Source organism: Chanodichthys erythropterus, chromosome 11, assembly GCF_024489055.1.
Source record: "Chanodichthys erythropterus isolate Z2021 chromosome 11, ASM2448905v1, whole genome shotgun sequence".
Taxonomy (NCBI): domain Eukaryota; kingdom Metazoa; phylum Chordata; class Actinopteri; order Cypriniformes; family Xenocyprididae; genus Chanodichthys; species Chanodichthys erythropterus.
In genome coordinates this window covers 15,079,258-15,201,643 of record NC_090231.1, presented here as the reverse complement: position 1 = coordinate 15,201,643, position 122,386 = coordinate 15,079,258, and the positions used below count along the sequence as shown (strand labels likewise).

The following is a 122,386-nucleotide window of genomic DNA, read 5'->3' as shown; positions in this document are numbered from 1 at the left end:
TATCACTACTATGAAATTAAAACAACTATTAAATTATCTTTATACAGACAGCCTAACCATTAAGCTTAACAACAAGTAAGCTAGTCTGACGTTGGTGTAAAATGCCGTGCAGGGTCGGAAATGCCACACACATTAATAAAAATGCCCCCAAAATTTAAGATATGAATTGCCCCTAAATAAGTTCTTGTTTTTGTTTATAACATTTATAACAGGCCTATTTAAGCAATATCACATAACCAAGAGTACTGTTTTCCTGAATATCAGCATGATTGCAAATCTGATTTTGATTTTATACAACAGTTCAATAAACAATACGTTAATTACATAAATTGACAATTTTATCAAGACAATTTCCAGTTTTGACTGTTTGTGCTCTATTTTGCCAACAAAATAGTTCCAAACTAAGCAGAACAGTTCCAGCAACAAAATGGTGTTTAGTTCTTGAATGATTCGTGTTTTTGAATTGGGTAAACCAATGATTCAATGACACATTCATAAAGACACTGGTCACTTGTTTCCTTCATGAATGAATCAGGCAGTTTGAACGAATCTGTTGAATGAATGATTCTATAATTCACTTATCAAGACTTGACACCACCTACCGGCAGCATCTGACTGGTAACAGCCGAGTATAGAGGTAATTAGTGTAAGTAATTAAAAGATGTTAAAAAGTTTTTTTTATGAACAGATTTTTAATATAAATAATTATACAAGGGGTGCCTTTCCACTTGAGCACCTTCCCCCCAAAATGTCTGAGCACAGCCTTGCCTTTCTCTATAAGTTATAAAGTGATTCATTCTTTATTGATACTTTTTACTCACAAAAACATATATTACTCCATAAAATTATACATACTTTCTTGTTAAATATGAATATTCACTGCAAATGTATAAGATAATCAATACCTTTTACTTAAAAGTGAAAAAAAAAAACTACCATTAAGAATATTGTAAGTCAAATAAAATTGCATGTACCAAATGTATGTAATGTTCATAATTTCCTAAACAGACTTATAGAGGCATATGAAGTCCATACTACACTTTAAGCAAAATATACAATGTCTGCAGCCAACAGTAAAATTAGTACATTTTAGTGCCACTCAGGTGGTAGTTGAAATGTTTGAGTATTCCTCAAATGCACTCACAAATACTCTTTCCCCCTATCTATTTCTCTTGAACAAAGAAAACTTTTCATTCAATTCAATTCAATTCACATTTATCTGTATAGCACTTTTCACGATACATATCGTTTCAAAACAGCTTTACAGAGAATGCATGTCAACATTCAGTTTAGAGAATGCAGTTAGCTAACAATGTAATAATTTAGGCAATTTAATTTACAATCACTGTTAGCAGATTAATTGAAGGTTGAAGCAATGAGCTCCTGGAAACAATGAATTACATATTAACAGTAATTAGGATATATAGAAATTTGGGAATGTGCATGTTGATCCAGATTTTGCGTCATCTGAAGTCCTCGCAGGAGTTGACGCCATCTCTTCAAAGGTGTTGGTCATCTGAGGTCTTCTTAGGAGGCTGGATCCAAACTGAAGCTGATGTACTCTCTAGTCACCTCAGGACAGGCGTCCCGAGACAAAACAGAAAAGCAAATGGAGAATAATTAGCGTAGCTGCTGTTCATAACATTAAGCAAAGATAGTCATGTGCAATTGATCTGATAGGAGATGCATTATGTGAATGCTTGGCTAAAGAGATGCGTCTTTAATCTAGATTTAAACTGAGTGAGCGAGTCTGAGCCCCGAACATTACCAGGAAGGCTATTCCAGAGTTTAAGAGCCAATATTTTCATGGATCCACATATTTACAGAGTCTGGAACACATTACCAAATGCATTTACCTTCCTGAGCCAGCAAGGCCAATCTCACAAAGGTCATTGGAAAGGCCAACAAAAAAGAGAGACACAATTTTTTTTAGCCTTTGTTTACTGACAGAGACACATCTTCTCTGTTCCATATTTGACTGTAAGTTCAGGCCATATCCATTCACAACTATTAGCTGACCCACTCCAGCATGTTCTGGCCAGTCTGTGTATAAACACTCCAGACCACACATTGCTTTCTTGGTCAGACAGGAAGCAACCAAGTGAGTTGAGAGGAAGTGAACAACCCCCGACTAAGCTACTCGTGCTGCACACTGAACCAGGAAGTGCTTTGGCTCTGATCACAAACACACCCTAAAGCTTCCTCTTTTACACACCACCCTTCCGCTTTCAGAAGGGCTGCCCATAAGCGTCAGCCTTTCTTTAGAATAGCAAATAATCATTTTGTAACTTATTACACCTGTTCTCCTTTTAAATTGATTGATAGATTTGATCCCTATCGGTTCTTGCAACTCATCTAAATTAATTTTTTATCACCAAACATGTCATATTATGAGCATGTATGCGTATATTCTATGCATGTGTACTATGTGCACATGAATGTATGCCTTCCAGCCTTGCCTTTCCTGTGACTGTTGTCTGTACTTGAGGAAAAGGTGGGTCCACTCCTCTGACCTCAGTCACACACATAGTCACACACATTGCTATTTTCAATGAGACTCCCACTTTAACTCTATTGTAATGCTAGAATTACTAGATGAGTACAGCCACACCATCAAAATCCACCCATATGAGAACAAGATACGAGGACCTTGGGAACCCAGTGTTAGGGTGGTTTTCATAAATAATGATAATGTGATACTGTCAGGAAAGAAGAAGAATAATTGGATCTAGTTTCTGAGAGAAACAGCATTTGCTGTACATACTCTTTTATGGACTGAGAGATTTAGATAACAACAAAAGAAGTTTATTTGTGCGAAGCTGGTGTAATGGACTCTTAATGCAAACTAAAAACCTCACTAATTGACCACAGTGTGTAGTCTTCTTCCAACAAATAAGCATTGAGCAGTGGTGCTTCATGATTCGATAAGAGGAGAATTTTAAGCTTTTCCCTTAATTGTAGGCAGAAACAAATGACACATACAACAGGATCCAGAGATGTTTAATGGTTCAAGCAGGTTAAACAATGTCAGTGCTGATGTAATAGTGAAAAGTCACTGGAGATGTTGAAGATAATTGTGTCATAATCAAATTATGTTTAAGTTGTCACCAAGCCCCATTTCTAATACAAACCAAACATAAAATGCAATTGTATTAGATGTGTAATGAGGAGTTATTTACATGACTGCATTTTCAACTAAAAACAAAACTTTTTATGCGTGTTCGTTTACACAACAACGGTGTTTTGGGGGCCAGCAATCACAAACTTTTGAAGAAGGGTTTCAAAGCGCAAGTTTTTGGACATGAGTCAGTGTAAATTACAAAAACGTGCATTTGCGAAAACTGTGTCGCCACGTGCATGCGCATTACGTATTCAGTCTATAGGTGCATAGTGTTTCTTTACAAAGTGACATCGCCAACTACTTGCCTGGCATGCATAATCAGCGTTTTTAGTCATTTTTGTGGATACGTATGAACAACGTTTTGACAACGTTGTCACCTGTATGTGAAAAACGCAAAGGAAAAACTTTTTCTGTTTTTAGTAGGGTACAACAGACCTAAAGGTGCACCGGGGTAAAAGGCGCATTTAAATTTATTTTCTTTGAAACCACTAGATGGCACAAAAATTCAGCTCAGCACTTTTCATAACAACCGTTTTTGATGATGCAGGTGAACATTTGGCTGGTCCTTGACACAGTCGTGGACAGCTACGCAAAGTTTATTCTGTGCTAAAGTGATATTTAATGTTTTAAAAAAAAAAAGTTGTAGATTTATGTAGCAAATGAGAATGGATAAATTTAAGCCTAAATTTAAACTTTTTCTTCAGAAACTGTCTCTTCAGAAAATTTGGACTAAACTTTTAAATTCATATTAGTTTCATATTCATATGGATTAGTATCAAATTCATATGGATTAGATCTCTTGATGAGCTTTTTGAAACGTCAAAGTGGTAGTTGCATAGACTGTCAATGGAGGGACAGACTTCATCAAAAAGATCTTTATTTGTGTTTCGAAGATGAACGAAAGGGACGAAATGAGGATGAGTAATTAATGACAGAATTTTCATTTTTGGTTGAACTATCCCTTTAATTATATTATAGAATAAAACATCATATTTATTTGTTACTACTGTAAAGCTATATTAGATTATTATGGGATCTCATTCAATGCTTTCAGAATATTTACTTTTTTTTTTAAATAATTTTGTTTCTGTATTTTTAAAATGAACATATTTCAATGACAGTATATTTACTGAACAAAAATGAATAATTTTAGTTATCAAAATAAAACGAAAATAGTACAAACTTTGCCAAAGTGATTGTTTTGAACAAGTATTAACTTAGACATTATTAAAAACATATTATTTTAGCTAAAGTATTTGTATCAATACTTTGTGCCTTTTGGCCCACTTTGCCACCTCATACATTTATAAGATTTTTAAACAAACAAAACATGATTTATGATTTATTTTCATATATATATATATATATATATATATTTCTGCAATCATACACTATGGAAGTGGTGAGAAGCACATTCCTAGGGTGTGCCTTTAACCCTACATTGTTGTCATGTAAACTTACTAGTATTGTTGAGGCATACGCATTTGTCTCTCTGGAAAGGTTATGTTTCACTAGAATTAAGCATTTTTAAATATCTGGAAATAAAAAAAGATTTGTTAAAACTAATGTTTTATGTTTTAGAAAAAAGCTTAAAACATCTTAAACAAGCCTAAGATAAGAGTTAGGGCACTTTTCAGCAAGTCAGGCTGGGAGACATGCTGGTCAGGAAGCCAATTCAGGCAAATAATAGTTTAACCAGACTGTGAGAAATGTTTAAACCATCTTAGACCAGCAAACAGCAGGGATCTTTATACTGTTGTGTAAAACGATTATGAAGTATAATTGTAAACAACTTTATTACGCCACCTGCTGGACATCTCAAGAAACTCGTATACTTAAACTATGAAATTTTGGTCATGTTGTATGCCTACATTTTACACACACTCGCTGGATTTGTGTATTTTTTCTTCATAATGATTTTTATACAGACTTTATAGGCCTATATCCCTAACCCTCAACTCAACCATTACATAAACATAAAAAACACCACACACACCAGACAACGATAAACACTCATAACAAATGTTACCGAGAATATGAACACTTTACGAAAGAAATATGACGTTAGATCAAGTTAATAAATAAATTCCACTGATCAGTCAGTAAAAATGATCTTAGGCTACTGATGATAAATTGGACCCTGATCATTGTTGATGGTTACAGAAAGTCCGCTGCATGTCATTGCAATTCGCAAACGTCGTTACTTATAAAACGCAACGTTATAAAATGCAGCACAATACAAAACATCTTCAATTAACTGAAATGTGAGTGTGATCAGCTGTGGTCACGTGACTAGCACATTTAGTGATTTACGCAGCACATAGGAAACATCAAGACAAAGCGACACGGTTCCTCTGTCAGCACTTTTCCAGTGTGTCCTCTCATTTTCACAAGTCAATATCCGAGACTGGCCCGCGTCCTGACCACCTTTCTGTCTACTGAAATATTTCCTCTGGTCTGTGTGTTTGATGTAGTTATCGGCCATCGGAGGAAATTACTAAAAGTAAGTAGCAAACAACAGTTATATAAACATGACATAATCAGATGGGGCAGTATGAACCACGTAATAACCCTTTTTGTGTAACATTACTCAGTTTTGAATGGAATTTGAATGCATGGTCTATAATGTGACTACTGACATTGGGGAATTCCATCTCTTCCTTGTTAAGCATATTGACATTTTGGGAAAACCAAAAAAAAAAAAAAAAAAATGTAGGCTATTTTTATTATTATTATTATTATATTATTATTGCATAAAAGCATTTTGTTTACTCCACCAACTCGTTTCAAACTGTTCTTTATTTTTAAACAATGATATGTCGTTTTTTAAAACTCTTCCAGAAAACATTCGTGCCTATAGGCTTCATAGCCTATTTCTTAAATATGGAACATGATCAAACGCTCAGTTAAATAAAAAGAAAAGTATTTCATATATGTGTTTTTGTGTTTGTGAGAGAAACAGTGACGCGCATGTTTTCTAAGTGAATGAATCTTTCTTTCGAGTCAAATCCTTTCAATGAATCAAATGTTCACAAAACGATTCGTTCGTGATTCTTATTGAGCGACAACTCGATTTAATATGACAGTTTAATCAACACAATAGTTGGTCTAATAAATGATAATTATATTAAAACCTGCAAAACATTAAGTGAATATTAGTCTCACTATTGTAACCGTAAGTGAAACTATATATTTTGGCTGCAAAAACAAAACAAGAAAAATACAACATATTATATCTCACGCGGGCACGTCAGAAGCCACGTTATGACGCAATCACGTAACGACGTACAGTACAAAAATAACTGAAGTGTTTTGTGTTTTAACTAGTTCTTTGAAATAAACCACTCGAAAGAACCGATTCGCTTAAATGATTCTGGCTTACTATCATTACTTTAGCGTGCTCATGCATTACTATTTTACTGCATTTCCTATTATTTTACTTTATCAAGTACAATGAATGTTATTTATAACGCGTTTCACACATAGCAGCTTTACAGAAAAAGTTCACTTTGTAAATTTAATCACAAAGTCAACGGTGTTTATTTAATAATAACAACATGCATTCTTGAACTTAATAGCTGTGTTCCAGATAACATTAGCGCATAAATATGGCAAACGATCAGGAATAACAGCATTTGTATATGTTTTTGTGTTTGAGGGAGACACAAACACAGAGGGAGGTGGGTGGATGCGTGTTTGTTTAAGCAGGAACCACATGACCATCTTGCTCGTAATGTGTTGTGTTTCTCTAATGGCAGTCAGCCATCTCATCTCCGCTCAACTACCTTGCAAATTAAGGATTAATCGTTCCGTACAGTGTTAACTCAAGCTCTCCGAGAGATCTGACGGACATTACAAGCGCCAGCGATGCCAGGTATGATATCTGCACGGTTTTCGTAGCTTTCTGTAGCTTGCACTGTCTTCCTCTCGGTGTGTGTATTTGCACGTCTCGACCTGACTTGACTGCGTCTGTCTGTGTCTGTCATAGACTGGACTGGACACTGTCTTGATGTGTAAAAAGCTGTTCCGACAGCAAATATGGCCGTGCAAACAGACCCTTGTTTGTTTGTGCGTCAGTTGGAAGTGCGTTACTCGTACGCGTTATTTGAAACCTGTATTTGTGTATGAAGTTCTTCTAGTTGAACAGATAACTCTCATGTCATTTCAGGGGGTGTCGAGGCCCGCTTGGGCTGTCACGGCATTTCTCAACACGACCTTTATGTCACTTTGAGCCTTATCCTATTCAGAAGTGCCATGGAGGTATATTCCCGTTGCTGAGAGCTATTTGTTTGTCATCTAAATAAGTTATTCCGCTTTAATACTGTAAAAGTGGATTACATAATTGGCTTTTGAGTGTTTACAAAGCTCGTGCAGGAAGCGGTGTAACGGACAAATCTGTCTGTGTGGTTGGCTCGTGTTTCGATGCGTTCGTGTTTTAGCTCGTTTATTAGTTTGGACGTGTTTTTTTTTTTTTTGCCAAAGATTTAATACGTTTGTTTGCTTATGTTTTATTTGTTTGCCCAATATCAGAGTGCTTGTCTAGTTTGTGTTAAAGAAGGAAAGGTTATGTGTGTGTGTAGGCTATTGTTTTGACATTTCTGACACTAAACATGCTGTGGCGTGTTGTTGCATAAGCTCCAGGTTTTCTGCAGTCTGTCATACATGCTACACATCATTATGTGTTTGAAAAATATATAACTTGTATAACCACTGCCATTATTAGCTTCTTACATCGACCCAGTTGTCCTGAGCTGCTTGTCTTGTAGGGGTGAAAGAGAAATCCCGAATCTGTGACTCAGTATTTATTGGATGATTTGACAAGTGAGCTGATAAACATTTACGTTACTCTCTAAACGCGACCATGGCGTTATTTTGTTGCCATAAAACAGTCTATAATAAGGTGTTGTTGTTGTAGACTAGTTTTAGTGAACTCATGTTTATGATAATGGAATATGATATGTAGATGTTTGACGATTTGGCCTTGTCCTATATTTTAAAATGAGGGCAGACTGATTCAAAAGAGAGTGAAAACTGATTTTTCTTTTAACATAAGCATTGTAGCACAGTTTTGGGAGTGCGTGTTAAGAGAAAAGAGTCTAGTTTGTCAATATTATAAATGCTCTCTGCTGGCCTAATTAACATCTATGTGTGTGTTAATATTTGTAGCTCTGTGAGGAAGATGCTACCTACAGTATACATTAGGGAGTTTTTTTCCTTGTCACTGTTTGGGATTGAAAACTGCATTTACTTACAAGTGTGAATCTCAAAACATGCTGTTCACACAGCTGCTTACAATAGCTGCTCCTGTGCTGTCTGTATGATCGAACCAGAGTTAAGCTCATTATATTTGTGACTATCATCTTGTAAACTATAGTGAAAGTGACTAAAGTAAAATCAAACATGGTGACGTCCATAAAACTGAAAAGTCTAATTACATTTGACATGACAAGAGTCCAGCTGAGGCGCGAGTTCATCCATCAAATCTTCATTAGCCGATAACAGCTTTTATACTCGAGTGCAATACGCAGCATTTGAGTCGCACACAGACCACAAAACTAACGGGAGCAACTTCAGAGGAAGATGGTAATTGGATCTAAAACCTTCAAATGGAACAGCTCATATATGTGGCTCCAAAATCACATAAAAATATGAAATAACCTATAAACATATCAAAATGTAACACACATAACATATAAAAACTTGCTGCATTCTGTAGGGAAACGCACGTGCAGCGCAGAGTGTCTTTCTTGTGCTGCATGACATGACATAGTTGTCCAGAACGGTTCAGTTCACGCAGCACCGTGTTTGCATAAAATGCAGTTGTGAGTCCTGAAAATGTATGGCTGTGAGTTCAGTTGTAGAATGCTGTTTTCAGTTCAGTAAATAACCAAGCTGTGTGAATGCAACCTTATTAAAGGGTTAGTTCACTCAAAAATTCTGTCATTTCATTAATTACTCACCCTTATGTCGTTCCAAACCTGCAAGATCTTCTTTCATCTTTGGAACACAAATGAAGATATTTTTTTATGAAATCCGAGAGGTTTCTGATTCCCCCCCCCCCCCCCCATAGAAAACAATGTTATTACCACCTTCAAGGTCCAGAAAGGTAAACTATTTGTTAAAATAGTCCATGTGACTACAGTGGTTCAACCTTAATGTTTTGAAATGATGAAAATACTTTTTGTGCACAAAAACAAAAAAATAACAGCTTTATTCAATCATTTCTTCTCTTCCCTGTCATTCTCCTACACTGTTTATGTTGTAAACACAGTGCAGCACTTCCAGGTTCTACATCTGAATGCCGGCAATTATGTCGCTTTCTATCGGGGATCAGAAACCTCTCGGATTTCATCAAAAAATATCTTAATTTTGAGATTCTGAAGTTCAACAAAGGTCTTGCGGGTTTGGAACGACATGAAGGTGAGTAATTAATGACAGAAATTTCATTTTTGGGTGAACTAATCCTTTAAAGATTCAAATACTGGGCTGACAACCATATTTTGCTGTGTTCCGCTGTCACTGCTGGCTTAGTCATTAGGGTTTGTAAAGGTACTTTTGGAGTAACGGTTTGTTTCCACAACGTAGCATCCTAACACAGATTGACTCTAAATAGCACTCCACAAGACTAACTTCACTTGCAGTCTATTCCAATAGAGTTTTATGATGCAGAAGATAAACGCATATTAGGTAAAATAAGTCATTTAGATTGAACTATAATTTTGTATTATCGCAAACTGTGGGGTTAATCCAAGCTTTGGGAAACTACAGTGATATTTGTTCTAGAAGAAAAACAAGTTTTAGCTAAATAAACAATTTTGAGTCATTGTCAAGTCAGTACAGAATACAGATTGTTTCAAAGCTGCTTTACAGTGATCAGCAAGAAAATGACGATTCAATGATGCAAACAGAGTTCAATTCTGCCTCTAAAGCAGCTCTACAAAAAGAAAATGGTGTCATTGTTTAGCTGAAGTCAGTTCAGTATTGATTGTGTCAATCATTTTCCTCTTCGTAAATATTTCATATAGGCTTTATCCATGTCCTGGAGCCTGTACCTACCTCAGGCTCATCACTTGCACTCATATTTATTTTATTAACTGTATAATATATTTTAGGGGTAAAGGAAAAATTCAGCATAGTATTGTGATATTTTGCGTAGGGATATTGTATCAATACATAGATGCCAAAATATTGCAATATATGTTATTGCAATACTCAGCATATTGCAAAATTTTTAAAACCGCAATTATATTGTGTCATGTGGCCTAATATTGGGCCTAGATTTCCATCCCTAACATGTATGTACTGCATTGAAACAGCTTGTTTGTACAAACATGTTTCCTTGTACGGTCAACCATCAGTCAGAGATTGCAGCATTGATTTGTATTGCCCTGGAGCAATGCATGTGTTTGTAAATACTCAGTACAGCTATGATCACCAGCTCTGCCAACTAGTGTAGACATGTCTGTCTGAAACCAGCTATTGGAGAGGTGGCAGACTGTGGAATAATATTCTGTTTGTTTGATTTTTAATCAGTGATTGAGGCTGAAAAATGTTGATGGATTAACCCAACATGTGTATTATAACATAACAGTGGGCTCAGCATTGCAGATGAATGTTTTGTCAGAACCCTTATATCAGTGAAGTCGTGCTCTGTTAGCTTGTTCAAGGTGTGTGTCTCTGTTTGCTATCTATCACCTGTCAGGTGTGTGTTTAAAGCCCCCAGTCTTCTCAGTAGCTCATCCTCTCATGTCATCACTCACAGATGAGCTTATTTCCTCCAGTGATGTCACTGCTATTATTAAGCCTTAAGTCTCTGATCTCTCATACACCATCTTAACACACGTTAGACAGACCGACACAAATGTTCTGTTAGTCTGTGGTTGTAGCAAATAAATTCTGCTACTTTACTACAAATGTAATGCTGCACAGCAGGGCCGTAGCCAGGGTTTTATAATTACGAGGTCCCAAATTTGTACTAGTTAGGGGTGTTTCTTCCCCAAGAAATCTTGTATTTCTCTGATGTGCATTTTAAGATGTTTGGAGGTGACAAAATTGGATAACAGTAGCTTAAAAACCATGTCAGTGGGCAGTATAATATTTGTCAATCCCTGCCCATTTCTCTCTGTCTCCTTATCTTGCCCTTTTTCTTCCCCTCCTAAAGCAGAGCTTTGACTGATATAGTCTTTTAATTTTCTTCTGTCAGTGAAGTAAACATACGGTTAACTGATATTTATGTTTTATGAATCATTTTCTTGCAAGTTAATTTACTAAAGGCTACCAGGAAAGCTAAGTAACTAAGCTTAATAAATTCTTTCACAGTATGTACACGTTCATTATTAATCTTATGCCTAATATGATGAAAATGGCTTTGTTGATGTTTCTTGTCCCCTCACATTGAATTACATGAATCACGTCAATATAGGACTAGCCTATTTTCAATTAAAAATGGTGAAATAAATGTTTAGTTTAGTCTAGCTACTTAATCTGATCTCGCACTTTATGACCGTGTCGTGCTGGAATTCGTGCCAAGCAACATAAAGCCCTCCTACTTTGATTTAATTGGTCATCTCAAATATTTTGACATTTACTAGCGGTAACAGACCTCACCGCTAAAACGGCTCAAATGAGAAGTTTGGTTATTATCTTGGTGTTGTGCATTATCTTTGCAGCACCCAAGAAGAGTTAATACTATATTAGGCAATTATTTCCCATCGTTTCTTATGCACCACCTCGGAAAAATACAGAGGTCCGGACCGGGGTGACCTCATAGCTGGCTACGGCCATGCTGCACAGTATACACTGCATGTTGGCTAATGTCTATTTTTAAATCTAGGGATTAATGTCACAATAAACCAACAACAGTATTCTACACCTCACTACACATTAGTCACATGTCTAATTCAGCAAGATGCATCTACTTATTTTAAATAACAAAAGCTATTTTGCAGTTTTAATTACATTTTGTGTAAAATTGTCTCTTAAGTTTGATCAAATGATATGTCAAGAAAGAAATGTTAAACAATCATGGCTTTTTATTTTTATTTTTTATTAATATATTAAAACGGTGCTTCAGGTTTCAGGTGGTGTGTGTAAGCAGGTGACATCTTTTTTCCAACCTGCTTTTTCTCACTGTGCTGTAATGGGTTACTCCCCTGTTCTGCAGAGTTTAGCTTGGCATATAGGACAATGCACACTGAGCCACCTATTGTGCGATCATCAGCCCATTTTGCGGTGTGGTTTCTTGGCTGCCAAAGAGTATGTGTTAAAGCAGACCTAAGGCCTTGAAATATGGCGTAGTGCCCTAACAAAAGAAACTTTTGAAGACTTTTTTTTTTTTTTTTTATAGACCCTTGAACTTGGCAAACAGGACAATACACTCAGCTGTATTGTGCCATCAGCCCATTAGTGTCATGGTTTTTCCGCCGCCACAGAGGATACGTTAAATTGGACAACCTTAGAAAGCAAACAGATCTCTGATAATTCATGTGCACCCATGCTCTTTTTCTTCATAGTAAGTTGGCAGTAACTCTTAAAGTAAATGGGTTATAGTATATAAAACTAGAAATTGTAATGCACATGCACACAAATTCCAGTATGCATGTTAATAGTTTCTCGAGGGCACGGAAAAGTTTCTTGTGTGCATGCAAAGTCTGTATGTTTATTTATTTTTTTATTTTTATTTTAGGGCCTCTGTATGTTGTCCTTTTGAGAAAATCAATGAAAAAAAAAAAAAAAACCTGAGAAAAAAAAAATATTTACAGATGACTGTACTATATACCAAATATAAATCTGAAAATAATGCTGTATAAATCATTTGTTAAATATGGTTTGAAAATCTATAGAGAGGTTTGGAAATTTGAGTCTTATGGTGTTCATTGGTAACTTGTGCTACACGGCCAACCTGCTCCGGAGCAGGTTTTTATTCTGGGTTAGAGATCACAAACTAAAACTGGAATAATAAGCTGTGAGCAAAGTGATATACAGTGATCAGTGTAAATGAGTACACCCCCTTTAAAAAGTAACATTTTAAACAAAATCTGAACACAAAAACAATTTCCAAAATGTTGACAAGACATTGTTGAAGTTTTATGTAACATTTGTTTAACTTCTAACATGAAAGTAAGGTTAATAATATAACTTTTAATAAATTAATACATTTTCAGTTTTACTCAAATTAGGGTGATGCAAAAATTAGTGCACCCCACTGAAAGTCTCTGGAGCAAAGCTAAATGTTAGACTACAAATTTAACAAGAATTCAACCACAGGTGAGCCTAATTATTCATTACACAGGTGTCCAGCAGACAGTTGACTATGAAAGGGTGTTAAAACCCATTGTTTAAAATGTTACTTTTCAAAGGGGGTGTACTCATTTATGCTGAGCACTGTATCTGATGCAATAAAGCCACTCCCCCTGTATCTCTCACTCCAAATTTATAGTGAAGAAAAATTAGACAAAATTGATAATTTATCTAATAATTGATTAGGTTTCTATTATATGAATTACAATCATTTATAATTCATATGGTCAAATAATTATTATATAAATTGACTATTAAATTTTGCATTTAAATTTAATGAAATTAAATTTAATTTGAGCTCTTTGAACCTATATAAAATATTTAAATTGAGTTGATTCACTTGCATTGATATAGTCATTTTCATTCAGCTGCCTTCTCAAACTTTTGTGTGTATATATAATGTGTTCTCAAATGTGTGTTCGTGTGATATATATATATATAAATATTTTTTATTTTTTTTTTTCACACGGATTTCTTCATCTTCAGCAGAGAAGTCAATTGTGCGGCTCTCTCACGAGAAGTGAAACTGAACTGGCAGTTCACTGCACGTGTCACACATTTAGGTGTAATCACAAACTCTGGATCAAACCTGAGTTGACAGAACGTTTGTACCAGCGTTGTGAGCCCGCTGAACTTGATCTAAACCAGGCTGGATTTGTGTGGTTTTGTCAACTCTAAACCAACTCTGAAAGTTTTTTCAGCTAGATTTATGCAACAGGCCACTGTGTTAGACAGTGTATTGATTAAAACATACAGTAACCACACCTTTTGAATACTGTGTGAAATTAAGGTGGTGTTGAGATCCTTCAGTCCTTTTATTATGCATCAGGTTCATTGTTCCCTCTAGTGTTTACAGCAGGCATTACTGTTGACGCCTGCAGCTGGGAGGAAACCTGCATGTTTTGAGTTGCTTATGTGTTTGTTTGTGCAGATTTTTTTTTTCCATGCCTTCTACAGTGTTTAAGAATTAAGTTTAAGAACTTCGAACATAGTTTAAGAAGTATGCAAGAATGCATAGCCAAAAAAAAAAAAAAAAATCAGAAAAAAAGAAACCCAACCAAATGAAACTATCAGGTTTTATCTCAGAATGTACTTTTTTATTGTGTGCTGTTTATTAATTTTGTTAATTTTGTGTATAATTTAGTTTATGATCCTCTATAACAGACAAACGGGCTGAGTGTTCAGATGAGGGGCTGTATAGGCCATAATTATTGAAGAGTCTTCTCCATGAATGATTTTCACTAAAGTTGATCAGTGTTTTTTGTTTCACTAGTGATTGTAAACGGCCTCTCATATGTTCAGCCATGTTACATACTGCATCATTATGGAATGTGATCTTGTCCATGTACTCAATAAGTAGGTGTGGTTGTTTAAGTGTTAAGACAAGCCTTATGCTATAGTCACTAGCATTATACTATATAAACAGATCCGCGCCTCATGCCTCCTTTCAGCAGTCGTGATTAGTGAGACAACTCTTAATTTTAATTTAACAAATTATTGTAGAATATTTCTCTAATTCTTTATTTTTAGATTTGCCATTCAAACATTTAGATGGATTTACTTTTTCAGGAAGGACTAATTAAAAGGATAAAAAGTGACAGTAAAGACTTAAACATTACTACAAAAAAAAATATTTTCAATACTGAAAAGTTTTTATTGTAATTTTGATCAAATAAATGCAGCCTTGTTGAGCACAAGTCAAGATACTTTGAAAAATATCTTCCTGAACCCAAACCTTTAAAGATGTGTGTAAAAAAAAAAAAAAAATACTGAATTCGTATTCTTAGTCAGTTCAAACAGTTTGCTCTCTTTGTATGCCAGATTTTGAAAAGTTAAATTCCATGTGGCGGTTTTAGTTTGCTTTTCTTGAAAAAAGAAAGAAGAATACATTTAAAATAGCTGCTCATGTTGGTTGACAAAACAAAATAATGTTTTTTATAATGTTATTGCTACGAAAGTCAGGGTTGGTGCATCCATAATATGTACTTTTATCTCTTTCAGAGCCAACAGAAATGAACGGGCCTGACGTAGCAAAGATGCCAGGCAGCGGGGTTTCAGGAAGTGAGGGAAAGGACCCAGTAGCCAATGGGCATGCAGAGAATGAGTCCAACCCCTTTGCAGAGTACATGTGGATGGAGAACGAGGAGGAATACAATCGGCAGGTCTGTTCATACACCCACACACAGCCCATTAAAAACACAAACTCAGCAGTTGATCAGATTGACTGAGGTGTGTGTTGGCGTTCAGCATAGTTCAGTTCATAGATTTGTTTTAGGACCATTTTTGGATGGAGTTCTGTGGCTCTTTAAACACTAAATTGTAAAGCTTTACACTATTCTCATTATTTTAAATCAGCTTGGAAGTGAACTTTTATCTTATTGTCAATTTGTTTATATCTCAGGTGGAGGAGGAATTGCTTGAGCAAGAGTTTTTGGAGCGCTGTTTCCAAGAGATGTTGGATGAGGAGGATCAGGATTGGTTCATTCCTGAGAGAGATCTCCCATCAGTCGGACAGATTCAGCAACAGCTCAACGGACTTTCTGTCAGCGACGGCAATGCAGAGGAAATCTTGGTGAGCTTTAAGTCCTCATAGACGTCTAGTGTATAAAATGGGAAAATAATTTTAGGAGTGTTGTACACCCAAAATTTAAAATTATCATTTACTCATGTCGTTCCAAACCTGAACAACTTTTTGTTCTGTGAAACACAAAAGAAGATATTTTGAAGTTGTAAAGTTTATACAATATAAGTCATAGAGTGCATCAATTGAGTTACTGAAGTAAAAAAAGCCATTCATTTGATCAACTGATTTTAAACAAGAAGTTAAAAACCTACTGTAAGCTAAAGGTTGATGTAATGGATGGTCAATGCTTTTGTTAAGGCCATCATATCTTTTAAATGATAATATTTAACAGCGGAATTCCAGGTGGAAAAACTACATTACTGATGATTCTATCAGTGGTTATGACTTTTTAACTTTTTAAAAAAATCCCTATGGGACAAATGAATGGAAAAATGCTTCTGATACCAAGCTGAAAAAGTGGTCAGGCACTGCTGCACTCTATTGGAGTCCAAAACAACATTGGAAACCACTGACTTTCATTTGTTTCCTTTTATATTACACAGTAAATAATATTTTCAAATAAAGCACTTATTTGTAATTGTGATTGATTTCTCTTTTCTTTGTCCCCAGCGAAAGAGCATCTTAAACCCTGAAGCCAAGGAGTTTGTGCCAGGGGTGAAATACTAATGATCATCGTTCCTCCTCTCTCATACAAACATCTGATCATATACTCAGAGACTGTTGTGCCCATGTTTTAGGATGGTCACATAAACGCACTCTTCTACACCGTTTTTGAAGGGGCAGGAATACAGTTTTTTTTTTTTGGGGTGGGAGGGAGGTAGGGGGTGATTGTCTATAAGCTTTATATTTCTGTTATGTATAAACCAAGGGTATTAAGTTGAAACACAACCTCTAGGAGGTGCTGTGACTAGCTAATATCATACTCATTACCAGGCTGTTTTATGTTCTTCTACCCTTGCCGAAAGGGCTGTTCTTGTCATTGTTTCACAGTTTGTGCCTGATCAGGTCTTTGCTTTCCCTCCCAGTTGTTTTCTTTTTCTTTCTTTCTTTTTTTTTTGTTATTGATCTTTTGTAGTGGGAAGTTGATACATCTGTTCACATTCCTGATTTTAAGGGGTGTGTCCATAAATGCTGGGGGTGTGTCTGGTGGTGGGCAGAGCCCCTTGGTTTGGGTTGGATGCTGAGGAAAGGATGTTGGGGAATTCACATGAATTCAACTTTTGATTTTGAATTGAAATTGTTACACGCAGGACTGAATTTCATTTAAAAAATGGAAGAAAAAGGTAAATAAAGAAAAAAGGTTCGTACCCAATTGGACCATTTCTTGTGCTTGGCTGTATCTTAAATCTTTCAGTAAAATGTGTACTGAAACTTGGTATTAATTCTCACATTTAATGTTGCATTACCATTAAATACTATCCATTTAACATATGCATATGTGTGAATCGATAAACATATGCATGTGTATGGGAAGTTGGGATCTGATCTATTCGAGACTCTTGAGAAATCACGTAACATCATCCATTTATTCATTTCCAGGGGATTGCTTGGAAACATCTGGGTTCTCATCAGCAAAACTGTCCTGATTTTCTTTAGAATGGTAAATTCATAATTACATTTCAAGGGTTAGTTCACTCAAAAATTCTGTAATTACTCACCCTCATGTCGTTCCACACCTGTAAGACCTTCGTTCATCTTCTGAACACCAATTAAGATATTTTTGATAAATCCGATGGCTCAGTGAGGCCTGCATTGACATAAGATAATTAACATTTTCAGATGCCCATAAAGTTACTACATATTTAAAACAATTCATGTGACTACAGTGGTTCAATCTTAATGTTATGAAGCTTTGAAGCTTTACGAATCTTTTGTTTTGAATTAGTGGTTCAGAGCGTGTATCAAACTGCCAAAGCCACCCCACCCCCCCACCCCCAGTGGTGAACCATTGAAATTTCGAAACACTTAAGATATAACAAAGCCTTGTTTTTGAAATCATGTGACTTTGGCAGTTTGACACATGCTCCAAACCACTGATTTGAAACAAAAGATTTGTAAAGCTTCGAAGCTTCATGAAGCAGTGTTTGAAATTAATTTTATTTCCTGGTTAAAGGAATTATAAAATCGCCCATCACTAGATATTGTTGTATAAAGTATTTTTTTTTTTTTGGTGCACAAAAAGTATTCTCGTCGCTTCATAACATTAAGGTTGAACCACTGTAGTCACATGAACTGTTTTAAATATATCCTTAGTAGCTTTCTGGGCTTTTGAAAGTGTTAATTATCTTGCTGTCAATGAAGGCCTCACTGAGCCATTGGATTTTTATCAAAAATACCTTAATTTGTGTTCTGAAGATGATCGAAGGTCTTACGGGTTTGGAACGACACAACGGTGAGTAATTAATGACAGAATTTTCATTTTTAGGTGAATTAACCCTTTAAAAGTATAGTTAATCCAAAAATGAAAATTCTGTCATTTACTCACCCTTAGGTTGTTCCAAACCCGTATACGTTTCTTTTTTCTATTGAACACAAAAGAAGATATTTTGAAGAATGTGGGTAACTGAACAGTTCTGAAGCACCATTTACAGCCATAGTATTTCTTTTTCAACTAAGTCAATGGTGCCTCAAAACAGCCTGGTTACAAACTTTCATCAAAATGTCTTCCTCTGTGCTCAGCAGAACAAAGAAATTTATACAGGTTTGGAACAACTTGAGGGTGAGTAAATGATGACAGAATTTTCATTTTTTGGTAAACTATCCCTTTAAGGTAAAATTTGATAAAGAGTAGCTGTTTTCAAATATCACAGTTCAGGCCCAGTAACAGCACTTCACTACATAGTCCGATCACATGTGTTCCTTATACTGATATAATATTCCATTCAGTCTCAAAACTCTCAATTTATTGTAATAATTTGTAATCAAATTCTAAAAAGTTGATTAAATGATGAACTAAAAATTGTGAACAATAGTTTTCATTCTTTTAGACAAACAAGGTCCCAAACCGTGAGATCACTTGCACCCTATTGATTATGTACACTGTTCAGATAACGGGTTACATTTTATTGGCCATGTACGCTTGACACCAATCATCTTCATCCACAGTGTAATTGTGCAACATGGATGTCTGCAAACTTGACAGGGGAACTCGGTATGTGCAGTGAAGACGATATGGATGGACATCCACAGAATGAAGGCAAAAGGACACAGAAGTACCACTGTGGGAGAACAGACAGTGATTCTCCAGACAGTGTGAAGATTATGAACGCAACCTGTGCTTGACAGCTTTTCAATTTGAATTATATACTGTCTATGTGCTCTTACTGTGGTTATCACTGAATTACCACAAACAAACATTTATTACTCTGTATATAAAATGTCTAAACCCAGTTTATTGTTATTATCATCCTCAAACATTTGCTGTTGATAAACTAACATTCAAAAGTATGCAGAAAGATTTTTAATGTTTTTGAAAGTTACAGCATTGCTTGTTCATTTTTATAGCTGCTCGTGAATGCTGAATGTTAACTGATGCATTAATCATGGATCTTTTGATCCGGTTATCACTGTTCATTGCTCAAGTTCGTAGAGGGACCAACTTGCCTAAAATACATCTCTAAATAAGTCTCATGACAATCAACACAATATTACTATCAGTACATCCTGTAACAAGGACAACTAGTGGCAGGTCTTTTACATCTGTTTGTATGGTCACGCACAGGATGTGGTAAGATGGAAGAGGAGGGGATGTTTGGGATTAGGAACATTGATGCTTGCTGACAGTCATTAGACTGCACCAATAATCAACTTAATTACATTTACATCACATCTTTGTGGCCTAAAGATTATTTGAATATCAGGTACACAAGCAGCTGTGTGTAGTCACGTTTAGATATAAAGCTCCTGAACCGAGACAAAACTATTTTGGTTGAGCTATGATTTTTGCTATCAGCAGAGGAGGAAGGACTATTCCGCAATGCTGGGTCATTAACCAATTGAGTTTGAGTGGGAGACATTTATCTATGTCTTATTTTAATTTATGTTGTTACTTGTTTACTTGTTACTTGTGTTGTTTACTTCTTTTATTTTTCATGTTAACACTGAAAAATCAAAAGTCCAAAATTTTAGTCATTGTCAAGTTTGAGTACAAGTCCACCTGAGTGCATCTGAGTTCATAATTGCATCTCGAGTCCAAGTCAAAGCCCCCCAACTGTACTATTCCCTGTAAATAATCTTTACTTCAGCCAAAAGACTGTCCAAATGTCTTTGCTACACTAAAAGTGTACATATTTCGATTTTATATTTACATAAAAATTATACAATTTTATTTTCAAATTACCTATAGCAAAACTAAAGTTTTTAATGACAAGAAATTGCTTTTGTAAATGTTTATTAACAAAATTATTCCACCATATTTACCAAAATGTTACCATATTTATATTACAACTGTTCAGAAATTGCTTTAAAAAAAAAAAAAAAAAAAAGGACTTTTAAATAGGAAGCCTTCAAAATTTGGGGGAGATTATTTATATTATAGATACATATAATAAGTTGATTGATAAGATATGGGTGTTTAAGAAACAGCACCACCAAGAGGAAAGTCTGGAAACATTTCTCTGTCAGTTTAAAAACAGGAAGTTCTCATTTCAGATCAACATAAAACTGTAGTGGCAACTCTCATCTCAGGTCTGTTTCTTCCCGATCACTGATTGAAGGTGTGGCTGAAAAACACATTGGCGTTGGCTGAGTAGTCCATAGGGAGGCTGGCTCCTGCATTCTGTGCCCCCATTTTAGCGCCACCCAGAGCAGAGGACTGACGTAAAGTAAGCAGGCTGTACTTACGGAAGTGACTGAAACCATGAGCCTGAGCCTGTGAGAGGACCTGAGTGAAACCTGCAGCACAAAAACACCACATCACAATGTTTAGTTCATGTGAATTAGGGCTGGGCCATTAAACAAATTTTATTTTCAGTTACAATTTCTTGGCTTCCAACGATTATGAAAACAGGATAATCAAGGTTTCGCCGTGATGTTTTTGCTTCATCTTGTGTTATAATTTCAGCACACCCTTTTCCCAGATTCCGCACTTCCCTAAAAATGTAGTAGTCTGCAGTAGGTACTGTTACATAATCGTGATCTCATTATTGATGAAAATAATTGTGATTACGATTTTTGCCAAAACCAAAGAGCTCTAATGTGATTGTGGTCTTAACAAGTCTGTCTTTTATGGTCCTGAGTAATGTGCAAATTCCTACACAAGTGGGCTGGGTGTCTCAAAACAACAGTAATTTGGCAGCAAACGTACAACATAGTCGTGCTGTTTACAAGAAACGAGCAAGCCTTGTGTAGGTGACATTTCTTCTCAAACAGATTTGATTTCAAATAGGGATGCACAATATAACGGTGTTGGGGAAAGTTACTTTTGAAAGTAATGCATTAATATATTGCATCACTCCCTAAAAAAAGTAACTAATTCCATTATAATAATTTCCTTGGAAAGTGCTGTGTTGTTACTTTTTCTAATCTCAGCTGGGCTTGCTTGTTTTTTCATAAAAAAAAAAAAAAAAGAAATATTAAAATAATCTGTAATCTGATTATGTAACTCACCCTTACTTGTAATGCATTGCACTGGTGACCATGTCGCCGATAATACCATTTTTTTTTTTTTTTTTTTTTAATTATTATGACTATTATTTTTTATTTATTTATTTTTTTTAATTCAACACTCTACATTTTAAAGTTATCCATTCTTTCTACTGTACATCGAAATGTTTTGATTCCTGACCAAAAGATCAGAGCTTTTTTTTTGCTGGCTTTTTATGTGGGCAAAACTATTTGAATCTACAATATAATATTGAAAATTATACTGGTTAAAGGCCATAAAATAAAAAAAAGCCCAGTTCATGTGACTACAGTCGTTCGACCTTTATGTTATGAAGCGACGAGAATACTTTTTGTGCACCCAAAAAAATAAAAAATAAATAAAATAACGACTTTATTCAACAAGTCATGTAGAAAGTATGCATCACTTGAACATTCTCTGATGTGAGATTATTTATGAGACTGCAGGCAAGATGAAAAGCTCTATAAATACATTACGCACCTGATTTCATCAGGTCCCAGCTGCGCCACACAGAACCGACACACAGAACAGGCAAGCCAAGCTCACCAGAAAACAAATCCTGAATGAATGAGAGATGACAGTGACAAATGATCAGAAAAAGAAGTGAGAGTAAGAATGGCTCTATTACTGTGGGTATTTTTTATTTTATTTTACCTGGTGTACTTTGGGCAGGACAGCTACGATGTGCTGCGCGAGGGCTTTTCCAGCCTCCGTGAACACATGTTGGCACAAAGCATCACCAGCACTGCCACCTGATGCACACACAAACACAAAGATTCATAATGTTTGGCGTAATGCACACACAACCTTACTACATACAGTACATTAGTAGCATACCTTCAGCTAGTTTCCTACAGAACCCTGCAAAGTGCGATTTCTGAAAGTTTCTGTACAAATGAGGAAGCATTCCCATCAAATCCGTCACCTGGAGATGAACATGACAAGGAAACACCATTATTTCTATTCAAGTATCAATTTAAGAACAAAATTAAATCAATTGAACAAGTCCTAACCTGGAAATATTCTTCCATTGCCTCCTTAACATAGGCGATATCATGAGGAGATTTGACGAGGTTATCTCTGGCATCAAAGACTGTTTTAACAGCCATGTGAGAAATCCAGTATGCTACAGGAAGATAATAAAAAAAGAAAATCTTAGGCCCTGTTAATATTTGGTAATAACATCCATCTTGGATGATCAAATCAGTTCAGAAAGGGCCGATACATGCCGTTTTACGAGTTCACACTTACAAATAATCAGATAGTAAATAGTATGCATAATAGTATGCGTGTTTGGCGTGCTGTCCGAGTAGAGGGCTCTGAGCTCGGTATTTGGCCCGAACCCAGAGTACTCCCCCCTGTATTTCTGGTTAGGAAGGTAAGCAGGTGAGTGTGAGGGGACCGGGTGGTGGAGGGGATGCTGAAAAAACTGTCGAGGAATATGGGTGAGTCGACTGTGTTTATATATAGGCGTTCACTCACGCTGATTGGGTAGATACATTGATTACTGATTGTTGACAGCTGGCTGAAATTACGTGATGATTAGTCAGATTATTTGAACGTTGCTCCTCCCGAACTTTGTTAATAAAACATCATTTAGACCAGGGGCACATTCAAGCTCAAACCGGTAACGTTTTGCTACGGTTTCCGGGCTGAACAACAGGTTTCCTGGAAATGGTGTGCAACGGGTTTGAGTTACGTTCTCTCTTGTTTGGTGGAAGTGTCAGAAATATTAGCCTGATCAGCGGCAACATGTATATAAACCACGCAGTATTAAAGAGACAGCTCGCAAATTAAGTATTAATGTAACATAAAAATACTATACATATTTAACCCTTAAATGCATACCTCGGGTCTTTAGTGTCATTCACTAGCCGCCTCCTCATTCATTTTTTAAAGTTAGACATCAACCTTCTTGGTATTCCTCAATCAATTCATTATAAAGAATATGACAAGAAAAAAATCATAAAATTATAAAAGAATGCCTGTTTGTGTATTTATTTTTTTGTAAAAATTGTATCGGGTCGCTATCGACCCGAGGTGTGTATAAGTGTACGTATATTTTTTTCTGCACAGCAATAATTGAATCTTAGATGATGGAATAGGTGCAATTCACCTTTATTCCACAAGGTGGCAATGTCTGATACACAATGATGAAGTGACGATTCATTTAGACAAAAAACGAAAGAATAAGCAAAACATGAAATGGCTCAGCAATTTACTGCAGAGCAAGTACTGAACATAATGAAATATGACTGTAACTTTCACTGGATGGATCTGGTGAAGCTGTTAGCGATCAAAATATTGATTTTTTAAGATGCTGAAAATTATAGAGTTTTGAGAATATGTTTGAGATCGCGAATGGGCTCATATTCGCGACCACAAACATAAAACTAGCCTATTATTTGCTGAATTTACTAGTAAATGAGCTCTGACGAGGACAGTGATGATGGCATAAAACATCTGCTCAAACTGAGCCCTTTCAAGGTAAAAAAATATGATTTATTTTATTCTTCTGTAATTGTTATTCTAATATCAGGAGTTTTATATTATCGCGACAGGTAGAGATCCTTCCGTGTTAGATATAGATCCGGGTCGGTAAAGACCCGAATATGTAAGAATGATTGGCGAAACAGTCATGCATTTAAGGGTTAAATATTTTGCTATTGTATTGTGAAGTGACACTTTCATAAACACAAAAAAAAAACACAAAGAATGGCCTTCTCATCAGAACAGTGTTCAACGCACCACCGTTTCTGTTTAAAAAACGATTTGCAACGTTTTGTCTGGGCTGAACGTAGTAAAAGTCTGGGGTCAGTATTTTATAAATACTTTTAATTCAGCAAGGACACATTCATTTCATTGAATGTGACAGAAAATATATTTTTAAAGTTACAAAAGAATTATATTTCAAATAAAGGTGGTTCTTTTGAACTTTCTATTCATCAAAGAACACTAGAAAAAAATTTTCCACAAAAATAATAAGCACAATTGTTTTCAACATTCTTAAGCACCAAATCAGCATTTTAGAATGATTTCTGAAGGATCATGTGTCTGATGACTGGAGTAATGATGCTGAAAATTCAGCTTTATTATCATCGGTATAAAATATATTAAAACAGTTGTTTTAAATTGTAATATTATTTCACAATTTTACCGTTTTTACTGTATTTTTGATTAAATGAATGCAGCCATGGCGAGATTCTAAAAACATTTAAAAACCGACCCCAAACTTTCCAACAGTAGTGTAAAAACCTTGTTTTTGTACCAATAAGTGAGTAGTTAGTCCTTAGCTATTGCACAGGACAAATTTGTGTCTCTGAACTTATTTACACTTCTGTCCTAAAAGGACTGCATTCTCATCAGTAAAAACACACCAAGTGTAAATGACCACCTCCGAATTTGGTTTGAATGTATGCCTCAGCCTTTGCGAGGAATTCAATTGTAAGATTAAGATAAAATCTTTTTTTAAGATAAGACTGGGTGTGTGTGATCACAGTGCTGTAACGTCAATCGGTTTCTCTTTCCACATGGTTACCTGAGCCCTCGTCTCCCATCATGTGACCCCAGCCCCCACAGCCAACCTGTGTGCCATCTGGATTCACCAGCTTGCAGTTCGAACCAGTGCCAGATATCACTACTATTCCTCCTATGACAAAGAGACAGAGAGAAAATGTTAGGAGGACAGTTGCGTTCTGAGATTCTTTATTACTTCTGGCTGCAAATACGCTACATATAATACCATAGTCACTGGCAGTTGCCATAGCACCAATGGCATCGGTGGTAATGAAATAACTTTGACTCAGTTTAGGGTATCTCTCCCTCATGTCATCAATCAGCTTCTGGATAGCAGCCTTCTGCTCTCCACCACTCAAAGACATGCCCTGTCAACACACAATGTAGACAATGTCAAAGAGACCTAATAAAGGGGAATATGTTGAGGATTAATGACTGATGCATCACCTCACCAATGAGCAAAGTGGTGTGTCCGGGTCCAGCCCTGCCTTGATTTTAGCCTTTTGGACCATGTCGTTGATACCATTGATACAATTATCAACACCAACCAACTACAAATGAACAGAAAATGCTGTAGACAGACTCAAGTACACAATAGGTAACTTCAGTCCACATTGAAGGAAGTTGTCTGATCTCACCCAGTGGTTTGTACATGGTCCATCTGTCTCAGCGAGGATATGTCCCTCAGCAGAAACCAGCACTGCTTTAGAGTGTGTCCCACCACTGTCAATCAGATTATCTTATTCATTACTCTGAAGCTACGGTCACTTTCATTTATTCATTCGCAAATGACTGGCAGGAACGCGCCTAGAGCAACGCCCAACTTTATGCTTTTTAATACATCGGTTTTTATTTTAAAATGTCATTCAAATGGATTATATTCGTGTTTATAATAATGTTTTTGTCATAAACTCACCCCTCCACTCCTCCGTACACAACGCTCATCTCGACTGTTTCCTCTTTAGTCACATGACCGATCACAGTCAGCTGCTTCAAACAACTTTCAGTGCATAACACGAGGACTTTGACATATAGCTATTTTTTTATTACCTAAATTCACATAAAATCTCTATTCACACCCATTTTTATTATCTCTCTATATCTAAGTGAAGATAATATAATATGATTGTTTTTTTTTAATCATATTTAAGTTTTACTTTTTCCAGAATTATTTAAGTAACGGTTTGTTTGTATTAAAACAATCATTATAAACATAATTTAAAAAAATGAATAAACAATTGAAAATTATTAAAATAATGACTAAATAATAATAAAAAAACATCCATGCATCACAAACTCTGACCAATAGATGGCAGTATTATTGAACGAATCCCTTCTATACAGTACAGTCACACACCACCACCGATGTAGGCTATTATGAATTAATTAAATATTTTTGTTTTATCCAATTAATTTTTATTATTTACATTATTTACATTGTAAACTTACAAATTCATTCTTCAAAATGTTGATGTATACACGACAATAACTAAAATACAGTTACAGAAATGAAAAATATTTTCACAATTTGGCTGACTAATTTGGTTTGCTTTTGATTCTGATCTTAATTCTGAGAATGATCTAAGTTTTTAACCATTCAGAAATGTATTCTGTTTTCAGATTTCAACTATATATATATATATATATATATATATATATATATATATATATAAATAATGTAAAATATTACTGGTTTGTTTGCACATTTTAAACCCATTTTTAACTGCTTTATCCCATTAAACATACTTCCATAACTATCACAATTTTATCATGGCGACATTAACCAGCACAATTTGCAACAATATTTAATTTATAACAGAAAATCAAATGTTTACGTTTGCACAACATGTACAGTACAATATCAAGGATAAAATAAAAACAAATCAGTTGATCTACAATATGAAAACATGTGTGAAGCAGCCCAATGAAGGACAAGGATCAAATGTCCAAACAATGCATTCCTCTCTAAAAATAAAAAGACTAATGTCATATAAGTCAACAGGAAACCCTAGATTTTTTTCCTATTTATTTCAGTGCTAAATGAATGCTGTAAATGGTTGAGAAATCAAATTAATGGATGTAAATACAGAATAAATTAGCAGCAACAGCACCTCAGCATAACAACTGGCAGTCACCTGATAATGTTGTCAGTCAAAAATCACAAGACAGGTGCAGCACCTGTCTTGCGATTTTATTTTTTCGCTGACAACATTATAACAGGCATTATAACACATACATTACGTACGCTATAATAACTGCAAGTGAAAATAGATGGTTTCAGGCGTCATGCTTTGCCTGTTTGGGTTGAGGAGTAGGTGGGAGGAAAGCTGTGGGCGCGCGCGCGCTTCCTCTATCGCGAGGAGAAGAGAGAGAGAGAGATCAGCAGCAGAGCAGCGTCTCAAAACTCAGGACCAGCAGCATGAAAACACTCTGTTATAACATTTCGCTTTTCCCCTCCAAACATTCATTTAACCGTTAGATTAATCTTAATGATTTCCCGTCGAAACGCCCCTGAAGCAACAGTTTGCCAAGCGGAAGTTCGCGCGGTAGGAAATCGGAAAAAAGTCTAAAGACTGAGAAATATATTTATCCTTTATCTTGCTGTGCAGCGGTAGAGTATTTTAAAAATGGACACTCACGTTAAGGAGGGACAACTGTACGTCCAGCATCAGAAGTTTGGAAAGGTAAGAGCTTGTCTCATATAGTGTTTGATTTGAGAGGCAATGACATATGACGATGTCTGACATGATAAACATCTTACTAGTTTAAACACATGACATGTGCCAACTTCTCAGACATGTCATCTTTGTATTCTTGATTGAAAAACTTTTTATACTTTTTTTTTCCCCACACAAATTTTGATTCGATGACTTATGTGGGGTAACCATCAAGTAAAATAAATTATAAAAATAAAAATAAAAAATAAACTTTGCACCTTCAATACACTTGAGTGTGCACACATTACTTTGCAATGCAACGTTTTCAAACATTTATCAAGTTAAAAAGTATTGTTTTAATCATTTTTAACAAATGTAACAAACATTTTGAGTCATTAAAATCTCAAATCATAAAAATTGAGTCATAAAAAGACTTTTTTATGATTAGTCTTTTCTATGAAATGTCAAAATATGATAGGCCTGTTGTTAAAAGTTGCATTGATTTTGTGCAGCACTGACTTTGGTGGACTAGTTGTTTTTTTCAAATATTACTATTATTTAAAACAAAATTGCATAACAGATTTTTGTAAAAAAAAAAAAATATATATATATATATATATATATATATATATATATATATATATATATATATATAAATAAAATGAAAAAGTATGCATAACCATACAATTTTGTGATCGCACAGACTTCCAGTCTGAAAACATATATAAATATGTACTTTTAAGTAACTTCAAACTGCATCACATTACTGATGTGCCAATGTTTTAACACCAGTGTTACAAATTCAAATTTATCCAATCGTATAGAGAGTGACAGTACAAAGAGCTGTCTACAACATCAACCAACATGTTTTAAATGTCAACAATTAAAAAAAGAATCTAAATGAGCATTAAAGTCCATTTAAGAAGTTTCTTTAACAGTAAGAAAGAATGACTTATCTATTCCTCTTCTGTCATGAGATTGTCACATGAATGAGTACATCAGATCGTGTGCTTCAATGCATCTTCAACTTTAAACTGGCTTCATGCATATTCTGTGTTTTTGGGTCAGTAACATAAAGATTCCTTTTCTTTTTCATGAGTGATATCTAACCACTAAACAAGAGTAGGTTATAACCTACATACACGCGGCCATCTGTGTCTCTAAATAATTTCCACTCTCTTCTCTGTCCACGTGCAGTGGAAAATGCTACATCACAGACACATGACCACAAAAGGCTCTGTTTTGTTTTCTCTCTCACTGAATATGTTAGGCATGTATTTTTGTCATTCTTCAGACACTGATATTGAGTCATGTCTTCAGTTAGACCTGTGTTGGATCAAAAACATCTTGCTGGAGCATTGGCTTGTCATTAATTCATTATTCACTACTTCCTCTGTCTGTCTCTGTCTGAAACGTCTTTGTTATATGGAAGTAAGCAAATTACGAGCACACAGCACAGCTACACGTATTTAGCCTCGGGCAACAGCAGAAATTCAAACTGAGGATAATACATTAATGCTGCCATTCATTCATGCAGGTTTTTCTCAGATCAGGAGCACAAGAACATTGCAAGAAGGTTATAGCTTAGTTTACAACTAAATAGCCAAATACAAGGTGTCTTGTCAATAATAACACTAGTTTTTCATGACTAAAAGTAATCTTGTGTGCTTGGTGATGCCTCTTTAGAGGCTGATGATCGACTCATAGTGTGATGGCTGAATCACAGGATCATGCTGTTGTGAGAGTTGTTGTTTTTTTTTTGTTTTTTTTGGTCTACAGATTAATAGTGCTATCTATATATGCAGCAGAAATACAGTAGTCAACATTCAAAGTGGATCAAAACATTTCATCAAAGTTGTCCTAAAACTAATTCTTAGGACAACTTTGATTAACTTTTTTGATCCACTTCAAATGTTGACTACTTTAGATACAAGTTCAACATAACAAATGCAAAAGAGTGAATAAGAAATGTATGATTACAATTGTAATTTACCGAACATTTGTATTCTGCACTATGCGAGTGACAGTCCCTTGCATCACGAAGACATGATTGCACATTTGGGGGACTTAAAACCTCATGCCCTTCACTGATGTAAGGTTTTTGTTTAGTAATGAAAGTTTAATAGTTGAAACAGTGCAACATGTTACTGGGTTTGTGAGTCACACTGTCAAAAAAAACGGAAACGCAAGGTTGGACAATAAAAATAACACGACAATGTTGTATGAAAGTACACGTACCATGTTTGACAACTCTGTGTAAGGTGTGCACAGTAAAACATTTGACCAATTGCTTTCAATTTTGTTTATTTAATTTGCCATACCATAGAGAGCTGTTTTCATTTTACACCCAACATTAGCATGAGCACAGACATGATTGAACGGTTTCTCTATTCTCTGAACTAAAGAGCTTTATCCATGTAGTCAGGTTTCAATATTTCAGGCACTAGATTTGTAAGACCTGCATAAATATTTTATTTTCATATTTATGAGGTCAATAACATTGCCAAATACAGCATGCAACAAGCACATAACCTGTTTTAGTAACTGCTTGTCCATATATGGAAATATCACGTAGATCACTTTTGTAACATAACAGCGTCTGTCACTCTAACACATTTCTGTTTGACATTTTCAAAATCTTTCCTTCAGATAGAGACTAAACATCAATTTGTGCTACTGCACAAATGCATGAATATTCATTGAGCACGAAGGCGGTTTATAATTGGTTGACGGTTACTGAACAACTTGCTTTAACATTACAAAAACTGCACTTTCATAACCCAATGTAGAACTAAACCCTTTTAGAAAATTGCGAAATAGGGCTAAATTTAAGTTGAGTGTAGTTTAAAAACCCTTTTGGAGTAACGTTGGAATTTCATATCACATAGTTCTGGAGATAAACGGTATCTCTGTATTGTTTGAAACATGGCCTTTACTTTATATATAGCATATATTGTGACAGGGCAGACAGTTTACAATCCTTAGACTCGTTTGTGTATGGAGGAGTGATATCTTTTGCCTGGCCCACATTGGCCTTTGCTCTTACTTTGACTAGATTTCAAGGAACTTTAGAGTACCTGAGCACTCTATTTAATAAACAACCAATATAAAACACTACTGAGTATAGTGTTGTCATGATACCGAAATTCTGACATAGTAGGGTTATGCCTAAGTATGAGTTTGTAGGGGTGGCGGAAAACGTTTGGAAACCCCTGGGAATGTGTGAAAGCAATATATGCTATATGCACTTTTTTTTCTTTTGTAGTCAAGTCTTTTAGCTTTCTTTTTTTGAGACATACTTAAATACACAAAGTGTAAAATTAGTTTTACCACCGTCTTATTCTCTCTTTTTAACTCTGATCTCTGTTACTTTTATTGGCAAGTGGGAAGCTCACACTTTGTGCAGTGAATAAAAAGTTATTTTTTCTCTCGTAATCTCTAAGCGTGTCAATGAGCAACAGTCATATTTGTTTTAAAAGAGCTTTTGAGAATTATTTGAGAGTTAATAATTCATACTATTGAACTGTACTTTACCTGTATCAGTATTTGGACCACAATGAGAGATTGATAATGCAAAATATTAATCAAATCCAACTGTTTTTTTAAATGCTCACGTTCATTTCCAATTTCATGAATGGAAATGCATGTCAGAATTGAGGTGGCCTATATGACCAAAATCTTGTATCATTATATCACAGCGCTCAGAAACCATCTCTCATGCAGACAGCATGCGCATATAACAAAATAAGTTCTCTTTTGTTGCTTATTGAGCTTCAACGGTTTAAAATGACTTGTTTTTAAACTGCAAAGCTTAAAAATGCATGCAAACGATAAGCTTTTGTGACCAGCACAGTAACATTCGAGACTATATGCTGCATTCACACCACGTCGTAATTACCATAGTGTCGAGCTGACAAAACATGATGTTCTATTCGGGGCTCTTCATGTCCTCAGACTGAGAATTATGTGTTTCTATGGCAACATTATCAACTTATTGATTATTAAAGTAATTTTTGTGATAGACCCTTGCTTTAGTCTAATTCTATGTTTTTCAGTGTGCAGACAATTTTGGCTTGTTGGTTGATCGAACTTTTCTTGATTTACGCACATGAGAACGGACTGGTTATCTTTTATTTTGGAGCACATATCTTACTTGAAACATTATCAATGGTTAAATGAATCTGCAGAGGTCACATGGTACAAATTTACTTTCACAGTTTATCTTTCACATATTACTGTGACACTGGCTACTTATTAACAAGATGAAATCACACACTGTGACTGTGTCTGTGCATATCTATCATATTTAGCAATAGGCTGTTACCAACAGGAAATTAATATTTTTTGTATATATATTTTTACTGCGAGCATATTTTAGTATAAGCAAACTTTTACATAATTATTTAGCCTATAGAAAGTGCAGCAAATGTGCATGCAGAAGCATACTAAAACATTTCATCAGGTTAGCTTTTGATGCAGATTTGATTAAGTTATCAGTCACTCTCTTTCTTTCTGATCATTTGCATAATTTCCATCCTGCACAGTTAAAGTGTTGCCTTATATGGCTATACAAGCTCTGTATAAATAAAATAATGCCACACCACCCCATTCTGATTAATTTGATTGTGGCATTAATTAATATGATATGTACTGTGTAAAGTGTTCAGTTACACCAATGTTTGTATTTGTAATCACTGGCATTAGTATAGTCCTAATTCCTCACTGAATGCATCAGTCAGTCAAAAGGAAAGGGGAGTTTTTTTTTAATGAACATGGCTGCACAAACACCTGCAGAGTGGTGGAGGAAACAGTGCATGCTGGGTAATCCCACACATCATCCTTACCACATTGATATCTGTTGTCTGTACAGTATCTGATGACATTGCACAATGGTCAAGTGTTAGAGTCTGTCTAAAAGGTAGACACATTTGTGATTTATTCTAGTTTATTTAGTTTTTGCATGACAGATAGTAGTCAGTTCACCATGTGCTCAGGTGTGCTGTATTTTAAAGCATGTGGCATTGTGGTAATTGACCCTTCGCCAGGAGTTTGATTGACAGGCGATCTAACCAATCATAATGCCAAATCTGCCATTTTGTCTGACAAAGCAGTCAGGGGAGTTAACATAGGTGGACTTGAACTTGAAAAATGGTGTGTACATCTTTCCGCGATTGAAACAACATTCCTTATGATTGTTCATTTATTTGATGCTATAAATGAACTAGTAGGAAGAGATGATCGGTTCACGAGCCGCTTGAACTGAGGGCGCTGCAGCGATCTGTCACGACACATTAAAGAGCCACAAAATGGTATTTATTGTTTAAATTTCTTTAAAAATTACAAAATTTTAAATTTGAGAATTTGTTTCATATCAAAAGTAACCTGCTCGATCATGTCTGTCGATACGTTGTCAGTGTCCTCTTTGCTCCACAATGTATTTTTCACTGCGTGAGAATGATGTGTGGCGAGAGATCGGCATGGCTTGTCGGACATAGCAACAGTAACTAAAGGGGGTGGGTGACCCTTCCCTTGATGGGTGCTATATGTGCTGTGAACTCTCGTGACTGTCTTGTTGTGTAAAAGAGGTTGTTTAAGGCAGATAGATACTTGATGACCCAACAAGACTCTTATTCAATGCGCTGCGAGTTACTCTATTGAGGAATGTGGACTTGTGAATAGAATCTGTGGTGAGGGAAGTTGCCATTAGAGAGAAAGCATAACATTTCACATAGTTTCATTGCTAATGGCTTACAGTAAACTCATTTTGTTCTTATGCTAAAACATACCAAAAACAGCAGATGTACTGAATTAACCCTTATAAGCTATTCAGGGTCTTTTTGACCCCAAATGACATTTGCTGAAATATTTTTTTTTCCCTTGATACAAATGCATGAGACTTTGCAACATTGTCTATACTTTCTAGATATATAAAAAATAAATAAATAAATTGGAATATATATCTGATTTTATGTTAGTGTGAGAAAAAGTTACACAGAATATTCGAGACCCTGCTTAGAAAATGGTTAAAATTGCTCCTGAAAATCAGACACAACAGAACACACAGCAGAACACACATAGACAGAAATTAAGTGGCAACACTTTAAAATAGCCACAATGCAAAATGCTCTCAGACAAAAACTCAAATAAAATCAGCCAAAAAATGCAGAAGCACTACAAAAATAAAGTGGTGACACCATGTAATGACACATCCAAGATGGAGCACCACACACAGACACACATACAAACAAATATATTAGTCAGACTATAAAAAGTCAAATAAAATCATCCAAAACTGGTTATAGTGATAATTATTTTACTTTTAAAATAATTAATTATAATAAAATAATGTTATCTCCATGAATACATTTTTTTAAAGTGAATTTTACATAAATGGTTATTTTGAAAAAAAAAAAAAAATTTTTAATTTGATATAAATATTAAAACATGACAAACTTTTCTGAAGATAGTCAGTTCCCTTCAGAGATACATTCATATAAACCCCCAGTTCAATATTTTTATTTTCCTTACAATATTTCATGCATTAACGAACAGTCGGCTTGCTACTGGTATATTTTCTCTGCCAGTTCATCTATGCTCTCCTGTCCTCTTTGTTTTCCATCTCTGGCCTTTGTTAGTGTCATGTTTACAGACTTTGTAATATTTCCACACAAATTATATTTTGGGAAATGATTGCAGTGCAGTTTGTGTACAAGTCAGGAAATGTGATCAGTTAAAAAAAACAAAACAATCGAAACTGATTGATGGCTGGTCGACTGGTTTTTCCTCTAATCTTAGTGAAGGGACAGATACTACAACAGGATCACTTAGAATAAAAATAGATTTAGATTCCTGAAACCTTTTCCAAATGCTTTGTTTTGCCAAATGCCAACTCCTTTGTTGTGGAAGATGCTTTTTTTGCATACCTTCCAATGCATTTTAACATTTGGGAAGTAGCTTTTTATTTTAACAGTGCCTGATTGTGTTTGATTTAACATGATTTAATGCCATAACACATAATTATGTTAATTCTAAAGTCTGATCTATGATAAATGATTGTCTTGGTATGTAATGACTCGTGTAGTCAGCTGTTTACTGAAATGTCAACTTCACATTGTTCTTTTTAGTACCATGAAAACAACTGTTATTCAAATTGTGATTAATATACAGAAAGTGATCAAAGATCACTTCCTTTATAATCCTGGACCGGTTAATCTTTTTAGTTCATCGCAAGTTCTGCTCTCTTGCCAAAACTCCTGTTCCTGTAATCAGAATTGCATTTTTATATAGTTCAACATAGGTATGCTCATAATCAACTGGTTAACCATTAACTACAGTATTTTGACCGATTAATACTATCAGTTAAATGGTTTAAAAAGTAAAAATAATTTTTTAAAGTAATTTTTCAAGATATTCTCAAATGTTTGCTGCTTGGTTTAAAAATAATCTACATATAAAATTGTGTTTTTGAGATAAAAAAAACAAACAGATAATTCACATTTTATTATTACATTTAGAAATAATGTATAATACCGGTAAATAAAGCGAAATGTTTACAAATATTATAAACACTATAAACACAGCTACTGGCCAGTTTAGTTCCCTTCACTCCAAAGCATTTCTTCAATTTAACGCTATTTAGAACAGAACAAGAATGATATTGTACTTCACTCGTGTTACAATATCCATGTAAAATATCATCTTTCACATGTGCAAATATTGTACTTGGTCTAACAGTGGGGTGGTGCTCACGCCGAATGGCACAGATTGCACTACGGACTATTTCAATTGAGCAGTGTAACTTTGTATATGTTCTTATCACTGTATTTTATTTTGATAATGAACAGGCTGTGTTCATTATCACAGCCTGTTAGCAGTGCTAGAACTGATATGGTGTGTGTGTGTGTGTGTGTGTGTGTGAGGCGCTGGCATGATCACTTGATTTTTTTCCTTATGACAGAGGAAACAACTTAAAATACTACTCCGTCATTTATAGTCATACAGATAAGACATTATTCGAAACTCTAAATTTGTTTACTCACAATAAAAACAAAACAAGTATATTCTGCTTTTTTTCCTTTCCCAGAAGCGCTGCATGTGCGTGATGTGACGATGTGTGAATCCTCATGTTCTGTTGTTTATGCTGCTATTTGCACATGGCTATTTGCACAAACCCCTGGAAAACAAATTTTGATATTTATAATGGGTCGCAGTCACAGACACCTATTCATGATCAGTTAACAAGCGTCAGTTGTCGGTTAGGAAAAAAAAAATAAAATGAACATCTCTAGTTCCACATGTATAATATTGATATTTCATGCAAAGATGTTACCCAGTCTTAACCGTTTACATCTTAAAGGAGACATGCAACTTTAAACCAAAATGTCAATACAGGGTAGAAAATGATTTCTGAATTATGACTGCTGTTTTGATTTTACCAACATTATTAGTAGACCTTAGGGAACATTATTTAAAAAAAAAAAAAAAATGTAATTAATGAATCCAAATATCACGATGGTTCGTTCCTTTTCATCTATTAGACTGACTTTGGTAGTGTGTACTGTACACTGCATTCGTTTATTCAAGCAACTACACATCTGCATCACAATATTGAATCAGCTTGAAACACTTGTGCTTGAAGATCATTGTCTTTCCTTGTTACGTTACAAACAATATGAGGAACTGACCCACACTCACCCTCTCACACACACCCATACACACATAGATGTCTTTTGTTTGCTGCAGAGTATGCTTTTTGTTGTCCATCTGGAGGAAGGGGCTTAGAAGTCATTGTCAAGTTCCTCTAGTTGACCTCAGCATTATGACCCCACATGCTAATTAAAGAAAGTGATGCAAGTTTGACAGTCCTCTTGTACAAAATTCCAGATTTTATGGCCTTAAAATAATTTGCAGCTACATGGGAGTTTGTTTTTAAAGCCGCAATTTAACAGAAGTAGCAACAGATCTTTTCTTCCATATTCCATATATGCGAGTGAAACTAATTATTTAAAAAGAAAAATGTACTTCAGGGACCTGGTTCTATCCATTGGTTGTTAATTGGATGGTGGCAGATCTGAACATGCGGTTGATTTTTAACAACAGAGTGGTGTTTAACCAGACTAAATGATTGGAGGATTCCATTATACATCACCAGTGAAAAGTCTGCCATTGTCTAATTATGACATTTTGATTAAAAATTACAAGCTTAAAATAATAATAATAATATTTTTTTATATACAATAAATAGGGGGAATTTTCATTTAATGGATAGCAATTTGAGGCAACACAAGTTGACATGGCATATATTCTGTTTATGTGTCTGTTTAGATTCAAACTAACAGAAATAGTTTTGTTTATGTATCTTCTCCCTATCTCCTTTTTAGAAATGGAAGAAGAACTGGTTCGTACTGTACCCAGCCAGTCAAAACGGCATCGCACGGCTTGAGTTTTATGATTGCTCAGGCAGCGCCAGTGATAAACCTAGCACTAAGAAAATGGACAAGAAGATAATCCGTCTGTCAGAATGCATCAGCATACTCCCTGCTGTCACTGAAACCTGCCCCAAAGAAAACATGGCTGCCTTCTGTGTGGAGACCAATGACAAGACATACGTCTTTGCAGCTGAGAAATATATTACCAATGAGTGGGTGGAGAAGATGTGCGAGATTGCTTTTCAGGTGAGATGACATCATGGAGACTTCTTAATGGTTAAAGGTCCTATGTGGTTAACGTTTGTAACTTTGCCCTGGGAATCTGAAGAAGAACGAGAGATGAGATTTTTTTTTTTTTTTTTTTGCAATCTTAGAATAACTGATACCAGTTTAACAATGAATGAATTCTGTTAAATTATATGACAAGTGTGATAACCTTTCAACCATATTATAACAAGGTTATGGATGTAAATGGAACATTAAAATTCATTCCAGATACGCTGGGAATAATACAGCTGCACCTATACTAACTCAGCATCTCTTTCTTTCTGTCTCACTTTCTCTCCCTCTCTCTATCACTTAAAGGGAGGAAGTGGTTCTCTTGGTAGTTTTGACTCAAATGGACAGCAAGAGCTTCAAATGGCAGAGAATCTCATTTATTACTCCAGAGAGGAAGGTAAGAAGGGACATCGGAAGGCACAGAATTAATTTTACTTATTTGTTTTAACCAACTTGTTGGTTGTGTGAGCCAGTCGGTTTTTCAATTAAGCTATACAACTCCAAGTGTTATTTCCATAATGTGCAATGAGTTTCTCAAAACGTAGGACATGACATCTTCTCTACTGTCAATACAGTTACTTTTTGGTTGCTAGATTGAAGTTATATGTAAATCCAGACCAGCAAAACTGATCTAAGATCAGTGAATAAACAGATGCAAATGGCCTGCATGCAAATTCCCTGCTCATGTTAGTCACAAAGCCCAAAATATTAGAGCTCTTGAATGTGGTTACACATTCAATAGCTGTTTCCAGAAAGACATAGTTGGTTGTGTCACTCATTTTATTTGAATAGTCACAGAGTGAAAGACGCAAAGGGCTAACAAGCGAAATGGAGGAAGACAGAAAGTAGAGCAGAATCTCAGGCATTTCCCCTACCCCCCCCTCCTTCATTGCTGGCACTCGCTTCATCCAGTGCTATGCAAGGTAAACAGTTAAGGAGCCACTGTTAAGTCCACTTAATGCACAAACTACCTCTTCTCCTGCTGTGCATTCTTGAGTGTTTCTAGGGAAATAGTTTGTGAACACTTCTGTTTTTACTGAGGGTAGCACTGACTTCCTCAAAGAGTATGGGAGCTGACATTTAAAAAGCCTTTGCAACAATACAGTCTTAGCACTCTGACTCAATTATCTCCTTTATATAGACCTTTTCTGGCATGATAGTGATAGTGTATGACAGTGGGCATCTGAGTGTATTGAATAATGATGGTCGGTGCCCTGTCCAGGGTTATTTTGGTTAAAAGCCAATCCAGAGACTGACAAGACAATGAATGGCATGGGAGCATTTAGAGAAGCATACGAAAGCAGGGTAATCGGTCATGGCCTTTAGTGATAAGCAGAAGCATATTTGTGCTGAATTTAGCAGGGAAATAGTGTATGGTACCCATCAAATGAAAAACATCCTGGTTTTACTTTTTATATTGTGGACTGTTCCTATGTGATTTGAAAAAGACCAGTGTTGGCTAATTTCCTGTGATTCAAAGAATTTTCAGTTTTACTTATAAGTCACAGAAACTACTTCTGTTTGTCTTGTCAGTACACAAATTTAGAGGTGTAACGATACACTCATGTCACAATTCAGTACGATACTCAACTCATGATACAATACTATTGTGATACTTTAAGCCAAAATGAAGTTTATTATAATTATTATTAATTTTAGACATATTAGACATATGACATTATCATACATTTTAAGACATATGGTGAAAAGTTAACAAAATGTGCTGTTGATTAAAATGCTAAATTTGGTATTACATCAGGACTTGGTCCTGGTTCTCAATGCTAAAGCTAAAAATACAATGCTTGCACTGACTTCATATGTTTAAAATAATGTAGGCCCCTTTATAAAATTAGACATTTGGCATTATCAGCAACCACAAATACATTGCATTATTATACATCAAATTCAACATTATACTGTATATAGTAGTTTAATGTAGTACTGTCACTAAACTCTGTAAACTTTAATTTTTTTAAGTGCAATACACTTGCGCTTTCAAGGCATTCATTGGATCTCTTACACAGACAAGCCGCACGCACACAGACTCTCCCGCTGCTCACTATGTCCTATCTTTCCCTCTATTAATGCACTTGCATGATAAGAAGAAACCATTTAAAACGCTTTGAATCATCATACTACTAAAACTACAAAAAGGCAAAATGGTGATTTAAATGATATTTTGCTTTCAATTTGAAGAGTGCCGCACCAGCGCTTATGTGCTTTAGGTGATCAATGCCTATTAAATGATCAAAAGCCTATTAAATAGTTTTCATCTATAGAATTATTCATTAAAAAATATATATTTTAACAAAATATTTATAAAACTTTTGTATGCCAAATCAAAGACACACCAACACGCAGAAACATGGAGATCAAAAAAATGTATTGGAGATCTAAGGAAATTTTTTTATTTATTAATTTTTTTTTACATCATATCACATTTTTAGAATTAATAAACTGAACCAGTTCTTGAAAACTGTGTAAACATTTTTCAAAACCAACATGAATTAAAAAAATATATTACTAAAAATGTTTTTTTTAAACTTGATTTTAAAGGTTTATTTTTCCTTTTATTATGGATTTTTCTTTTTGCCATTGACCCACATGCAAATTATACCTGGCTTGCGATATTATATTCGAAGTGAACTCAGAACATTCCATTTTCCATTTTGCAGTTAATGAATTTTGGGTGAGTGTCCAGAGGACAGAAGCATCAGAGCGCTGTGGTCTCTCTGGTAATTACTGGCTCAGGGCTAATGTGGACAACCTTATTCTGAGGGACCCCAAGACTAAAAAGGATTTACTCATATGGCCCTACAAACTTCTCCGTCGCTATGGAAGAGATCGAGTAAGTGTTAATTTCTGATGTTGAACTGTCTTAAATTAAATCATACAAAGATTTCAAACCAATACAAAATCAGTGTGGATTGCTAAAAATGTTCAGTTGCATGACATTCAATGCCACTGTGGTAGAGGACCTTCAAAATGGACTTAGCCTTGACTTTGTATATACATAGCCAATAGACAGACACATTAGCATGCAGACAGCACACATCATGTCTAAAATTATCTAACGGCTGTTTACATTAACCCAGCATTGTTGCAGACAGCTGGCCTCATACTACAGATGACATATAAAGCAGGAACTTAAGCCACTGTTGTTTCCAACTCTGCTTCCTGTCATTACTATAGAAACTGCCTTGGTACAGGAAGTTGGCCTTCCTCCATCCCTTATGAGTGGGCGGAAGGCAGAGCTAATGTGGTGAATAACTATTGAATGCAGGTCATGATGGTTTGAAAAGATGGTCCTACTTTATAGTAGGTGTCTTTAACTGCTATGTACTAATGCCAGAAAAATTGCCAGGTTCAACACACTTATTGTGTTCATGCTGTTTTGTGAAACACTTCTGCTGCTATCAAGGTAAGAGTCAGGTCAACAGAAAAATTAAGTACAGATTTAAATGCAGGTATTTTTTAAATAAGTAAATGTAAATCATGCATTTACACAAAAAGTGCATTATATCAAATTATTAATTTAATGTTATTATATAGTTGTTAAAGACACCTAATATAAAGTGGGTCCAAAAAGATCAATAAGTCCAGTGTGCTGGGTCCATTTTTTTTTTTCCAAGTAAGATGCTGATATGTTCATTTAAAGAAGGTTCATTCAAATAGCAAGAATTTGTGTATATGGTTATTTCATGTCAACTCAACAAAATTTTTGATTTTGATAATTTTGCTTTATTATGGTGAAAGAAATACATAAATGAAGAAGAAATCCAAAATATTAAATGTATAAATGTATATTTACTGAGTAATCACTATTTTATAGAGGAGTGTCAAAATGACAGTTTTAATTTGGAGTCAGTTTACGGGGGGTAAAAATGACCCCCCTCCCCAGTTTCTGAAATTTGGTTGATTTGACACAGAATGACCCTAAAAGAGAATTACAATAAAAGTGAAGAAATGTCGCAAACATGTTGTCACATTTCTGACATGCTCTGCAGGTTATGTTCTCTTTTGAAGCCGGGCGACGCTGTGAATCTGGGCCAGGGAACTTCACCTTTGAGACAAAGCAGGGGAATGAGATATTTCACATTGTTGAGGAATCCATTCGGGAGCAGAAAGCCCAAGCTGAAGAACGACATCAAAGCTTTCCATCTTTAGACTCTGACTGCCCAGCTCTCCAACAGATCCGTGCTGCAATCTCAGAAGCAAATAGTCGTGAGCCAGATGGAGATTCTGGTGGTAGCAAGCCTGGGTCTGCGGATGGTGTCTTTGGTCGAAAGGAGGATGGGAAAAACTTAAAGGGCCGAAGCCTTCCTGAGCCACCGCCTCCAGTTGGTGGGACCCCACCACGATCTCCCATGCCTCGTGGGTCCAAAAATCTGTTAGAGGACCAAGGGAGTCTGTACTCGGAGCCTGCTGACTCTGTACGTGCGCCGCCCTGTCTAGGGGACTGTTTGTACTCGGACCCGGTGGACAGTATCAAAGTCATGCCCACTCCTATCCCACGCCTCAGGCCAACAGGCGAAGAGGGGGGTAGCCGTCAGGTCTCAGGAATCAAGCCTGAGCCGTTCTACTCAGACATCTATGATCAGATCAGTCTGGAGGTGCAGAGGACAATGTCATTGGGATTCGATGGGCGAAGCAGGCACCCTGCAGATGGAGGTCCAACAGAGCACATCTATGATGAGCCAGAGGGACGTGCCGGATCTGCACTGCCTATCATCACGCTTTATGATGAAGCACGGTTTGAAATGCAACCCTGGAAAACCAAGGGAATGGAGGAGCCTCAAGGTCACGAGGTTGCTCAACAACCTGTGCCAATGCCCAGACCAAAAGGCCCCAAACCTGTCACAGCACCCAAACCAAGCAAAGTAGCACTGCCCAAGAAAGACCCTCTTCTGCTGCCTCAAAATAAAGCCAGTGCTAACCTGAACAACAATAACAGTAGCAACAGCCATGACAACAGCATGGAAGTTGGTAGAAGAGGTGCTGGTGCCGGAAACATCATGGAGATTTACAGCAAAGTATCAAGACATCAGCCGCCTCCAAATGCGTGGCATCCTACCACGCAGTCTCCAGACATCATCTACGACAACTTAGGAGACATTTGACTTAAACTCTGTCGACATTTAGGCAGTCACGGATAAAGTAAATCCGTCCACGTTAAGAAGGGAGTGCTCAGTGCCAGGGCTCAGACTGAAACCTTAGTCATGTAGTCACTGACTGACAAACTGTCTGAGAATTAAGACTATACAAAACTTTTGTGTGGATAATGCCCTCTGAAAGGGCTTGTATTGGCATATGCCAGAGTTTTGCACTTCTTGAGCAAAGTAGTCATGTTTTGTAAATCTGAGTCTGTGACTTGCGTATCGGAAGAGATTATGAAGCATTTGTCCTAACACTTGCTGTTGTTGACTGAACGTTATCTGACAAATCCAATTTAATTGTTGAAGTGCAGAGACTTCACTGGCAGATCAGTTATTGCACATACAAACCTTGCATTGTTTTGCATGGAGATTGTAGCAAAAGGATACTAATCCACTGCCGTGTGTGTGTGTGTGTGTGTGTTTTATATGTTTGAGTGTATGCGAATGAGTCAGCAGCTGTGCTGTTGTTCAACATGATCATGATGATGATAATAAAAATTATAGTACAAGAGAATACTTTTTCCATTTCTAAAAATGTACAAGTATGTGGAAAAATCTGGACTTGGTTTGTTAAGGGGGCATGAAAATTACCCTGAATGCCCTATCCTTCACTCTCAGTCCCTTATTCATCTTGTCCTCTGACGTCCTGAAAAGTGTCTGACATCTGAGGGATAATCCTGATGCAAAGTGAATATTAACCATCTGTGTAAAACAGTGGCCTTACTTCAGATGGGAGTTGGCTGAGTTAATATGTGTCTGCCTGGCAGTGTGTGAAGGTACAGACTGTTCCCTGTCCTGTTTTCTTTCTCATTGGCCCTCTCACTCATTTCCTTTTGTCCTCTCTCCAGTCTCCCCCAGTCTTTTCTTCCACTGCTAAAGTTTTTTCTTTTTTTCTTTTAAGTGGACCGCCAAAATCTGATCTATTCATCACATTCTGCTGTATTTTTTCAATGTTTGGTGCTCTTAAGCAGAAAAGCATTGAATGTGTTGACAGAGCAGAGTCTTTCATCTAAAAAGAATGCATTCATTTGGTCCAACGTCTGGCTAAGCATAGTTCACCATCATACTGGGTTGCAGTGGTACATTTTAATAGCGGATTACTCATAGGTATTAAAAAGAAAGTGGACTGGCACCTTTTTTCCTCTCTCTTCTTATCACTGTCATTTGCAATCAGTATCATTTTTTTATTTAGTTAGACTTTGACAGTTATTTGTCTATTGAAATTCTTGTTGTTGGATATAATACAAACATACTGAGTAAATATTTGAGATGAGCTAAATTTGGTGTACACTTGGTTAATCATGCTACACACAGATGCTTTCTATTTAAAGACCCATGTTACCACCAAAACTTTAAATAGTGTATGTGTTAAAGAGGTCAAGTTATCAGTTTCAGTTTTGGCATCATATGGATAAAAAAAGGTGCACACTGGTTCAGTTTGGATGCACTTCTCATGTTGAACTAGTTCCTTTTTTCTTGAATGTTCCGTTTATGTTTTTGTTCCGCTGGCCACTTGATGCTTGGATAACCAAACGGAAAACAGAACTGAGCTGTTGTTCTCTGAAGTGTGAAGCAAATGATGGGGAAGTGCATCTGTTTCTTGAAAATGCTATGTCTTTCAACTAAAGTTCAATTAAAAGAAACTCGCTGATTGAAATAAAATCTATACCGTACTTAAAGTACACATCAATAAACATGATTTCTGTGTTAATCACCCAATATGTGCATTACTGTATAGATAAAATATACTCCTGGAATGCGTGCATATTGGCAAATGATTATTTAACATTTTTTGAAAAACCTTATTAATGATTCTTACTGTAAATAATAATATAATCAATATATGTTTAAGCAGCATTAAAGGGATAGTTCACCCAAAAATAAAAATTCTGTCATCATTTACTCACCCTCAGGTTGTTCCAAACCTGTAGAAATTTCTTTGTTCTGTTGAACACAAAGGAAGATATTTTGAAGAATGTGAGAAACTGAACAGCTCTGGGGCACCATTGACTTCCATAGTATTTTTTTCCCTACTATGGAAGTCAATGGTGCCCCAAAGCAGCCTAGTTACAGACTTTCTTCAAAATATCTTCCTTTTTGTTCAGCAGAACAAAGAAATTTATACAGATTTGGAACAACTTGGGAGTGAGTAAATGATGACAGAATTTTCATTTTTGGGTGAACTATCCTTTTAATATATTGTTAAATATCAATATATAAATCAATATAATCAATAATACATTGATTTATAACCAATAATATATTGATTTTGGAAAACTGAGAACTAAGATTGTTCTTCTATAAAAACATAAGATTTTTTTCATTTTAACTTCTTTTTAATGGATACCTTTTATACCTTATTCTGACACTAAAATATATTAGGCTTGATTATTTGATTATTCATGTAAAATGTCAATTTTTAAGGTTTTTTAAGTACAAAAGAAAAACATTAAACAACAGCAATGAATATTTTTAAAAACATTTATCCAAGTAATAATATACATAGTGTTAATAAAAAATATAGAATGTAATATATAAATAAACAGTTTATACATTTTTTTATCAGTATTAGTATAGTGTATTGGTTTATAAAGAAAGTACAATATTAAGAAAATTGAAATTAAAAAGAACAGAAACAGAGAACTACTTCATTTAACAGTTTAGAATTAATAAACTGAAACAGAGATTCTGTTTAGATCTGTATTTTAAACAATACTGTGAAAATATTATAAACCCCCTACATTAAGAAAACCTTTAGCACTAATACTCCAAACATTATTACAATGTTTTTTCTTAACTTAAGTGATTTGGGCACTGGTCCCTAAAACAACACATGCTAAATACATTAGTCAATCAGAAGTAAAGAGACATGTGAAAAAAAAAAAAAAAAAAAACCCTCTGAATCTCTTTCGTAACTTCTGAACGAGTTAGGAAATTGTGAACATAAAATATGAAAAAAGGGGAGAATGACGTGAGATCATCTCTCTATGTCTGCTTTTTCTGCCTTTTGCACAACGTCAAACCTCACCACAATGTCATAAAGGCGTAGGCGGTGCCAGGTGGGTGGAATGGCGGAAAGCTTAATGAGGCAATACATGATGGGCTCTAGTAAGAGAGGCCCATTGAGTAACATCAGAGCTCTGACCTCAGTCTGCTTTCAGAATCGCATCCCTCAGCTCTCACAACTCTAAGCCACTGCCTCCAACGCTGAACCTTGTTCCGCGAGGTCGCGGAGCTTCACAGAGTGACCTCTTTCTGTCTTTCCCCCTCTCTTTGCTCTCTGTAACTCATTGAAGGCCTTGAATTCCTGCTCAGCTGAGTACAGTGTGTTTCCCTTGAGGCTGTACTGGCGGCTTCCAAAAAGGAAGACAATGGCTCTACTTTTCCACTACTCTGGCCTTCTTCCTCCTCAACTCTCTACAGAGCCTTTTAGCCACAGCATTTACACTGAGAAGGCAGGTCGCTCTCTTTAAACAGCCTTTCTTATTGTCCTTTTACAATTCTGTGGTTTTGTATTTTATTTCTTTTCAGCAGCCTCAGCAGCGCACAAACTATTATTTTTTTGTCAAGATTTTCCCAGTTGCGGTGTAGCCTTTTGTTAAACAGTTAGTTTAATTACTCTTCCAAAGAGCGAAATCATGCTGTTACTATGAGGACTGTTTTAATTGCAAACATTTGGGTAACAAAACAGCTTGGTTTTTGCATACTTGGCGTCTGAGATATGAGGACTGATTTTGCAGTGTCAGTGACTTTTTTTGATCTAATACATTTTTTTGTGGAGAAGTAATGAGGTTATTTAATTTAAGGTGTAATGTTTTTCAGATGTAAGGAGATAAATTAAGCTGTGATGTTGCACTATTAAATTATATCTGATAACCAAGGAACAATTTACTTTTTTCTAAATAATTTTATAGCTAGCTGAAGGTGTATACTGAGTTTTTAAAACATGCTTTGTGTTACATGAGAAACAGAGATGCACAAAACAGTACAGTGTTCTCTGAATAGTAAACCAAGTTTGTATAGCACACACACACACACACACACATATATATATATATATTTCAAATTAGCTGTACATATAATAGAATATATCCGGTCATGTGCAAGTATGTAACATCCTGTCTGTGGGAGTTTAGAAACGACTGCTCTGAATTCTGGCAGTGCACAGCAGTTAGTGTTAGTCAATGTGAGTGTGAAAGTGCGATTTCCTCTCACAGTGAAAGTATTATGCTCTCTCTCTCTCATCTTACTGGATGATCAGAGGGTCTTCCTCCTCATAGCTGTCCTGGAAAAAGAGGGCAGGGGCACAGGGTCGGGAGTGGCTGAGGTTTAGTGAAGGGCGAGGCATCTTGTTTAGAGGAATGGACGGCAGAGGGGACACTGTGGCTCGCGCACGACTCTGAGACTGCCGACCCTGCGACCAAAAATAACAGCACAGAAAAAATGAGAGTGAACAAGAGCAAGCATGTATAACTAAATCTACTACAGGCTTCAAGTTTGGCTGCACACTTTAAAAGACAATCTTATTCAAGACTAGAATTTCTGCTTGCCAAGAAGTGGAAGAATGGAAAATATAATTTTTGTTTCTCCTCCTCCAAGCAGAGCTTTAAGTGTCATTGTGACTTCTAACGCTTCTCTGTGTATGCAGCTTTAGCCCTTTTAGGCAAAAATGTCCTGTATTGTACAGAAGGATTTTGAAACAAACAACATTATGATGTAGGTCACTAATTAAATAAGTAAATTTGCTACATTGATCATCTGACTCTTTGCACAAAAGAGTCAGATGCTTCATTTCCACTGAATCTCAAATATATGCTGGAGAACATATGATCAAGTTTGACACTCTCTATCAACTGATGGAACTAACATGCTTTATTTAGAATATAAGATCCGCTTGTTACGTCTGTTTTTCAGTGCACTAGACGAATGACAACATTTTTGTTTTGAATTTGCAGTGTATCTTTCTTCTATTTATAATTTGTGACATCACAAAGCACTTGAGGTTGGAAAATTGGTCATGTTGAATTGGATTGTGGACAGATTCAAAAAAGGAACCCATTTATTTTTATTGCTCTTTATCTTTCTCATTCTCTCTTTTTTTTTCTTTCTTTTTTTTTGTCTTCCCCTTGCGTGGGTGTTTCAATATTAGGCCAGTGCCTGGTTTCGTTTTTGCTCTCTGGGGCAATAAATTTCCCCTTCCAACATCACACACACAAAGAATTTCTCAATTCAACCATTTGCCATAATCTTTGTTGATAGATGGTTAAAGATACTTCCTCACTATTTGCATTATTTAGTTTGTTTTCTAAAATGTCAGATTTATAGCTGAACTAAAATGACACCAGGTTGACATTTCAGTTTGAAAGTTGCTGAAGTTTGACACACGCCTCTTCTTTGCTTTAACTTGATTACATTTAATCTATTTAGGTCAACTTAAGTCAAAACTATTGGCACAATATCAGTTTTTATGTCATTATGTTTTTATAATAGAGGTGTGGCAAAACTGGATTTCTTCAATTTTCCTAAGAACATCAACAAGTTACTCAATAAACATAATAATACCAATAATTCTACAGCTATCAACTCTATAACTGTTCAGTTATAGCAAACTGCATATATTTATTATTTTTTTCCTCATTTCTGTGTTGCACATGCTGTATAGTTTTGTTTCATTGTGCTCCTCTAACCTGACGCTGTGTGGAGCCCTCTGGTGGTCGACTGGCGCCCCTTCGATGGCCTCTGCCCTGGCCTTGTGCTCCAAATGGTTGCGATGAGCGGGTCAGCAAACCTCTGAATCTCAGGTGCAGGTAAAGGTTGGAGTCCAGACAGAGCGGGTTAAAAACAGGGTCCTTTTCAAGCTGCTCTAGGGAGCTCTGGACACAGTGATCACATGATCATCATGGAGGTGTAACGTGATTAAATATGATTAAAGATTATTATATTTTGTAAAGTGTTACAGGGATAGTTCACCCAAAAATGAAAATTATCCCATGATTTACCCATTTTCAATCCATCCTATGACTTCTGTATATGATCATCTTTCAGACGGACACAATCAGAGATATATTTAAAAATATCCTGGCTTTACCAAGCTTTATAATGGTAGTGAATTGGAGCCCAAAAAATGCCTCCATTCATCATAAATATAATCCATACAGCTCCAGGAGGTTAATAAAAAAAAAAAGCCTTCTGAAGCGAAGCGATGCAATTTTGTAAGAAAAATATCCATATTTAAAACTTTATAAATTAAAATAACTAGCTTCTGCCAGACAACCATATGCATACTGCCCAAGTCGACTGAGTAAACCCTAAAGTGATGTATGACGCAGGATGTAGAAGTATCATAAGCTTAGACTCCTCTCGTGGTTTAAACAAATAGGGCTGTGCAACAAACTGAAGCACCTCTTCTCTTATATCGAAATCCTCAAACATTTCTCTTTAAAATTTCTCATTTTAGACTTCTAATTCATGACTGGTGTTTTGTTTTGCTCTATCCTCTGAGCTTCCGCATCCGTCATTGCGTCATGTCAAGGGTTGACTTTTCCACCACAAATCGATACTTACAGCTGAAAGCTAGTTATTAAATATGTTTTAGTTTTAAATATGGATATTTTTCGTACAAAAACCCATCGCTTTGCTTCAGAAGGCCTTTATTAACCGCCTGGAGCCGTATGGATTATATTTATGATGGATGGATGCACTTTTTTGGGGCTTTAAAATGCCATTATAAAGCTTGGTAGAGCCATGTTTTTTAAATATATCTCTGATTATGTTCATGAAAGAAGATAGACATATAAACCTAGGATGGCTTGAGGGTGTTGTTGTTGATTCTAAATGACTCAAGTTGTATGTAAGGTATTTAGTGTTTTTCAAACAATGATTGTTCATTATGTCAGGGCCATGCATAAGATGTCTGCCTTTATGTAACAGCACCTCCACAGTGGCGAGTGCAGGAAGTGGTGGGTCCTCCATTGAGACAGGCAGAGAGCAGGGCAGCATCAGTTCTCGTGTCAGCACAGGTTTCAAAAGTAGAGAGAGTGAACCAGAGGACTGAAGTACATAGTAGGAGAACACACCAGAACCTGAGCCTGATCCTGACCCCGGGTCTGAACGCACTAACAGGAACCAGTCACGGGTCTGACAAACAGATTTATATATGGTGTAGCTTTTTTTTTTTCCTCTTTCTTTTTTTACTTTAAAACAACATTTTCACATCCCTTACATAACTAATTATCACACAGCTGTGCTCTATGAACACACGCACACATATAGAAACACACAGTCAAGCACTGACTTTTAGTATGTGGCAGAGAGCATGAAATGTTTGGTGGTTTGTTTCCATTTCATCCCAGTCCAGCTGCCAGCATGAGGTTGGTCTGATGACAAGCGGTAGTCCATACAGCACAGACTGACACACTCCATCGGCATGAAGAACTCTGTCACACACACACAACAGCTAGATCAGAAGGTGTATATCTTTAAATTAATGCTTAATTATTTTATTAATAATAATTATTAAAAATATATTATTACTATAAATTTAGCTAGTTAATCTTGTTGCATACATGTTAATGCTTGTTATGTTGTGTGAAATAGTTAAATCAGAGTACTATTAAAAAAACAAAATGCAATTTTTTTAAGTGTCTCTTATGCCACCATGACTGCATTTATTTGATCAAAAATACAGTAAATACAATATATAAATTCAGTAAATACAAAAACAAATTTATTCATAAATTTGATGAATAAAGTTTAGAAAAGAACAGTAATTATTTGAAATTGAAATCTTTTGTAACATAATTGTTTTACTGTTACTTTTGAACAATTAAATGCATGCTTGCTAAAAAAAGTATTAATTTCTTAAAAAGTGTAAGTGTCTCACAAACCCTGTAAAAAACAAAATGTGGATGAGTAAAAAAATAAAAAATAAAAAAACGCGTGAAAGGGAATTATGGAAGTGTATGTCATATTGGCCCATAATGACTAGGTGGGGACAAGTGGTATGATTGTATCACAGTGCCCAAAAGAATGACCTCATGTACATGAAAATCATATGCAAAACACTCAAGGGGAATACAATGTATGACTGTGTGTTGGAAACAGAGGACTCAAACAGAGCAGTCTCCGTCATATTGACTTTTGCATAGGCTTTTTTTATCCTCCTCTCCCTCACACAGCATACTTGTACATTAATTATGTTTCAGAGGCCACATACATACTGAGTTTTTGTGTTCCTACTGAATATATATGAACATTATTACCCATCAAAACCACTATTATGGACTTTCACAGCTCTGTGATGTTATCACAGCACTTTGGGAGCTCTGTGGCAAAACACTATTCATAAAAAAACAAAAAGTCAAATAACGCTTACGGGTAATCTACTGTCATTTGCTTACAAAATCTAAAATCTTAGCTCCTAAAACTAAATCTAACTACATATCTAACTGTACTTGACAACTCGTAGGCGCTGTGCCGAGGGATTGGCCAGACTCTTGTTTGGAGGCTGGAAATCGTGCATGCTCTCGGTCTTAACTCCAAGGTCAGGAGTGCTGGGAAGCAGGGCTGGACTGAGAAGTCTCTCCTGCATGTCACACTTCAAACAGACTGCAGAGAGCATGAGCATAAGCAACATCACATACACACACTTAATAAGCAGACACACAATACACAACACAAGCTTCACTAAAATATTCATTTTGGAGCTGCGTACAGCAAGAAATTCATTTTCGAATAAATATTTTAGTGGATAAACCAACATGAGTCTAAAATAAATTCTTAGAATTGGTTTACAAGCTGTGTATACCTGGGCTTGGCCTGTTGTTGGCAGGGTGTGGTGTAGAACCTTGTGCTGTGAGAGAAGGGGGTAACAACAAGTGCAGTTGTTCTCTGTCTCCGCCCTGGTCATGAAGCCACATTTTCAGAGCATTCTCCAAGGCCACAACTGTGCCCTCCACCAGCTGGAGTTCCATCTCTGTCCCCAGCAATGGACTTTCTACAAAATGAAGGGAAAGACATTACACCTTTGAATTAATGAGCAAAAAATAACTGAGATAAAGTTATCCACCTTCGTTTTTAAATCAGAATTAAGCTATTTCCTGTGAGTGTGCAAGACTTCTGATTCAGTAGCCCCTATAGCAGTGGGGCAACCTTTTTTACACCAAGGCCCCCTCCTTCTCCAAATCAATACTGCAAGACCCCCCCTAAGAAGCTTGACATTTCCTATTCACCTTATTCCTGAGGAGCCTACTGCATTTTGAATTATGGGTGGCACTTCCGGTTTGGGAAACTTCCATTCTAAAAGACTGAAACTAATAATTTCAAATCATAAGGTTGCCCTACAAATAAAGCTTATCTGTTATTTTGACTGAATGAGCTGTCAATTTTCCTTCATGTTTTATTTTCAGGCATCATGAGAATAACGTTAACGCTTGGTATTTTAACGCGGCAAGAATATCTAAGGCAGTGGTCTCAAACTGCCGGCCCGCGGGCCATTTACGGCCCGCCCTCCCCCTCCATCCGGCCTGCAACTGATCTCAAAAATAAAACCTAATCCGGCCTGCAAAATTTGTATTATTCTTCTTCTCTAGTTGCTACTTGTCTGATATGCAAAGAAAAAGTCGCCGTTCTATGGGGGCATTCACATATCGCGTCACATAAGCGGCCGCGCCGCATTCTCCTTCTTTCCAATGCGCTCTCGCTCTAGTGGCGTCTGTCGTTGCTATGCAACCATGAGCCGCGCTCTCAACCACGTCACTTCTATTATGAGCGTGCTTGCTCGACTTTAAGTCAAGAGTGTCGATTTAAACCACCGAAACGCGTCCGATGCAACCATTAAACGTTACCGATGCTCAAACGGCATCTTGGACAAACGTGGCTCAGCTGTGTGAGCACAAGCGCTGCAGGTGTCTGTCAAGAAACATAAGAGTGTACACATGTATTCAGGGATTGTATTTGTTCAGTACAGTGTTGTTCAGTGCAAGATTTTAATGCATTTAAGCTAACATAAAGTAAGGGAAAATACTTCCACTAAATGTTTAAAACTAATAATGTATGTAACAATGAGAGATTTTTATTTTTTGGCAAAATAAAGTTGATATATATAGCTCCAGTTTTTTGTTTATTTCTGACCCCTCCAGGAGTCCATGCCACAAGTGTTGGTTTTGTTCCTAAATTACTTTTTTTTTTTATTCCATGCACCTTGTTGGATGTGAGAAGTTGCACCATTGCAATTAATAGTATTATATTAGTAGTCTTATATTAGTATATTAGTAGTATTATATTAGTAATATTATATAATTATTACACTCTGTAACAATAAGAGAGACACTGCTGTTTACATTTAGTATGGTAAATAAAATATTTATAGCATAGCTATATAAATATTTTAGTAGGCCTAATGAAATTTGAAGTAAATGAGAAACAATGCAAAGGAAAGTAAATTTTCTGAAATGTTGCACTTTCTTGCGCTTGGATGTTAATATGGCCCTCCTATGAGGTGTCAATCACAGAAATGGCCCCCCGCCAATTTGAGTTTGAGACCCCTGATCTAAGGCAAGAGCTCTTTTCAGTTGCTGCATTCTTTTCCTCCTGATTATTTTCTTTTTTTTCCCCTTTTTGCATTCCTCTGTAATAGTATGAAAAAGTGTAATAAACATATACTACACATTTGTGGTCTCTTCTACCAATTTAATTTACAATATATACACATTAATAATTCACTGGAATGCACAAAGAATCTCTTGTTTTTCTTCTCAAATCCTCACGTCTCTTTCAGGTTTGTTTCACAGGTAAATACAATTTATTATCTGTCAAAATGATGGATCACACAATACTGAAGTTCATGAAAATGTTTGATTAAGCCAACATATGTTACATAATACAGATATTGCTACAAGGGTTGGGCTGATAGACGATGCCACTGTCCATCGCCGACGACTGACAGATATCACGATGTTGAGCCAGCATTGTGATGTTCCCGATCACAATGCAACACAATTTAAACAGTAAAGATTTTATTGTGCAAAAAACGCCAAACAAATTTTAGGCTACAAGATCTAGTAGAACTAAACCACTGATATTCAAATGGTCTACTGCGGTCCACATGATCGCATTCGGATTCCATCCGGATTGATCCAGACCACGAGACAGAATGGTAGCACCATTTTACCGTTTCTAGTTGAAGTGAGCAGCACGCCAAAACAGTGGTGCGGATCACACCACACTGTTTGTGGTAATGATATTTCAGCGCTATATCCTCTAGTAGTTTTATCTAAAGCCAAACACACTTCATTTAAGTCCTTTCAGCTCCGTGCATGTTCTCTCGTTCTCCAGACGTGCGGCTCATTAAACAGTGCGTGTCCACTGGGCGATGTCTACCAAATTGCCATTTTTAATTTATTCCAAGTGAGCGTTTTTAATGAATTCCAATGGAAGTTGAGCTTAATGCTCGAACACGAACTAACGTGAAGCTTGTTTTTAAGCCTATTTATTAACAAAAACATTTGTTTGCTAGTGTTATTACTCTTCTACTGCGTGTTAATTTTTAACCAAAATAAATTCAAGATAGATTTAAACCTTCAGTTTTATTTTTGCAAAGATACTTTATAAATTGAAGCTATACTTTATAAATTCTTAAAAGAACTCATTCATTTTCAATTTAATGCATTAATAATAAAATAAATTAATAATAGGAATATATTTAAATCCATTTTGGAACCGCAAGATAACTAGTAGCATACTGTAATTGTTCAGGGGTTCATAATAAAAAAGGCTGTTCAAATCCATAACCTTCCTTATTACTTTATTACTATTATGGCTCTTTTATGACATTTAAACCCTGAACTTCATCCTATAGATGAAACAACATCTGGCAAATAGCAAATGGGTGCTTCTCAAATGGAAGGCAGCATAGAGTCCTCCTCAGCATTTAAAACTAGAATAAAATGGTAGTAATTAATTGGCTACATCACACATTCCTGCCCACACTGTCACAGCATGAAAATACTATTAAAACTTAATTTTGGAAAAATACTTATATTAACTGGCTTTCTATTAATGCAATACAGTGAAGGATAACTGTCTGTGGTCTCCCAGTGGCTTACTTTATTGGCAGTTTAGTGCTGTGATGCAGCCTGAATCATAATCACACTGTGTTTGTTTGTTGGCCAGAGGAAAACTGGTTTCTCCCAAGTTTCTTTTCTCTCCATTCTGTCACCTGATGGAATTTGGGTTCCTTGCCACTGTCACCTCTGGCTTGCTTAGTTGGCATACTTAATATTTAACAATATTATTGATTTGACTGCACTGACATTATTGGATGAGAACTGAACTGAGCTGGAGAACTTTTTTTTTTTTGCAGAACTGCTTTATAGATTAAATTAAATGATTTAATAATTAATGATCTTTACAACGTAACTGAATCAACATTGAACTGACTTCAGCCGAACAACAGCTGAAATGCATCATTTTTCCTGTTATCACATTAAAGCTGCTTTGAAACAATCTGTATTGTGTAAAGCACTATATAAATAAAGGTGACTTGATTAATTTACACCAAAACAAAAGATAACGTGTTATTTTGGACGCGAAACAAAGACTGCCTTCTAAAGGTACTTCAAATTGAGACGGCCTTCGGTGTCACTTGATAACATGACAGCCGACATATGCAGCCTTACTAGGACGCAGCCTTTCATTTGAGAAGCACCCTATGTCCTGTGAGACAAAGGTTGCAGTACTCAAAACAACCAGTAGAGGTCGCTGTTAAACAAATTCTGTATCTCATCAAGACTAAACATTCCAAAGACAGCTTGAAATACCTCAAAATGTGCTTGTGCTGTGTGATATTTAATCTTGCAAATATTTACATAATAAATTCTTGCTATGTTAGCCGTTTTAGGCTTAGTAAATTTGTAATGTAATCCAGAATCCAGTTTCACCTGGCTAAAACTATAATTTCTAATTAAAATGACTGATTGTAAAATTGTGAATTGTGAATGATTATGAATGATCATTCAAAGTCTCACATTACAAATGTTTATATTTCTGACCTTAACATAAATGTCAGTTAAATGTCTTAAATTTCTTTAAAAAAATCTGGCATTATCTACTCATTTACTACTTTAGTGAAATTTTTTTTAGAACAGAAGCATCAAAAGGATGCAAAGCATTATAAAAGTAAGGGAACCTCTATTTGCACTGAGTACAAATAATGATAGATGCTATTTACATGTGTAAATAAAACTAAGTGTAAATAGCAAAAAAAAAATATATATATATATTTTTTGTTCACATAAAGTATAAATAGTAGTTGGATGCTAGCGGCACCCGCCTTACTCTCGATGCCACTGATCCTTTTGAGCAGTATTTCTTTTGTAATTTTGTCTGGCTCATCAGAAAATGGTGGGCACAGTTAGTGTAAATAGCATCTGCCAACAAGGTGGGCTATTTGCACAATATAAAAAGACACTCCATAAAAGTATATCATAAAAGTGATCCAAGTGACTTGGGCGCTATACTCCAAGTCCTCTGAAGCCACATGATAGCTTTATGTGATGAATAGAAATTTAAAAAACATTTATTCCTTTTAACGAAACATTGTAAAATTGTCACATCCGTGCTGTATCGACATAATCGCGATGAAACTGAAGTAGTGACAGATCTTTTATTCTGTATTGTGATTGAGACTTATTTCTATGCAATAATTTGTTTATTGATTGGATTTTGAAATGTGGGCATTTCACAAAGCACAGGCAGATGGATCTGAGCTCGCAAGGGCAAATTTAAAGTCAAGTCAAGTCACCTTTATTTATATAGCGCTTTTTACAATGTAGAATTTGTCAAAGCAGCTTTACATTGATAACTGGTACATTATTTTGGCTGCACAGCAACTCTTAAAGAATAGAGTCAATGCAGGCAGATCAAAGCAAAAATATCAGGCTGCAAATATCATTGATTCAAGCAGACAAAATGATTGGAGAAGTCCTGTATACGTCACTGGAAGGCCCACTTATGACATTTTGATTACACATTACGAGGTCAAAAAAAAAACGAACAAAAAAACATATGCATGAATTGTTCACAATAAGATCTATAACATGTATTTAGAAAATAGGAATTGGAAAAATACTTGAAATTTAAAATGAAAAATGGAATTTACGCTGACTTTACATGTAATGTGCTGCAACAGTTAAAGTGGAAACTGAAATGTATGTGAACAATCATGGCCACTCTCTCTGGACTCGGAGTCCCTCTAAATTATTCATGTGTTCTCTAGAGTGCTATAGGGTCTTAAGAGGGTAATGGGGTTTCACAGTACATCTTTAATCTTTCATTCCCAAACAAACTCAATAACTGGGAGAAAACCCTGATAGCTGGAGTAAGAGAAGGAGAACAATGAAATCCATCTCGACATGATAGGTCATCTCGACCATGATATGACCACAATCACTGGGGCAAAACAGTACAGTTCTGGTGAACATATTCTGCACAGAAGGTTAAACTATCAGGGTCAAATAGCAGCACCATTTAAATCAATTAGATACAGTTTATTAAAAGCAATTGCTTATTCCTATGCCTCCAAACAAACTGTCAGCCTACATTGGATTCAGTTTCCACTGTATCAGTGAGTCAAATGTGCTCTAATGAGGTGCAGAACAGTTAAGGTCAGCAGTACTGAATAAATACAGCCTATTACTGTGCATCTCAGTGCTCTTGCTCATATGCAGTAGATGTGGCCCAGATGGAGAGGGTGAGGAAAACACAAGTGTGAATGGAGAGTGTAAAAGGCAAATGACACACATCCCCCATATCGCTTCCTTTTGACACACAGATTGCATCTCCTGATGCCACTTCTGTCATAATTCTTTTTTCATATCAAACTACACCTTTTCAATTTCATTACCACCCCATTCAAATGTGCTTGCTGCTTTACTGTTTAAACACCACTTTTGCCCCTTTTCTCCTCTTTCAGATCCTTTCATTCACAAGTTTATAAACTGATTCTTGCAGCAGTAAGAGCTCTGCTTAAATCAATGTTTTTGAGAAATGCTGCTGTTCCTATAACGTTGCATTCACACGGGGCGTCAGCGTCAATACTTGATGGAGGGCGTGTCTGAAGCTTGTGTTAACGCGACCGTTATAGTGATAACAGCCAATCACATTACTTTATGGTGTTGCACGAATGCAATTGGCTAGTGACTGCTCTAGGGTATTTGCATGGGGCGATCTGACTGGATGATGCTAGCGACGATCACCCCAAATCCATTTACGCAAACTGTGAAACATCCTCAGACCTCTCTAATAGCTTCCAGTGAAGATAACAATCTGTCAGGCCATGGACTGGACAACTCATTCATTGGTGAATACTAATGGCGGGTAATTTATCATTTTAAATCAAAGCGAGATCAGGCAAGTTTTGACTTAAAGGTCCCGTTTTTCGTGTTTTTTTTTAAGCTTTGATTGTGTTTATAGTGTGCAATATAACATGTGTTCATGTTTCGCGTGTAAAAAAACACAGTATTTTTTACATAATTTACTTATCTGTATACCGCTTTTCCACTGTCATAAAAACGGGCTGATGACTTCCTTGTTCTATGAAGTCCCTCCTTCAGAAATACGTAACGAGTTCTGATTGTGCCAGCGGTGTTGTGATTCGACAGCAGCTTAGCGAACCTTGCCCGGAAAGGTCACGCCTCTTACCATAACGTGTGCTGCACATAGTTTTACATGTGGATTATTGTGGTGTTGTGCCGAATGAACACAAAAGACAATATTTCCCGAGAGACTGAACTCTTTAATCTCCACAAGCAGCGACAGAAAATGTACAATGTTAGCACTCACTCAGAAGAGTACCTCATACGAAAAATAGCCATATACATAAACATAGTCCCCTCTTGTGGCCATTATGTGCACTGCAGTCCAACATTAACTATTGCAATAAGGATACCACAATTATAATTTTCGGGAACCGAGTTAAACATAAATTGTAACCATTGATCTCTAAGTACAGCGTCCCTGGGAAGGCCAAACAAAGGTGATTGGACTGCGGAATGAAAATTTCGACGTTTCGACGACATGGCGACAAACACACTCTACAAACGCAACTCTTGCTCTTCTCCATGGGAGCGCAACAAGACCACGCCCCCTTTTTTGTGTATTCCTGTGGGCGAAGGTTAGTCAAAAAACTGTTTTAGTGACGTCATTAAAGAAGGAAGTAGAGGGATGTAGTCCAAACTGGCCGTTCGATGTAGGCGACTTCTGTTAAATAAAATATCTCGCTTGGCATTGAACTTTGAGCTTTAAAATTTTACTGATTTTATTTATACTCTAACAACAACATTACACACTAACTAAAGTTTGAAACATGGGATCACGAAGAACGGGACCTTTAAGATTAGTCTTTGTGATAATTGAACAAATTGCCTTATTCTCTGATGTAACAAAAATGAAAGTGTTGGGTATTGTATTTTTTTCTGAAAAGATTATTTCTTTGCATCTTTTATCACAATAACTGATGACAATTGGGAAATACAGTGTCAGCATGTACAAAATGAATATTAAAGGGTGACGAGTAGCCGTCACCTGTACACACACCTGTTAATATTTTGATGGAATCATTGCCATACCAGCCATGACTTTCTGTGACCTTTTCCACTGTCAGCACTGAGGGTAATTTCCTGAAATACAGACTGCTGAGTTCAGCCTCTGTACAGGATGGATACTCATCCATGGAAAAACAACAATATCAAATTTTAGTTGAAGCTACTCTTATCAAGAAAAGTAAAACATCTGACATTTGACACTGCATCGAGGAGAAAAACTTTTTTTTGATAAGCATGTTGAAATACACAGGAAATATATACGCCAACACATACAAACACAAGCACACCACAGTTTTTTGCATTTCCAAAACAGCATTAGATGTCACTGACAATGTATGAAGAAATTTTTAAAACATAATCTTTAATTTTTCACAGAAGAAAGTAAGTTGTACAGGTTTGGAAAGACATGAGGGTGAGTAAATAATGACAAAATATTTGGGGTGAACTAACCCTTTAAGGTATAAGTCTTGGGTAGCCAGATTGCTTATAGTTATATGTAAAATAATTAACCACAGTTTGCTTTTCATGTGATATTTATGGGGCAATCTTTATTAAAGGTGTCAGACACCTCACGTTCATAATGAAAAATGGCACATTCATAGACATTTTGAAGGTTTGGCTTCATACATGTCAAATTATTAACATTGTATACTGAATGCTAAGCTTGTGTGTGCTGATGAGATATTCCGAACATAAGTTTTGTATTTGTCGTACCTGTAACAAACACTGAAATTTTAGTAAGATTTCATTTTTTAGAAATTAGTATTTTTATGCAGCAATTTATTAAAGCATTTATTAAAATGATCAAAAGGGACAGTAAATAAAGGATAATGTGACACTGAAGACACATAATGGCTGCTGAAAATTCACCTTTTAGAAATAAATTACATTTTAAAATGTATTAAAATATAAATTGGTTATTTCAAATTATAATAATATTTTTACAATATTATATATTATAATAATATCAGTAATATTATGATATTATATTATAGTAATATTTTACAATATTATAATATTATATATTTATATATAAATTTAAATATTATTTGTATCAAAACATTAAAAATCATACTAACCCCAACCTTCGGTAGTGTATATACAGTATGTATAAAATATATGACTCTTTTGACAGATACTCAGAAATCAGTAATTTGGGTTAAACAAATCAGTTACTGGCATAAACTGCCTGCTCAGGGTAAGCATGGCATTTACTGTAACCAAATTTAACAAAGATGTCTCTTTGTTGAGTAACAATTTCATCAATTGTCATTTACATTACAGGTACAGACACATCAAACTGAAAGAGTCAACAAGCGGAGCCAAGCATAAACCCCCTCGCTCTTTCATCGCTGCATTAAACAGGTAAGGCACAAATGAAAGACTGCAAACTCAAAATAGCTCTCCTGTTTTTAAGAAGAGAGAGAGAGTCAAAGACAGACCAAGATCAAAAGCACAGAAAGGGAGAGAGAAAACATTTTACTTTTAAATCCTCTACAAACAGAATCATCGCCATAGTCATATTCTCATGGGAAATGCACACTAAGTGATGAAACTGAGTGTGAGGACAGACCACCATGCCAGCCAGACACTCCCATACACACACACACACACACACACACACACACACACACACACACACACACACACACACACACTCCTACACACATCCATCATCTAATTTCTAAGAGCTACATTTTCTCCATTTTGGGAAAGGGACAAAAACAGAAATAGAGAGACAAATCTAAATATCCAAAATGCTTCTGTTGCTCTAAAAACAACAAAAATGAGAGTCGCTCACCTTGAATCATACGAGGGCAAAATGAGATTTTAGGCCCTTGAAATGTTATACTAGCACATAAAAACAACATGCAAGAGAAAACCCCAATTACTTTCAAGGGCACGTGCCTTTTTAATCTGCCTCTCAGGGCAATGCAAGAAAAAGCCTCCATCCTTTGACTACAAATGATTTACAGACATGCTTGTAGAAAGTTTCATATGAAATGTCCTTCTGATGTTTTGGCATGTGGGCAGAGGACACCGATTCTACATGATCCAAGAGAAGAGCCAGCTGAATGTGTACATCCTAAAAAAAAAAGACTCCTACTGATGAGTCACAGTTAATCTGTCATGGATGAATGGGAATTTATGGTTATTCTTTGTTCTGCACATTTGCTGCAGGCAAAAGATGTTTTTGACATCATCCTCCTTACCACATTCTGTTTCCAGGCTTAAGTTAGTGCACCGTCCTTCAAGCTCACACTTAGGATCTTGTTTTTTTGTGTCTGACATTTTCCTTTGCTCAATTTCTTAATTCTTTTTTGTGTACCTTATTGTTTTTCAGCCCTCCATCTTTAATCCCCCTTTTCCCAGTTTCATCTACAATTCCTCCATTGTTAACTTTTCACCTTATAAGTGTTTCTGCTCTATGGATTATGTCCTCTAATAATCTGATTTGTCTCACCTATTAATCCCACATTAACATTTACAGTATTCAAAGCAGCTTATAGTGAAATTACACAAAGTACTCTATGTGTATGCTCTAGGAATCAAACCCTTGACCTTGGCTTTTGAGCTCTAGGAACAGGAACATATTCAGGTTTGCAAACTAAATAACACATTAATTAACAGGCCCACTAAAACCAGGGCTTATCCACATTAAACATAAAAAGCTGCTTTTTAACTTAAAAGCGGGTGCAGCCATTTGTAACTTGAATGTGCAGTCCATTATGCTGCTTGATATTGCAAACTGCTATTTTTTTTATTCATTATCATAATATAAACACTGGTTTTTAGTTCAAATAGTTTGACCATTTACTTAACTTTAATATTCTTCTAGTTATTTACCTATAGTGCCTAATGAATCAGAAGAATTGCACATTCACTGAAAAGGAAAAGCTCAAATTGAGAAACTATGGACCGATAGATGAAGCAAAATGCTGCTGATTTAAACAAGCAAATCAGATATTACTGAGAACTTGTTTCTACAACAAGAAACTAACTACTAATGAAGTCATATGAGGATATCTCTAAGAAGTATATCTGAGACCATCCCTGACTGTGCAATGAAAACAACATCTGATCTCTGTGGATTGATGAAATTATATTTGATTGATGAAACATGGTGTGTTTCCAGAACTTGGATAAAGTGTTTGCATGGCCTCTAAAAAATTACAAGGCTGTCTTCATTACTCTCCACTGACGGCAAGTTGCGTCAGGAGTCTGTTTGCATGTGTGCGTTAGAGAAAATGTGTATGGGAGCACTGCAAAAACAGATGTGTCAAAAAACAACACACATGGCTGTGTTGACAGCATTTTAACACATGTTGTGTAGGACTTTAACACACAATGTGTAATTTAAAAAAAAAAAACTGCCTCTGGACAGATTAGCACAATAAATGTGTTATCTCATATATTTCATATGGTAGCACATAAAAAGGTCTAAAATGAATAAAAATCATTTATAAAAATAAATATACAGTTTATATATTTCAATTTATTAAACTTAAAATATTAACAGCTGTTTTTTTGTCGGCCCATCACGTCATGCCTCTTGTCTTTTTATACTGCCCGATTTGAGGTGAATCACGATGCCTTTGGACCCATCTGTAAGTTACAGCAGATAACACTCATTAAAATGCGTAGTGCTGAAAAAAAAATTGATCATGGAAATAGTTAGCTAACAAATACGTTGTTAATTAGTTGGAAAGTGGTGACGTGCATTGCAATATACCGTTAGTGAAGTGTTATAGTAGCAAAGCGCAGAAGTTGTCCAGCACACCAGATCATTATAAACACCTAAAAGTGTGTTTTATAAGTGAAGAAATTTTAACGTGGAGCATTTGCCTTGCAGGTACGTTCACAGTGCCTGTGATGTTTTTTGCAGTTGATAGCGTAAAATGTTGTTTGTTCATCGCATTACTTACATTCTATGGTATGAATTGTTTTCAAGGGCATACAAGGGCATTTACACTCGAGATTTATTTTCAAGAATTTGTTGATTAAAAAACAATAAAAAATAAACTTCATGGTTGCAGCAGTTATTTGCCATCCCCTGCAGCTGGCTTTTCAGTATTGTAATATTGTTGTGGTTATCACAACAACCGTATTTGGGCTGCTCTTAAACCTACACCTAAACTTTTGTTGTATCTCTAATCTGTTTTCATTAATTTTCAGATTAAAAAGTGCTACACAATGATGGTTGTTCTTGCATATCTTCTGCCACTGTTGCCTGGAAGCCAATGCATTGTTAAATCTGAAATTTCATTCCTTCAATTTAATTTTGTACCAGTAAGTTTTAAATGGACCATAATTTTTGTAATGTCTTGATGCATTCTAAACTCCTAAAATGTAATTGTTGTTGCAATTGTTCACTACTGTTGGTAATTTTTTTGAAAGAAGTCTCTTATGCTCATTAAGGCTGCATTTATTTGATCAAAAATAAATATTATAATATTGTGAAATAGTACTACAATTTTTTTTCTATTTTAATATGTTGGAAAATGTATTCTTGCAATGGCAAAGCTGAATTTTCAGCATCATTAGTCCAGTCTTCAGTGTCACATGATCCTTCAGAAATCATTCTAATATGCTGATTTGGTGCACAAGAAACATTTCTGATTGTTATCAATGTTAAAACAATTGTGCTGCTTAATATTTTTGTAGAAACCATGATACTTTTTTTCAGGATTCTTTGATAAATGTTCAAAAGAACAGCATTTATTTGGAATAGATATCTTTTGTAACATTATAAATGTTTTTACTGCCACTTTTGAGCAATTTAATGCATCCATGCTGAATAAAAAGCACTCCTTTCTTTCAAAAAAAAACAAACAAAATCATACTGACCACAAGCTTTTGAACAGAAGTTTTGAACTTTTGAAATATGTATCAGCACATACTCGATATATGGAATGTTAGTTGTATGTAAGCTATAATTCAAGAGTCTCTTTGGGCCCTATCATACACCTAATGCAATGTGATGCCAGACACGATGCAAATGTTTTTTGCTAGTTTCATTCCAAAGCAGTTATCATTTTCACATCCAGTGCCCACATTGTTTAAATAGCAAATGCACTCACGCCCAGCTGTTCGCCCATGGGCGTGCTGGTTTAATGATCTTCCCTGAGTCACTTGCAATTTCAAGAAATGACTACAGACTTATCTTACTTATTTTTTATAAGAGGAGCTTATTGAATCCAGTCAATGCATCTGTCATGTTACTGCCTCCTTAGGATGAATCACTTTGTTGTATTGCTCATTTGAAGTCACTTTGGATAAAAGCATCTGTTAAATGAATAAATGTAAGTATAAGAAAAGAGATTATGATTTGCTAGGCTATGGATTTTTGGCTGCAGTGTGATGAATGAGATAGCATAAATGAAAATGAATAAAATGAAACTAAAAATGAGAAAACTTGCAATGGCAACAGATGGTTGGTGCACACACAGAGAGCTAAGCCTTTCAGCACAATTCACAAATAAAAAAAAAATGGCTCATTCTATCTGTTGTTGAGGCCAGTCCAGCCACATGGGGCTAATCTACAGACCTATTTTGCTGTGAGCTTGCTAACAACTGCCAATATATCCCAAAAGTTCCACACAATCACACCCACTCACACTTTATCTTACCAAACAACAGCCTGAGTGACATTAACATAGGTCCTGCTTTTCACATCAGCATGTTACCCTAATCACGCCATGAAATTACCATGGCAACACTACAGACCCAAAGGAGGGGTGAGTTGGAGAGAGAGATGGGCATGGGTGGTACGGCAGGACCCTTCTGCTCCCATGACTCTCCCAAACCACATCGCTAAATCTGTCACTTCTGAAATGAATAAAAACAGGGTTGCAGACTGAGAGGAGGAGAAAATGAGGCATGGAATATATGAGAAAAAGAGTAGTTGAGATGAAGAAGTTTACAGGGAGATAGAAACATACACAGAGACAGTCTAGACAAGTTATGTTGTCTTCTAGCTAGCCAGTGGTGAAACCATGACTTCAACACGGTGAAAAACGAAAAATAAAAAAAAATTGAAAAATAAATTCATTTAAATTTTTAAGATAACACCTTATTTTTTGGACTAGGGTTGTGCAGTAAACAATACTGCAATACCAAAAATTTAAAACTATTTAATACCAGAACTGCACACATTTTGGTACCTGAAGACAGTTCAGCATTTAGTCAGTATGACATGCAACAAGCCAAGTAAGTGATAGAAATGGCAGAAAACACAAACAATATCTCACCTTCAACTCACTGAAAATATGGCATTACTTTGAGTAGAGACAAAACAATATACACAAAAACTCCACATGATATTTTAAAGAAACAATTTTCATCAATTATTCACCCTTATGTCATTTGTAATTTTTTCTTTTGTGAAGAAAAAATGTAAACATTGAAAAGTTTGCAGCTAAACTATATCGTCCAAAGTTCAATTTAAATGTATTTATTATTTTAGTAAATATATAAATCAAAAGTTTATCTACTGTGTTCTCCTAATACATTTGAGTTTATTGCTTTAACTGTTGTGCCTTGTTGCACCAGTGATACACAAATCTACACATCTTGTTTAGACTTATAAGTTGAAGCAGCTTTTATGTTTAATGCAAGGTTTTATGCAGGGTTGTTAAAATCATTTTCAGTTTTGTGCTTAGGGCATGTTACTTATGAAATGAATAAAAACAGGGTTGCAGACTGTGAGGAGGAGAAAATGAGGCATGGAATATATGAGATATTCCATATTCCATATTAGGGCATGTACAAATCCACTTTTGCTAGTTTAACAATGGGAAAAATGGTTGGGTGAGTAATGGGTGTGTTTTGGGCGTAATGTGCAATAAACCAATCAGAGTCTCATATCCCATTCCCTTTAAAAGCCAATTGCATTCGCAGACCATCTACGGGACAAGCTGGATTCCACCAAAGCAATTTTTATCTTTATGCACACAATAATAATCTTTTACATAGTAATCCTTTCATTTTTAATATTTAACATGTTTGTGTGCTACTGCACATCCCTGTGTGTGTAACAAGCAGTATACTCATGCCTACAGGCGCATATTACTAACGCGCTCTTTAAATAACAAAAAATATATATATATTGTGCCATTGACTTCAGACCAGGTTTCAGTTGGGCAATGGCGCAGTCTATTTCAGTTACCTCAAAATAGCAATGTGTCAACAATGCACTTGAACACACCTCGTTTTCAGACCAGCACGCCCATGGGCACACAAATGGACATAAATGCATTTGCTATTTAAACAACGTGGCGCAGGACGTTAAAATGATGACTGCGTCGGGCTGAAAATAGCAAAAAACACTTGCGTCGTGCCTGGCGCAGGGTGTATGATAGGGCCCTTAATATTCAACAATGTTTTTGATCTGCTTGCATAGACACCAATGTATGACTGAACTGAGCTGGTCAATGACATCACTGTTTTCTCCAGAGCTGCTGTATAGATAAATGAACTAAATTAACAACTAATGTTTTTACAACGAAATGATTCTGCATTTTCAGCATTTTCTGTTTATATGTGGGGAATATACCACAGAAAAAAATCCCTACCTGCTAGATTAATATGGCAGCCGGGAAAAAGACTACTGTTCTCATTTCTTAGAAATTGTAAAGAGATCAGGTGTGAACAATGATGATGACTTGAACCATGGGTCTCCATGAGCCAATAGCTCATACGCATCCACAGTCCACTGCAACACAGCTCTAAAAGACATGCTTTGTTAGTGATGTAACAGAATGTACATTTCTCCCTGATTTATTTTGTTTCTTTGTAAAACTTGGAAAAGTTAAAGCAATGTACTAGCAACACTGTGAGAAACATATTTATTATGCATTAAAGATGCATTCTTCTTTTTGCACATTATTCACTTAAACTGCTGTACCATAAAATCAGAGGTCAAGTATCCAGTGGCTCCAACAGTCTAAGAGTGTGTTCATTGAATATACATAAACTTTAATGTTATGGTAATGTAGTCACTTGAGAGAGCAATTGAAATCTCTTCAGCTCAAGAGTTTAACCACATACTGCAAAAAGACTCCAGAGTGTGGTTACTAGAGCATTCATCATGATAATATCAACAATAGCTACAGTTCGCCAGCACAGGGTATCAAAACAGGGTTGAATTACTAACCTGAACTGAGATTTATATGCAGCATCTGTCATGGGAAAAATGCAAGTATTGTTATCCAAACTTTCCTTTGGCATGGCCCACCCCAACTTCCAGGTAATGTCAACATAGAAAACTACGCTCGTCAAGATATTTAATAGGGTCTAAAGAAGTGTATGCATTACATGTAATGTATGCACAAGGTAAGTTTTATCTCAATAAAAAAAAAATACATGATATCGCCGTCACCACTATGCTTTACTATAGGTATGGTATTCTGGTGTTCTCCTGCATGTGTTTGCCTGATGATGAGAGGTATCTGGTTTTGCCAATCGAACGAAAGGGTTGTCATGTGAATTTTACACAGGAGTGGCCTTCATTTAACCACGCTATCACTGAGATTTATTTGATGGAGTGCTACACAGATGGTTTTTCATCCCACAATTTTTTCCATCACCATATTGGAACTAATTTAAAGGGATATCTCACCCAAAAATGAAAAATTCTGTCATCATTTATTCACCCTCATGTTGTTTTAAACCTGTAAAGACATGCTGGGCAGAATGTTCATGATATTCTTGTCCATGCAGTGAAAGTGAATTGAGAAAGGAACTGCTCTCATATTGATCTATTCCTTCAACTAAAATTCAATATGGAAATGGTTGCAGAGGATTTTATGCTTGTAACTTTTAAATAATCATGAACACATAAATTAAACATGACAAACAGTCAAAAATATATAAGACAAAATCAATATGTTTTTATGAATCGAAAATGTTTATGTGTCACCTCCAAAGCGTCTCAGTGTCTAATCAGTGTCTGAATTTGCAAACTTGTTTTCAGTCACTGGTTCCTCATATAATGAGCTATGTGGGTTCACTATGTAGTACATAGAAAATGCATGAGAGTGCCAGTGAGAGATTTTGAAAATGGCTCTAGAGTCATTCATCATCTGAACATTTTGATAGAAGTTGAATACTTAAATAAAATAAATGATATATAAGCACTTTCTTTTTAAAAAGCCTTGCAAACATTCAAAAACATGCATTCTTAGTCACCATCAAAATTAAATCAAAATTATAATTTTTTTAATGGAATAATAAATGTGTTTTATTATAAATGATCTATTAGTGCACTACACATCATTATCTTCTTTAAATTTATGTGCCCTCGTAATCTTTAAACAAAAACATTGACTTCCCCTCCCCCTCGCAATGATATATCTTACTTGATAATACTTACACTGTCGCAAGGACTGGGCAATAGTCCCCACCCTCCAGCAACCCATCAACGATCCAATCCATTCCGGCTGGACAAAAGTCTTGTCCTAATTTTTTCTCATTCGAGAAGTCGTTTTTACTTGGATATATGTTACAATAGGGAGGAAAAGTCGATTGCAAGTGTTCATAGTGACAGAGATTAAACAGCACTGAAAATCATTTTGAGTTCAAAGGCCCCTTTACTGTTAACATTAACAAAACAAAATGACAATTCAATTTAATTTCAAACAATAAAATCAATGGAAGGAATTAAGTGGTCTGAATCCAGAACATGATCAAGATACTGTACAGTATCTCGCTCACTCTCTCTCTCTCTCACACACACACACACACACACACACACACACACACACACACACACACACAGTCTTATTTCCTTCCGCAGGCACACAAAATATTAATTGTGAGGTCCTCCCAACACTTGAGTTTGTCCGTTGGAAGTTAAAAACAGGATGTCAGACAGGGAGGGATGCTAGACCTCAATGTCGGTCTAACTGCTCACACCTAATTTTGTAGGGCAGCTATATCAAAACAAAATCAGTGTTTCAGCATATGTGTGTGTATGGGTGAACTGACAAGAGGTTCTTATCCCATTAGCTGCTCTCATCAGAACAATCAATAAAAAACTGGTATGGACTTGATCCAGCAAAACACAATGGACTACATGACCTCAAACTTCCCTATACTAGACATATCTATCAGACTACAACAGTCCAGTCAGATTAGCGAACAGTCTGTGACTATATAGAACAAGGGTGGGCAGCTGTGGCCCTCGAGATTCACTTTCCTGCAGTTTATCTCCAATCCTTATCAAACACACCTGAAAAAGCTAATCAAGGTCTTCAGGATTACTAGTAACAAAGCTGCTTTAAGAGAGTCCTCCAAGTTTACCCACAAAAAGTAATGCTGCAGTATGCAGGGAAGGAGACCAGAGGCTGTTTTTTTTTTCTTTTTTGAAAGGATGTCAATAGAGGGAAAGAAATCTCTCAGATTTCATTTAAAATATCTTTATTTAAGTTTTGAAGATGAACAAAAGTCTTACAGGTTTGGAACTGTCAGGCTGGTTGCAGGAAGGCAACATACTAGTTTTAATGATGAATCCAACGGCAGAATAGCAGGTGCAACACAACATACAACGACGGTGATCGTACAAAAAGGCTTCTCTACGCCTTCCCTATTTTACTTACGGAAAACAACAAAACTGGCGCCGCGTTCGTTCCGTAAGTAGAATAGGGAAGGCGTAGAACATTCAGTGTGAGCGCTTTGAAGAATGCGGAAACGGAAAGTACGGTCAAGGCGATATTTTGTTTATAAAGCATAAACGGTTGTATTTTTTTTTTTAAATGACTGATCGTTTCCCTAGTTAAGACCCTTATTCCTTGTCTGGTATCGTTTAAAGCCCTTTGAAGCTGCACTGAAACTGCAATTTGGACCTTCAACCTGTTGGTAGCCGTTGAAATCCACTATATGGAGAAAAATCCTGGAATGTTTTCCTCAAATCCTTAATTTCTTTTCGACTGACGAAAGAAAGACATGAACATCTTGGTTGAGTAAATTATCAGGAAAAGTTTATTTAAAATTGGACTAATCCTTTAACCCCCTGGAGCTGTATGAATTACTTTTATGATGGATGGATGTTCTTTTTTGGGCTTCAAAATCTAAGGTACCATTCACTCCCATCATAAATATGGAAGAGTCAGGATATTTTTTAATACAATTCCGATTGTGTTTGGCTGAAAGAAGAAAGTCATATACACCTAGGATGGCTTAAGGGGGAGTAAATTATAGGATAATGTTCATTTTCGGGTGAACTAACCCTTTAAGTATGTTAAGAAACAGTCATGAAAGTGACTCTCTTTAAGTACACTTAAGTGGCCCTTTATTTCAATAATATTTTGAATAAGCACATTTCTTTTTCACAAGGGCAGATATTATGCAATCTCTAGCCCATCCCACTTTCCAGGGTTGTATCCTCTTTGGCTTTGAGGCGGTGTGGCAGCCAAGAGATTTGCTCTCGATTTACTCTGTTAAGGAAATAAAAACAGCACTCCACCCTTTTAACACACTCAGAACACTTAAATTCAGCTCGAAGAAATGGAAAACATTGAGACATTTAAACTGAACAGGCCTTCTGAGATCCAAAGCTGCCTCACACCAACTAGAATTAAAATTAACAATATTACATTCCTCACTGTTGACAGTCTATAAATTATTGCAGTGTTAAGTATGTGCCACCCAGATTTTAGAAGTCATAAAATGAAACCAATAGACTATAAAGTACTATTTGGAAAAAGTAAATGTAAATGAGAGTGCAGAGTTCAGGCAACCCACTTACTAGTCGATTTACTTTAAACAGGAGGAGAAGGAGAGATTCCTTAATTTTAAGCAAAGATATAATTTCAAGTTGTTTATAAACGTGCAGACATAAACTTGCCTCATCATCCCCTATATTTGAATCCTCTTCCCCTGCCCTCCCTTGATTTCTAAATTACTACCTATCAGATCACGCAGAGATTTGAATGTTTGGCTCTGTTTCTTGAATTGATGTCTGGTTTGCTCTTTTACCCTGGGAATCTCATTTTACTCAGTCTGTGGTATGAAATCCTGAGACTGTCGACCGCAAAACCTTAATTAAGGTAATTATGCAGAAAACAAGAGGGCTCAGAATTTTGGCACAAACGTGTACACAGTACAAAGCATCACCCGAAACCACTTTTGAATTGAGATTTTTTTGTGTTATATATTTCTTTCTCTTTTTTTTCTTAATACAGAAAGTATTAAAAATGGCTGAACATAATGACCATATTTGATAAGTAAAAAGGCCAATGCTCACGTACTTTCTCAGTGAGTAAGAATATGTTTTGACTGAATATGTCCTCCTACCTTCATGGTCATCTTCTGATGATGGTGTATCAAGGCTACAGGCTGGAGATCTGTCTGAGAGACTCTGCTGTAATGTGATGTGAACCACCAGAAGCCTGCGCAGACTCATCAGATCCGAGTTTTTCAGGTCCTGCTCCAGCTGTCTGAGGACTGTCTGTCCTGACTGACAGGTTAATACAGTCACCTTGAAAAATGTAAATTCATCAGTTAGAACGCAGTTGACAAGTCAAAAATCAGATAAGCAGGCATGTCTCTTTGTAATAATTCACTTTATAATGTATCAACCCAAGTTTTGGTGAATGGATTTGAAATTTAAATAGCCAACAGAAAGCCATTTTGAGAAAATATGCTACATTTGTTTTTCTGTAAATCGCAAATAATGCCAAATTTCTGCTGACATTTCCGAACAATACTCACAGTGGACCCAAAAGGCTACAAAGCTGGCCCTGTTTTTATGATTGCACGGATGAAAACTGATTATGGTCATTAGCTGTCTCTCTTGTTGATATACATTCCAACTCAAAATGTGAGGGCGATATCTCTCCAACAAACTACACAGCACAAAAAAATCTACTCTGAGGTTTAATTGTGTGTAGAATTTGAGACTGTAGAACATATTTAAAGATACAAATAAATCAGTCATCAAAGCTGTGCCCAGTGCCACATAAATAACTTGTACAAATCATTGCTACATGATCTGTTGCATTTTGAACAGAGAGAGTCACAAAGAGACAATCACATACATCAAAGCTTCTACCATCTCTCTCATCTTATGATAGACATCTGTGGCATAATTACAATAGCTCTGTTGTGTCTATGTCACTACAAAGTGAGACCAAATCCATATACACCATATAATCCCATTTAGGGCACAAAAAATATTCTGTATAATCTGATTAAATTCACTTGTCCTCTGCTGTGCTTCCTGTGGTGGGACATTAGTGCTGGGTTTTAATGGAGCCTGCCGAGGGGAGAGTGGCTGCTGAGGGCCATGTGGTCTATGTTAGTGCGCCAACATCTTCATTCAAGGCTAATAGTAGAGGGTAAATGAGCTTTGGATTCATTGGTAGGAAATCTGAATGTGAATGCCTGAGCTTTGAAGAGGCCCAATACAGACGCGACAATTTCTTTACTTGTGATGTGAGGTTTAAACAAAGCAGTGGGTGAATTACTCTAAAATGAAGCCAGGGAGCAGATGCATAGATCGAAAGGCAGTGAATGTTGATTTGAAGGATGAGTTACCAGGGCAGAAATTATAGGACAATTACTTTACAAGAGATTAAGGCATTTATGGGTGAAAATCAAAAGAACTCATTATTGTGACATTATTTTTAGGACAACTGAGAACGTTTTACCCCCCAATTTTCATTAGTGTAATGTGTTTGGTTTTGTAACTTTTTAATGGTTTTCTTTACTGTAATACAGAGAGCCCTCATGAAATACATTTTATTTTTTTCCCAAATTTTAATAATAAAAAGGATGTAAATCCATTTAATTCATAAAATTGTACATTAAAATTTGTATGCATTCTGTGTTTTATGATTTTTAATACAAATTTATTATATAAATAGTGGTAATCAAATGAATGCATAAAACTTCATTTAATGAATTCATTTAATGAATTACAATTTAAAAGATTAAATGAAATTTGAACGATTCCTTCCATTTTTTGTCAAAAAAGTAGCGTGATATTGTGTGATGTTTCTCTGAATGTTACCAAATTCCTTGACATTCCACATAATACAGTCAAAGACTATAGAATAACACAAGACGTGTCACTCGTATTGTGAAACGCGCAATATGGCAGAATAAGTCCCGCCTTCTAAATAAGAGCCAATTGCCGACTGGTAAAGTTATTGCGTCACTGCAACGACCGTTAGAAGCACCAGTTTCTATAGAAACAGTCAGACTCGCGCCTCCGAAATGAGGCACAAGACACACGCATTTAGGTCTGCGCATGCGCGTTAGTTTTTTGTCATGATTCGAGCATTTGGAAAAAACATTTATGAGACAGTTGTTGTTAGATTTGATTGGTGATTACAAATTTGAAATTTAATTGAAAGCTTGGCAAAAAGCTTTGGAGAATTTGATGTTTCCCCATTCAAAGAGATAGGAGTTGCACTTGCATGCCCGAGAGACGTTTCAAAGATGGCAGCCGAGTGAAATGACTAGTCTTAAAGGGACTTTGATACAGTAAAGCCAGGCACACATTTAATGGCTACAGCTAAAACATTCTAAGACTGTGCTCAACACACAGCGATTGTTTCCTGCAACTGAAGAAGATTTAAATACTTACACATGGAATTTGAACACCAACTGTAATCGCAGACTAAATGCAACTGGCTCTGACTGGATGCGTTTGAGCGCGATCAGTCATAAGTATCAATTTACATTCATAATCGGCCTTACAATCGCTAAGTGTGTCCCCGGCTTTAATTTCATTTTTGTAACTGGATTCCACAATTCCGTCCGCATTTCTACATTGCAGTATATAGTCATTATTTTACTGTGTATGAAATTAGAGTATTCATTAATTTTGCAATGACTGCAATGATTTTTTAAAATTCATTTTACAGTACAGACAGTACAATAACTGGTGCTACCACCTTGGATTAATACTTTAACATTTATATATATATATATATATATATATATATATATATATATATATATATTTTTTTTTTTTTTTTTTTTTTTCATTTTACAGTGCTAAAATCTTTCGTTTCTGCAAAATACCATTTTTTCCTGATTTTTATGTTGAAATGTGACCAAATTTGATGAGATTCACCCATATTTAATAGGAAATTAAGTGCTTTGCCAAAATCATTTTCCTAACAAATACACAATAGAAAGTTTTTATTTTAAGCTGTGGAAATTCTAACCTCCACAAAGTTGCTGTTGAAGTCCCCATGAGCTGTATGGCACATGTATTGTTTAAACTGCTGCAGGCTGTCCAGCACTGCCTGTTTAAGGAGTGACCCCCGTTGCCGAACACAGCCCTCCTGAGGCAGAGAACGCAGCTCCTCTACGCAGGACAGCAGACGTGTCAAATTGCCCTTAACTTGCTGGTGAAGAGAATGAGATGAAGGAATTGACAGGTTGGAAGACATTAAAGAAGAGATACTTCATTTTGTAGTCTATTAGTATCGCACCTAGTCAAACATCGATACATATACACATATACTCATCCTCACCACAAAAGGTAGGAGGCACTCCAGCTGTACACTGATGGCAAACACGCTAAGCAGTGGCAGACGAACAGGTCCTGCCAGACTACTGGCCAGAAAAAAGAAATCCTCCAAGGCCTGACACAGAACAGTGCATGTCTCTGACCACCAGGGCGGTGATGCATCTACGATCAACACACGAGAAGGCTGTCTGGTAAAGGATGATGAACTGCATGCTTGGAGGATGGAGGAAGAGCAGGATCTGTTTCTGGCACTCATGGTTCTCCTACACAGGAACATGAATATGGATGTAATAATACTGAACTAAAATCAAATCTGGGAAAATCAAAGAAAAGGTACAAAAGGCATTTAATATTCATTCACTGATTGCCTAATTTACAACTTTTCCAGGTCAGTTGTCAGTGATGAACAGTGTATGTGGGTGTTTTTTTGGTGATGAAATCACTAAATCTTTCCCCACATGCCTAGGCAGAAACCTAAATAAGAGCAGTCTGACTTTGCTCATCAAAACCAAGACACACTTCCACTTGTAACAGCTGAGATTTCAAAATTGGATCAAGGAAGTGTTTGGAAATCCTTCATTAATTTCTCCATGTGGGAAAAAAGAGTGACTGATACCCATAATGCAGTCACATTTCATACTGGAACACAAAATAAATACTTTAACAGAACAAAATGTCCTGTAATGTCACCACAATAACTTAATATGGAACATTAGCCATAATCACAGTAAATATGAACAAAACTGTTCTTCTGAGAAAAGAAGAAAGACTGTGAAAAAAGAGACTCCTTATAAGTTCTTTTTCCAAAGCTGTAAAACACAATGAGTGATATTGTTAACCATACCAGGGCAGATGGGGCAAATTGGTTAAATAAGGCAGCAGCTCTCTGCAATCTAAGGACTCATCAATGCTATCCCACTTGACAAGAGAGTTCTTTGAGCGCACTAATGCGGCGCCTCAGGCCTTTCCCGCCGCTTAAGCACGACACAGGCGACAAAAGACACTTTGTCTGCTCTAAAAACAGCTCCACAGACTCGCTGCCCCGAGATGAGCAGCAGATAGTGCTGATGAGAAAGCTGAGGAAGTATGACGAAAGAGCAAAGCAGGTGTTACTTCAGTATTCATGTACAGTCACTACAAGTAACGTTACTGGTAAGATTCAGTGATACGGGCACTCTCCCGCTCTCTCGGTCCGTGGATTTCAACAGGGGCTTCGTTTGTTTACAAGCACTGAAGGAACAAATACTATTTTAATTTAAATATGTACATTTATTTATTTTTAAGGGCTGTATGTTACAAACATTTACCGGTCTTCACTAATGTGACCTAAATGTCGGGCCAGCTTGGTTAATTTTGACCGATTTTCGAAGTTAGTTACTGGATGCTCCAAAATATAGGCCTTGTTATTATTCTGACTCGTAGAGTGGTTAAATTGTCTACAAATACTTTATATTTACCTTCCACTTGTTCCAGACTGCAGAATAACTAACGTTAAATAACGAACAGCACGATATAATCCATTTTAACCGTTGGCTTTCCCTGAATCCCCTCCCCCCGCCGCTCGCTCATAATGATATCGATTCGTGAACAAATCGTTCTATTGAGTCGGATCTTGTCAATGAATCAGTTCAATTGTGTTTATTGAATTGGTGCTATCGGTTCTCGAGTGAATCGTTATTTTGAACCGGTTCATTGATATCAAGAACTCCACTATAATTAAATGTGCAATATGTAATATTTTTGCAGTAAAATATCCAAAAACCACTAGGCCAGTGTTATATATTTTGTTCACCTGAGTACTTACAATATCCCAAATGTTTCCAACTATTTGTAAATCGTGAGAAAATTGCAATTTTATCAAAGGCTCCCGGATGTGTGAGGAGTCGCCTGTCAATTGCGTCATACTCGTGTTACCCTCGGTTTCCGGTTTTATTTTGTAGAAACCATGGAAACGCCAAAGATGCTTTAATATATTACATGTTTTAATAGACAAGGGAACAACTGTTTTGATATATTTATAGACAGAAAACGAATTGTTGTTATATAGCTCAACATGTTTAGTCTTATTGTTTATAATTAATCAAATTTTCTTATTTTTTTTTTTATTTTTTTGCGAGTACCATGCTTTACCATGCCTCAGAGAAAAACACTATTTTGTCAAGTAGCTAACATAGAATAATCAGATGCAGCTTTATTTTTAGTAACAGTAATACAGACTTTTCTCCATCATACGTTTTAAAATTAACTTAATTACATGCCATTTATCAACACAAGCCATCCAGCATTTAATATGATATTCTAAAATCAATCTAGTTTACTGCAGTGTGCAACAAGTGTCTCACAGCAGCCAACGAACGAATGCACAGAGTAACGTTATAACATTTTCAACACTCTCAAATAATCAACAAAGCTGCGTTACCTCATACTCATGACCGGAAAAGCGGAAGTAGTGCCTGCGTCTGTGTCATAATAAAATTTCCGCTGCTTGTGTGTTGCGCAATCGCTCCAGTGGCCTCGTTCAGCTCCCACAACACTCAGTCCTGCTCTGCTTCATACTGCAATGGCATTAAAGGAACACTCCACTTTTTTTGAAAATAGGCTAATTTTCCAACTCCTCTAGAGTTAAACAGTTGAGTTTTACCGTTTTCGAATCCATTCAGCCGATCTCCGGGTCTGGCGGTACCACTTTTAGCATAGCTTAGCATAGTTCATTGAATCTGATTAGACCGTTAGCATCGCGCTTAAAAATGACCAAAGAGTTTTGATATTTTTCCTATTTAAAACTTGACTCTTCTGTAGTTAAATCGTGTACTAAGATCGACAGAAAATAAAAAGTTGTGATTTTCTAGGCTGATATAGCTAGGAACTATACTCTCATTCAGGCGTAATAATCAAGGAACTTTGCTGCCGTTCCATGGCTGCAGCAGTGCAATGATATTACGCAGCGCCCGTGAGCCCCTGCTTGCACAGGGAACGTGCCTTGCAACCATGGAGACGTTTGTGAGAGACGCTGCATAATATCATTGGATAGGAACGTTCACTGCTGCAGCCATGATACGGCAGCAAAGTTCCTTGATTATTACGCCTGAATGAGAGTATAGTTCCTAGCCATATCAGCCTAGAAAACGTACTCGGTTACTAACGTAACCTCGGTTCCCTGAGATACTGAACGAGTACTGCGTATGGGGAAAGGTCTCCTTTTTCCCCGTTACTGAAGCCTTTTTCAATAACGCAGTGTAACTGCATCGTCATTGGTTCACTCATAGACAAGTTGTTGAACCAATGACGGTGCGGAATAGCTGCGCGACCTATGGCGACAGAGCGCGCGAATATTCCCGCCGAAATGGGCGGGGTTTAGGGCTATATAAGCGGGCGTTTCGCCATAGGATTTCAGGTCATTCGACTGAAGCGACGACACTGAAGCCGCAGCCTCGTGGCACGGCAAGTAACGCAGTACTCGTTCCGTATCTCAGGGAACCGAGGTTACCCTAGTAACCGAGTACGTTCCCTTTCGACACTCCACTCGTACTGCGTATGGGGAACGAATTCAACCGCGCCGTGCCACGGCAGGGAACGACTGGACTTGTCTTGGGCACCGTGAGGGAACCAGAGGACAAGTGAGAAGGCCGGTCAGAGCTGATCAGATTGCCGAAAAGGCTGTGATCGATCAACGTAGGTCCTTAATGCCCTGACAGGGCAGAGTAGTTCCAGCTCTCGCTCGTCCGACGAGGGAGGAAGCGCTGAGAGGGAAATAACCTGTGCTCTGAATGGAGTCGAGAGCACCTTAGGGACGTAGCCATGCCTAGGTTTCAAAACGACTTTGGAGTCGATGGGCCCGAACTCAAGGCATGCAGGGCTCACGGAGAGGGCCTGCAAGTCACCAACTCGCTTAACTGATGCTAATGCAAGTAGCAGAGCGGTTTTGAGCGTCAGGGGCCTGAGGTCAGCTGAACGCAGTGGCTCAAAGGGAGGCCCTTTAAGAGCTCTGAGGACCAAAGAGAGGTCCCAGGTGGGAACAGTGAGAGGACGAGGAGGATTTAATCGCCTAGAACCTCTCAAGAAACGCACCACGAGGTTGTTTCGTCCCACTGACTGGCCAGCGATAGGAGCGTGAAACGCTGCAATGGCTGCTACGTAAATTTTGAGCGTTGAAGGGGTGCGACCCAGATTCAAACGCTCCTGGAGAAAAGACAGTATCGGGGATACGTCACACTCCACTGGGTCTATGTTGTGTGTAGAACACCAGTCAACAAAGACCGACCATTTCTGGGCGTAGAGGCGTCTTGTGGACGGAGCTCTCGCCTGAGAAATGGTATTCAGCACGTCCCCGGGGAGGTTGGCAGGCTCCCGTTGAGGGACCAGAGGTGCAGAGCCCAGAGTTCTGGCTGGGGATGCCAAATCGTCCTGTTCGCCTGAGAGAGGAGGTCCCGTCTCAGGGGGATCGGCCACGGAGCTTTTGTGGAAAGCCTGAACAGCTCTGAGGACCAAACTTGGCTCCTCCAGATCGGGGCCATCTGGAGGACTCTGTGCTTGTCTTCCCTGATTCGTCTGATGACCTGTGGGATCAGAGTGATCGGGGGAAAAGCGTAAAGGAGGGTGCTGGGCCAAACATGGGCCAGCGCATCTTCCTCCTTCGAGAAATAAATTGGGCAGTGAGAGTTGCCTTCTGAAGCGAAGAGGTCTACCTCTGCCTTCCCGAAGAACTCCCAGATCATGAGAACCATCTGGGGGTGGAGCATCCACTCGTCTGAGGGGACATTGCTCCGAGATAGCATGTCTGCTCCCAAGTTTGTTCTCCCGGGTATGTGAGTCGCCCTGAGCGACTGAAACCTCGGTGATGCCCATTCCAGAAGACGCTTCGCCAGAGCGCATAAGCGGCTGGACGAAAGACCGCCCTGGTGATTTATGTATGACACCACTGTCATGCTGTCCGACTGGACTAAGACGTGGCGCCCTGTCAGGTGTTCCTGGAATGCATGAAGGGCTCGAATCACTGCCAACATCTCGAGGCAGTTGATGTGCAGATGGCATTCCTCGTGAGACCACGAACCGAAGGCCGGTCTGCCCTCGCAAAGAGCGCCCCAACCTGTGTTGGACGCATCCGTTGAGGACACCGTCCTTCTGGACACCGCCTGTAGGGGTACTCCTTGGCTGAACCATACAGGGTTCATCCAGGGTTTCAGAGCTGCCAAACAGGCCTGATTGACCCTGAGACGCAGGCGGCCGTGCCGCCAGGCATGAGGAGGGACCCGGAACTTCAACCAGTACTGCAGAGGCTGCATCCGAAGAAGGCCGAGCTGTGAAACCGTGGAGGCGGAAGCCATCAGCCCTAGCATCCTCTGGAAAAACTTCAGAGGGAAATAGGCTCTGTTCCTGACCGATGCCGCGAGCTGCTGAATGGCCAGAGCGCGCTCTGGAGATACTACAGCCGTCATACAGACTGAGTTGAAAACTGCACCCAGGAACGTTATACGCTGGCTGGGGAGCAGTGAGCTCGTGGCAAAGTTGACCCTGAGACCCAGGCACTCCAAGTGGCTGAGTAACACGGATCTGTGATGCTCCAGCTCGGCTCGTGACTGGGCTAGGATGAGCCAGTCGTCGAGGTAATTGAGAACCCGGATTCCCATCTGTCTCAGTGGGGAAAGCGCTGCGTTCATGCACTTGGTAAAAGTGCGAGGAGCTAGGGACAGTCCGAATGGAAGGACTGTATATTGGTAAGCCACACCCTCGAACACGAATCTCAAGAATCGCCTGTGATGGGGGGCTATCTGGATGTGAAAGTATGCATCTTTCAGGTCCAGCGAGCAGAACCAGTCCCCGGGGCAAACCTGCGCGAGGATCTGCTCCAGCGTTAGCATCTTGAACTTCCGTCTCATGAGGGAGAGGTTCAAGAGCCTGAGATCTAAGATGGGTCTGAGACCGCCATCTTTTTTGGGAACTAGAAAATAACGGCTGTAGAACCCCGAATTGCTCTCTGAGGGGGACACTATTTCTATAGCTCCTTTCCTCAGAAGAGACATGACTTCGGCTTGGAGGACATGAACATCGTCCGTGTTGACTGAAGTCTGAAGCACCCCGCTGAAGCGCGGGGGCCTTCGGGCGAACTGAAGCGAGTAGCCTCGACTTATGGTTCCCAGAACCCAGCTTGACACTCCGGGGATGGCCCGCCAGGCCTCGGCCCGCGTGACAAGGGGCTGAATGGTATCGGGTGACGGGCCGCCAATCGGGGGCCCGTGCACCGGAAAGAGTGGAAGAGGAACTTCGCTCTTTCTTAGAGAAGGTAGAATATTCATAGTGTTCGCCATAGTGTTTTGCATGGACGCAGCACTGGGCCCAGTTAGCACAACACTGAACATATCTCCTACACCGGAGCTGAACGAGGCAGAAGGGGGGTGGAACGAAAGAGCTTTTGGGGTGGTCCGGCTGTGGCGAGACTTTGCCCCATCCTCTTCCTTCCTGAAATATCAGGAGGGCTTAGGAGGCGTCGGGCTCCAGCGAGGGAGGGCATGCGGGGTCAGAATCACCGGCCCAACCTTCGGATTCAGAGGCCGCGGGAGACATGACGTCATCAAGCGGCTCGTCCTCAGAACCGCCAAAAGAGATGAGGTCGCTCGCATTTGCCGAGGGACACAGCTCAGGGCGGGAGAACAGGACGGGGGACTGCTCTCTCGGGGGAGAGGGTGAGGCACGCGGGGAAGCCGGCGTGACGTCATCCAACTCCGTGCGCTGGGCCGCTCTGCCCCGGCGTCTCTTCCTAGCCGGCTCGCGGGAGGAAGAAGAAGGCTTCTTCACTGAAAATCGCTCTTTTAGGCGCGCCGGATGGCGGCAGGAGACGGGCTGGCAGGCGGCCGGAAGCGGGAAGCGGGCGGCTCGAGACGGCGCTCGAGGCGGCAGTCGGCGAGGGCGCCGGAGATCAGCGAGGAGCGATGTGAAGTCGTCGCTGAAGGAGAGAGAACTGAAATCCTATGGCGAAACGCCCGCTTATATAGCCCTAAACCCCGCCCATTTCGGCGGGAATATTCGCGCGCTCTGTCGCCATAGGTCGCGCAGCTATGCCGCGCCGTCATTGGTTCAACAACTTGTCTATGAGTGAACCAATGACGATGCAGTTACACTGCGTTATTGAAAAAGGCTTCAGTAACGGGGAAAAAGGAGACCTTTCCCCATACGCACTATGAGTGGAGTATCGAAAAGGAATCACAACTTTTCATTTTCTGTCGGTCTTAGTACACGATTTAACTACAGAAGAGTCAAGTTTTAAATAAACTCTTTGGAAATTTTTAAGCGCGATGCTAACGGTCTAATCAGATTCAATGAACTATGCTAAGCTATGCTAAAAGTAGTACCGCCAGAACCGGAGATCGGCTGAATAGATTCGAAAACGGTAAAACTCAACTGTTTAACTCTAGGGGAGTTGGAAAATGAGCCTATTTTCAAAAAAAGTGGAGTGTTCCTTTAATAATCGCATCCATGAGCATGATTTCTTCCCAAGTCCTATCCCTATTCTTTTGCATCGTCCGTTGAGGTGAAGACCACATGTCCCAAGATTCCACGCTCAAACTTGGCGTCATCAAGCTATACGCCTTTGTTTTGAATAGGCCTCTGGCGACCTCTAGCGGACAGAATTCTTACATACTGCACCTTTAATACAATATAATATAATATAATAATTAGCAGAAAAGTGGACAAAGCTTATATCCATCAATCCCTTACTTTTTAAATTTACTGAAGAAACTTTAAAAATTCTCATCACTATTCCCCAGGTGCAGTTTCACAACTTCCATGTAATTGGGATAGTCAAATTATGAAATCTAATCTGTGATGTTCAGTTTTCTGCATGAATAAAATCAGTGATTTGCACAGGAATGGTTGCAGACTCACTTACTGAAGCCTTAAGAGGCTTTAGCTGAAGGCTGTGTTGTGAAATCAGTACTGACACATGAAGACACATCACCTCTTCGTTATAGGCAGGAATCAGCGTGAAACTCCCACATCTGTTCATTGGAGATAAGGGAAAGCAGGCAGAGGCTTCAATCCCAGAAGTGACGTTGTTGCAGAAATTGGCAAAATGGAAATCCAAGCTTTGGAATGCTTGGGGGACATTTCATCTCAAAACAGTGTGTGTCTACAAGTTAAGAAGGAAATGGGAACACAAGTCTTTAAAGATTGAGTTTGTTTAGATGTTTTGCACTCTGGGACTTACTTTGCCACTGTAACATTTGAGCAATTACCAGAAACAATTTAGCATCTCACTAAGCATTCCAGACGCCTCTCTTTAAATCCCACCAGAGCCGACCTCAGGTTCCAATGGCTTTAACCAATGCAATTTTTTTTTTCCATATACAAGCACCTATCTCACATTCAGATGAACATCCTCTTGGGTCAACAGTGTTTCCAGAGAACTGAATGACTACTCACCTCAACGTGACGATTACAAAGTCTGAACCTGTTTACAATACATCAGAAAAAAGCTTTACCCATGTTATTTCCAGTGATTTCTTACGCAACCATTATTATTTCAGAGCAGGGGATTACAACATCACACTCAGAAGTTAAATTTAACAACTTTTTGTTTTGTTTTTTTCTTCAAAATTGGGCCAATATGCAATTAATCTTTTTAAGCCAATTCAAAATTTAATTATGTTTGGTAGAGTGGAAGGTGATATTATCCACACTGTCAATCATTGTTAAATATGCACAAGAAGCATGGTAAAAGTGAAACCATGCAATGAAAAACTATTATGGTTTTTAAGTAAAAGTCGCAAGTAGTTACTCTTTTCTTACCTTTTTAGTAAGTCCACGACTCTGTAGTACCCCAGAAATTGTCATGTAAGCATAAAATAGTCTCACTATAAAGATATTTTTAAACAATAAAATACTTATTCACCACCTTGGCAGCCCAATTATGCATTAGACTAAAGGGCTCATATAAAACATTATTTGTTAAACTGTTTCTTTCAAGTTACTTTAGAGTGCAGAATTATTTTGCATAACCTATATTACCTTCTCCATTTTCAAATGATCAAGGTTTGATTAGCTCTTTCTTGGTACGCACAAGTTTCTTAATTTGAAATCTGTTCAGCCATGAACTCAATCACTAGATTCACATAAAAAAAAAAAAAAAAAAATTGCCCCAGGATTAGGTAAATGCTTCTTGATCTCATGTTGATGTATAGAGAATAAAAGGTTGATCCCCACTAAGCAGTATTAAAGTCTCCCTTCAGAACAGAGGTGGGGGATTTGAGTTACATGACTCAAGTTGCACATTTAAGGACTTGTGACTAGAATTTCATTTTAGAATTTTGGTCAAATACAGTCTATTTTCACTGTATAAAACATACAATACATTTCAAATGGTTATTCATATATGTAAATATGCACTATGTTAATGACAAGGCAATGTAACTGTTGTGAAAAAAAACCCAAAAACTACCAGTCCCCTTCAACATGTTAAAAGTTTATGGCCCACCCAACTCGAGAACTTGGGTATCAAAATGATCCCTGAGCTTCCAAGTGGTAAATATGACTTTAGAGGGCCTTCATGTCCAATTTTAACTAGGAAATTAAGGTAATTCCGATAGCACGTCAAGGCAGCACTTTGAAAGTAGTGTATTCATAAAAGGAAATTTGCTGTATGAACAATTTGCAAAGCCAGGATATCAGAGACGACCATCACAACCTCGAACTTCATTCAGGAAAGATATGTAAGCTAACCTGTTCGATATAATTAATTTGACTAATGTCTAGAGAGAATAATGTGCAAAATTATGTTTTCAGATGTATTTTAAGACTGCCAATAGATTAAAATTATTATTAAAGGTTAGAAAAAAATGACCCTGGACATCAGTTTAAGGGAGCAAATATCGAGCCTTAATGGGAAAGTTAATTTCTGTCACTGCCCTGCAGGTGATATTACATAGAAAATATTTAAGCAAAGTTAAACATATGATTGTCAGGTGTGATGTTTTATGGACGTCTATTTTTAATCTCTATAATAAAAATGTATAATTCAGATTTTGATCTCCATATCCATTTACATATATTATATATATATCTTCCAAGGGTTTTTTTTTTTCCTCCTAGGACTTTTTCCCCAGTGCTAGCACACTGGGTTTTTCTCCTAGGGGTTTTTTTCCACCCCTGGGAGTCAGCTGACATTGGCTTAATGTAGCACCATCTTGTATATGTTACATATTACCACGCCTGCTTGTACAGCTTATTTTTAACCACTTCTCTTTTTTTCTGTGCTTCTAATATGTAAAGCTGCTTTGAAACAATTACCAATTGTAAAAAGCGCTATATAAATTAATTTGACTTGACTTGACTTGACTTGACTTGACTTGACTTGACTTGACGTTTAAATGACACTGTAAGGGAAAACTTTGAATGCATTTTGGCCATTCATTTACACAACAATGGCAGCCTGAAAATGCAAACTTCTGAAAATGGGTTTCAAAGTTTTCTCAGTGTAAACCACCAAAATGTACATTTGAGAAAACATCATATGCATGCGAATTACGTGTTCAGTCTATAGGCGCGTAGTGTTTCTTTACAAAAATGACATCGCCAACTACTGGTCTGGCATGCATAATACAGAGTTTTTAGTAGTTTCTGCAGATCCGCGTGAACAGGGATCATTTTGACAACATTGCTTTTAGTACATCGTCATGTAAATGTTCCCTTAGTTTGTTTTACCTTGTTTCCTTTTTCCTTTGTTCCTCATGTTCCCGCACTTGATTTGTTTCTGTAGCAACCCATTGTGTTCACCTGTCTCTAATATTGTACGTTTATCTTTTTTTTTTCTTTTCTTTTTTTTTTTTTTTTTTTTTTGCATGAAATTGACCTTTTATTTTTTGCACTTTTAATTTTTTCCTGCGCAAGCCAGGTGACTGCCACTGGGATGAGTAATGGTTTCATTATAGATTCGAATAAAAATGTATTATAGACCTCCTCTGACTAAGGAAGCAAAGCAGATGAAATGACTTCCATTTTAGTATATCCTAGCCAAATAATGTTTAGACTGTGTGGTGTGGCTTTTTATGGCGTTAAATCACATGACTCAAGTGAAAGTTTTGCTCTCTGCCTTTTTGTGTTTCCTTTTTTTGCTGAGCTGTGTGTTCTCAGTTACATAAGAATGCATGCATGGCTGTTAAAATTTAGAATAAGATGTCATATAAAGCATCAGAGATGATATCACTAGTGGTATAACTTGCTTGATGGGGTCATCATGCACTTTCAGGATCCTAACTGAGTCCTGTCTCCCCACTCAGTCATGAACGTATCGCTTCAGTACAAGATTTACTGTTCTTTGACCTCATTTTCTAGCCCACTGGATGGCCTTCTGGGTGATTGCATCAGCTCCAGATTGAGTCTCTCTTTGACAAGGTCATGGCCTTACCAAAGATGTGTCATCTGGGTACAGGTGTCTGGGGTGGATTTACAGTACTTTTGGCATATTTTTTTATCTTAGATTAAAAACAGGGCGTAAATATTTTAGATCATAAACAGTATGCGGTGTGTGCAGCCCTTTATACTTTGTCAATGATTTCTGTGTAAAAATTACATATTAAGAAACAAAAGTGTTTTACATTTTACTTTAACTATCAGTTATGTAGTTGTGGTGCCTGTTTTTTTCTGAACACATGGAATACTGCATGAAGATTTGCATTAAAAATATATGTTAGACAGTTATGTTGCTGCATTGAATGGGTCTCTACAGAGTGAAAGGAAGCGCTAACAGGGATGCTATACAGCTAAAGGGGTTCCCCTCATTATCCTATTCATGAGTCCGTCGCATGCTGCTTGATTATGTTGCAAGAGAATGGAGGTGAGAAGGCAGAACCGAAAGGAAAATGGAAAATCTTCACACCTCTTCCAATAATAATAATAATAATAATAATAAAAGTACTTCTGTATGACAAAAGCTTTTGAGGCTTGTCTTTTTATATATAGTCTAAATGGAAAAGAAATGTAAATACAGTGCTCAGATTTTATCCCAAAATTGCAGTATTCAGTGGTTTTCCTTTGTGTTTCTTTTTCAGGCTCTCTGTTCACTCCCCTCAGAAATCATCAAGTGCCTTTGAGAATCAAGGGTCTTCACAATTGCAAATGGTGCAAGTATTTTTTTTTTTAAACCTAATCCAGTCCTGTTGTCATGGAAATGGTCCTCTCAAATGGCTTTTAAAAAGTCTTGCATGAAAGATGATTTTGAGGGGGTTGGATTTGAGTCGTAATCTTCTCACACATAAAAAAAAAATGACGGTGAGCAAAGGTGGAAAACTGACTGATGATTGGTGCTTTATTTTTTAAAATTCTGAATTTTTATGTTCTCACTCAGAATATAAAAGCCTATTTTCCCCCCGAAAGTGTTTAATTTGGTGAAATGGCACTTGAGCTCTAAAATGCCATTTTGAAATATGATACTTTTAAAATGATAATCACTTGAATTCTCATGAGATTTATTTTAGACTATATTAGAAATATCATATCTACATTTGAGGGACACAAGTAGCTTTAAATACTAGACTTGCTTGGGAGAGGGAACTTTCTTTCTCTATAAGTGAGGAAGAATGGGGTAATGTTTGGAAATATGCCAAATCCATTTCAGTATGCAATCGTGTCAAGGCAATACAATTTAAAATTGTACACAGAATGTGTAACGATGCTGGACTCAGGCAGGGATCCAAATGCAAAGCTTTTATTTAAAGTGAGCGTGGTCGTACAGGCAGGGTCAAAACAGGAACAAACAGGTACAGCAAGGGACAGGCAGAGTCGTGGTCAGGATACAGGCGGAGATCAGGACAGGCAGATATCACTCACAGAACAGTAGACAAGGCAAAAGTCAGGACAGGCAGCAATGGGTCAATAACGGGTAACAGGCAGGAACGGTAACAGACAGACAGGCAGACAGGATAATAAATGCTCAGAATTGTATCACAGGGAAAACAAGACCTCGCAATGTATGTGTGTGAATGAGAGTCCTTTATAGTCCAGGAAAAAAGCTTCAGGAGTATGTGGCAATAGGTGATTGGTGGAGTGAGTGCATGTTATAGGCAAGGGAGGATTATGGGAAATGGAGTCCGGAGTGAACAGGAACGTGACAGAATGTCCCTCTCCCGGAAGGCGCGTTCTCGCGCCGTAGATGGTACAATCGGGGAAGGGGGGTGGGTGCCCTGGAGACCTACTGGCAGGTGATGCTGGATATGTAGATGGATATGGAGGTCTCCAGGGCAGGTCCAGGAACTCTAGGCACCACGGTGGGTCAGAAGCCTCGGGCGGCCATGGCGGGTCAGGAGCCTCGGGCGGCCACGGCGGGTCAGGTGGCTCGGGTGGTCACAGCAGGTCAGGAGTGTCGGGAAGCCATGGCGGGTCAGGTGGCTCAGGCGGCCACGGCAGGTCAGGTGGCTCGGTCGGCCACGGCAGGTCAGGGCGCTCAGGCGGCCACGGCAGGTCAGGGCGCTCAGGCGGCCATGCAGGTCAGGGCGCTCAGGCAGCCACGGCAGGTCAGGTGGCTTGGTTGGCCACGGCAGGTCAGGTGGCTCGGTCGGCCACGGCAGGTCAGGGTGCTCAGGCGGCCATGGCAGGTCAGGGGTGTCGGGAAGCCACGGCTGGTCAGGTGGCTAGGGCGGCCACGGCAGGTCAGGAGTGTCAGGAAGCCACGGCGAGCCAGGTGGCTCAGGCAGCCACAGCAGGTCAGGTGGCTTGGGCAGCCACGGCAGGTCAGATGGCTTGGGCGGCCATGGCAGAACAAAGTCTGTAGACGACCACAGCGGGTCAGAGTCCATTAATGGCCATAACAGTTCGTAGTCTGTTAATAGCAGTGGTCATGTAGGATCCCCACCCGTAGGCTCCCCACCCATAAACTCCCCACCCTCAGGTCTATGCCCCCCCCCCCTAAAAAATGCTTGGAGAATTCAATGGAGTTCGTGGCGGGTTTGTGGACAAGGAGCTCAGGTGGGGCTGGCAGGACAAGGAGCTCGGGTGGCGCCAGCAGGGCAAGATGCTTGGGTGGCACCGGTAGAGCTAGCAACTTGGATGATGCCGGCAGGGCAAGACGCTTGGGCGTCGCCAGCAGGGCTAGGCGCTTGGGAGGCGCCGGCAGGGCAAGACGCTTGGGCGGAGCAAGAAAGACCTCTGGAGTGGTCTCTGGGCCCACAGCGGGCCCTGGGAAGGCCTCCGAGCCCTGAAAGATGAAAGGAGCCTTTTTCCTCCACTTCCTCCTCTTACGTGGACGAGGCGGTGGCTCTGTGTTCACCTCCCTTGTGGACGCAGGAGCGGGCTCTGGAGCGGACTCACTGGCTAAAGCGGATTCTGGAGCGGGCTCTGGAGCGGACTCACTGGCTGGAGCGGATTCTGGAGCGGGCTCTGGAGTGGACTCACTGGCTGGAGCGGATTCTGGAGCGGACTCACTGGCTGGAGCGGGCTCTGGAGTGGACTCACTGCTCGGAGCGGATTCTGGAGCGGACTCACTGGCTGGAGCGGATTCTGGAGTGGACTCACTGGCTGGAGCGGGCTCTGGAGCGGACTCACTGGCTGGAGTGGATTCTAAGTTTTCAGACACCGAAGGGGCGGCAATTTTGTCCATCGCGTTCAGAGAACCTGAGTGCATAGTCACCGGCGAGCTTGAGTGCGCAGCAGCCGGCGAACATGAGTGCGCTGTAACTGGCGAACATAAGTCCGTAGCAACCGGCGAACTAGAGCGCGTTGCAACCTGCGAACTTGAGCGCGTTGCAATGGGCGAACTCAGCGGGTTGCAACTGGCGAACTTGAGCGGGTTGCAACTGGCGAACTTGAGTGCGTTGCAACCGGCGAACTTGGGTGCAGTGCGGCCGACGGGCTTGAGAGCGAAGCAGCCGGCGGGCTTGAGAGCGTAGCGGCTGGCGGGCTTGAGTGTGAAGAGGCTTAGGAATGCCAGCCGCTCGTGCTAAAGTCAGCGATGGGTCAGCCACACTGTAACGCAATCCTCTCTGCTCTCGAAAAGGACCAGTGACATGACGTGACTCTGGGCGATCAGCGTTGACTTGACTTTGCTCATGAAGATCTGTGACTTGACTTGGCTCATGAAGATCTGCTGCGACTTGACTTTGTGTTGTTGTTGTGGCCGCCATTTTAAGAGTGTTCTCTTTAGCGGCAGCCATTACATGATTCTCCGTGGTGTTGCATTTCTCCGCGACACCCACAGTAAAAAGTGAACCAACTGTAAGCAGGGCAAAGTCCGAAAATTCCACAAACGACCCTCGAGGACCATTAGTGACTAAATAGTCCTTTAGTGGTTTGTTTAATCCATAACAGAAGAAGTCAATGAGAGCAAAGTCCAGCAGGTCAGATAAATAAGCTATATCCAGAAACTTGGAAAGTCGATACAGCTGGTTTGAAAAAATTGGCGCTTCACCTGATGCATCAAAGGAAAATGAATTTAATCCTGTTTTATGATTTTGGTTTTATGAAAGGTCTAAGAGACCCTGAACAGAATATAAGGGTTAACCTGCTCATCCAAAATATTTCAACTAGCCTACTCATGTCAGTTATGATCACATCATTGTATATTTTATATTATTGATCAGTAGGCTATGTGAATCCGTTGCAGGATAAACATGACACGAGTGGTCTCATTGTCACAAATTAATTCCGATGACATTAGATCAGATTAGATAGAACTGATTCAAAACAAGAGTGATTCTGTATGTCACGGACTTCCGAAGCTTTGGTCACATGCTTTTCATACCAGATCTGCTCCGTGATGATTTAGATATGGTGGAGAAAACAAGTCTGCCCACCAGATGAGTATTATCTTTGATAAGGAGTTGGTTTTGGATCCTCTATTGTTGATCCTCGGTCTGCCGGATAAAGCTTTGACTTTATCAAATGAAAAAAGACTTTACAATCTTCTCACATTTGCAGTCAGGAAAAACATTATTGAGATGGATAAGTGATAAGACTCTGACTATATCTGGATGGCACAAGATTTTAATGGAACTAATCCCATTGGAATATTTAACAAGTTTTGTTAATGATCAACCAGATTAGTTTTATAATGTCTGGAAGCCTTATATCAGTAGGCTAGGGATTGATGTGTCAACTATCTTGATGAAGAGTTTTCCTATTCATGTACCCCAAGTGAGTGCATGAATTTTCGAACTTTGTTTTGTACTACCACTGTGTATTTAGTGTGGTTATCCACTTAATTTTCGAGTATCTAATTTTTCTTTTCCTTTTTAGTGACCTAGGATAAATCTGCTTATTGTTACTTTACCGTTACCACATTTTTTTTTTCTTTCTTTCATCTTCTTCTTCAATGGTTTATATTCATGTGTATTTTGTTTAAGTTGAAAAATGTTCAATAAATATACTGTTTAAAAAAAAAAAGAAATATCATATCTTTTGTGCATTGCCGGACTGTTTGATTTCACAAAGCAAAAACAAACAAACAAAAAGTATATATAATTTCTTTATAATATCCTCTGTAGTGTTCCACAGAAGAAAGAGAGAGGAGAGCAAATGATTTTGTTTTTGGATGAACTATCTATTTACTATTTACTACTATTTCCTTGATCTCACTGTTGCCTTTGAACTTCTACTATCATTACATGAAATTGTGGAAAAATCAGTCGAAGGGTATGTGATTTTTTTTTTTTTTTTTTTCACAGCTGTTTTTCTGGTAACCTGTTTTTTTTTTTTTTTAAACGGGCCCAAACCAGTCACAACATGAAACATCACCCCTGTGGACAGGAAGTGACATGGTTGACACAGGAATTGTGCTAGTCATTGCTCATGACGTAGACTGATGTGTTTGTTTTTATTCACTGAAATATATTGTTCATTTTTCCTCTTGAGAGAAAAACAGAATTGCATCATCAGTTCAGTGATTTATAATGTGCTTTGCTTATCTTAACTTTCGTTCTGGTTAAAAGCAACCATCCAACAGCTCTGGGGTGCAATGGTTGAATCACTTTGCAAAAAGTGTTCCTTTAATGTTCTCTATAATTCACAGCCTTATCTGTCATGTCTCCTGAGGACTCTACCAGCCTGTCTCAAGAGACGATAAGAAAATGTTGGCTGGGGAACCTGACCTCTGAAGTCCTTCTTTTGTTCAAACTGTGTTCCTGATTGAGGTATGGAGAATGAGAGCAGCAGGGCATGGCTAATGACTAATTTCTTTACTGAAATAGGGCATGACATGTGTTGAATGCACTGCAGGTACAAAACACAATGCAAAGCACATCTGAAACGGACATTATGCAAACTAGAGATATGGAATGTTTTCCAAAAATTCTAAGTGCCTATTACATGAGTAGTTCTGTTTGTGAATGAAAAAATAAATCTGTGTGTGTGTGTGTGTGTGTGTGTGTGTGTGTGTGTGTGCGTGCATTTTTGTGACATCAGGACACAAATTTGTATAATGACATGAGAATGACATACTGTAGGTATTACAAGGAGAGGGTGACTTATGAGGGCATTACCCCATGTCCCCACTTTTTTAAAGGCTTATAAATCATACAGAATGAGTTTTTTTGTGAAAGTAAAAATGTGCAGTTTCCTGTGATGGGTAGGTTTAGGTGTAGGGTTGGTGTATGGCGATAGAAAATATGGTTTGTACAGTATAAAAACCATTACGCCTATGGAATGTCCCCACAATTCACAAAAACAAACGTGTATGTGTGTGTGTTTCTCTGTCTGGCTTTCTTGTCCCCCACGCTATTTTTAAAGAGCAAGGCACTAGTCTCAGTGCTGGTTTCCTCAGTTACAGCCACTGTTGCTTGAGGTACAGGAAGCAGGTAGCGGAGATGTACGGACTTAGGTCAGGAAGAACAGGAACAGGATGTAAAGTCCTCAAAGATGGACTTTTCCCTCTGAAAACAGTGGAAAGAACCGATACTGTACTGCTAGGAACACTAAATGTGCCAAACTAGCACTAGAAGGTTACAGGCCAGTGGACTTAATGTGCTTTGTGTAAGATCATCATGAACAGTTTTATGGCAGGAAACTAATTAAGCTAAATAATATTAAAGGCACAGTATGTAAAATTTTCGCCACAAGCTGTCGCCTATTCAAAACAAAGGCATAGCCTGATGATGCCAAGTTTGAGCGTGGAATCTTGGGAGATATCGTCTTCACCTTACAGCCGGTGGAAAAGAATCAGGATGGGACTCGGGCAGAAATCATGTTCATGGATGAGATTATTATTAACGTTATGAAGCAGAGCAGGGCGAGTGCTATTGGAGCTGAACGAGGCAGCTGGAGCGATTGCTAATGAGAGACAAGCAATGGAGCTCTTATTATGCTGCGGTCACCGCTTCCTCTTCTTGTTGTCAAGCGTATGAGGTAACACAGAGCTGATTAATCATATTAGATACATTTGAGTGAGTTGCTGCTGAGAGAACACTGTGAGACACTTGTTGCACACTGCAGTAAGCTAGATCGATTTTAGAATATCATAATAAATGCTGGATGGCTCATGCTGATAAATGGCATGTGATTAAATGCAAACGTATGATGGAGAAAATGCTGTATTACTGTTACTAAAAATAAAGCTGCATCTGATTATGCTGTTAGCTACTTAACAAAATAGTGTTTTTCTTTGAGGCATGGTAAAGCATGGTACTCGTGGAAAATCAAGAAAACTAGATTTAAACAATAAGACTAAACGTGTTGAGCTATATAATAATAATAGTTTTCTGTCTATAAATATATCAAAACAGTTGTTCCTTGTCTAATAAAACATGTAAATACAGTACAATCCAAAAGATTTTTAATTTTTTTAAAAGAAGTTTCGTCTGCTCACCAAGGCTACATTTATTTAATTATAAATACAGTAAAAAAACAGTAATATTGTGAAATATTATTACAATTTAAAATAACTGTTTTCTATTTGAATATATTTCACAAAGTAATTTGATCTGCTGCTCATTAAACATTTATTATTATTTTCAATGTTGAAAACAGTTCTGTAATTTTTTTTTCAGGATTCCTTGATGAATAGAAAGTTCAAAAGAACTCTGTAGCATTATACACTACCGTTCAAAAGTTTGGGGTCAGTAAGAATTTTTATTTTTATTTTTTTGAAAAGAAATTGAAGAAATGAATACTTTTATTCAGCAAGGATGCATTAAATCAATCAAAAGTGGCAGTAAAGACATTTATAATGTTACAAAAGATTAGATTTCAGATAAACACTGTTCTTTTGAACTTTCTATTCATTAAATAATCCTGAAAAAAAATATTGTACACAAATATTTTGTACAATTGTACACATTAAATGTTTCTTGAGCAGCAGATGAGCATATTAGAAATGATTTCTGAAGGATCATGTGACACTGAAAACTGGAGTAATGATGCTGAAAATTCAGCTTTGCATCACAGGAATAAATTACTTTGTGAAATATATTCAAATAGAAAACAGTTATTTTAAATTGTAATAATATTTCACAATATTACTGTTTTTACTGTATTTTTAATTAAATAAATGTAGCCTTGGTCAGCAGACGAAACTTCTTTTAAAAACATTAAAAATCTTAGTGGTTCCAAACTTTTGGACTGTACTGTATATTAAAATGTCTTGGTGTTTCCATGGTTTCTAATAAAACTGGAAATTGAAGGTAAAGCAGGTATAAACGTCACTGATAGACGAAGCACGGACAGTCGGACACGTCGACATCCTGGTTAAAAATTGCTTATTTTTCTGAATTTAAACATTCTTGGAAACATTTGGGATAATGCACGTACACAGGTCAATAAAATATATAACACTTCTAGTGGTTTTTGGATAGTTTCTTCCAAAAATCTTACTTATTGTGGCACTGACAGGTGATATTCAGTGACCGATGAAGAAGTGTTCACTGCACCTCTGTCAGGCTTTTTTATGGCAGGCATTTAGACATTTTAAAATATGCACATTATGATGGATAAATTATGAAAGTACACTTTTTAAAAAGATTTTAAAAAGGTAGTAAAAACAACGTGGACTGTTTTAATGATGTCCTTAGTACCTTTCTGGACCTTAAAAGTGTTGATTATATTGCTGTCTATATGGACAAGTCATATACCTCTCAGATTTCATCAAAATATCTTAATTTGTGTTCTGAAGATGAACAAATGACTTACGGGTGTGGAACGACATGAGGGTGAGTAATTAATGACAGAATTTTCATTTTTGGGTGAACTAACCCTTTAAGGATAATAGCGTACCTTTGCTATAATCTATTGCTTGTAGTGCTGAAGATGATCTTTGGTTTAATTTTTTATTTCTTTTTAAAATGCAGATATCAGCAGATAACCAATATGGTGCAAATATAATGTGCAGCCCTACATTTTTTTGCTTGGTGTTAGATTTTTTTTCTCTTATAAATGTTATTAGTTGATGTTATGAAAGACCAACACTTAATCGCCATTCCCATGGTATGTTTTCTTAGTATCTTATATAGTCAAAACTGACTGTAAAAGACTCATAATTAGCCTTGTGCTTCAGGCAAACAACTATTTCCACAGAAAACAGATGGGCCTCTGTGCTCTGGATTATTGAAAAAATAGTCATGCCTGGCAAACTTAGATGTTTTCTTTATGGAAATGAACTTAAAAGCATGAAAGAATGACAAACTTTAGAAGTTATGCCCTCACTCCTGTCACTCTGCACTCACAGAAATGAAATGGCAGAGAGAGAGAGACTGCCAACTGGTACTAAGGATTCTAATGCAGTGTCACATCGCACCGTTCTGCCAGCAAGCTGTGAGGCCTTATGGCTCTTTCAGAGAGATGCATGCTGGTACTGTGGACGTGTCTGGTCAGGCTTGGCTGCACAGATGAGGGAGGCAGTCGAGCTTCCTCTCCTTCCTCCTCCTCTAGTGACTCTCACCGAGACGTCTCTCTGTAAGGGTCTGTCAACTTTACCTGCCCTAGATATATTTAGAGAGGCATTTTTAATATTGCAGTATTTTTTTCATAGGCTTGAGAGTGGATTTCTCCATGTTGTTTTTCCCAAATACATTGTATCTGATGTGAAATACAGTGCTGTTATTTTTCCTCACTCTCTGTGTTTATAATTACTGAAGTCTTTAATTAATTTTATTGACTACACCCTGGATATTGAAAGCAGCTAATTCATGAGTATCTGCTTAGTAATCTCTTTCCTTGCACCCCCTTGTAGGTCTACAGCAGTGCAGTCATTTCATAGCAGTCACAAAGTGGTTATATCCCAACTTTTTGACTCCAAGACCTCCCTTTGTGCAGGACAATAGACCCTATGCTGATTTGTACCTCTGGTATTACTGTTGTAATAAAAATAAATAAACTCAAAAATATGGGACCTGTTTAATATTGTACTTTCTTTTTAGTGGTTATTTTTAAAGGTTATTTTAATATACGTATAAGCCACTGTCTTTAGGGGTGGGTTATACCACTTTTCCTTTCAGTCTAAAAGATACTATAATATCACATATATACTGTATATAGACTACAGTATATATGTTATATAATATCAAATACTTCTAAGGTCAAAATCATTTATACCAGTAGCAGATGCTTTTATTAAAAAGAAAATTGTTGGCGTTTCTGAGGTATAAGTAGGTCATTAAAACTCATGATTTTTTTATGATACATGTTCATTCTCTATATATTACAAAATAATATATAAAAATAAAACTGTGACGAGCAGGGCGGGCGAGAGCCGTGAGGGAACGGCGCGAGGCCGGTGACGCGAGTGATAATGAGCGTCACCTGCGAGGCGTGCCGGCCTCGAGTCTCTCACGGAGGAGCTCCGGAGGCATAAAAGGAGGAGCGACTACAATGAAAGACGAGAGAGGACCAGGCCTGGACTTTATTTTATGTTTTGTTATGTTTGTGTGGCCGGCAGACGTCCGCGAGGGTCTGCCGGTGTCGTGCCGAAAACTGATCGTCTGCCAAAAACTGACTGCCGTCCGCGGGAGCGCGCACAGCATGTTTAAAGGGTATCGCCCCTGTTTCTACACGTCTACAGCTGCTTTTATCATGATCAAACGGCCATAACCTGCAAATGCATATAACTCTGTGTCCGTGGTAATATGTCCGTGCTAATAGCAAAGAAACTTTTCATGTAACGCATAATCAAAATTATTCATTTAATTAATTTGCCCTACTGCTTAATCGCGATTACGTTTATTTAGTTTTGATTAAGTTGCTCGAGCATGATTTTTACGTGATTAACAGAAAGCCTATTTACTTGCTTTGTGCCAAACAATCCAGTCCTGTTTACGAGGTGAAATACCTTTTAAATGGTCAATACAACCCATAAAATCAAGTTTTACACTTGCCGAAAAGTGATTACAGCCTCTATTTATTGATTGAACTGTTCTTTCTGCCTCAAAATGACTTGATTTCATTCATGGCTGTTATATTTGACAGATCATAGCTCATTCAGTCCTTTTTATGTGTTGAAATACCTTTTAAATGGTCAATACAACCCATAAAATCAAGTTTTACACTTGCCGAAAAGTGATTACAGCCTCTATTTATTGAGTGAACTGTTCATTCTGCCTCAAAATGACTTGAATTCATTCATGGCTGTTATATTTGACAGATTATAGCTCATTAAGTCCTTTTTATGTGTTGTAATACCTTTAAATGGTAAATAAAACCCATAAATTGTAGTTGCCGAAAAGTGATTACAGCCTCTATTTATTGAGTGAACTGTTCATTCTGCCTCAAAATGACTTGATTTCATTCATGGCTGTTATATTTGACAGATTATAGCTCATTCAGTCCTTTTTATGTGTTGAAATACCTTTTAAATGGTCAATACAACCCATAAAATCAAGTTTTACACTTGCCGAAAAGTGATTACAGCCTCTATTTATTGAGTGAACTGTTCATTCTGCCTCAAAATGACTTGAATTCATTCATGGCTGTTATATTTGACAGATTATAGCTCATTAAGTCCTTTTTATGTGTTGTAATACCTTTAAATGGTAAATAAAACCCATAAATTGTAGTTGCCGAAAAGTGATTACAGCCTCTATTTATTGAGTGAACTGTTCATTCTGCCTCAAAATGACTTGATTTCATTCATGGCTGTTATATTTGACAGATTATAGCTCATTCAGTTCTTTTTATGTGTTGTAATACCTTTAAATGGTCAATACAACCCATAAAATCAAGTTTTACACTTGCCGAAAAGTGATTACAGCCTCTATTTATTGAGTGAACTATTCTTTCTGCCTCAAAATGACTTGATTTCATTCATGGCTGTTATATTTGACAGATTATAGCTCATTAAGTCCTTTTTATGTGTTGTAATACCTTTAAATGGTAAATAAAACCCATAAATTGTAGTTGCTGAAAAGTGATTACAGCCTCTATTTATTGAGTGAACTATTCTTTCTGCCTCAAAATGACTTGATTTCATTCATGGCTGTTATATTTGACAGATTATAGCTCATTCAGTTCTTTTTTTACCTGTTGAAATGCCTCTTAAATGGTAAATAAAACCCATAAATTGCAGTTGCCGAAAAGTGATTACAGCCTTTATTTATTGAGTGAACTGTTCTTTCTGCCTCAAAATGACTTGATTTCATTCATGGCTGTTATATTTGACAGATTATATCTTATTCAATCCTTTTTATGTGTTATAATACCTTTAAATGGCCAATAAAACCCATAAATTGCACTTGCCGAAAAGTGATTATAGCCTCTGTTTATTGAGCGAACTGTTCTTTCTGCCTCAAAATGACTTGAATTCATTCATGGCTGTTAAATTTGACAGATTATAGCTCATTAAGTCCTTTTTATGTGTTGTAATACCTTTTAAATGGTCAATACAACCCATAAAATCAAGTTTTACACTTGCCGAAAAGTGATTACAGCCTCAATTTATTGAGTGAACTGTTCTTTCTGCCTCAAAATGACTTGATTTCCTTCATGGCTGTTATATTTGACAGATTATAGCTCATTCAGTCCTTTTTATGTGTTGAAATACCTTTTAAATGGTCAATACAACCCATAAAATCAAGTTTTACACTTGCCGAAAAGTGATTACAGCCTCTATTTATTGAGTGAACTGTTCATTCTGCCTCAAAATGACTTGAATTCATTCATGGCTGTTATATTTGACAGATTATAGCTCATTAAGTCCTTTTTATGTGTTGTAATACCTTTAAATGGTAAATAAAACCCATAAATTGTAGTTGCTGAAAAGTGATTACAGCCTCTATTTATTGAGTGAACTGTTCTTTCTGCCTCAAAATGACTTGATTTCATTCATGGCTGTTATATTTGACAGATTATAGCTCATTCAGTCATTTTTACCTGTTGAAATACCTTTAAATGGTCAATACAACCCATAAAATCAAGTTTTACACTTGCCGAAAAGTGATTACAGCCTTTATATTTTTTGAGTAAACTGTTCTTTCTGCCTCAAAATGACTTGATTTCATTCATGGCTGTAATATTTGACAGATTATATCTCATTCAGTTCTTTTTACTGGGTAGAAGTAATCATTTTTTCAGGCAAAAAGAACAGTTCAGTCCATAAGTAGAGGCTGTAATCACTTTTTGGCAACTGTAAAACTGCAATTTATGGGTTTTATTTGTAATGTAAAGGTATTTCAACACGTAAAAGGACTGAATGAGCTAAATATAAAGCTTATATAAAATATACATTTATAATGGTTTATGTGTATGCCAGGTTAAAGAGATGTGTTTTTAGTCTAGATTTAAACTGACAGAGTGTGTCTGCATCCCGAACAATGCTACGAAGATTGTTCCAGACTTTAGGTGCCAAATAGGAGATGGATCTACCGCCTGCAGTTGATTTTGATATTCTAGGTATTATCAGCTGGCCTGAATTCTGAGATCGCAATAAACGTGAAGAACTATAATGCATTAAGAGCTCGCTTAGGTACTGGGGAGCTAAACCATTTAGTGCTTTGTAAGTAATTATCAAGATTTTAAAATCTATACGATGTTTAACAGGAAGCCAATGCAGTGATGACAGAACTGGGCTAATATGGTCGTACTTCCTAGTTCTAGTAAGAACTCTAGCTGCTGCATTTTGTACGAGCTGTAGTTTATTTATCAGGCGAGCAGAACAACCACCCAGTAGAGCGTTACAGTAATCTAACCTTGAGGTCATGAACGCATGAACTAACTTTTCTGCATTTTTCATTAAGAGCATATGTCGTAGTTTAGATATATTTTTAAGATGGAAGAATGCGGTTTTACAGATGTTAAACATGGCCTTCAAATTAAAGATTGGTATCAAAAAGCATACCTAGGATACTAGCTGACGACAAAGACTTAGAGCAGCCATCAAGTGTTAGACAGTATTCAAGGTTATTACATGAAGAGGTTTTTGGTCCAAAAATTAGAATCGCTGAAATTACTGGTCACCCAGTTTTTTATATCAGCTATACATTCCTTTAATTTTGTGAATTGGTAAGTTTTGTCAGGGTGCGAAGAAATATAGAGCTGAGTATCATCAGCGTAACAGTGAAAACTAACGCCATGCTTCCTAATGATATCTCCCAAGGGTAGCATGTACAGAGTGAAAAGCAACGGTCCTAGTACTGAGCCTTGCGGTACTCCATATTTAACTTGTGATTGATATGACATCTCATCATTTACTACTACAAACTGATAACGGTCAGATAAGTATGATTTGAACCATGCCAATGCAATTCCACTAATGCCAACATAATTTTCGAGTCTATTTAAAAGAATATTGTGATCGATAGTGTCAAATGCAGCACTAAGATCCAGTAACACTAATAGAGAGATACAACCACGATCTGATGATAAGAGCAAATCATTAGTAACTCTAATGAGAGCAGTCTCAGTACTATGGTACAGTCTAAATCCTGACTGGAAATCCTCACAGATACCATTTCTTTCTAAAAAGGAACATAGTTGTGATGAAACTGCCTTTTCTAGTATTTTTGACTAATTCTCTAGGATCAAGCTTAAAATTTTTTGGTACGTATCCTAGTGAAAAAGATGAATTAACGATATTAAGAAGAGGATCTATGACCTCTGGAAGCATCTCTTTCAATAGCTTAGTTGGTATAGGGTCAAACATACATGTGGTTGATTTTGATGATTTAACAAGTTTAGACAATTCTTCCTCTCCTAAAGCAGTAAATGAATTGAATTTTTCTTTAGGGACACTACAATGCAATGTCTGATACAATACTGTAGTAGACGGTTACATGGTTATAATTTTCTCTATAATATTATCAATCTTGCAAGTAAAGAAGTTCATAAAGTCATTACTGCTGTGCTCTTTGGAAACATCAGAAGTTGAAGCTTTATTTCTTGTTAATTTAGCCACTGTATCAAATAAATACCGGGTTGTGCTTATTTTCTTCTAAATGTTTTGAAAAATAGACAGATCTAGCAGTATTTAAGGCCTTTCTGTACGTATCATTCTCTCTCTCCACGAAATGCGAAATACTTCTAGTTTTGTTTACTTCCAGCTGTGCTCCATTTTCCTGGCTGCTATTTTTGGGGCCCGAGTGTGCTCACTGTACCATGGTGTTGGATTAATTTCCTTAATCTTTTTTAAACGCAAAGGAGCGACTGAATCTAATGTGCTGGATAAGACAGAGGCAATAGTTTCTGTTGCAACATCGAGGTCTTCTAAGCTGTCTGGTATGCTAAGGCGATGAAACTGATCAGGAAGGTTATTTATAAAGCGATCTTTAGTGGTAGAAGTGATGGTTCTACCATATTTATGGCAGGGAGGCAGTTTAGCCGCTTTGACTAAATGTAGTATACACAAGACTAGATAATGATCTGAGATGTCGTCACTCTGCTGCAGAATTTCAAAAGCATCAATATCGATTCCATGTGACAATATTAGATCTAAAGTATGATTACGACAATGAGTGGGTCCTGACACGTGTTGTCTAACAACAATAGAGTTTAGAATGCCTGTAAATGCCAATCCCAATGAGTCTTTTTATTATCTACATGGATATTAAAACCACCAACAACAAGGACTTTATCTGCAGCTAGTACTAACTCCGATAGAAAATCAGCAAATTCTTTGATAAAGTCTGTATGGTGTTCAACAGGTAAAAAGAACTGTATGAGCTATAATCTGTCAAATATAACAGCCATGAATGAAATCAAGTCATTTTGAGGCAGAAAGAACAGTTCACTCAATAAATAAAGGCTGTAATCACTTTTCGGCAACTGCAATTTATGGGTTTTATGTACCATTTAAGAGGCTTTTCAACAGGTAAAAAAGAACTGAATGAGCTATAATCTGTCAAATATAACAGCCATGAAAGAAATCAAGTCATTTTGAGGCAGAAAGAACAGTTCACTCAATAAATAGAGACTGTAATCACTTTTTGGCAACTGCAATTTATGGGTTTCATTGATCATTTAAAGGTATTTTAACAGGTAAAAAGGACTGAATGAGCTATAATCTGTTAAATATAACAGCCATGAATGAAATCAAGTCATTTTGAGGCAGAAAGAACAGTTCACTCATTAAATAGAGGCTGTAATCACTTTTCGGCAAGTGTAAAACTTGATTTTATGGGTTGTATTGACCATTTAAAAGGTATTTCAACAGGTAAAAAAGAACTGAATTTGCTATAATCTGTCAAATATAACAGCCATGAATGAAATCAAGACATTTTGAGGCAGAAAGAACAGTTCACTCAATAAATAAAGGCTGTAATCACTTTTTGGCAACTGCAATTTATCGGTTTCTTTGATTATTTAAAGGTATTTTAACAGGTAAAAAGGACTGAATGAGCTATAATCTGTTAAATATAACAGCCATGAATGAAATCAAGACATTTTGAGGCAGAAAGAACAGTTCACTCAATAAATAAAGGCTGTAATCACTTTTCGGCAACTGCAATTTATGGGTTTTATTTACCATTTAAGAGGCATTTCAACAGGTAAAAAAAGAACTGAATGAGCTATAATCTGTCAAATATAACAGCCATGAATGAAATCAAGACATTTTGAGGCAGAAAGAACAGTTCACTCAATAAATAGAGGCTGTAATCACTTTTCGGCAAGTGTAAAACTTGATTTTATGGGTTGTATTGTCCATTTAAAGGTATTACAACACATAAAAAGGACTGAATGAGCTATAATCTGTCAAATATAACAGCCATGAATGAAATCACGTCATTTTGAGGCAGAAAGAACAGTTCACTCAATAAATAGAGGCTGTAATCACTTTTCGGCAAGTGTAAAACTTGATTTTATGGGTTGTATTGTCCATTTAAAGGTATTACAACACATAAAAAGGACTGAATGAGCTATAATCTGTCAAATATAACAGCCATGAATGAAATCACGTCATTTTGAGGCAGAATGAACAGTTCACTCAATAAACAGAGGCTATAATCACTTTTCGGCAAGTGCAATTTATGGGTTTTATTGGCCATTTAAAGGTATTATAACACATAAAAAGGATTGAATAAGATATAATCTGTCAAATATAACAGCCACGAAGGAAATCAAGTCATTTTGAGGCAGAAAGAACAGTTCACTCAATAAATAGAGGCTGTAATCACTTTTCAGCAACTGCAATTTATGGGTTTTATTTACCATTTAAGAGGCATTTCAACAGGTAAAAAAAGAACTGAATGAGCTATAATCTGTCAAATATAACAGCCATGAATGAAATCAAGACATTTTGAGGCAGAAAGAACAGTTCACTCAATAAATAGAGGCTGTAATCACTTTTCGGCAAGTGTAAAACTTGATTTTATGGGTTGTATTGTCCATTTAAAGGTATTACAACACATAAAAAGGACTGAATGAGCTATAATCTGTCAAATATAACAGCCATGAATGAAATCAAGTCATTTTGAGGCAGAAAGAACAGTTCAATCAATAAATAGAGGCTGTAATCACTTTTTGGCAACTGCAATTTATGGGTTTTATTGATCATTTAAAGGTATTTTAACAGGTAAAAAGGACTGAATGAGCTATAATCTGTTAAATATAACAGCCATGAATGAAATCAAGACATTTTGAGGCAGAAAGAACAGTTCACTCAATAAATAGAGGCTGTAATCACTTTTCGGCAAGTGTAAAACTTGATTTTATGGGTTGTATTGACCATTTAAAGGTATTTCAACACATAAAAATAACTGAATGAGCTATAATCTGTCAAATATAACAGCCATGAATGAAATCAAGTCATTTTGAGGCAGAAAGAACAGTTCACTCATTAAATAGAGGCTGTAATCACTTTTCGGCAAGTGTAAAACTTGATTTTCTGGGTTGTATTGACCATTTAAAAGGTATTTCAACACATAAAAAGGACTGAATGAGCTATGATCTGTTCAATAGTATAGCCATGAATGAAATCAAGTCATTTTGAGGCAGAAAGAACAGTTCACTCAATAAATAGAGGCTGTAATCACTTTTCGGCAAGTGTAAATCTGCATTTTATGGATTTTATTTACCATTTAAAGGTATTTCACATCGTAAACAGGACTGGATTGTTTGGCACAAAGCAAGTAAATAGGCTTTCTGTTAATCACGTAAAAATCATGCTCGAGCAACTTAATCAAAACTAAATAAACGTAATCGCGATTAAGCAGTACGGCAAATTAATTAAATGAATAATTTTGATTATGCGTTACATGAAAAGTTTCTTTGCTATTAGCACGGACATATTACCACGGACACAGAGTTATATGCATTTGCAGGTTATGGCCGTTTGATCATGATAAAAGCAGCTGTAGACGTGTAGAAACAGGGGCGATACCCTTTAAAACATGCTGTGCGCGCTCCCGCGGACGGCAGTCAGTTTTCGGCACGACACCGGCATTACTTTCGTTTTGTTTGTTTATTTTATATTAAAGTTTGGTTGAATGTTCGCCGGTTCCCGCCTCCTTCTTCCCATATCTACTAACCTCGTTACAAAAACATTTATATGAAAAGTTCAATCCATCCATTCCTCAGACCCTATAAGGATGTGTTGCCTTGCTACCCACTGGAACATCTACTTTTGTGCAATGGATCCATTGTGGTGATGTCATGGTAAAATAGATATTGGCTTTTGGTTATGTATCTTCGTATGCCTTGCCATTACTGTTTGACAACAATAGCTTTGTCACTCTCTCAGATAAATATTAAAGGGTTAGTTCACCCAAAAATGAAAATTATGTCATTAATTATTCACCCTCATGTCTTTTCAAACCCATAAGACCTTCGTTCATCTTCAGAACACAAATTAAGAGGTAACACTTTAGTATAGGGAACACATTTAAACTATTAACTATGTATTTTCCCTCAATAAACACCTAATTTACTGCTAATAGTTATTAAGGTAGCTATTAAGTTTAGGTATTGGGTAAGAATGTAGAACAAGGTCATGCAGAATAAGGCATTAATATGTGCTTCACTTGTTAGGGTTCTGCCCTGGCAGCCCTGTCTGTGTTGCCTTTGTTCCAGGTCTCTATGTTTGTGTTGTGTGTCAGCACATGGCTTTGTCTTTGTTTGTGTTTGACATGTGCTCATCTTGTCCTGCCTCCTTGTTTGCTGTCTCCACGCCCCCTTGTCTAGTCGTTTCACTAACTGTGCTCACCTGTTCCTCATGTGCTCTGGTCCCTTTATATTGTGGCTGCGTCCGAAAACCTAGGTAGCTGTCTTGCTGCCTCGCTATCTTATAAGAGAATGACTTGAACGGCAGTGTTTGTGCATGAAGGTACCTCACAAAACTGATTTCAGACAGACTTCTGAGGCAGCGTAACAGTTTAATGATCTACAGCAATATAGCGCGAGCTTTGGTGAGAACTAAACAAATATTTAATTATTACAGTAGTAATTTCTCGATAGAAATGATATCAAAATTGAAATATGTTGATCAAAATCGTACATTTGTACAAAAACTGAGCAGCAAACGCAACTTTCGGACGCCATCTTTATTTTTCTAGCTCAACTGTCACAGAATGGAAAGCACAGGATTGTGGGATATCAAAGGCAGCTGAGGATACATCTATGCTTCCTTCAAAAATCGATCAGATGAAGGTATCTCATGAGAGAGGAAGTGAAGCTAACATTGGATTCGGACGTGCCTTGATGCCTTCTTACCTTGAAATGTGTCCTTGTAAGGCAGCATTTTCCAGTTTTCGGATGCAGCATGTGCTTGCTTCCCTCATGCCTTTGCTGGTTTGTTGTGTTCATCGTGTGTATTATGTTCATAGATCCTGTCAATCACTGATAGATTTAGCTTCCCTTGTCTGAGGTTCCTCCTTTATATATTCTAGTTTTGTCAAGTTCTCCAAAGCTTCATTTTTTTGTTTTTTAATTTTGAATTAACCCTTTATTTTAGTTTCCTGCAAGGGTGTTCTCTTGATTGATTTTGTGTTTGCTAGTTTCAGTCATTTTGTTCCTGCCCTGTGTCCTGAGTTTTCCTGGCCACTGTTTTTGACTGCCTGGCAGCCAAGACTGGAACTACTTGTGAGATCAGTGTCGAGCCTCGAGTTCCAGTCGTATTCCTGACTGGTTCTTCCCACCTGGTGCTGCTTCCCAGGTTGTCCTCAAGTCAGTCATCACCTTAGACGGATTCTCAGTGGTCACCGTGTCGTCTGCCCTGCCCTGCTGTTTGACTGTCACACCTAAATCTCCCTGACGTGCCCTGTCTTTAGTGTTGTTAATAAAATCCCTTCATTGCTCATTTTGCGCCTGGGTCCTCACTCCTGCAAAACCTGACACTAGTACAAATATCCAATATTCTAGTAATATGCATGCTAATAAGCAACTAGTTAAAAGACCCTAAATTAAAGTGTTACCAATTAATATATTTCTGATTTAATCCAAGAGCTTTCTGGTCTCTGATAGACTGCAGTATTATTACCACTTTCAAGGCCCAGAAAAGAAGTAAAGACATCGTTAAAATAGTCCATGTGACTACAGTGGTTCAATAATGTTATGAAGCGACGAGAATACTTTTTATATGCAAAAATAACAACCTTATTCAAAAACGAACGTGTGTGTGATGCTGAAGCAGGAGCTGACATAGAAGACAGACAGGGAAGAGAAGAAATTGTTGAATAAAGTTGTTTTTTGTCTGTTTTGACTACATCTGTAATGACGTGGACTATTTTAACAATTCTGGGCCTTGAAAGTGGTAATAACATTGCAATCTATCGGAGGCCAGAAAGCTCTCGGATTTTATCAAAAATATTCTGAAGATGAACGAAGGTCTTACAGGTATTGAACAACATGAGGGAGAGTAATTATTGACAGAATTTTCATTTTTGGGTGAACTAACCCCTTTAAGGCTAGCTTATATTTAGCTATTGTTAGGTTTCAGGTATTTTTAAATGTCTTCCCACTGGGTATACAGATTGTTTGATAGGTCAGTAACAATGGCAGCGATGATGCACTCACCTGTAAGTCATCTGTAAGTATAAGTATTTACAAACCCAAGAGATGTGTAATCATATAACTGAGTGTCAACGAGTGCATCTCTTTTTTTCTTTTTCTTTCTCTCTTAGTCTCTCTTCAGTTTTTACTGCTTTCTCACACAAAGGCTTTCAAGCGTGAGATGTTAATCATGTTGTACTCTAACAATAAACCAGAGTGACACTTGTAATTGAACTCTTTTTCTAAGAAAACCTGAAGTGAGGAGAACATGTGCGCAAACACTTACCATAATGGAAACTATGAAATCAGTTTCTTAATTTAATTTTGGGGTGCTTTAATTCCATCTTATGTCCAAATTCAGTATACATAAAATGTATAAATAGAATAAAACAAACAGAGGGAGCTGGCTTTGATTAAATTTAGCCTATTAGTGCCAGAAACAGCAAGAAGGCATTGCATCGCTTGGATCTCTAAGCCCATATGGCCAGGAGCCAGTCTTGCTGATGTGACATCACAGAGTCACAGCAGTGCTCAAGCTTTTGTGTCTGTTCCAGCTATACGTCTCCATGGCATCATTGTCCTGTGCTATTATTTCAGTTCTCCCTGTAGGCTTTAGCTTTTTACCATTGAATATTGCACAATGGAACCTGCTGCCTGGGACCTGAAATGTCGGCTTCTTTTTCTCTATATTTACATTGTTTATTCTGGGTCACATGGATAATCTCTTATTTACGAATACCATGAAATCAACAAATATTGATGTTCAGAATTGGTTTTACTGTGGGTGGAGCTTTATAAGGTGAGCAAACAGCTCAGACTCTCCCAAGCCAATTAAACTCTAGGGCCCAGTTTTAGGATGCTGATGGACATTCGGTTTACTCAGCATTGAGCAAGTGGATTAGTTACCTCCCCACTTGGAAGAGTACAAGAAGGGAAATAGAAATCAGGCCATTAATCCTATTGTACGAGAAGAGGAGTGAAAGAGAGAAGAAGAAAGCACGAGAGAGCGCCTTTGTGTCTCCATCAGATAGAGAAGGTCAGCTTTTCCAAGGAAAAAAAGTGCTGCACTTCACTGTCTCTGCTATGAGTTACAAGGAGTGGGAATGCTTTTGATAACCAGAGAGAGTGAGAGTAAGATTTCCATTATTATACCTCTATGGGTGGTTCAATTATTTCTTCTCCCTAGCGAAGTGTTTTTCAGATTCCCGCTTTCTTTCTGCTGTGATTCAACTACCACAGATGTCTTTCCCTTGTTTTGCTCGCAGCTTTCGTGAACTTTCATAAAAGCAAAAATGTTCTCATGAACACAATGGGAAGAAGAATTACATCTTAAAATGACTTCAAATGAATGGGACATTTTCCATTGACAGAAATACTACTAATTAGACAACAGTGTCATAATTAACCAGGCAGCAAACGTGAAGAAAGAGATTTGAAGCCACTTGATTGAAAGACTAACCTTAAGGGATCTTAAAGGGATAGTTCACCCAAAAATGAAAATTTGATGTTTATCTGTTTACCCCAAGCGCATCCAAGATGCAGGTGACTTTGTTTCTTCAGTAGAACACAAATGATGATTTTTAACTCCAACCGTTGCTGTTTGTCAGCCATATAATGGGTCAATGGGAAATAAAAAAAGAGTAAATAAAACTTGCTTACACAAATCCAAATTAAACCCTGCGGCTCGTGACAACATATTGATGTCTTAAGACACAAAACGATATAATTTGTGTTCTACTGAAGAAACAAAGTCAGCTACATCTTGGACGCGCTCAGGGTAAGCAAATAAACATCAAATTTTCATTTTTGGGTGAACTATCCCTTTAAAGGTGCCCTAGAATTAAAAATCGAACTTATCTTGGCATAGTTGAATAACAAGAGTTCAGTACATGGAAATGACATACAGTGAGTCTCAAACTCCATTGTTTCCTCCTTCTTATATAAATCTCATTTGTTTAAAAGACCTCAGAAGAACAGGCGAATCTCAACATAACACCGACTGTTACGTAACAGTCGGGGTGTACGCCCCAATATTTGCATATGCCAGCCCATGTTCACGGCATTAGACAAGGGCAGAACGTCTGGATCTGTGCACAGCTGAATCAACAGACTAGATAAGCAAGCAAGAACAATAGTGAAAAATGGCAGATGGAGCAATAATAACTGACATGATCCATGATTACATGATATTTTTTGCGATATTTGTAAACTGTCTTTCTAAAGGTTTCGTTAGCATGTTGCTAATGTACTGTTAAATGTGGTTAAAGTTACCATTGTTTCTTACTGTATTCACGGAGACAAGAGCCGTCGCTATTTTAATTTTTAAACACTTGCAGTCTGTATAATTCATAAACACAACTTCATTCTTTGTAAATCTCTCAACAGCGTAGCTTTAGCCGTTAGTCACGGAGCACAGCCTCAAATTCATTCAGAATCAAATGTAAACATCCAAATAAATACAATACTCACACAATCCGATGTATGCATGCAGCATGCATGACGAACACTTTGTAAAGATCCATTTGAGGGTTATATTAGCTGTGTGAACTTTGTTTATGCACTGTTTAAGGCAAGCGCAAGCTCCGTGGGCGGAGAGCACGAGAATTTAAAGGGGCCGCGACATGAATCGGCGCATTTCTAATTATGCCTCAAAATAGGCAGTTAAAAAAATTAATTTTAAAAAATCTATGGCGTATTTTGAGCTGAAACTTCACAGACACATTCAGGGGACACCTTAGACTTATATTACATATTGTAAAAAACGATTGCATCTTTAAGACTCAGATTTTACTTTATTTACATACTTTTTTATAGAATGCAAATATTGAAGCTAGTTGTCAACAAATCCATTACATTCCTCAACAAAACAACATACATAACATACAATCGCAATGCACAAAAGAAAATGCCTTTAAAATGAATCTCTGTAAAATTAACTTTTAAAACAAGAAATACCTTTCCTGTGTCTGTCAATATACTTTTTTTTTTTTTTTTTTTTTTTTTTTATGGATTAGGGCCCAGTAACATCAACTGTCTGAATAGGTCACTCAATATTTTGTGCATGCTGATCTCTCTCCAGCAGTGAATCCGCTATCTCTAAACACATTCAGAATGTCTGAAAGCAATAAATGCCAACAGGCTTTTATCATGTGATTGTTCACAACAGCCTGTAGCACTTTACAGATTTCGTATATCAGGGAATTTGTAGATAAAGATTGTGTACATAAATGTAGTTATATTTGACAGAATTTAACTGATGAAAGAGGCATAAACAGAATGTAAAGGTATTTTACATTTGAACAGAGTCTAAATGAATTAAACATCACCTTTTTCTTTACGCACGACCCATGTGGTTAACTTTTTAAGCTTTGTTTAAATTATAATCCAGGATTTACTAGTCTTAATCCAACATAGAAGTGATCAGTCCTGTCTGGATGGTCTAGACTGTTTGTGTCTTGTCTACTCTAGGTTTTATTTCTGTCTCTGTTAAACAGTGAGCATCTGAAAATCCAACAAATCACATCTGCACAAATTAAGATTGTGTTGACATCAATGAAGCAAGAACGATCAGTATAAACAGAAATCATTTAAATTTAATGTGCCATTAATTGTGATTATTGTCACTATACTGTTCCATTTTCTTTGGCAATCATCCTGTGACATCTCTTAATTTTTCCAGTGGGGATTAGAGATTCCTGCTGCGGAAGATCTTAGTTTAAGCTGCATGATCACCAGCAAGGCACTTTTATTAGATTTAATGTGGAATATCTGTCTGTTAGTCTAATCTCTGTCTATGATAACAGCTTTACTCAATTTTTATCTTTGATGTCCTTAATATTCTGTTAACATGCATAACATTCATTGTTTACTTCTCCATTATTCTGTTTGGGGTCTGAGAGACAGACAGAGTAATAACACTAACGACATCCTTAACATTGAAATGTGCAGTTGATTTGTCATGACTTTCCTAATCCTAGTTATAAATAATATTTCTAATGGAAAATATGCATCCAATGTCCTCTGTGAAACATTTTACATTGTCAGAGAATAAAAATCACTTTCCAGATGTGTATTACCATACTACTTTGTACTATAACAAACAGATTAAAGCTTCAATAATATCTGATTAAGGTTTTCATTAAGTCTAGGATTGTAGATTAATAAAAGAATCTGAAGGCAAAATAAAGGTTAATCTCAAACATAGCATTAGGTCTCGAACCCAAACACACTGTACAGTGAATCTAAACAGAACACAAAGGTTAAAAAAAGGTTTCATATTATTAAAAGAGTCGAAAAAGTTGTTAACTCAAGAGTTCTTATTGAGCAATCAAACATGAGGCAGATTCTCACATATTCAACCCTTCTGTGTTTTCCTCTCACGGTGCTTTGCTTTGATCTAAACCAAGAAGAACAAAGAAAAAATTAGGTCAAGTTGATGGGGAAAGAGGGACGTTAGATCTTTGTTTGTATGTAAACATATACTTCGGGAAATGGTTTACAGTATATCAGACACTACACAGCTATATAATTTGACCACACACATCTAAGCCAGGTCCCATTTATCATTTGCTAGCTATTCATTGCTTTGTGTACTGAACATTTTGGTCTAATTAAAAATTTGGCCTAATTAACATTAACATACTAAAGTTAGCTGGTTGTTGTTATGCTAATGCTAATTTATTTAACTTTTTTTAATGTAGCCTACTTCCAAAGCGCTAATCTCTTTTAAAATTTCACTTCTCACTGTAATTCCTTTGAATATGTTCCGTCATATCTCACAACATATGCCTTGAGGTCAACATTCCCAAAAATATTCCCCACAGAATCAAGACATCAGCAGCTACCACATGTGCTAATGCAATCCTCCTGTCATACTGAGCGGCAGCTTGCTCTCCCAGCCCCATTCACAGCCAGACAGTCTCCATGTGATGCCACATCTACGCAACACCTGATACCCCCCACCTGTGTATTTGCAATGCCTTTTGTGCGATTCCGCCATCTTGGCTCTGCGGGGGGGTGGCCTGCAGTATTGGCTTAGAGCCAACATGGTGGCAGATGGATTGTCTGCTGCTGGCCTCAGGGTCCTAAAGCCTCTTGTATTTGACACATCCAAGGCCAAGCAGCCTCTGGTTAAAGGACTCACAGATTAGTCTCACAGTTTACAGTGTGTACATGCGGTTGCCATGGCAACCAAGAGATCAGCCATGTTGAAGAAAAAGAAAAGATTTCTCCACATATATAAAAATGTTTATTCCAGCTGTTAGATTTTTTTTTTTTTTTTTTTTTTCCTGAGGGAAGTGGTGAGGGTGATGGTTGTCAATTAAACCAGCAGCTTTAGTCATTATTTAGAATTTAGAATATTGAAGCAGCCGCTTAGTCTACATCTGCTTCCCATTTCTACATGTTTAATTAGTGTATTTCTTTATGGATTTACTTTTTAATAGCTTGTCTGGCATCTGTAGCCTTATAAGATTCTTGCTAACAACATTACTTAAGTTGAATTGCAGTTTTGTCAGGCAGGGTGACTGGCATTGACACTATTCCTATCTCTTTCTTTTGCTGTCTTTGTCCATTTTTCACACTGTCTCCTTTTCCCAAAAAATGTTGCTCATGGCAAAAGATAATGAAGCTTTGGGCCCAGTTAATGTCTGTGTTTTTTCATGATTTTTTGTGATCTTCCTTTTTTGAAATGGTGTAAAAAGTATGTTATTTGGATTATCATTGTACTTGATATGAGGTTACAGAGAGGCAGTTACAATGGAAGTAAATGTGGGGCGATTTATAGAGAGATTAAAGATGGAAATGTGAATCTTATAATTTCTTAAATGCACTTACATAAAAAACTTGAGCAGTAAAATTGTTTAAATCGCTATTTTTGTGCCATTACATGGTTTACGCTGTCACATTGTCAAAAACAAAGTTAAATTAAAAAATGTAATTTACTGTAGTCTAACTTAACACAGAAAACGTTAGTAAGTGATTTTTAACACTAAAAATCATGTTAATATGCATATTGCTTATGCTTTGTGGCTATATTATTGAAATTTGTATTTGTATTTGTATGTAGAGTATTTTAATGTTACAGATTGGCCCCATTGACTTTCATTGTAACTGCATCACTATAACCCAGTTTTTTGTTTTTTAAAGAAAAATAATATATATATATATAAAATGCCACAATTATTGTAGATTGAGCTTAATTTGTACTGAACCCGCAATATTCATTTAAGCAGTGATGTCCATCATGATGTCCATCAAAATTTGTGGCATGTATGTGGTCAAACTTTTGGGGCTTAAACTCATACTCATGACTCATAGACTAATTTTAAAATAGTTCCTTACATGATCCTTATTTTTGGAATATAGTTCCCTCATGATCCCAGATGAACCATATTCTATAATTATCCATCATATAGAATTCATCATTAGCACTGTGCCAGCATAACATCATGCATAAACCAGTAGTTTATTGGACTGGAGTTGCAGAACTTTTCTGAGCCCTAGTTTGGCTTCATTTGACCTGTAATCAGAGAGAAACATTCCCAAAGCCGCTTCAGGGAAGGACTAGAGGGTTTTTTTTTTTTTTCTTTTCCGTAATGTTCTGTCATCTTGTGTTTGCAGCATTGGGGAGTGTATTTGTGGAAACATGATCCAAAAAAGCAGCCATCTGCCCTAATCCCTTCCTTATGTGAAAACATTTTTTTGAAAGTTATTTATTTTTTTTAAATGTGATGCATAATTATATATTCATAACCCCTATTTATTTCATGCTTGTGCTCTAGTTTACTGGCAATCTTTTGCCACATTCAAATTTAATCCAAGATACAGAGTATATCATCCTTCATTACCACTCGTGACACTGATTCTCTTTATATTGGCTAAAAAAGTAAACAAAATTTCCCAAAAACGTATCCACCCGCTTCTTTGGCATCCCTAGCTGTTCTGTATCATGCATATTCATTACTCAATTAGGTGGGGCGTTGACTGAAAGCATAATATAAGCCCTTCGTTGGATTTCTAGGTCTTTCATGGTGGATTAGTACTAATAACTCATTGTAAAGAGTATGTATGGCGAAACCACTCACTGACATCTTGTCTTCTTTAAATGCACTGCTTAATCTATGCATACTGCCTGCTCGTACATATTCATCACTACTTATAAGGAGACCTGATTTCTGAGACTACTTATCAATCTTATATGTTTTATGAACATATCAGAGAAAATAACAAATAATACTCTCTCTTATTCTCTTATGACATGTTTGTTTATATATTCATTTTTATATTTAGTGTGCTCTTTCCTTTAACACTCAGCTATCCCATAAAATTGTACTCAAAGTTCATGTGCTAATCTTTGAGCCTCTTCCAATACGACCTTACATAAACAGCTAAACAAAAATTTCCCATCCTCCATTTAATGAATGATTGTAGGTCACCCTTCCTTCCTTAAGGTATGCAGATTAGTCATGAATATTCCGGTTTGTTTAGCGAGGGCATGTTTAGTAGTTCCATAGAGACATGTAAGACCCTGATGTTTGCTCAGGAATAATCAGACAGTGATTTGTTGGTGGATGATTTGATATTTTGTGTGCCGTGATATTACCACAATCCCCTTATCGCACCCCCTACTGTGGATGTCTGTCCTGCAAATGGTAGAAGAAATAAATGTCTCGGATTGAAGCATTTTATGACTTTATTGCATTCAGTCATGCCCTAATTATTAATGCTGGCACAATGATTCTTGGCATTTTAGTTTAATTTAATCAACTATTCTACACATTTGCGCATTTCATAAACTCAATCAGGAAAAGTAGCAAAATCTAATTTGACTACCCTCCGTTTTCTCTGTCTCAAAATTTACTCTTGGTCTCTCAGTGTTTTTCCTCTATTTCACTCCATTACCACCTTACTTTCATTGTCTCAGATTCCTTCCATTTTTCTGTCCATCATTGTAATCTAATTGAATTAAATGGGGTTGAAAGGCAGAAATGTGCTCGAGTGGGCAGCATGGATGGGGAGACTGAAAGAAAGAGAAGGCAAAAGCATGTGCATTATGTTTAATGGGTAAAAGCAATGTTTTTATATGAGAACACACAGTGGAAATGAGTGCATGTGTTCAAGTGTGTGTCTTTTTTTAGGTGTGAGTGTGTCTACCTGTCTTAGTAATAGGCTAATTAGTTTTAATGGAAAGCTCATCTTAATAATTGAGCAAATGGCTCTTTCATAAGGAGCTTATTAAATCAAACAGTCTTCTCAGTACAAGAACATACTGCAGTACACTAATGATATAAACCAACATTAGAGGTGATGAAGTTGTGTTGGCACAGAATGGCTTGACATTTCTTTGTTTGTGAGTGTGTGGGTGTAGATAGTCCAAGGTTGTCTTTTTTTAAACCCATGTATTTTTGACTACTTGTTATATCTGACTGAGTTTCAGCACAAAGTCACTGTTATCAATTCATGTCATAAAAAGTATGCATATTGTTGTATTCTTAATTATACAACCATCTTCAGGTCCTCGATTTTGATTATCCAAACAGAGCTTCGATAGACTTTCAAGAGTGTTGGCAGTCTATGCAGTGGTGGTGAGGGTTTTCAGTGTCTCGGCAGCAGGTGGCAACAAGTAACTGTCTTTATGTGTGATTTATTCAATAATTCACTTAACAGATTTATTCAAAACACGGATTCACTAAGTAATGAAACAAGTGAAGGGCTGCATCTGAAATCGCTCTTTCTGAGGTACTTCTGTAGAAGTAATTACTTTTAAACCATTATAGAAAGTATGTTCTATACAGTATGAATGTGTGTGGTATATAAAATTCAGACTACATTTCTCATGCTGTTATTGTCATGTGAACTACCAGCAGTGTTGAGGAAAGTTTTAAATGTAATGCGTTACAATATTGCATTACTCCCTAAAAAAGTAACTAATTGTGTTACTCAATTAATTTTTATGGAAAGTAATGCTTTACATTACTTTTGTGTTACTTTTTCTCACCTGGGATGGGCTTGCTTGTTTGTTTGTTTTTTGAAATAACAAAAAAGTTACTGAGTCCGTACTTTTGTGACGTAATGCCGCTTTGACTGCTGGGTAAAGTCCTCTGTGTACCTTGCAAACTTGCGGCCTCAGCTGAAGTGCGCCACAAAGGGGGGCACTCGCAAGCACTCTTCTGCAACCTAAAATGATCAATGGGATACCCTACGTTCTCGTGGACTTAACGGACACACATACGCGGCAGCCATTGTAAGTCCACAAAACCGGAAGTGTATAGAATTGTGCCATTTGGGATTCCGCCTTTGACTGTCAGGAAGAAGTCTGCTGTGGAGCTCGCTTCAGTGTGCATCGAGAGCGCATATCGACCTCATGAGCACCCTTCTGAAACCTAAAATGACAAATGGGACTCCCTACGTTCTCATGGACTTAAAGGGACACGTGCCGCGGCAGCCATTGTAAGTCCAAAAGACCGAAAGTGCATATATAGTGTGTCATTAGGTACAGGGCCTTACTTTGGTCATACTTCAAGACTACAATCTGTGATTCTGAAGTACAGTATCCACACCGGTGTGGTGCCTGACAGCATACATTAGATTTATCTGTGCTGATGCACAATGCATGTACAGATAATAATACCGCATATAACGGCAAATGCAGGCGTAAGAGGCAGGAGCTTTAATTATTGCAGGTTTGCATAATATTCTAATTTTGCATTTCACTGTTTTTATTCATTTTGAAGAATACAGAATTTGTTTTTGTGCAAGTGAGATGAGTAAATGCATTCTCATATTCAGTCTAAACTGCAATAACCATCATGTTTACACAGCACACACATCACCTCTGCACTTACTCCCGATTTTTCTCAACATGGGGACAGGAGAGCTGTCAGCCAATAAATGGGAAAACCAAGTGACTTGCGTTACTTGTTTGAAAAAGAAACTCAGATATTTTGTTGTAAATTTAAAAGTAATGTGTTACTTCAGTAGTTACTTGAAAAAAGTAATCTGATTACATAACTCACGTTACATGTAATGTGTTACCCCAAACACTACCTACCAGCATCAAGTGTGTCTCTTTGCTGCCATTCACAAATCCTCATGGGATAATAAAGTGTTATGTGCACTTCAGAATCACACCAGAAAAGATCTTTTCACCTACTGTTTCATGAAAGCCTTGAATTTGGACATACTACTCTTTTCAGTTTTTAACCTGCTATATAGTAGGTAAGTGTACATATTTGGATGCAGGCACTGTCTTTTTCAGTTGTAAAAATTCACTAAATTAAGACCCCTACATTTAATTTTTATAATTATGATGCAAACAGAGAATAATGCTGTACATTTTTCCATTTATGTCTACAGCATATTTTTAATTAATAATTCTGAATAATATTATATAAGTTCTCCCTTAAACTTTGTTTGCATGAACTCACAAGACATTAAATCTCCTCTTGACATTCTCAGTGATTCCTTTTCTTGTCAATGATGGGGGATGGAAAACATCCATGGTACATGTAGCACCATACCATCCCCCTCAGCAGCACCAGCACAGAGCTAGAAGTCATCTGACATGTCTGTCTACTCAGGGGCAACTAACCAGATTGGCCATTTGGAGATGTGGCCCAGAGATAGTGAACAGATATCTCTAGAGATGGTATCACATCACCTGTGTCCTGTTGGTCCAGTTGCCTGAGGTGAAGGAGTGAGTGATACTGTTATTACACGGGTGGAGAAGACCATGGGGTAAATGGCAGGGCCGCTTAATGACCTGCAGTTCTGCTGCCGATGACTCAACACGCTCCTTCAGCCAGTCAATGAACAGTGTTGGAGTAATGAGGCAGACTGAGGAAGGTGAGGACTTATTGGAGGTGAGAGGCAAGGGCTGGGGGAGGGGTAGAGGTGGCCAATGTACTGGAATACACATACTGATGAAATTTGGCTCTGAAAATGTGTGCCCACATTGGTGCATGAAAAACTCTTATGAATGGTGCACATTCATTTGTGTTTTGATGATTTTCTGATTTTCTCTTTCTTTCCACAGCTCTTGATATTCCAGAATTATTATATGCATTAGTCTGCACATTTCTTTCCGTGTTCGTACTATAAGTTAGTTTGATTTGACCTGGTGCATGCTGGGTTGGCTGGTGCCTGCCAAAGCCATCTTGGACAGCTTTTGGTCACGAAGGACTGCTTTAGAGAAATACAGAATATTCTGGGTTCAATACAAGTTAAAGTGGTCCTTGATTATGACTTTTTTAACTTTAGTTAGTGTGTAAATCCTGAAACACACCAAGCTGACGCCAACGAACTAGTGGCGATGAAAGCAGACTGCGGGGTTGGCTCACGTCGGCAGCGTCTGGGTCCAAAGTTGCCCTGACTCACCAAACCGACGCTCGACAGTCGACGGCCAAGTAGCACGTCCAGAACAGACGCCTGCGTAAGAAGTAATGCCTTTCCGTACCAGCAGGTGGCAGCAGCTGAACAGCCAATCAGAATGATCAGATGGCCCGACTGACCGACAAGCTCCAACGCCGATTCAACGTGTCGAATCAGCCGACGGTGCGGAACACACTGAGAAAACTTAGTCGGCCGATGAACAAAAACTGCCCGATGGCCGACCGTTGGCTTGGTGTGTTCTGGGCTTAATGTTGCTGTTTGAGCATAAACCACATCTGCAAAGTTGCAACGCTCAAAGTTCAATGCAAAGGGAGATATTTTCTTTTACAGAAATTGCTTTTTAAGGACTGCAACAAATGGCTGGTAGAAGCTACAACAAGCTTCTTCCTAGGTTGGTGACATCACAAACCCCAAAATTTACATAAACCCTGCCCCCGGGAACACGCAACAAAGGGGGTGAGGCCATGTTGGGCTGCTTTAGAGAAGAGAAAAGGTCGTTGTAGTAGAGTGTTGTTGCCATGCCGTCATTTTATGCCGGACTGTTTCTCAAACGAGGGACTGGAACACTGGATTTGCACAAAAGATTAACATGATGGCACATGCTAGTTGATGAGTTGAATCAACTCCACAGCAACTACATAAATTTATCCAGTAACCATTCAGAAATGTCTAGTTGCATTCAAAAATTTGTAACTTCTTCTTGAGTCTCTCCATCAGTGTCCGACTCTGGTTTGAACAATGTAAGGCTGAACACCGTTACTGACAATCATCATTTTGGTTGCATGAGATTCTCCAGCTATGTTGTTGTTGAGTATCTGAAGCGCAAGCTGTTAAAGCTCCGCCATCTTTTGGAAAGTGGGCCGGGAACATCAGCTCATTTGCATTTAAGAGGAAACGCACACAAAATCTGCAAGTTTTTGCTCACACCCAAATAGGGGCAAATTTGACAAAGCTATAATAAATTATCTTTGGGGTATTTTTAGCTGAAACTTCGCAGACACATTCTGGGGACACCAGAGACTTATATTGCATCTTGTGAAAAGGGGCATACTCCACTTTTTTTGAAAATAAGAACATTTTCCAACTCTCATAGAGTTAAACAGTTGAGTTTTACCGTTTTCAAATCCATTCAGCCGATCTCCGGGTCTGGCGGTACCAGTTTTAGCATAGCTTAGCATAGTTCATTGAATCTGATTAGACCGTTAGCATCGCGCTCCCCTAGAGTGTTCCTTTAAGCTTAACAGCATTTATGGCATAATGTTTATTACCACACACACACACACAAAATAATGACTCAATTTGACTCATCTCTCATTTTCTTAAAAAATAAAAATAAAATAGGTGAGGCACTTATGAAAGTAAATGGGATAAATTTTGGGAGGATTTAAAAGCAGAAATGTGTAGCTTATAATAAAATAAAAAAAATCGATTTAAAAATTTTTTAGACAAGTAGAAATTAATTTTCACTTTTGCAGAGCTTGCTCTATTTTGGAAGACCAATATTGATATATTCCTATATTTTTTATGATCATTTACAGTTTTGAACTCTGTGAATTGTTATCCTTATAACAAATAACTCATTAACATTTGCTGCACAGTGTCACTGACCTCAGTGCACTAATACATTATTTAGTCTTTTTAATGAGACACATGCACACAACTAATTAATGAGGGTTTGTATGCTGTGACTATCCAGACAAACATTTAATTCAATTATGATACTGTTTGTCCATAGCTGTGCCTGTTTATGTTTTCCTGTAAGGTCATCTTTTAGTCTGGGACTGATGGGGACAAGCAGATACACACACATGAACAATAATTAAAGAGCTTGCTGATTTCCATTTAATTGTTTTTGTCATAAACTCTATAGTTTCAATCTCGTCTATGCACATATCTATTGATAGTGACAGATACTGACATACATTTTTATATTTTAAGAGTTAACTCATTACACACACACACACACACACACACACACACACACACACACACACACACACACACACACACACACACACACATTGTTGGATGTGAATGCAATAAAGTCATAAAATGGTGGATGTTGGATTTTCATGTTGGGACATAATGATTTTTATACTATACTACGGAAGAGGATTAGGGCCAAGCAATAATAAAAAAATAAAACCATCTCGAGATTAAAGTTGTTCAATTTCGAGAAAAAAGTCTAAATAAAATGTTGAGAATAAAGTCATTGAATTACGAGAAAAAAAGTTGTTAGATTATGAGAACAAATTAACGAATTTGTTCTCATAATCTAACGACTTTTTTCTCGTAATTTAATTACTTTATTCTCAACATTTTATCTTGACTTTTTTCTCAAAATTTAACGATTTTTTTCTTGAAATTTAACAACTTTAATCTCGAAATGGTTTTATTTTTTTATTATTGCTTGGCCCTAATCCTCTTCCGTACCTATACAAATTGAATATTGAAAAAACATTAAATTACCCATCACAGAATACTTTCTGCATTTTTACATTTTCAAAAAACATTACTTAGTATGATTTATAAGCTGTTTTCCTTATGGTGACCAAAAAATGCCCCCACAAGGACAAGGATTTCGGAAATTCCGATCATTGCATTTTGTCCCCATAATGTATACCTGAACCACATACACACATAATTCCTCCACTTCCCCCCATTAAGATATTACATTGTTGATGTGACCTTTTAGAAATATCCCAATCATTGGTCTCTGTAGGGGTCTCTATGTAAACCGCGACACTTCTTTCTTTATGCTCAGGGGACAGCGAGACCTCACTTCAAGGGTTCAGGCCCCACACTGTGTGTTACTCGCTCAGCTCAGGGGAAGAATAATAATGTCCTCCACCAGATAAGTTCCATGACAATCCCTTTAAGGTCTTTTCAACATGCCATAGCTGATTGGTCTTTCTATAAATGACCTTTCTATAAAAGACCTTAGAACCTGATCAGAGATCAGTTGTTGTATGTAATCTGCGATGATGAAGGTATGGGAAGCTGATGTTGGAACAGTTATTTAAAGCACACAGCACATTTGGGCCTCCAGGAATTCACCTATGGTGTCCTTTTGTTTGGTCCATAAAAGAGTTTTTTGGAATTCAGTAAGGTTGAGTGGAACTCATGCCCAGCTAGATGAGAGTTTAAGAACATAATAAAGGCAGAGTAATTAATTATAGCTTGGTTATTTACACAATGGCAAGAAAACTGGAACAATTGGCCATATTAAGGAATTGAGAATTAGCCTAGCTTATATGAGAGTGTCAACAAGTTAATTTTACTTTTTTGAAAGGGACATTTTTTACTTTTATTATCATCCAAATTTATAAAGTTTGCTTCTAACAGAACTAGCTTCTTGTTTGTGTTGTTTTCACCAAAAACTATGGAGGATATGTCATTCATGACCAGGCTTTTGTTAGTTCAAAAGATATTAGCCTACAAAAGGACAGAAAACGAACACAGAAAAGACATTTGAAATGGTCACCAATTAAAGTAATATTACCAAAATGTTCCTTTAATTAGAGAAAGAACAAAAAAAAAATACTTATCAGTAAAACAGGATGCTCACCTGTCCAGAGGGGGGCGTCGTGAGGAATGTCAGTAATTAGAGCCTATACAAACAAACTGTCTCGTATAAGGATCGTTTAAACGACAGTCATCAAGTATGGCTTGTTTTCAGTGATAACCTGGATGTTGCTCAACATATATTTCCTCAGAAAACCTTTATCTATTCAGTCCACAACTTGTTCCTCCGTCACCTTTGACCGCTCACCGCCTCTTAGATTCGCTGGTCTTTGTCCTGCTGCCCCGTGAAATCCAGAGAGTGCTGAAGCCCTCAGATGTCGTTGTTCTTGCGCGGATTACAGAGAGGCAGATGGACAGCGGGTCGTGGCCTGCGCAAATCCGCCCTCCCCCGTGCTTTTGTCGGGAA

At 37.3% G+C, this 122,386-nt stretch overlaps 4 protein-coding genes across 7 annotated transcripts; 2 read left to right on the top strand and 2 right to left on the bottom strand.

Moving 5' to 3' along the window:
• Positions 1 to 5,456: 5,456 nt before the first annotated feature.
• Positions 5,457 to 17,734, top strand: LOC137031150 (polyadenylate-binding protein-interacting protein 2B-like). Of its 4 annotated transcripts, none has more exons than XM_067401842.1 (5): positions 5,457 to 5,624; positions 9,393 to 9,541; positions 15,422 to 15,582; positions 15,822 to 15,992; positions 16,614 to 17,734. In XM_067401842.1, exons 3-5 carry the CDS (start codon positions 15,433 to 15,435, stop codon positions 16,668 to 16,670), a joined length of 378 nt encoding a protein of 125 aa, XP_067257943.1. In that variant the 5' UTR covers positions 5,457 to 5,624; positions 9,393 to 9,541; positions 15,422 to 15,432; the 3' UTR covers positions 16,671 to 17,734. The 4 variants fall into 4 exon arrangements, with proteins under 4 accessions (XP_067257943.1, XP_067257940.1, XP_067257942.1 ...); XM_067401841.1 differs by lacking the exon at positions 5,457 to 5,624 and adding an exon at positions 6,472 to 6,995; XM_067401839.1 differs by lacking the exon at positions 9,393 to 9,541.
• Positions 17,735 to 19,437: 1,703 nt separating this feature from the next.
• nagk (N-acetylglucosamine kinase) lies at positions 19,438 to 26,761 on the bottom strand. The gene is made up of 10 exons (XM_067401836.1): positions 26,060 to 26,761; positions 25,782 to 25,866; positions 25,596 to 25,694; positions 25,370 to 25,511; positions 25,166 to 25,276; positions 22,641 to 22,753; positions 22,465 to 22,552; positions 22,282 to 22,379; positions 22,108 to 22,186; positions 19,438 to 20,897 (listed from the first exon to the last, which is right to left on the bottom strand). The coding sequence occupies exons 1-10, from the start codon at positions 26,086 to 26,088 to the stop codon at positions 20,707 to 20,709; spliced, it is 1,035 nt and encodes a 344-aa protein (XP_067257937.1). The 5' UTR covers positions 26,089 to 26,761; the 3' UTR covers positions 19,438 to 20,706.
• A 117-nt stretch (positions 26,762 to 26,878) lies between these two features.
• dok1b (docking protein 1b) lies at positions 26,879 to 44,514 on the top strand. Its single transcript, XM_067401835.1, has 5 exons — positions 26,879 to 27,827; positions 37,181 to 37,474; positions 37,814 to 37,904; positions 40,183 to 40,355; positions 41,515 to 44,514. The coding sequence occupies exons 1-5, from the start codon at positions 27,771 to 27,773 to the stop codon at positions 42,625 to 42,627; spliced, it is 1,728 nt and encodes a 575-aa protein (XP_067257936.1). The 5' UTR covers positions 26,879 to 27,770; the 3' UTR covers positions 42,628 to 44,514.
• m1ap (meiosis 1 associated protein) lies at positions 35,551 to 75,004 on the bottom strand. Its single transcript, XM_067401837.1, has 11 exons — positions 74,753 to 75,004; positions 74,441 to 74,623; positions 71,559 to 71,742; positions 52,394 to 52,406; positions 51,470 to 51,654; positions 51,117 to 51,270; positions 49,958 to 50,099; positions 49,597 to 49,800; positions 48,351 to 48,536; positions 46,914 to 47,077; positions 35,551 to 35,973 (listed from the first exon to the last, which is right to left on the bottom strand). Exons 1-11 carry the CDS (start codon positions 75,002 to 75,004, stop codon positions 35,958 to 35,960), a joined length of 1,683 nt encoding a protein of 560 aa, XP_067257938.1. The 3' UTR covers positions 35,551 to 35,957.
• Positions 75,005 to 122,386: the final 47,382 nt, after the last annotated feature.

Bases quoted from the DNA above. Each gene is read 5' to 3' on its own strand.
- LOC137031150 (XM_067401838.1), top strand. The intron at 15,583-15,821 runs GTCTGTTCATAC...TTTATATCTCAG, and splicing joins AGGAGGAATACAATCGGCAG to GTGGAGGAGGAATTGCTTGA. The intron at 15,993-16,613 runs GTGAGCTTTAAG...CTTTGTCCCCAG, and splicing joins GCAATGCAGAGGAAATCTTG to CGAAAGAGCATCTTAAACCC.
- nagk (XM_067401836.1), bottom strand. From the start codon at position 26,088: ATGAGCGTTGTGTACGGAGGAGTGGAGGG. The intron at 25,512-25,595 runs GTGAGGTGATGC...GTGTGTTGACAG, and splicing joins ACACACCACTTTGCTCATTG to GGCATGTCTTTGAGTGGTGG. The intron at 22,380-22,464 runs GTATGCTACTAA...TGTGTGCATCAG, and splicing joins CTGTAGGAAACTAGCTGAAG to GTGGCAGTGCTGGTGATGCT.
- dok1b (XM_067401835.1), top strand. From the start codon at position 27,771: ATGGACACTCACGTTAAGGAGGGACAACTGTACGTCCAGCATCAGAAG. The intron at 27,828-37,180 runs GTAAGAGCTTGT...TCTCCTTTTTAG, and splicing joins AGCATCAGAAGTTTGGAAAG to AAATGGAAGAAGAACTGGTT. The intron at 37,905-40,182 runs GTAAGAAGGGAC...TCCATTTTGCAG, and splicing joins TTATTACTCCAGAGAGGAAG to TTAATGAATTTTGGGTGAGT.
- m1ap (XM_067401837.1), bottom strand. From the start codon at position 75,004: ATGAGTGCCAGAAACAGATCCTGCTCTTCCTCCATCCTCCAAGCATGC. The intron at 51,271-51,469 runs GTATACACAGCT...TGCTCTCTGCAG, and splicing joins CAACAACAGGCCAAGCCCAG to TCTGTTTGAAGTGTGACATG. The intron at 49,801-49,957 runs GTCAGTGCTTGA...TCTGTTTGTCAG, and splicing joins CTCTCTGCCACATACTAAAA to ACCCGTGACTGGTTCCTGTT.